Raw genomic sequence first — 144,179 nt, 5'->3', positions numbered from 1 at the left:
TCCACACAGAAAGGCCCTCGCCGGCCACGGGGCTCGAACCCAGAACCTTCTTGCTGTGAGGCGACAGCGCTAACCACTACACCACCGTGTAGCTCAAAATGCATCTCCGAGCATTTAAAAATTTGAAGAGCCTCTGGGGGCCCCCGGTCTTACTGGGTTGAGGCAAACCCCACCGCACCCCACCACCCCAATTTTGTCAATTTCAACAAATCTAAGCAGTATTTTCAAAGTCATATGACTTTTTTTTAATTCAGCACAAGTTCAGCTACAATAATATCTCTGTATGTATGTCATGATTGTACTTTTTAAAAAATAACAGATAAACGAAGATTTAAAAAGCAGGTTTAGAACTGTGTGGAAAAGCCATGACCGTACCCATTGTGACAAACTGTTTTGATCACTTGAGGTGATTCTGTTCAGTCTTAGGAACATATCAAACATATAGTGGACATATAGAAAAGTATAAAGTTTCTGTCAATATGTTTATCATGCTTGTATGATTTTAAAAACTCGTGAAGATATTTATCTAAATACATGACCCACTCATTCTAAACCTGCCGAGCTTCGCTGGAGGAGCTCTCGACCCCAGAGGGTTCATAGGGACGGCTGTAGCCTGGACACCCTGTGCAGTGCTTTCCCTCCGGATAATATAGCAGCGTTTATTTACATGGAATAAAATGCCTACATCGAACAGTTTGTTACCTGAAGTACATGACGTAAGACATTTTGACTTGAGCTGAGAGGCTTGATACTTGACATGGACTTCACACGATTTAAAAAAAAAATAAAAAGGAAAACCTATAGTTGCTCAGCAGACCGTGTGTTTCCCTCCCCTTCTTCCCCTTTTTGACCATCATCTCTCCCGGTGTTTTTAGGACCAGCACCCATGGAAAACGAAGCTGATATCTTCATGGAAATGACATCTAGTTGAGTGAAAACGCGTTCAGCTTTCGACCTGTGGCGTGACCCTGTGTTTTTACGGAGCGAAGGTCCTGCGGGTGTCGTGTCGGTGTGATGCCAAATCGTGGTCATGTAGTCCCACATCTACGCGAAGTCTTCATACTGTGTCGGTCGGTGTGGGTCTGTGTGAGAGACTGAATACGCTTAACATCATATTTTTGTCAGTTTATTTGTGTTGTCCTTTCTCTGCTTTTGCTCTACCAAACCTTTAAAAAAAGACACTTTTAAAATCACAGAGGTATTTTTGATTTTTGTTGCTTGTTTTAGATGTTTGCACCGCCGTCACTCTCCAAATGCTTTTTGATCTCAGGAGGAGACTGTTCTTGAGGCTTCGATAAATTGTTCAGCAAGTTCATTTAAGCAAGTTTTATAATTCTGGTTGTTGCATAATCTCATTCATGCTGGCAAAACTATATTGATTAACTTCTCACACCTCAACACTGTCCTGGTTTTACTTTTATTTTATATATTTATAATTTATTTTGAACATTTCTGAACGGGTTCTGGGGTGTTTTGGCTTTGTGGTTTTGCCCATTTGATTAACACATTATTATAATTATTATTGTAGATGATTATATTGGCTTGACTCTTAATTTCGGATCAGTTGTGAAGAGAGGCCAGGAAAACAAATCGCTGTATTAACTGACTGAAAAGAAGCCTTTAGACATGCGTCTGTAAAAAAGGCTTAATCACAGTAGGTTTGGCCACTTTTTAATTCACTAAGCAACAATGGAATAACAGTGCTTCACATGTTCACTGGTTGAAACTGATGTTTGAGATTTGTGATTTAACTTTTATTTAATATTTCAAGGTTCACTGTACTGCAGGCTTCCTTCACTTTGTTAATGGTGGTTTTCGTCACAAGAGTTTTCTATTTAAAAATAACAGGGTGATCTGTCTCGAATGGTGAGATTTACACTTGTAGTTGTAACAGATTGCATGCCAACACGAATAGTTGCTGGTAAGCCATAGCTTTTGAACACTATGTTGTTGTTGTTGTTATGGAGCCTTTGGCATGTGATGGATTATTTCCTTTTGACCCCTCGCATGGCCTCCTAAGAACTATAGTTTCTGCTCTGATTGATGGCACTGACCAGTCACGATTCCGTTTCATATGTACACGAGCTTAACATAAAAGGTTTGGTTCCTTGTCTTGTTTATAAAGAAATAAAGTTGAAGTTAAATAAAATTTTTACTGTACGTGTATCTGTGCTTCTTTATTGTAGCTATTAATGGAGGAAAGACCTAAAGGAAATTGTTGTTTTGGACAGAATACTAAGTGAACATCCACACTGAAAGGACGGTTTTCTGTGGTTGGTTGAAGAGAGCAACTGGACTTGCTTGAAGATTCTTGAAGACGTTTCACCTCTCATCCGAAAGGCTTCCTCAGTTCTGTCTGACTAATAGGGAGTATCCAGTATTTATCCTCTCATGGATCATCATAGAATCCGAATCAGAATGCTGATGGCTGCATTCTGTTCAATGATGGTCTTCAAGAATCTTCAAGCAAGTCCAGTTGCTCTCTTCTACCAACCACAGATTACTATGTACCTGGAGACTGAGAATCTTCAGACATGTTTCTAGGCACTTTGGGATGAGATCCCTTCAACTGGTGCGGGAGTATGAGAGGACTTCCAGAAAACTGGCAGACATTTTAGCCAGAGAGGATCGTTCATTTTTGTCAACCTGGAATGACCATCACTGAACAGAGGTGGGGGTCTAAGGTGGTGTTTACGTTAGACCGTATCCGTCTCGTTTTCGTCGCGGGTGCACTGTCCGTGCACATTAAAACGCCGGGAAACGACTCCACAGGTGGAACAACTTGAATCCGCCAGGGCCCACGTATTCAATCCATTACGTATCTGATCCGGTGCTGTGTAAACATTGAGGAACGAGGAAACGCAGTGCTGAGCTCTAGCTGACGTCGTCATTGGACAACGTCACTGTGACCTCCACCTTCCTGGTTCGCTGGCGTTGGGATCACACACACAGCGGCTCAGTCCCGAATCACTGCTCGTGCGCTTCACTCGCGCGCTCTGTGAGCTGCGCAGGGCCGGAGTGCGCACCCTCCAGAGGGCACTCGCTGTTCAGGGCGGAGTGATTTGGAGCGCAGGAGGAAGCGCTGAGCCGCACTGAGGTTTATTTACACATTCCAACTTATTTACCTCCTTCAGGCGCTTAAACTCAGTGAGAACATGAACATCACAGCCAGGTGTGTTTATCTGCTGGAGAAGGTGTTCGCTTGCCATCCTTCCACTTGCAAGTGGTGAGTGACTTGCACATGCCCGATATGCACTGGGATCATGTGACGTGCCGTCTAATTAGTCATGCGTATCCGTGTATTGGCGTTGCTGTGTGCACGCGAATCGTTTTAAAAACGTTAATCTGATGATCCGCTGATACGGTCTAATGTAAACACCACCTAAGACATCTTTTATCAGCCACCTACACTGCAGCCATCAGCATTCGGATTCTATGATGATCCATGAGAGGATGAATACCTGATACTCACTATTAGTCAGACAGAACTGAGGAAGTCTTTCGGATGAGAGGTGAAACGTCTTCAAGAATCTTCAAGCAAGTCCAGTTGCTCTCTTCTACCAACCACAGATTACTATGTACCTGGAGACTGAGTATCTTCACAGATAAGAGAGGACGGTTTTCTCTCTCTCTCTTTTAGCTTTCCATTGGGCCACTTTTCATTTTTCTTGATGGTTCCACCAGGCCCGGATTGAATAAGGAGATTAAAAAAAAATCTAATGAGGTGATTGGACACTTAAGCTGCTTTCACACAGGCACTTGGGCCAGAACAAGTTGCCCTGGCACAACTGCCCATCTAAACACGATTTGTTCTGAAACAATTTGACACCAGTGGGCGCAACTTGTCCCGGGCACAGCTTGTTCCCACTTACTGTCTAAACACCATCGGCGATAAGTAGGAGGGCTTACATGTGCACGGTAGTGTTCACCTAGGTCATTTATCGATGACAACCGCTTTGCGGCAAATTCTTCTCGAGTGCTTTTCCTTGTCAAACTTCTCCACCTTTAAACGATGGAGTCTTGCGATTCCCAATATTCCCAATATATTTTTACTTTTTATTTTTTCCGTGTGTTTGTGTAGTTTGAGTGTTTTTGTCCACCAGTGGTGGTGTAGCTCTGGACCCAGTTTTGGGCGTTGGTTCCCTCCAGGCCTTGGTTTGCCATGGGTGATGCCTGTGCTCCTAGCTATGGACTGCAGTGAGCTCGTTGCTCTTTTTTTTTAAAGATTTTTTTTGGGCTTTTTTCACTTTTGTTGGATAGGACAGTGTAGAGACAGGAAATGAGCAGGAGAGAGAGACGGGGAGGGATCAGGAAATGACCTCGGGTTGGAATCAAACCCGGGTCCCCAGATTTATGGTATGGCACCTTATCCAACTGAGCCACGACGCCCCCTAGCTCGTTGCTCATTTTGACATCATGGTTGTCACCACTGGAATTACATCCTGACCCCTATTTGGTGGACTTTCCCCCCCCCCCCCCCCCCCCTGTCTATAATTGTAAAGCGTCCTTGGGTTTTACAAAGGCGTCCTTGGGTTTTATAAATTGAACTTATTATTATTATTATTATTATTATTATTATAGCAGCTTGAATTAGTGCAGTCTTCTCATCTTGAATGTTGGAGGCCAACCAGTCTACTGTCTTAAGTGCAAGCATGACATACATAAGACTTGGTGCCCATGTGGGGTTTATATTGCAGGAGGTTGTCCAGGTAAGCAAACACACACTTCAAGAATTTGTTGTGCTTGGCAACACTGGCAAACTGTTTCCTGGTTTCTGGAGTGTCAACTGTATGCTTCCCACCTGGAAGATGGTCCTCACACTGCTCCTCTATCACCTTGGCCAAAGCAGGGAAGATGACAGTGTCGGCTGGCAACAAGCTCATCGTAGACAGGGTAAGGTTCAACCAGGATCTTCAGGTAACAGTCATCCTTCACTAGGTCAGGGAAGGGAGCGAAGTCACCAGTCATAAAGTCGCCCACACGATCAGGAGCTGCAGTCAGGAAGCTGTGCAGTTGGGTATAGTGGTAGTTCATGTCCAAGATATGAACCTTTGGATCTTCCAGAAGACGCCAGAGAGGACTTGTCACCAACTTGTTCAACAACCCAAGAGCCTTGAGTCCGGCAATGAAGGAAGGGACTAACAGATCTGCCAGGACTGCCCGGAGCAACTTGTTCTTTCCTGGAGAGTGCTAAAGGAAGTCGGCCATCTTCTCATGAAGGAAGTAAGTGTATTCCACTTCATAGAAGATGGAGTTGAACCTGTGGCCCCGGAAGGTCTTGATTGGCATAGACTTGATGTTCTTGTCCTTGAGAAAGTCATGGCATAAGTCATTGAATTCAAAATACTTCCCAGATTGCTCATCCCCTCCCCAAGCAAAGGCCTTTGCTGCTGAGTGAAGTAGACAGTGTGCCAGGCTCCCCTGGTTTGACAATGCAGTCTGCACTGGAGAGGGAAGGTTGCCAGCTTTCTCACAATCCCCAATTGCAGCAGCTAAAACTTCAGCATACTGAATTAGGGAGTGCAGATCACAGAAGGTGGTGTGTAGCTTGGATGTGGCAGTTTTGGCCTCTTCGTTCAGGTCGACAAATTTAGAAAGTATGGTGGGAAGGACTTCTCGATAGGATTCCAGCAGCTCCACAAATTTGGCCACTGTGACTGCTCTGTTTTGATATGGTACAGTAAATATTGATGAGTTGTTGTTTTTTTCCCAGCTTGACTAGATGATACACAGTCATCCAAGTCTGCCAGGATGTTTTAAAGGTGGTAAAGCTGTCTTCTGCTGACTTGGTCGGGATGTCCTGCAGCCCCAGAACCCAAAACCGGCCATCAGAACCAGACAGATGGTAGCCCATGTATCTCTGCCCAAATTTGGAGGTCTCGTCACTATACAGGGTGGTGTTGGCTTAGTCAGGCAGTTCTTCAGCTAGCTGCATCTGGGATAGTGCCAGGCATTCCACATTCCAGTTGCTGACAGTTGCCCTCACTGGTAACCTATTGCATGTCAGGCCAGCAAACTCAAGAACAGCGCTGATGGTGGATGACATATGGGTAGATGACACATGAAGGCTGAGAAGCTTGTAGACAAGCTCCCTACACTCTGGAGTGAAGGTTGCACTCTCGGTGTCAAAAGTATGCAGCTATGGACTCCTTCAGATCTTTCACTACTTCTCTCAGTTGAACATTAACTTCATGTAGGCCTTTGTAGCTGTCAAACTCCTGGATCAGGTTGTCAATGTCACTGGCCAAAGCAGATTCTTCATCAATCAGGAAGTCTTCATCCTCAGACTCCTTGTCCTCCAAAGCAGCTTCCAGACATCTCACCTTACAGACACGATACCTCTCTCTGTCGGTCACATTCCAAAGGGCCTTTGACTTCTCTTTCAGTTTCATCTGCAGGTTCTCAAGCTTCCTTCTCAGTCCTGTTTTCTCTTCAGTCAGTGTGTTGCATTTTTCATTCAAGCTATCAGTTTTTTGTTGCAGCTCTTCACAGGCCTCCATGAGGACTGCGGCATCTAGGCCTTCACTTGGAGCTGTGGAATGTCGGGGAGACCTCAGAGGGACTGGAAATCTAAATGGCTTCATGCTGTACTCTTGGATGGCGGCATCTTCTGGCTTCCTGATGTTTTTGCGCAGGTGAGAAAACTCAGCCTTCACTCCTTTGATGGCACTAGCAAGACTGACTGGGCTTTTCTTGGCGCACTCTTCACTCCACAATTCCATCAGCCATGAAGTGGTATCAGCAAGCCCAACACCTCTCAACTTTGTGTGCACCTCTCCATTTGTAGGTACTCTGCTGGCCAGTGTACCAAATCGTTCAAACATAACTAAAGATCGTTAAGGAGAACAACAATCTACATAGATTCCCAGTCAAACAAATCTCAAGTCAATACCATATTCTAATCAAATAAACTCAATCTAGTCAGGTTCTATGGAAATAATATAGCAATATTAGTAGTAGATTTTGGTTTGTTTGTTTGTTTGTTTGTGTGCATTTCTAGTCCATGATGTGATTTAAATGCCCAACGACCACATGAATAACTGACAAATCTCATGGATGATTGGTGGAGTGGATGTAGGCCAAGTTCAGTAGATGCAGGTGGCTATATGTTAAAAGTTAAAAGATCTGTAGGCTTTGATGAGCTATGCTTTGAGGCAGCATAATAAATGTCAGGAAGGATGTAATGAAAATCCACGTGTATATATCCTTTTCCTTTTGGCTTAGTACATCAATTTATTCAAAGCTAGTGTACCTCAAAGGTGTTGACCTTTTTTCCAGTGTTATTTTATCAAATTTCTTCAAATTTATAGGCATTTCTTCCAAAAGAAAATGACATTCTACTCAATGTCTCTTTTTTTTTTTGTAAGAAATGCCTAGAAATTTGATAACACTGAAAAAAAATTCTCAACATCTTTGAAGTACACTTGCTTATATACACACACAATATTCACTGCGAGTATTAAATCTGTGCTCTGACCATATTCTCTTCTCTCCAACTCGCCTAACTGGCAGACGAACGCCCCTTATTGCATGTGATGGCACAACAAGGCAAAAGGTGGCAGCACAGTTCCACACACGTTACTTTTCAGAGGGTGGTGTTCAAAAGTGCTATGTATTACAAGTTTCTAATCAAATGTGACTTCTTCAAAACAATATTATTAACATCCCTGAACCTTCTCTTTTTTTTTCCCTCTATCCTCCAGAATGCAATATTTTTGTTTTCCACAGAAGGATACGCATCTATTGACACTAACTGGAACCTCCACGGTCTCTGGACGGCTCCCAGCTTGACCAAAATTACCGTGAAAAGGCCCACCAGGGGTCATGATTGTTCCCGACCTCTGGTATCAATTTTGGCCAGTGTCAACCAGTAGAAAGTGGGCCACGCCCAGCGGTTTCACTGTCAACATTCAGAAAAAAGATCACCATGTGAAAAGTAATCAGTATCGTGGAAACCTGAGTGCATATTCTGAAAATTCAGGTATTTTTCTATAAAATACCCAACTCTTGTGAAACAGAACGTATTTTTTTATGCTGGTACACGACGATCGAAAATTTGCAATTTACTGTGTAAACGGATAGGCACTTCCTGCACAGCAAACGCTGCTGGCATTACTGATTAAAAGCAGACACGTGTCTGTAGTGGAAATCACTGTATGGGCTCAGGAACACTTCAGAAAACCATCGTCTGTGAGAACACTTCATTACTGCATCCACAAATGCAAGTTAAAACCAGATATAAACAATATCCAGAAACCCCGCCCCCTTCTTTGGGCCCGAGCTCTTTTACGATGGACTGAGGTGAAGTGGAAAACTGTCCCGAGGTCTGACGAATCAAAAGTAGAAATTCTTTTTAGAACTCATGGACATCACGTCCTCCAGGCTAAAAAGGAGAGGGACCATCCGGCTTGTTATCAGTGCACAGTTCAAAAGCATTCAGCATCTGTGATGGTATGAGGGGGCATTAGTGCACATGACATGGGTAGCTTGTGCATCTGGGAAGGCATCATTAATGCTGAATGATATAAACATGTTTCAGAGCAACATGCTGCCATCCAGACAAAATCTTTTTCAGGGAAGGCCTTCTTTCAGCAAGACGACGCCACACTGCTTTCTGCACATATTAAAACTGCATGGCTCTGTAGTAAAAGAGTCCAGGTGCTAAACTGGCTTGCTGCAGTCCAGACCTGTCTCCCAGTTAAAACATTTGGCGCATTATGAAGCGCAGAATATGACAAAGGAGACCCCGAACTGTTGAGCAGCTGAAATTGTATATCAGGCAAGAATGGGGCAACATTTCTCTTCCAAAACTACAGCAATTGGTCTCCTCAGTTCCCAAACGTTTAGAATGTTGTTAAAAATAGAGGTGATGTAAAACAGTGGTAAACACGCCCCTGTCCCAACTTTTTTGAAACATGTTGCTGACATCAAATTCAAAATGAGCATATATTTTTCAAAAAACAATAACATTTCTCAGTTTCAACATTTGATATGTTGTCTTTGTACTATTTTCAATGAAATGTAGGGTTTCCATGATTTGCAAATGATCACATTCTGTTTTTATTTACAGTTTACACAGTGTCCTGACTTTTTTGGAATTGGGGTTGTATTTATTTGGGGGTTTGGATCATTTAGAAGTCAGGGGTTTTGAATTAAAGCTGTTAGGCTAATGCCTAAAAGCATATGTTAAATGTCATAGCATGCCGACTTAATTTTAATTAATGCTGTCATTTTAATGTAATTTAAATTATTTTAAAATATGAATCAAGTTTAATTTACTGGGATATTATGGACTTTCCTATACAATAAGTAGTCTTAGCACTTTCTTTTTGAGGGACAGATATATTCTTTTTGGTACATTTATACCTGTGCACATTTTTTGTTAAACTTTCTCTGCAATGAGCAAAAATAAATGTAAACACTTTCTGAAGGTCAGACCTGTTCAGCACCGCAAAGACGAAAGATTGATATAAACAAGTGCCAGGTGTCTTGACACTTGCAGACTAAAAAATGTCTGAATAAACTGCTCCAGTTTGTTCAAACATATGTAATTTACCTTTTAGATACATAAAGAGGAATATTCTTTTCATACATTTATAAAAATTTCCAGTTATGCTTCCCCACTGAGTCTGGCTGTACCTATTAATGTATTGTCTCACGTTCTCCACTTTCTTTTATTAAAGATTTTTTTCTGGGCCCCTTTCCACCTTCACTGGATAGGACAATGCAGAGACAGGAAACGAGCGGGAGAGAGAGACGGGGAGGGACCGGGAAACGACCCCGGGCCGGAACCGAACCCGGGTCCCCGGATCCATGGCACGGCACCCCATCCACCCGAGCCACGACGCCCCACGTTCTCCACTTTCTAACCCGATTATCTTTATAACTGCTGAAAAGGTGAATGCTTGACAGCTTTTTTTTTCTTTTAGCCAGCATTAACTTTTTCAGCAGTTTGTGCTACAGTAACTCTTCTATGGGATTGGACCATATGGGCTAGCCCTCATGCTCCATGCAAATCAGTGAGCCTTCTACACCCTGACCTTGTCACTGGTTCACCAGTTGTCCTTCCTTGGACCACTTTTGTTCGGCACTAACCACTGTATACCGGGAACACCCCACAAGATGGGCCATTTTGGAGATGCTCAGACCCAGTCATCCAGCCATCACAATCTGGCCCTTGTCAAAGTCACTCAGATCCTTACACTCACTCATTTTTCCTGCTTCCAACACATCAACTTCAAGAACTGACTGTTCTCTTGCTGCCTAATATATCCCACCCCTCGACAGGTGCCACTGTAATGAGAGAATTATTCACTTCACGTGTGTATGTCAATCATGGGGAAGCCATGGCCTAATGGTTCGAGAATCAGCTTTGGGACCAAAAGGTTGCTGCCATTAAGCAGGAATGGCTGAAGTACCTTTGAACAAGGTAACTAACCTCCAACTGCTCCCCAGGTTGCTCTGGGTATGTTGTACATCACTCTGGATAAGAGCGTCTGCTAAATGCCTGTAATGTAATTGTGAAATAATTCAATAAATAACTCATAAAATATTATTTCATCACACTTATTTTCCCCCCAAAAGGGTCACATTTCAGTTTGTTTTTATTTTGTCAGGAGCAACTTGTCCATATTCTTCCTGTGCACGCGACATCACACTTATTTTCCAAACCGGAAGTCCGCCATGTTGGATGGTAATAACAACCAAGAACCAGCGCTTCACGTGTGAGCTGCTGCAATGCTTCGTGATTTTCTTTTGATTTCATTGCCTTTGAAAAAAAGATATAAAATAATTAAAAACTGCGACAAAACATGAACAGGCCAGAGAGCTCTATGCGCTGTGGTTCAAAACCATGCATTGTAAAAAGCTAATTACACCCGTGTGTGTGGTGACCACTTTATATCTGGTAAAAGTTCATTGCCCTGTTTTCTACTGATTAAACTGAACTCTTGAGCTTTAGTGCGAACACTGCTTCTCACCTTGCAGGAGCACCAGCAAACCTACATGATAAAACAAATCCAGATTGGGAACCAACACTCAAATTAGGACACGATAAGATCAAGCTGAAAACTCATCTCTCAGTCTCAAGAAGCAACAGGATAAATGAAAGCTCTGCCAAGAAAGCCAGATTAGAGGCAGCGCAAACCTTCATGTCTGGATACACAAGGAGAACAATGTGGGTCAACTTTGCCAGGTGAGGTATTAGCAATGCTGTTTCAGTAACCCAATAACTTTTTTACTTATACACGTTTTGTTTTACAGACGTACCAGAGTCGAATGAAATTGGGCCTGAAACCCGCCCAGCAGAGATGCATATTGAAAGTGGTTGCCAGATGGAACTCAGAACAGGCCTAGTTAACTTCTAACAATCCAGAGCCAAGGCCAGGGAGCAGACAAACAGGCTAAACCGACCGTCTGCTAGCTGCACAGAGTCGTCACTCAGGGCCCACTACATCGCGACTGTGTCTGTTCCCCGAGCTCAACAAAAAGGTAGAAATATTCAGTGTTTGTTTGGGTAACCCAATTAATATAAAATTAGATCATACTGACTGTACAGCTGCTGCCAGCACTTTTGATCTAAAGGTGGGGCTGTTAAATATTAGATCTCTTACATCTAAAGCGCTAATGGTTAATGAACTCATTACTGATCAGGAGTTTAATGTACTGTGTTTAACTGAAACATGGATTAAGCCAAATGAATATATAGCATTAAATGAAGCGAGTCCTCCTGGATACAGTTATATACACCAGCCTCGTCTAACTGGCAGAGGAGGAGGCGTCGCGGTTATTTATAACGATTATCTAGGTGTAACACACAAACCTGGTTATAAATTTAATACATTTGAAGTTCTTCATACTCATATACAAAGGTGGACAAAGAACCCAACTTCATTACTTAAGTCAAAGTACAGATCCCGCTGGTCAAATGTTACTCCGATACAAGTGAAAGTTCTCCAGTCAAATTTTTACTTAAGTTAAAGTACTGAAGTACTTGCTTTTAAAAATACTTAAGTATTAAAAGCACATTTTCTGTCAACGCACTGTTGTATTATTGCCACAGCGCTTACAAAACCAAACGCCTCTGAAACAACCGACTGGATTTACAAAATGAACGCATGCTGTGCATCATGGCGGTTTAACGTTAAGCTAGCTAGTCAGTGAAACGCCACCTGACGCTAGCAAACGCTTTTCAGACTCGAAATCATATTGGGTATCTAACGCTACTAGAAAAGAAAGATTTCTACATTGTTTATTTGGCACGATTATGCTAAAACATTTCTGAAAGGACTTCAGATAAGTTAACGTTATTCATGTTGGCATGTCTGTTTTTACATGCTAACGAAGTGTCCACGTTAACTAGCTATGTGTTAACGTTAGCCGTGGACTAGACTATGGCAACCGCCTCCTTCCATTCTGCCATCAACTGATCATGTTCAATAACGCTGCTGAGAAGTCATTGAACTTGATTTTATCCAGTCTGTGGATGTGATGTGACCCTAGTGATTACTGATTGGCTCTCAGTGTCACCTGAGAAAAAAAAAAATCATGTTTAAGAAAAGAAAAAACATCCACTTTCAAAGCTGTTTCATAGTAACGAGGACCTTGATAGAAATGTAGTGGAGTGAAAAGTACGATATTTGCCTTTCAAATGTAGTGAAAAAGTCAGAAGTTTCCAAAAAAAATAATACTCAAGTAAAGTAGACACAAAAAATAAGTCTACCCAGTTAATTCCATTATTTATTATTTACAGGCCCCCGGGGCCATATTCTGAGTTTCTTTCTGAATTTGCAGATTTTATCTCAGATCTGGTTATTTCCTTAGACAAAGCTTTAGTTGTCGGAGATTTTAATATTCACTTCGATAACCCAGAAGACCCTTTAAAAACAGTGTTTGTGTCCAGATTCAGTCAGGATTAAGCAGAATGTCATAGGACCGACCCATAATGGTGGTCACACCCTCGATCTAATACTAACATTCAGATTAAACGTAGAAAATATAGTCACACTTCCACAGTCTGAAGTTCTCAGATCATTATCTCATCTCGTTCAAAATATGTCTGAGTAATAATATATGCACCTCACCACACTACTGTATTAAACGTACATTCACGTCAACTACTGCACAGAGCTTTATAAATGATCTCCCAGAGTTATCAACTTTGATTGGGTCACTGTCAGCCCCTGCAGAACTTGATCAGGCAACTGAATGCTTAGAGTCAACATTCCGCCATACTTTAGATAATGTAGCTCCTCTTAAAAGGAAAATGATTAGAGAAAAAAAAATTAGCACCCTGGTACAACGATTACATTCGCACATTAAAACAGACCACTCAAAAATTAGAACATAAATGGCGTCAAACAAAATTGTTAGCGTTCAAATTAGCGTGGAAGGAGAGCTTCCTGAAGTATAGAAAAGCTCTTAGTGTTGCAAGATCAACACATCTCTCCTCCCTAATAGAAGATAACAAAAATAATCCTAGATTCCTATTTAATACTGTAGCAAAATTAACCAGGAATAAGTCCACTATAGACACATGCACACCTGCAGTATGGAGTAGCAACGACTTCATGAATTTTTTTAATGACAAAATTGAGAATATCCGACAAAAAATTCAAACTACTAATTTAAGGTTAGACAATGAAAGTGACCCTGTAGTTAACAATATAACTGTATCAGATCAGCAATTAGAATGTTTTACTCCCATAAAAGAAACTGAATTACTTTCATTAATCTCGGCATCAAAAGCCTCAACTTGCGTACTAGATCCCTTACCTACACGTCTATTCAAACAGATAATGCCTGGAGTAATTGAACCGCTTCTAAAAATAATAAATTCTTCTCTTATGATTGGCTATGTACCCAAATCCTTTAAACTAGCAGTTATCAAACCCCTGATTAAAAAACCTGACCTTGAGCCCTGTCAGCTGTCCAATTATCAGCCGATATCAAACCTCCCCTTTATCTCCAAGATCCTTGAAAAAGCTGTGGCACAGCAGTTATGCTCATATTTACACAGGAATAACATCCATGAAATGTATCAGTCAGGATTTAGACCTCATCATAGCACAGAGACAGCACTGGTTAAAGTAGTAAATGACCTACTGTTGGCGTCTGATCAGGGCTGTGTCTCGCTGCTTGTGTTGCTTGACCTTAGTGCAGCATTTGATACCATTGATCATTCCATTCTTCTGGATAGACTAGAAAATGTTGTGGGAGTTAAGGGAACGGCCCTCTCCTGGCTCAGCTCTTATTTAACTGATCGTTATCAGTATGTTGATGTAAATGGTGATATTTCTAGATGTACTGAGGTAAAGTTTGGTGTTCCACAAGATTCTGTCTTGGGTCCACTGCTTTTTTCTCCATGTATGTTCCCTCTGGGTGATATTATTCATAAGCATTGTATTAGTTTCCACTGTTATGCTGATGAGACACAGTTGTCTGTTTCTGCAAAACCTGATGAGAGACACCAGCTTAATAGAATTGAGGAATGTGTGAAGGACATTAGACACTGGATGCTTATTAACTTCCTTCTGCTTAACTCTGACAAGACTGAAGTACTTGTACTCGGACCACATGCAGCTAGAAGTAAGTTTTCTGATTCCGCAGTGACTCTGGATGGCCTTTCTGTTTCTTCACGTGCAGCAGTAAAAGACCTCGGAGTGATTATTGACTCCAGTCTTTTGTTTGAAACTCATATGTGGCAGATCACAGAATCCAGGGACACATGTCGGCCCGGGGGCATTTTGAGTTATTGACAGATTCAGAAAGTCCAGTTTCTAAGCTTTCCAATGATGCCTTCCATGTGGAGATCTGACAATATTTGAAGAATGTGTGGCCTTTTGAAAGTGTATACTTCTTAAAACAGAAAAGGGAGAAAATCGCATTAAGGACATTAAGGAAAGCCCTACCCCCTACGAGCTAGCACGATGCTACTTTCATGTAAACAAAGATCACCACGTCAATTTTCCTTCCATGCAAAGTATGCCCAAAACAATTATGAAGTACAAAAATAAGTCCTAAAGTATACTTTAACGTTTTGTGGTTGAAAAATTACTCACACCGTAAGAAAGAAAGATAGCACGATGATGACACAACTAACACAACGCTAGTTTCATGTAAAGCCTCGGTTACAACCGGCCGTACAGTACGCGCTCCTACAGCCGGTCTACACGCAAAAAACGCAAGAAACGCACGGAGAGCGCGCGTGAAACGCACGGAGAGCGCGCGTGAAACGCATGGAGAGCGCGCGTGAAACGCACGGAGAGCGCGCGTGAAACACACGGAGAGCGCGCATGTGAAAAGCACGAGAGCGCGCGTGTGATGTGCTGATTTTCGAGCCGCAGACCGGCCGCCGAGGTTCTTTGTCATGTCAAACAAACTCTACGGGCGCTTACGTTTTTTTCAGGTTGCAAGACAAACTTGCGGCCAACGCGCGTCTTTCTCCGTGAACAAAAAAAAAAAGCAACGATTTGGGAAACGCCAGAAATCACACGGCCAAAAAATCGTACGTCCGGTTGTGACCTAGGCTTAACCAAACCACAACACTCTCCGTTACATGCAAAAATAACCACACAGCCTTAGATTAATAAACTCACCCCATCAGAAAGAGAAACGGCGCCTTGCACACACCAATGCCTCCGATGGAATGTAATCCTAGAACGGTCCGTGTATCATCCGATCATTCAAGTATTCCATTCAATCTGGAAAACGAGGTTGCGGATTTTTTTGCTAGAAATGGTGATCTCCGATGTAAATACCGTGTGTCTGTTTGCTTCGCGGTGTTTCAGCTCCTCTGCGCTCTGTTTAGTAACTCATTCCATAGTGAAATCACACGCCTGTATGCAGTTAAGTAGCCATGCGCTCAGCTCGGATCATACAGCTGATTCGCGGGAAAAAAAAACAAATGACTTAAATCATCATGTGAATGGCCCATATGGTAATTTACCCACACCCCCAGCAGGCTACAGTCCTGACAAAAACGAGACAATTTGCAACAAAAAGTGTATGCTTTTCCAACAAAACAACCTATTATCTGAAATACTGATTGCATTCTTCAAGATCTCAACTTGCACATGATGGAAAAAAACAAAAATCACAAATTTCGAAAAAAAAATGCTTCTTTTGCGATTATCTCGGATTCGTTTCGGCCGACATGTGTCCCTGGATTCGGTGAGGGGTCACATATCGATAACATCACCCGGATAGCTTTCTTTCATCTCAGAAATATTGCTAAGATAAGAAATTTAATGTCACTACATGTTGCAGAAAAACTAGTTCATGCTTTCGTTCCCTCCAGGTTGGATTATTGTAATGCCTTACTGTCTGGATGTTCCAATAAGTGCATAAACAAGCTCCAGTTAGTTCAAAATGCAGCAGCAAGAGTCCTTACTAGAACTAGAAAATATGACCACATCACCCCTGTCTTATCCACACTGCATTGGCTCCCAATCACATTTCGTATTGATTATAAAATACTACTATTGACCTTTAAAGCACTAAATGGTCTCGCACCACAGTACCTGAGTGAACTTCTGCTCCTCTATGACCCGCCACGCCTACTTAGATCAAAAGGTGCAGGCTATCTGCTGGTACCTCGTATAGTGAAGGCTACATCAGGGGGCGGAGCCTTTTCTTACAAAGCCCCACAGTTATGGAACAGCCTTCCAAGTAATGTTCGGGAATCAGACACAGTCTCGGCTGAAAACATATCTGTTTAGTCCAGCCTTTTGTTAATGGTGTTTATGAGGTAAAGGTGCAGATCTTTAGGGTCCTCAGGCAGTGTTTTGGTAAACTGGGATGTATGGATGCTGTCACCCTCCCACTCTCACTCGGGTTTGTTGTTGGTGTAGTGGCTGCTGCTTTATGTCCCGGGGCTCCCTCATGCCTGTGTTACCTTCTGGCTCTCCCCTTTTACCGGTAATTATGCTGTCATAGTTAGTCTTTCCAGAGTCCCAGCTTGCATCCAGCACAAAACGTATACTATTCTTACTCATCAGGTGACATTGGGCATACCTAACAACCTGTGTTCTCTCCCCTCCCCTGTAAGATGCTGACCTCTTCTGCTCCTCGGACCTGCCTGATCCATCCTGATGCCCTACGTTTGGCTGGAGTCTCATCGCATCGCTCCTGTGGAGGACGGCCCCATATGGACAGTTGAAAGTCACACCTGGAAGACGCTCTGGACTCTTACAGTAATGCTTTTATGGCTGAGGACTACAGTTGACTTGCTAACTTTAGGACTGCAGTTGTCATGAACAGTTTTGCACTCAAGTTTCCATCAATGAAGAGTTTATAACATCAACCAAACTGACTTCATGTTAAACTATAATAAGTTTCCTGGTTTCACAGTTATACTTTGTGACTCTAGAGGGCACAGTTATAGAAGTGTTATTTATAATCATGTTATCAGTTATCACCCAGATGAGGATGGGTTCCCTTTAGAGTCTGGTTCCTCTCAGGGTTTCTTCCTTGTCATCTGAGGGAGTTTTTCCTCACCACCGTTACCTCAGGCTTGATCATTGGGGATAAATCTCATCTCATCTCTAGCTGCTTTATCCTGTTCTACAGGGTCGCAGGCAAGCTGGATCCTATCCCAGCTGACTACGGGTGAAAGGCGGGGTTCACCCTGGACAAGTCGCCAGGTCATCACAGGGCTGACACATAGACACAGACAACCATTCACACTCACATTCACACCTACGCTCAATTTAGAGTCACCAGTTAACCTAACCTGCATGTCTTTGGACTGTGGGGGAAACCGGAGCACCCGGAGGAAACCCACGCGGACACGGGGAGAACATGCAAACTCCACACAGAAAGGCCCTCGCCGGCCACGGGGCTCGAACCCAGGACCTTCTTGCTGTGAGGCGACAGCGTTAACCACTACACCACCGTGCCGCCCCCATTGGGGATCAATTAGGGATAAAATTAGCTAATGATTAAAGTCTTGAATTTTCTGTAAAGCTGCTTTGTGACAATGTCTATTGTTAAAAGTGCTATACAAATAAACTTAAATTGAACTCTGTGGATTACAAATATCTCAGATGGAGCAGTGCAATAGAGATATGACTTGTGAATTGGTGGAACTTAAGAAAAAATATTGGAAGCTGATTTAACTTGCTAAGATTGCCAAAGTATGCTGTGCCTTGTGTAATTTATCTCCATCAATTGTTCCTTTTGATTAGAGTGATTTTACGTTGTCTATGAAAAGAAAATAGATTGGGCATAAAATAGTACTACTCGTTTTATGATGTTTTTATTGTGTGCTTTTAGAATGTTTGTAATCTTTGTCAAAGATCTTTATTGATTGAAACATAAAGGTTTGTTGGGTTAATAATATAAGAATTAGAACAGCAAAATGTTAAATTATACTACTTGTGTACATGTCCTTGCATTCTGGATTTGTATATCATCCAACATGGCAGCGAGTGCACACATCACACTGTTTTTGTCATGTGGTTGCACACGAAGAATGGGGCAGATGGGCCGGACCCCCAACATTTAGATCAGTCATTCAACAAATATTCACCTTCAGGATGTCCACATTCACAACTTCATACATTTTAAAGTCTGTTAAAATATGAATTATCTTTTTGATTGACAATTTTATTTAACATTTTAAATATTTGACCGATAGAGGTTGATGTTCCACTGATTTGCTCATTTCTTGATGATGTGACATCATGGGGCAGCACACGCATCCCCCTAGTGGCCAAACATAGGAACTGTAACAGGTGCGAAAAGAACCCAGAGGGGCAGGATTTTACTTGCCCCATGCTTGGACAGGATGACCGTGTGTTATCGACTCTCGATTCCATAATCCAGAATGACTTTAAAAATTCCCTCCATAGTATCCTAAAGTCAAATGCGAATGCATCTCAGATTAATCTTCTTTGAGGTTATTTTTAATGCAGACTGTATTTTATAACGGCAGGTTTTACAACCCCGATTCCAAAAAAGTTGGGACAAAGTACAAATTGTGAATAAAAACGGAACGCAATGATATGGAAGTTTCAAAATTCCATATTTTATTCAGAATAGAACATAGATGACATATCAAATGTTTAAACTGAGAAAATGTATCATTTAAAGAGAAAAATTAGGTGATTTTAAATTTCATGACAACAACACATCTCAAAAAAGTTGGGACAAGGCCATGTTTCCCACTGTGAGACATCCCCTTTTCTCTTTACAACAGTCTGTAAACGTCTGGGGACTGAGGAGACAAGTTGCTCAAGTTTAGGGATAGGAATGTTAACCCATTCTTGTCTAATGTAGGATTCTAGTTGCTCAACTGTCTTAGGTCTTTTTTGTCGTATCTTCCGTTTTATGATGCGCCAAATGTTTTCTATGGGTGAAAGATCTGGACTGCAGGCTGGCCAGTTCAGTACCCGGACCCTTCTTCTACGCAGCCATGATGCTGTAATTGATGCAGTATGTGGTTTGGCATTGTCATGTTGGAAAATGCAAGGTCTTCCCTGAAAGAGACGTCGTCTGGATGGGAGCATATGGGACATTCCACTGAATGGGTGCCATTTGCTTGTTGTACCACTCCCAAATTAAACTTAATTTGTTATATCTTTTCAACACTGATTATAATACACATTTAACTATTCAAAATGTGTATTGGTCAACCTCGGGCTATGTTATTTATTTATTTTTTTTACAAGGTTTGGAAGTCAAAGATGGCTGCATACTCTTTATATGAGTAACAGGACTGAGTTTTTAGCCTAGGATTAGCTAATACATGGAATTAAGCCACATGGCGTCATCACTAATAGCATGACCACACTTGGCACATTCTAGTGATTTACCAAAAATCTGTATTTTTAAAATAAACAAATGTCATCTAAGAAATAATTTAAGTAACACGACAGTATGTTGACATTGACCTTATCAAAGTTAAAAAATCATCAGATACAGAAAAGTAAATGAGAGAACTAACTTTTGGTCTTCCCATGGCCTTCAGAAGACACAACTGATGTAACTTCCTGTTGAGCATGTGATTTATGGAATGTTCCAAATTTGTCAGATGGGGTAATACCCTGTTTGGGTAACAGGACTGAGTGAAAACCCAGGGACACGACTAAAATGTGTATTTTAACTAAGATATTGTGGATTTCTTATGAAAAAAATATATTTAAACCATGGATAGGATATGGAATCTCACAACAGTGCAAAAGAAATACTGTTTCTGAAGGATTTTAATCATAATATTTCATAGTTAAGTATAAAGTCAGAGTGCGGGGACAGGTAACACATGCTATTTTTCAGTGTTTTAGGTAGTTTTTATTAATCCTTACAATTATATATCTTAAATTTGAAATCAGATCAATGTGCAGGACATTCTGCGTAATAAGGAAATGTATTTTAAAGTACATTTTAATGTGCATTTATACATATAATTTTTTAGGGACAGAAATGGCACCGATTTGGTGGAATGGCTCATATGTTGCTCTAGAACCTGGATATACCTTTCAGCATTGATGGTGTCTTTCCAGATGTGTAAGCTGCCCATGCCACACGCACTAATGCAACCCCATACCATCAGAGATGCAGGCTTCTGAACTGAGCGCTGATAACAACTCGGGTCGTCCTTCTCCTCTTTAGTCCGAATGACACGGCGTCCCTGATTTCCATAAAGAACTTCAAATTTTGATTCGTCTGACCACAGAACAGTTTTCCACTTTGCCACAGTCCATTTTAAATGAGCCTTGGCCCAGAGAAGACGTCTGCGCTTCTGGATCATGTTTAGATACGGCTTCTTCTTTGAACTATAGAGTTTTAGCTGGCAACGGCGGATGGCACGGTGAATTGTGTTCACAGATAATGTTCTCTGGAAATATTCCTGAGCCCATTTTGTGATTTCCAATACAGAAGCATGCCTGTATGTGATGCAGTGCCGTCTAAGGGCCCGAAGATCACGGGCACCCAGTATGGTTTTCCGGCCTTGACCCTTACGCACAGAGATTCTTCCAGATTCTCTGAATCTTTTGATGATATTATGCACTGTAGATGATGATATGTTCAAACTCTTTGCAATTTTACACTGTTTATTTTATTTTTTATTTTATTTAACCCTTGTTTAACCAGGAAAGGTCCCGTTGAGTCACAGTGACTCTTCTTCCAGGGAGTCCTGGCCAAGTGGCAGCAAGTTAAAAGTTAAAAACACAAAAGACAGAGGACAACACTACCAAAACACTAAAGACTAAATCAGACTACAAAGCACACAAAACAGTGGAATATGTGCTGTAACTAAACATGTAACATACACTAAATACACCAAGTCAAAGGAACACAAAACAAGACAAATCTCATAAACATAACAAAAACAATTGACAGTACAGCCAAGGACACTAAAGACGAGACTGCAGAAGACAAGAGTCACATAAATTCTAAGATAAAACACAAACTAAACAACAATAAAAGGATTAAAAAAATGTAGACACATGGGCACCATATTTAAAAGCAATGGCACTGCTCCGTAAGAGCTGATTTTAAAAGATTTTTAAAAGTATTAACAGAAGGAAGTGTCTCTAGGTGTAGTGTGTTCTGAAGTTCGTTCCAAACGTATGGTGCATAGTAGGAAAAAGAGGCCTTACCCAATTCAGTCCTTATTGAGGGTGTGATTAATAGTATCTTATTTGTAGACCTTGTACTATAAATACTAGTGTGATAAGAAAGCAGATTTGAGATGTACTGTGGTAATTTACCCATTAATGCTTTCACAGTAAAAATCAACAAGTGAAACTTTCTCCTGAGAGAGAGAGAGAGGACCATTGAACCATTTCATATAGCAAGCAGTGTTGAGTCCTATTTGCTGCTCCTGTGATAAAACGCAAGGCAGAATGATATAAAACATCCAATTTTTTCAATAGCAATTGTGAGGAATGCATATAAATCATATCACCATAGTCTAATACTGATAAGACGGTGCTCTCTACCAACCTTCTTGCTTTGTATGGAAAACACTTTCTTTGTCTAAAATAAAATCCTAATTTGGGTCTGAGTTTTTTTAAGAGACACTCAATATGCGTACTAAACAACAGTTTATCATCCAACCATATTCCTAGGTATTTATAGGAGGATACTTTTTCTGTTCCATTCGTAGTACAAATAGTGTCATTACAAAGTGTGTGTGAACGTGTGAAGACCATAAATTTAGTTTTTTTAGCATTTAGCACCAACTTAAGTCCTACAAGGGAATTTTGTACCTTGTTAAAAGCAGACTGTAAGTAGTTCACAGCCTCCTGCACTGATGAAGCAAAAGTGTATAATATTGTGTCATCTGCATAAAGATGTACTTTTGTGGGACTTAGTCCCGCACCCAAGTTATTTATATAGATAGAAAACAAAATGGGGCCTAGAATTGATCCTTGGGGCACACCCATTTTTACCTCTAAAGAGGATGAGGTGCAGTTATCAACAGTTATACACTGAGTTCTACCACTCAAATAGTTAGAGAACCACTTAATAACAGAAGAGCTGAAACCTATACTTTTCAATCTGTTCAAAAGAAGATCACGACAAACCGTATCAAACGCTTTAGACAAATCGATGAATAAAGCAGCACACGATTTTTTGTTGTCTAAAGCAGTAATAATATCATTCGTGACTGACGTTACGGCAATAATAGTACTATGCCCTTGTCTAAAACCAGACTGCATGGGGCTTAAAACACTGTGATCAGCTAAGAAATGTTTTATTTGTTCATTTATAAGTGATTCAAATAATTTAGCCATGACGGATAGACTGGAAATAGGACGATAATTGTCCAAATTAGTAGGGTCACCACCCTTTAACAGTGGGAGGACTCCTTAACTGTTGAACTCCTTTCTGATATTGCTCCACTATTTGTCGGCGCAGAATTAGGGGGATTGGTGATCCTCTTCCCATCTTTACTTCTGAGAGCCGCTGCCACTCCAAGATGCTCTTTTTATACCCAGTCATGTTAATGACCTATTGCCAATTGACCTAATGAGTTGCAATTTGGTCCTCCAGCTGTTCCTTTTTTGTACCTTTAACTTTTCCAGCCTCTTATTGCCCCTGTCCCAACTTTTTTGAGATGTGTTGCCGTCATGAAATTTCAAATGAGCCAATATTTGGCATGAAATTTCAAAATGTCTCACTTTCGACATTTGATATGTTGTCTATGTTCTATTGTGAATACAATATCAGTTTTTGAGATTTGTAAATTATTGCATTCCGTTTTTATTTACAATTTGTACTTTGTCCCAACTTTTTTGGAATCGGGGTTGTATTTCAAAATGGTTTTATTGTTCAGATTCTATTTTTTGTTTGATGATAAGAGTTGTATTTTACAATATTCATGTCATATTTATTTGATTCTGTGGTAATGAGTCAGTCAGCACAAATGGGGTGTGCACAAGTACTTGCTGGTGAACTTTCAGCTAGGTGGACCCACAGGGAAGATCTCTGTGAGCTCCATTACATTACTAGCATTTAGCAGACACTCTTATCCAGAGTGATGTAGAGCATACCCACAGCAGCCTGGGGAGTATTTTGGGGTTAGGTCCCTTGCTCCTGCTGGTCCAGGGAATTGAACAGGCAACCTTTTGGTCTCAAAGCCACTTCTCTAACCATCTGCCATCCTTTCTTTAGCTGATCAATCAAAATATCTGATGCTGTTCTGTCGCATGTCCCAGACCCGGTGAAATGTAACTGAATTGTCTTGGCCAGCCCTAAGGGTCCCATCTGCATCTCATCATTGCTGAGGAGTGTGCTCCCATCACCCAATCAAGCATCCAGCCAGAGCAGGTCATGATGTATTTTACCATATTAACATGCCATTGTTGTGTGTTATGCCTGATGTAAAGACTCTCGTCTCTGCGAGCCTACCACACAGATTTAATACTTGTCATTTTTAGGGCATACCTAACAACCTGTGTTTTCTTTCTCCCCCCCCAAAAAAAAAAAAAAAATCTGTCCCTCTGAGTTACATGTTGATCCTGGGATTGAGATGCTGGCCTCTTCTGCCCCTCGGACCTGCTTGATCCATCCTGGTGCCCTGTGTCTGGTCGGAGTTTTATCGCACCGCTCCTGTGAAGGACGGCCCCATGAGGACAGTTGAGGGTTTTACCTGTTAAAACTGTTAATATTATAGTCAGGCTGTCTGTTGTTGCCCAAATGAGGATGGGTTCCCTTTTGAGTCTGGTTCCTCTCGAGGTTTCTTCCTCATGTCGTCTGAGGGAGTTTTTCCTTGCCACCGTCGCCACAGGCTTGCTCATTGGGGATAGATTAGGGATAAAATTAGCTCATGTTTTAAGTCGTTCAAATTCTGTAAAGCTGCTTTGCGACAATGTTTATTGTTAAAAGCGCTATACAAATAAACTTGACTTGATTTGATTTGTTCTGACCCTGTCTCTGCTTGGACAGAGGAGCAGCTGGTGATTGTTATCCTTCTCCCCCGATCTGGGTTTGGAGGAGGAACTAAATGTTGACAGACTGTGAGTACAAGAGACTTGAATCCAGTGCAGCATCAGCAGGCGACATCATGGTTCCGGACATGCGCAGTAACGGGAACCAGGGGGCCTGAGTTAACTGGACACCTGAGGATTATTATGATTATTATGATTATTATTATTATGTGAAACTTGTGACGGCTTATGGAATGGCAGAGATTAATGAGTAAAAATGGCTTCATTGTGTGCTTTGGAGTATTTTATTAACGCGACCGTTTCTCGACTCCAGCGGCGTTTCCGTTCTGCACATCTGTTCAGAAGCGTCACCAGGACCAACGGAAACCAGTGCGCATGCGCACTGCGCCGCTCCGTCTCTCCAAAACAGCAGGTGTGCGCAGGCGCAGAGAGCCGCAGGCTGTTTCCCAGGTGTGCGCAGGCGCAGAGAGCCGCAGGCTGTTTCCCAGGTGTGCGCAGGCGCAGAGAGCCGCAGGCTGTTTCCCAGGTGTGCGCAGGCGCAGAGAGCCGCAGGCTGTTTCCCAGGTGTGCGCAGGCGCAGAGAGCCGCAGGCTGTTTCCCGGAGCCGGGTGAGTCAGGCAGCTTCAACCAGCGCGCGACTCATTTCACTGACGGGAAGGAAACACAGACCGTTACCATGGTAACATTTACTCAAACCCCTCAGTTGTTCAGGCTGTTTATAGAGTTCTTTATAGGGTTCTTTATAGGGTTCTTTACAGGGTTCTTTATAGGGTTCTTCCGGTTCTAATGAAGCGCTGACGGTGTGCTGTGGAGGAGTTTGTACACTATTTCCAGCTGTGACTGCTGCAGGAACACTGCTGTTCAGACAGGGCGGAGGATGATGCAGCTGGGGCAGAGTACTGGGGCAACTGGGATAGAGGGGACTGAACTATCAGCAAACCAGTGACAGGCTCTATCTATGTGTGTGTGTATATATATGTATGTGTGTGTAAGAGAGAGTACGCACATACTTTATTTGTATAATCCTTCAGTTATAGCAAGATGGTTCTGGGTTCGAACCTCACAGTCAAGTCCAGTTTATTTGTACAGCGCTTTTAACAATAGACATTGTCCCAAAGCAGCTTTACAGAATTTGAACGACTTAAAACATGAGCTAATTTTATCCCTAATCTATCCCCAATGAGCAAGCCTGTGGCGACGGTGGCAAGGAAAAACTCCCTCAGACGACATGAGGAAGAAACCTCGAGAGGAACCAGACTCAAAAGGGAACCCATCCTCATTTGGGCAACAACAGACAGCATGACTATAACATTAACAGTTTTAACATGAAGTCAGTTTCGTTGATGTTATAAACTCTTCATTGATGGAAACTCGAGTGCAAAACTGTTCATGACAACTGCAGTCCTAAAGTTAGCAAGTCAGCTGTAGTCCTCAGCCATAAAAGCATTACTGTAAGAGTCCAGAGCGTCCTCCAAGTGTGACTTTCAACTGTCCTCATGGGGCCGTCCTCCACAGGAGCGATGCGATGAGACTCCGACCAGACACAGGGCACCAGGATGGATCAGGCAGGTCCGAGGAGCAGAAGAGGTTCAGCATCTCAATCCCAGGACCAACATGTAACTCAGAGGGACAGATTTGGGGGGAGAGGAAAAAAAAAACAAAAACATGTTGTTAGGTATGCCCACTGTCACCTGAATAAGTAGGAACAGTATACATATTGCACTGAGTACAAGCAGGGACTCCGGCAACTAACTATGACAGCATAACTAAAAGGGGACGGTGGGCTGGGGTCTTTGCCTCCAGTTCCCCCTGCAGCCCTAACGGAAAATCTGTATAAAGGATGGATGGATGGATGGATGGATGGTGCTCTTAATAATGGACATCATCACAAAGCAGGTTTACTGAAATATATAAATTTTAAATGCATGACTTTACCCCAGTAAGCAAGCCAGAGGAAAGAGTGGTGAGGAGAAAACACCCTGAGACGATGTGTGGAAGAAATGTTGAGAGGAACCAATCATTCAATAACGATAAAAGAAATGGCACTGTATTAATGGAGGCATACAGAGGTATAGCTGTAAGCCGAAAAAATGAATCGGACACAATATTTAGTGCTTATTATTATTATTATTATTAGTAGTAGTAGTAATAATAACTCAAGCGCAAGACCAAGGTTCTGACGGAATATATAAGAGAAGCTCAATATGCAGATGATATAGCCATCTTCAGTGATACACCAACTGGACTTCAGATACTGCTTACAGCTTATAACAAATCTGCGAAAAAGATGGGACTGTGAATCAATACCACCAAAACAGAGATTGTGTGTATCAGACCTGATACTGATTTCTACATAGACGGTATTAAACTTTCTAATGTAAATCGTTTCAGGTATCTCGGTAGCTATGTCACCAACGACTGCGGAATGAAAGAGGAAGTAACAACTCGCATACAGGCGATATTCTTGTGCTTTCGGGAGATTGCGGCAGCGTGTCTTTGACTCGCATGATCTGACATCATCAACAAAAATTAAAGTTTATAACCAGTGCCTCATGCCGCTTCTTATGTATGGTAGTGAAACATGGACTCTCTATCAACATCAAGTTCGTAAATTAAGAAAAGTGCAACAACGGTAGTTGAGGATTATCTTGAAGATCAAGCGGGATCATTTTGTTAGTAATGAAGAAGTCCTAACAAGAGCTGGAGTAAAATATCAAACTCCTGCTGGTTGTCGGTCGCCTTTGTTGGCTTGGACATGTAACGAGAATGGATAACAACAGGCCTACAAAAGCTCTTTTCTATGGTGAGCTAATAAAAGGTACCTGTAAAATTGGAAGGCCAAAACTACGATACAAGGACACTTGTAAAAATGCCCTTAAATGTGGAGGTGTCGTCAATGAATGGAAAAGAAAGGCTGCCATCAGGACTGAGTGGAGAAAATTGGTGCGTAACACCTGCTCTAAAGTAGATGAGGAAAAGGAAGGAGTATGAGAGGAGAAGGGGAAAAAAGAAGACGTGATCAGTCAAAAGTGGACGATTTGTAAATGTGATTATTGGATTTCATCCCAAAAGCATAGCAGTAGGTGGATTAGCTACTCTAAATTGCCCCTGTATGTGAATGAATGTGCAGTTGAGCGTTCGATTGAGTGTGCACCTTGTCCATGCTACTGGATATTTTTTGAAACGGTATATTAACATGACCTAGAAAGGGTATTTAGAATTTTGTTTTCCAGTGTTTTTTCCATGGTGGGATTAACGTCTTGCTCAGACTGATTGCTGGCTCTAGTGTGATAGAGAGAGATGGATTAAGGAGAACGGTTCATATCCTCTTATAGCACAGCTTTGTAGAGCAACCCTGCTAAGAGCTGTGTTGACGTCAAGGCTGTAGTGCAAAAATGTTCTATGATGGGACAAGGGAATGGTGTTTTGGATATTCAGTGTAACACAGACATGTCGTTTTCGGAAACACAGTAAACACTTGATATTGCGTCAGAGTTTGTGTTAAAACCACCTACTACAAAGTGTACTGGTTAACCCAATATTCCCACCTGAACAGTCTATAAAGTGTGTGGAAAATTGTTAAAGGGATGAGTTTGAACCTAAGACGCTGCTCGCTGAGGTTATATAAGAATAATTACACGAGGCTAGATGTTTGGACTATAGATGGAAGGGGGCTGGGTTGCTGGTCACTCAGAAGGGGAGGATAGTAGCGCTCTGATCAGATGATGAGATTTGAGGAATTAGGAGTTTAGAGGGAGGGGTGTGTGTGTGTGTGAGCAAATGGTTGTCCATCTGTGGAAGCACTGGGTGTCACCTGGAACTCTGTCATTGTTCTCATTATTTCATTCTTTGTCTGTTTTATATTCTAGTGTTTTCCAGCATGACCATGCACAAAATTCATTTAAGACATTATTTCATTCTTTGTCTGTTTTATATTCTAGTGTTTTCCAGCATGACCATGCACAAAATTCATTTAAGACATTATTTCTTTCTTTGTGGAGCTTTTAATGTCCAAAGACATGTGGAGAGGTTAATATGGGTGCCCTTGAGCGAGGCCCCCAACTCACAACTGCTCCCCGGGCGCTGTTAGCATGGCTGCCCACTGCTCTTGGTGTGTGTGTGTGTGTGTGCGCTCATTTGCTCACGTGTGTGTTCACTGCTTCAGATGGGTTAAATGCAGAGAGGAATTTCACAAGTGTGTGATGAATAAAGTTGTGCTTTTTCTTTCTTTCTTTTCTTGGTCTGAAGATTATGATCCGAGCCAATTGTGGCAAGGATTGGACAAAAATTGGAGGCTGTGTAAAAAAAAAAAAAGGTAGAGTGGTGCTTGAAAGTTTGTGAACCCTTTAGAATTTTCTAGATTTCTGCATAAATATGACCTAAAACATCAGATTTTCACACAAGTCCTAAAAGTAGATAAAGAGAACCCAGTTAAACAAATGAGACAAAAATATTATACTTGGTCATTTATTTATTGAGGAAAATGATCCAATATTACATATCTGTGAGTGGCAAAAGTATGTGAACCTCTAGGATTAGCAGTAAATTTGAAGGTGAAATTAGAGTCACGTGTTTTCAATCAATGGGATGACAATCAGGTGTGAGTGGGCACCCTGTTTTATTTAAAGAACAGGGATCTATCAAAGTCTGATCTTCACAACACATGTTTGTGGAAGTGTATCATGGCACGAACAAAGGAGATTTCTGAGGACCTCAGAAAAATTGTTGTTGATGCTCATCAGGCTGGAAAAGGTTACAAAACCATCTCTAAAGAGTTTGGACTCCACCAATCCACAGTCAGATTGTGTACAAATGGAGGAAATTCAGGACCATTGTTACCCTCCCCAGGAGTGGTCGACCAACAAAGATCACTCCAAGAGCAAGGTGTGTAATAGTCGGCGAGGTCACAAAGGACCCCAGGGTAACTTCTAAGCAACTGAAGGCCTCTCTCACATTGGCTAATGTTAATGTTCATGAGTCCACCATCAGGAGAACACTGAACAACAATGGTGTGCATGGCAGGGTTGCAAGGAGAAAGCCACTGCTCTCCAAAAAGAACATTGCTGCTCATCTGCAGTTTGCTAAAGATCACGTGGACAAGCCAGAAGGCTATTGGAAAAATGTTTTGTGGACGGATGAGACCAAAATAGAACTTTTTGGTTTAAATGAGAAGCGTTATGTTTGGAGAAAGGAAAACACTGCATTCCAGCATAAGAACCTTATCCCATCTGTGAAACATGGTGGTGGTAGTATCATGGTTTGGGCCTGTTTTGCTGTATCTGGGCCAGGACGGCTTGCCATCATTGATGGAACAATGAATTCTGAATTATACCAGTGAATTCTAAAGGAAACTGTCAGGACATCTGTCCATGAACTGAATCTCAAGGGAAGGTGGGTCATGCAGCAAGACAACGACCCTAAGCACACAAGTCGTTCTACCAAAGAATGGTTAAAGAAGAATAAAGTTAATGTTTTGGAATGGTCAAGTCAAAGTCCTGACCTTAATCCAATGGAAATGTTGTGGAAGGACCTGAAGCGAGCAGTTCATGTGAGGAAACCCACCAACATCCCAGAGTTGAAGCTGTTCTGTACGGAGGAACGGGCTAAAATTCCTCCAAGCCGGTGTGCAGGACTGATCAACAGTTACCGCAAACGTTTAGTTGCAGTTATTGCTGCACAAGGGGGTCACACCAGATACTGAAAGCAAAGGTTCACATACTTTTGCCACTCACAGATATGTAATATTGGATTATTTTCCTCAATAAATAAATGACCAAGTATAATATTTTTGTCTCATTTGTTTAACTGGGTTCTCTTTATCTACTTTTAGGACTTGTGTGTGAAAATCTGATGTTTTAGGTCATTTATGCAGAAATACAGAAAATTCTAAAGGGTTCACAAACTTTCAAGCACCGCTGTAAATGTTTTTTCGAATGGTGCATAAAATACAAAGGTGACCATGTTTTATTATTTTTCTTTTTAGATCAAACGACATTAAAATCTTCCAAGAAATCAGACCAAAAATCATAATTCAGGGCACACAACCCTGTGGATTGTTGGTGTTCAGTATGAGGGTAGAGGAGATCAAACCTAATGACTGGATTCTGTTAGTAAGAAAGTCTATGGTCCAATTACAGACAGAGGTGCTGATATCAAGGTCTGGTGATCAGCTTGGATGGTTTGAAGGTGTTAAAATCTGAACTGAATTAATGGATAGCACCCTCATGTTGGAGTTGGTGTTATCCATGGGAGTTAGGGCAGAGTGCTCTGGGGTTGGCATCCTCTGTTGACAGCAGCATATTTCAGCTTTGGCAAACACTGTAATCACAGGGAAATTAGGTCCTTAGGTTTGACAACTGCACCTCTTCTACCCTCATACTGAATATCAGCATTCCACAAGGTTGCATCCCCTGAATTTTGGTCAGATTTTTTGGAAGCTTCTAATGTCAGTTGATCTGAAAAATGCATAAGCACTTTTGTATTTTATGCAGCATTTGGAATTTCTTGAAAAGATTTTACAGCCTCCAATTTTTGTCCAATGTCCAATCCTCACCACGTTTGGCTCAGATAATCTTCAGACCAAGTTCCCAACAAATCATAATCATAGTCCAGACAAAAAAAAAAAAGTGTAGGCCAAATACTAGCACAAAGACAACCACAGGAAGCAAGGCCCCTGTACCAAAATTGACCATGGTCTCTGGTTGTTAGGCCATTGATACTACAGAAGTCTGAAAGTCTCTCCCATGTTTCAGGGATTACTTGTTCCTGTCCAACCCTGTGTCTTTCACGTATATTATAGCCCTCATTGGAACCTGGATTAGAATAGGTCCCTAGCACACCCTTGCTGATTGTCATATGCAACAAATGGGGAAATCTGTTTGCTGTGAATTGCGACTCATGATTTAGAGAAAGAGGTCCTGGCACTTGAGGAATGTGGTCTGCTGTGGCTACCACAAGTCAAACACAGGACACAGTTATAGAAGTGAATTATTTATAATCATACTATCTGTTATCACCCAGATGAGGATGGGTTCCCTTTAAAGTCTGGTTCCTCTCGAGGTTTCTTCCTCATGTCGTCTGAGGGAGTTTTTCCTCACCATCTTCACCTCAGGCTTGTTCATAAGAGATAAATCTATTAGGGATAAATGTATTAATTCATGTGTTTAAAATCTTTATTTTTCTGTAAAACTGCTTTGTGATGATGTCTATTGTTAGAAGCACTACACAGATAAACTGACTTGACTAGTATTTGGACAATAGCACCATAGCATCTCAATTCCAGGACAAAGTACTGTCTTTCCTGTAAAGGCCCATGCTTTGGCTTTTAGCCCTGGAAAACAATGAAAATGCATTAATAAATCCTGTTATTCTCAGAAGACTGACTCCTTACTTTAAAATTCACTGGGATCAGACTGTGGACACAAGATGTTGCATAGGTCACTAAAGACGAACGTGTTTTTATTAACAAGTGAAGAGGCACCATCATGTCAGTCATGTAGCTCTCCTCTGACTCTAAAGCACATTTTATTGAACTATTCTGCTTTTAACGTCACCAGACAAAGTTATTACTCCATAAGGGTTTTAGGTGAGAGTCTTTTTTTTTTTTTTGAAAAGGTAACACCAGAAAATGTTTTAGAATTTGTATACGAAATTAATTTAAAACAATCCATACAGATGCTTACTTTGCTCAAAGTGAAATTTCTTCTATTCACGTGCATTAATTTCTTTGTTTGCCTATTTATTTTTTGTACCTGTTCTCATAGACAGTACTGTGCAAAAATCTTAGATAATGTAAGATTTTTCACAAAACATTTATCTTAAAATAATTTTCTGTCTTCTCCATTAGTGTATCAAAAACATATATTGTATTTCAGCTTTTGAAAAGAACATTTCTTAAGGAAATGATGAAATGGCCACGAACACTAAATTAAGAAAGAATGAGGCAAATTAACACACAACCTTCCAGACCCTCCAGACCTTTTTTTTTTGTAGGCATATACTCCAATACATGATGAAACAACTATACCAAACCACTAAATAAAACTGGTGGCAATCATTAGCAACATATGTTTGCTTAACCACAATTATTAACTGAAACAGAAACCACTGTGAAGAGGGAGTAAAATGATGAGTTTCTGCAGGCAACAGTAAAACATGGTGGAGATTCCTTGCAGGTTTGGGGCGACATAGCTGCAAATGGAGTTGGGGATTTGCTCAGAATTGATGGGAATGCTGAGAAATACAAACAGATTCTTATCCTTCATGGACTATAGTCAGGGCATCTATTGACTGGTCCTAAATTCATTCTGCAGCATGACAACGACCCCAAACAAACAGTCAAAGTCATAAAACACTACAGCCCCAATTCCAAAAAAGTTGGGACACTGTAAAACAGAAATACATACACACGCTCTGGTCAGGAGAGATCCCCTTTCTTTGCTCTCTCCCTCCTTTTCTGTACTCCATTGTCACTACAAGACACACACCACATTAATCGACAACAGGTGTACTGACTTTGGCACTCACCTTCCCTGGCCCCGCCCTCCATTCAGAAACCGATGCTTGGCCATGCTTCCGCTGCCACATACCACCACCGCCCAACTCAGGCTGGGGAACCATCTGGCCTGCAGCAGACCAGAATTCTCCTGGGTTAAGTGCGTGAGGATGTGGAGCTTTGCGTGCAGGTCAAGAACATACCGAATTTTGTTTTTACTAGTTGAAGGTCCCGCCTCCCAGTTTTCCCATAGCATGTCCAAAATACCGTGAGGCTTATGCCCATATAACAATTCAAATGGGGAAAATCCCATGGAGGCTTGCAGGACCTCTCGTACTATGAATAACAGGGGCTCAAGCCATTTATCCCAATTATGTGCATCTTCACTTACAAACTTTGGAATTAAATTTGAGTGTTTGATTGAACTGTTCTACCAAGCCATCTGTTTGTGGGTGATAGACGCTGATGTGGATGGATTTAATTTCCAATAACTCATACAGTTCGCGAAGTGTGCGTGACATAAATGTAGTGCCTTGGTCAGTCAGGATTTCTTTGGGAAACCCGACTTGGGAGATAACACGGAAGAGTACCTCTGCAATACTGTGTGCTGAAATATTATGGAGCGGCACCGCTTCTGGATATTGCATTGCATAGTCCACCAGGACTAAAATAAAGTGACATCCCTGTGCTGACCGATCTAATGGCCCGATGAGATCATGCCATGCTGTGATTACTCTCGCTTGGTCCAACGCATGACACAATGTCTCGTCTCGCATCTGTTCTAATGGGAAATCCACGAGGGAATCCCCGAGAGAGGAAGGAGAGGTGGGCTACTCCCCACTCCTCGTATCGCCCTGATGTGGTGCTGACATAGATGGCTCAGAAACAGCTTCCCCAGTCAATGCCACACTGGAATCCCCCGTGATGTATTACTGCAGGACCCACCCATTACTGTGTGCTCCATTAAGCCTCTAAACCCTGGCCAATCAGTGGGTGGGTAAGATGTGGGTTAACCGCCGCCTTTACACTATGCTTTTACCCCGAAATAGGATGTGGACGGACACTAGCAGATATTCATGAACATCTCCGTGCACACACACACAACCTTCACCACTTGTGCTCTCCCTAATGCCTCATCTTGCACCAGGCTTTGGTGGATTGAGGCCTGATTACAGCCGGAATCCACTAACGTGTAGTACATATCCCCTTGAATACTCGCCGGTATACGATATGCTCCAGCTCAATCGAGGGCGATCTCTGGCACGTCAGGGATCCGGACCACAGCTCCCACCTCCAAGGTAGAGCACTGGCCCTGGAGATGCCCGGGGTCCCTGCAGAGCCAGCACACCAGCCCAGGCTTCACCTTTGCACCACCTATATGGGAGTCACTCACCTGGAGGGGAGAAGACAGACATAGAAGTCTAAGATGGGAGGGGGACACCACAGATGCAGCAAACCAGCTGGGGGGGCTAGCCCCTGTCTCTGTGGTGGAGGAACGGGACAGGAAGAGGTGAGACAGGAGGAAGGAGAAGGAGAGAGAGAAAAAGAGGTGGTATGACTGCCTGCTGCCTGAACTGCTGGCAAATGGTCCTCTGCCAACTTGATGGCTTGATCTAGCGATGCCGGGCGGTGGCACCCACTCCGCTGTTCCTTCCGTAAGGCATGCGATGAACCATTCCAGTGTCATCATGTCAATGATCCCCATGGCATCATGGTCATCTGCCCTCAGCCACTGCTAGCAGGCGTCCCGGAGCTGTTGGCCGAACGCAAACGGCCGGCCAACTTCCTCCAGTGTCACCATATGGAAGCGCTGCTGGTGGTGTTCTGGGGAGTGGCCGACACATTGCAGGATGGCTTGCTTCAAGTCGTCGTAGACCAGCTGGCTGTCGGCGGGGAGCTGTTGCACAGCAAGCTGTGCCTTGCCTGCCAGCAACAGTAATAGACGGGCCGTGCGTTGCTCAGTCAGCCACCCCCATGCTTCAGCCGCTTGCTCAAAGAGTGCAGTGAACGCCTCTGGATCGTTGTGCAGCCCCATCTTCATTAGCGTGACATGGGATGGCTCCACTGCGGTGGTGGTCGAGGACCCCGCTGATGCGAGCAGGTGCTGGAATGCCTGGCGATTTTCCTGCTGGGCCAGCAGCAAGGCTTCAAACCATTGTTCTTGCTCCTTCTGGAGGGCAATCAGCACTTGGTGCTGGTTCTGTTGGGTGGCAGTGAGGGCATGGATTAAGTCTTTAAGCAGGGAGAACTCCACGGGGTGATTTCCCTTCAGTATCCCGGCTTTTGGCACCACTGTAGTATGTTCCTGATGTGGGTGGAATACTGAAGTGCAGCAGGCAGGGACTGATGTCAACAGAGACTTTATTTTTTGTAATATCATGCTTGCTTTTCAGCTTACTACTCTTGTTCGTTCGTTCGTTCGTTCATTCATTCGCTTTCTCTTCCACACACACACGTGCACTGGTCAGGAGAGATCCCCTTTTTTTACTCTCTACATCCTTTTCTATCCTCTGTTGACACTGCAACACACACATACACACACCACATTAATCAACAGGTGTACTAACTTTGACACACCTTTCCTGGCACCGCTCTCCATTCACAAGCCGACGCTTGACTACACCCCCACTGCCATACCTATATTTCATTGAAAATATTACAAAGACAACATATCAAATGTTGAAACTGAGAAATTTTATTGATTTTTGAAAAATATATGCTCATTTTGAATTTGATGCCAGCAACATATTTCAGGAAAGTTGGGATGGGGGCAACAAAAGACTGAAAAAGTTGTAATGTGCTTAAAAAACAACAACCCTAATTTGGTTAATTGACAACAGGTCAGTAACATGATTGAGTATTAAAAAAAAGCATCCCAGAGAGGCTGTCTCTCTCAGAAGTAAAGAGGGAGGGGAAACCCAGACTGAAACTCTTCCCATAGGTTGTGATGGGTTAAATGCCCTTGGAGCTGATTGCAAAACTTCTTGAGTGAACTGTAGCCAATGAAAGGGAGATTGGAAATGGGTTGATTAGTTTTTAAAGTCATCAATAGCTGCTCCAGGTTTTTGTAAAACAGGAGTGATGGCTGCTTTTTTGAGAAAGAAACAATGCCAGTGAGGAAAGACAAATGTATTATTTGGACCAACAGGGGGCAGAGAAGTGGCAGGCAGGTCTTGACCAGTGGGGTGGGCATAGGATCAAGAAGGCAAGTGGTAGGCCTAGCCTTTGTAATAAGGTCATGGACAATGTATTCACTGACTGGGGAAAAGGCAGAGAGGGATCCAGCAGGAGCTGTGAGGGGAGATGGAACATCATTAATTGTGGTGGGGGTAGACTGGTGCTGACTGTAAATAGTACTAATTTTGTTATGGAAAAGTTCAAGAAACTCACAGCAGACATCAGTTGAAGGGGTCAGTGGGAAAGGTTTGGCAGGTTGGGGTAGCCTCTGGAGAAAAGGACTTTGGGGTTGCTTTGTCCTTTGGCGATAATGGTGGTGTAGTACTTAGCTTCATTTAGAGACTTTTTGTAAGCTAAAACATGGTCATTATATGCCAAGGCATGGACTGCTAGGCCAGTCTTCTGGCTAAGTCGCTCCAGTTGATGGTCAGTAGCCTTCATTTGACGAAGCTCAGGTGAGAACCATGGGGCAGAGTGAGAGAAGGAGACGGTACATGTCTTCAGAGGGGAAAGATTAGATTAGATAAAACTTTACTGATCCCTTTGGGAGGGTTCCCTCAGGGAATTTAAGATTCCAGCAGCATCATTACAGATAAACAGAGAAAAGAAATGGAGAGAACTTCTAGATAAATTAAAATAAATTAAGTATTTACATATACAAGTATAAAAGAATAAGATATGGGGAAGGGGGAAAAAGTGGAATTAGGGTAAGTGTGTGTGTGTGTGTGTGTGTGTGGGGGGGGGGGGGGGGGAGCAGGAAAGATATTGCACATTATATTGCACATTGTCCGGTATTGCTTATTGTTAGGCTAGGCTACTGCTCCTTCCCATCCTCTGTCCTCCTGTTACCCCTCCTCCCCCCCCAGAGAGGAGTTGTACAGTCTGATGGCGTGAGGGACAAAGGAGTTATTAAGTCTGTTCGTTCTGTACTTGGGAAGGAGCATTCTGTCACTGAACAGGCTCCTCTGGTTGCTGATGACGGTGTGCAGAGGGTGACTGGCATCGTCCATGATGTTCAATAGTTTGCCCACAGACCTCTTCTCTGCCACCATCACCAGAGTGTCCAGCTTCATGCCGACCACAGAGCCAGCCCGCCTGATCAGTTTGTTCAGCCTGGATGTGTCCTTCTTGGATGTGCTGCCCCCCCAGCACACCATGGTGTAAAACAGGACACTGGTGACCACAGACTGATAGAACATCCACAGGAGTTTCCTGCAGATGTTAAAGGACCGCAGCCTCCTAAGGAAGTATAGCCTGCTCTGTCCCTTCCTGTATAAGTGATTGGTGTTGCAAGTCCAGTCCAGCTTGCTGTCCAGCCACAGCCCGAGGTACTTGTAGGAATCCACAGCCTCCACCTCGACTCCCTTGATCAGAACTGGTCGTGACCTTGGTCTGGACCTCCCAAAGTCAATGACCAGCTCCTTGGTCTTCGAGGTGTTGAGCTGCAGATGGTTCCTGTTGCACCACACAGCAAAGTCCCTCCTCAGGCTCCTATACTCCTCCTCTCTGTCGTCACTGATACACCCAATGATGGCTGTGTCATCGGCAAACTTCTGAATGTGACACAGCTCCAAGTTGTAGCAGAAGTCCACGGTGTACAGGGTGAAGAGAAGAGGGGCCAGCACCGTGCCCTGGGGTGCTCTGGTGATGCTAATTACAGTGCCAGACGTGATGTCCTTCAGCCTGACGTACTGCGGCCTGTCAGTAAGGTAGCTGGAGATCCAGGTGACCAGGCAGGGGTCCACTCACATCCTGTTCAGTTTGTCCTGAAGCAGTAGGGGCTAGATGGTGTTGAAGGCACTCGAGAAGTCCAAGAAGAGGATCCTCACTGTGCCATTTCCCTTATCCAGATGCGAGTGGGCTCAGTGTAGCAGGTAGAGGATGGCGTCTTCCACACCAACACCTACCCGGTACGCAAACTGCAGACAGTCCTGGGCATGTTGTACCTGGGGTCTGAGGAGGCTGAGGAAGAGCCGCTCCAACATCTTCATCAGATGTGAAGTGAGTGCCACCAGTCGGAAGTCATTCAGCTCGCTGGGCTGATTCTTTTTGGGAATTGGAACGATACATGATGTCTTCCAGAGGGTTGGCACTCTCCCCAGCTGCAGGCTGAGGTTGAAGATGCGTTGGAGTGGTTCACCCAGTTCAGCAGCGCAGGTCTTCAGTAGTCGTGGACACACCTTGTCCGGGCCTGCTGCTTTCCTGGGGTGAAGCTTCCTCAGTTGACCTCTGACCTGGTCTGCAGTAATGCATAGAGGAGTCTGTGTTGAGGTGGGGGAGGAGGGGGCTGCTGGGGGGAGGTGTGTTGAGGGAAGAAGGAGAGATGGCTGCAGTGAGGGAGAGGGTGGGGGGGGACAGGAGCTGGTTGAACCGATTGAAGAAGTCATTCAACTCGTTCGCCCTCTCCACTGTCCCCTCAATGACTCTGGTCTTTGTATTGTGGCCTGTGATGGTTTTCACACCTTCCCAGACCTCCCTCATGCTGTTCTCCTTCAGCTTCTGCTCCACCTTTTTCCTGTAGCTGTCCTTAGCTTCCCTCATGCAGCGTTTCACCTCCTGCTGTGCTGCTTTCATTGCCTCCCTATCCCTGCTCCTGAAGGCAGTCTTTTTCCTGTTGAGGACAGCTTTGACTTCCTGTGTTATCCATGGCTTGTTATTAGGGTAACACCATACAGTCTTAGCGGGGGAGACCACGTCTGCACAGAAGTTGAGGTAATCCGTCACAGTGTGTCAGCCCCTCTATATCCTCACAGTGTGGGCTAAGCAGCACATCCCAGTCCGTGATGTCATAACAGTCCCTGAGGGCATCTTCCATTTCAGGGGACCACCTCCTGATGGAGCTAGTTGTTGCAGGCTGCCTTTGAACCAGGGGGGGTGTACTTCGGCTGTAGAAGAACCAGGTTGTGGTCAGACTTCCCTAGTGGGGGGAGGGGCATGACTCTGTATGCATCCCTCACATTAGCATACAGCAAGTCAATTGTCCTGTTGTTCCTTGTTGGACAATCCACAGCCTGGTAAAAAGCAGCCAAAGTAGAGTCCAAAGTAGCATGATTAAAGTCCCCAGAAATGATGATAAATGCCTCAGGGTGCTGTGTCTGCAGCCTTGCTGTGACAGAGTGAATCCTCTCACATGCAGCGGTTGCATCTGCCTTCGGAGGGATGTAAACACAGATGGTGATCACGTGACTGAACTCCCTCAGCAGATAATATGGCTGCAGGCTAACGGCTAGCAGCTCCAAGTCCGGGCAACATAAAACTGTCTTTACAGAGATATGTCCCGGGTTACACCAGCGATTGTTAACATAAATGATGAGTCCCCCACCTTTGCTTTTCCCACGTGTGTTAGTGTCTCTGTCAGCTCTCACAGCAGTGAATCCCCACAGGTCCACGTTAGCATCCGGTACAAGGTGTGTTAGCCATGTCTCCGTAAAGATAAATAAGCTGCTCTCCCAGTAAAGCCACTGGTTGTTCAGAGCAGAAAGCTCATCAACTTTATTCGGCAGCGAGTTCACATTCCCCATGATAACAGAGGAAATGGATGGTTTGTAGCGCTGCCGGTTGTCCACTAGCCTAGCCTTTAGCTTAGCTCCGGCTTTGCAGCCCCTGGGTTTCCTCCTCAGCTCGGCCGGGATGGGGTGTCGTATCCCGGCTCGTCCCATTGTTTTCAGGGCCAGCAGCTCCTCTCTCAAATAAGTGAAAAAACTGGCTCCTGGTTGCATGTTAGAGTTAAATATATCCATGTTATATAGTTAAACACACTATGTCTTCATAAGGGGAGTAAATAAGTAAAAAAAGGTGGAAAAAAAAAAAAGAGGTTTAAAGAGCTAAAAACTACAGAGCTACTGGAGAGGCAGCCATCTCACACAGCGCCCAAACACCGATGATTAAGACAATCAGCTAAGTGTGTATTGTACAACAATACTAAATCGTCTTGAGATGAGGTTAGTGACTCAGTATTAAGGTTAGATTGTAACGTGTCTAATAAGGCAGCTGTAGTGATGCTCTTTGTGTTCCTGTATGTAAAAGAGTGAGAGGCACGGAGGTGGCGGAAAGGCTCAGGAACAGCAATATTAAAAAGAACAGCCCTATGGTTAGAGATAGGAAAATCTTTAGGACCAAGTTTAGATGGGCTGATGCCAGTGGTGCAGACAAGAGCCAATATAACGGGGGTTCTCAACCTTTTCTACTTTTAAGGCCCATCTATTCATACTTGTAACGAGTCGAGGCCCATTAAAAAAAAGATCCCCAAATATTTTGGATCATCTATTCTATTAGAATCTAATAATCTATTGTAAAGTGTATTAATGGGATGCAACATCACTCCCTGTTACAGATGGGATTCAAGTCAAGTCAACTTTGTCAAATATGCTATACATGCTCGACATACAGCACAGATGAAATTTCAGTCCTCTCTGACCCACGGTGCAAACAGGCAATGCAATAAATAAAAATAGAATAATTGAAAAAAAAAGTATAAACACTCTAGATAAGAACTAGACATAGACTAAACACTCAGACAAAATAAACAGTATAAACACTAGAGAAGAACTAGACATAGACTAAACACACACTCTCTCACACACACACACGTAAATTGGTGCAAATAAACAGTCAAGGGCACTTGAGGTATAGCAGGTAAACATGAAATAAGCAGTATAAACAAACTAATGGCTGTTAAGGTAAGGTAGTGCGGAATAGTGCAAATGAGCGAGGTAAAGTGAAATGTGCAGTCCCTGAGTTCAGTGTTAATGAACGTTGAGAGTGTGTGTATATATATATATATATATATATATATATATATATATATATATATATATATATATATATATAATGTGTGTGTGGTGTGTGTGTGGTGTGTTGGGGGGGGGAAACTGTGAGGGTGACATGTCAGTTGCTGAAGGGGGGGCAGCGGGGTGTGCGAGCAGAATCTGCGGCAGGGGGGCAGAACAGGGAGGGAGTTGAGCCTCCTGACTGCCTGGTGAAAGAAACTGTCCTTGAGCCTGCTGGTTTTGGCCCGGAGACTTGCAGTCTCCTCCCCGACGGCAGCAGACTGAAGAGGCTGTGAGATGGGTGGGTGGGGTCACCTGCAATCCTGATGGCTTTGCGGGTGAGGCGGGAGTTATAGATATCCATAAGAGAAGGGAGAGAGACACCAATGATCCTCTCAGCTGCTCTCACGATGCGCTGCAGAGTCTTGCAGCAGGACATGGTGCAGGCACCATATCACACGGTGATGCAGCTGGTCAGGATGTTCTCGATGGTGCCTCTGTAGAATGTGTGCATGATGGGGGCCGGGGCTCTTGCTCTCCTCAGTTTGCGGAGGAAGTACAGACGCTGTTGGGCTTTTTTGGCCAGTGATGCGGTGTTGTTGCTCCAGGACAGGTCTTCAGAGATGTGCACACCCAGAAACTTGGTGCTGCTCACCCTCTCCACTGCAGCACCATCGATAGATAGTGGAGCATGCTGGGTGTGCGCTCTCCTAAAGTCCACAACAATCTCCTTCGTCTTCTCCACATTCAGGTGGAGATTGTTGTCCTTGCACCACATGGCCAAGCGGCTCACCTCACTCCTGTAGATTCTCTCATTGCCATTGTTGAGGAGACCCACCACAATCGTGTCATCCACAAACTTAATGAAGATATTGGACCTGGATGTTGGTGTGCAGTTGTGGGTCAGCAGAGTGAAGAGGAGGGGGCTTAGCACACATCCTTGGGGGGCCCCGTGTTCAATGTGATGGTGCTGGAGGAGTTGCTGCCGACCCGTACAGTCTGTGGTCTCCCCATCAGGAAGTCCAGCAGCCAGTTGCACAGGGAGGTGTTGAGTCCTAGCTGGTCCAGTTTGTGAATGAGCTGCTGAGGAATGATTGTGTTAAATGCTGAGCTAAAGTCTATGAACAGCATTCTGACATACGAGTCAGTTGTCTCCAGGTGGGTGAGGGCTGAGTGGAGGGCAGTGGAGATGGCGTCATCAGTCGAACGGTTGGACCGATATGCAAACTGGAAAGGGTCCAGGGCGGGGGGGCAGACTTGATATGCCGCATGACTAGCCGCTCGAAGCAAGCTGTTTTTAATTGTAGCTATTGTATTTAAAACTGCATGGATGTGCCAGAAGCCAACATAAACCCATGCATACAGGTCATTCTCAGTCTAAAGGGATTAATGATCCAAAAGTGGAGTCTGGTTCATTAACACAAGAACTTATTGCCATGTTTGTGTTCAGCAAACAAGCAAGTTATTAAACCCAAGAGGTCCACTCAAAAGAAGTGGATATAGAAACCACTCAATGGGATTCGATCCTTACACGCTAACAAAGAAGGATTTTTTCTATGAAAGAAAAATTTACTCGCTAAATTTGACATTGGTAGAATAAATTTTGATCCTATTGTAGCCGGAGCTAAATACAAAGACAATAGTTACGCATACTATTAATTAACAATGTGAAGATAATTAACAGATAATCAGATTTTAACGTTTTTTTTTTTAAGATTGGGTATATTTTTAGTATTTGTAATTATTTGTATCTGTACATGCACGAGCCCACCAAACCTGCTGATCAATTTGTCGTGCTTAAATAAAAAAAAAAGTTATTAATTCATTCATTATGAGTTGGAAAATTATCCATCCATTGATTTCCCTGACATCTCAAACTACTTGGTGCTGCAGACATCATTCTACACGGACACACAGATGAAAACCTGGAAGAGCATGGAGGAGAACAACTTTTTATATGTGGCTAGCTTAAAGATCTGGGGATCAGGACACTGCAAAATAAATCCTGTATCATTTTTGCCCGGGTAAGGAGGAATTTCTGGGCTTTGTACGCATCTTTGAGACGGTTGCTAGGATGCTAGAAGTTTTAGTATTGGGTGTAAACAAACCACAGCTGCTGGATTTTCAATCCTCCCTGCTCTTCTCTTCCAGCAGGCATCACAGATCCATATAATTTATCCACAATGGATTTGTTTATTCTGTCCACTGCACGTGCATGTGCACGTGGGGTTAAATGCAAAGGAGAAACATGACAATAATAAAGACCTGTTCTTCTTAATGTACCCACAAATGTATTTATTCCACTTGAAAGGTGTACGTCAAACCAGCTACTGGATTTGGGACACTACGACATTTTGAACTATTTAGTATTTGGCTTCAAACTTGAAACAATTTTGCGGCCCACTAGATGGTGCTTCGTGGCCCATATTCATATTGAATATGACCTTTAGAGTGGGTGGGAAATTTAACATGCTGAGTAAGATCGAAGCAGTTGAGCAGATTCAAAAAATGATCAGCAGTGTTGCAGCTTTTTGAATCAACTTGTATATTAAAATGCCCAAGAACCAGGATGGATGGATACATAGGACACACAGATGAGCTCTTTGGAACTCTCTGCCTCCTCATATCCATAACTCTGACTCTCTCCCCATCTTCAAGTCTAAACTCAAAACTCACCTGTTTAAGATTGCTCACTCATTTTAACTTCTCTTATACTTTCCATTGTTTCTTTGATATGTTGGTTTTATTCATTGTACAGTGTCCTTGAGTGTCTTGAAAGGGGCTTATGAATAAAATATATTATTATAAGAGTAACTCAGAGAAAAATCACTGATAAAGTTAGAAGTAACTTTGGGAGGCCAGTAGATAAGCAACAACAATAGAGGTAGACCACCAGTAAATTTCAGAGCAAGATATTCAAATGATGGAAAATCCTGTATGGGCTGTGATATCACGAGAGGCTGGCTGGCTCTCAGCGGGACCCTTCAATCAGCGCACGGACACAAAGGTTAAAATAAATCAAGATTTTTAATGTGATGCCAGGAAATCAAACAGGAAAGGTAACTCAAAGTTCAATGTTCAAACAAAAATGGATTCCCAAAAGTCAAACTCAAATAATGTCTCTGGCTTTAGAACAACGAAACGATAGGCAGGTTTCCTTCAGTCCAATATCCTTTTCCCAGAACAAACAAAATCTTCTGCCTTACTTTGAGTCCAGTTAACAATCCCTGTAGGCTTCGGCCCGGTGGCAGCCCAGTAGCAAGCGTTCGTAACACAGGTAAGTATTTCAGTGCAAAAATCCCTCAGGTAAGAATTCCAGATAAGCCTTTCGTTGAATACTCCACCCAGCAGGGTCCACTCAGCAGGAGAATCCATGAACCTCACTCCTCTCCCCTCCAGCTTCACACCGAGAGCTTTAAACTCTCACAAAGTCCTCTTGTTCATTAGGCCCTCATTGGCCACAGGTGTGCTGCCGTGTTGTGTGCTGAGGGGTGAAGTTCCTAACTCCACCACCAGGTGGAGTTATAGCTGCCAGAAGTTGGAGCCATCTGCGTGTGACGTAGCGCCCTTCGATGACGCAGCCTCTCGGGATATCACAGGACACTGATACAATCTTATAACTAGAGCAATTAAACACAGCGAGGCCGCCCCCACGCCCAGTTGTATGTGGCTTATCAATAAATTCATAGGCAGGTGGAGGAGCTTCATTCAACATTATAAATTCATTAGGTATCTGCCAGGTTTCAGTTAAACATAACAGGTCAATATTCATGTCAACAATTACATCATTTAATGAATAGTGCTTTTTTTTCTTGAGAGACCGTACATTGAGTAAGGTACAATTTGCATTCCTGGAAGCAATGGAATTCTGGGAAACTTTTGTTAAAGTTATGGGGCATAGGTTCTTAAAGTCCACAACACAACACTCTGTATGATAACGATTTGAGTTCCGAGTCTGACTCCAGAATGAGTTAATGATGTTCATGTGATGATAGTGGGCAAAACTCCGACCAGAACTCCTGTGTCTATATTTAGGGTGACGCAGGATGCCAAGGTGTTGGTGTGCATGAAAGGTTTCAGGAACTTTGTAAAAATTGTTTCACAGACTGTGAAGATAAGCAGATGAGTATCTTGGAGCCATATCTGCCTCGTTAGGACACCAGTGTGGATACTGAAGTTCACTGTAAAGCCAGCAATCATAACGTAACTTGCAGACAAGGAGCCAGAGCAGAACCACAATTGTGGACTACATGTGGGTGGATGACATGACCGATAAAGGCTAATCCGACATGCTCAGTGGCTTAAACCACCAACATTCCAGCCCAAACCAGCTAGCTTGATACCACAACAAATGCATGCAAGACCAAGCCCGTATTCCCTAGCATTCTAGTACTGTAGCCAACAAGTGTAAATCACTGACATCCTTAAGGACAGGCGACAGAGGTAGCCAGGTCAAGCAGAGTGGAACAGCACTATCAAGTAAGAAACTCACCTACTAGTAATGCAAGCAAGAAATTTACCCCAAAAGTGATATTCTAATCAGCAGAGTACCCATGAGAGGGCTCGCACAAGGCAATGCCAGGTGCAGGGCAAGTGTAGCAGCAGTCCAGGTAGTATTAGCTAAACAAGCACTTTGGGCAGGTAAACAGTTCAAAAGAATTTCTTGTTAGCTGAACAATTAGCTTATCCTTGGCAATGGAGAGTGAGTAGTAGTAAAAATCTATACAGATGGAAGAGTAGCACCACTGCTTGGCCACGCCCCCACTGCCACACCTATATTTCATTGAAAATAGTACAAAGACAACATATCAAATGTTGGAACGGAGAAATTTTATTGGTTTTTGAAAACTATATGCTCATTTTGAATTTGATGTTAGCAACACATTTCAGAAAACTTGGGACGGGGCCACAAAAGACTGAAAAAGTTATCATGCTTAAAAAACAAACAAACCTAATTTGGTTAATTGGCAACAGGTCAGTAGCGTGATTGGGTATTAAAAAGCATCCCAGAGGCGCTGAGTCTCTCAGAAGAGGGAGGGGAAACCCAGACTGAAACTCTTCCCATAGATTGTGATGGGTTAAATGCCCTTGGAGCTGATTGGCTACAGTTCGCTCAGGGAGTTTTGCAATGAAAGGGAGATTGGAAATGGGTCGATAGTTTTTAAAATCATCAATTGCCGCTTACATTCCTGGGTCAGTGGCTCAGGTAGCTCAATCCTGTAAACAGTAGCCCATAGTCCAGACAGTCCAGAAGCAGCAGAAATCAGACAGGTGTTGAACAGCAGCAAATTGCTCCGATATACACATAGTAGAGGTAAAATGCAGTTTAAAACAGCTAACAACAGCGAAGACAGGCAGATAGTATAAAGAAAATAACTTAATCACAGCAATTCCATAGAGTAGTGGCAGCCAAAAACGCCTCAGCGCTCACTCACAACTGGAAGTGTAACTATGTAACAATGACCTGGCTGTCCTCTCCCATAGACAACAAAAGGTGCAAGAAAAAAAACAGCACAGTTGCAGATAACTCAGCACGGCTGGGTCTCACCATCAACAGGGGGCAGCAAGATCTCATCTCATCTCATTATCTCTAGCCGCTTTATCCTGTTCTACAGGGTCGCAGGCAAGCTGGAGCCTATCCCAGCTGACTACGGGCGAAAGGCGGGGTACACCCTGGACAAGTCGCCAGGTCATCACAGGGCTGACACATAGACACAGACAACCATTCACACTCACATTCACACCTACGCTCAATTTAGAGTCACCAGTTAACCTAACCTGCATGTCTTTGGACTGTGGGGGAAACCGGAGCACCCGGAGGAAACCCACGCGGACACGGGGAGAACATGCAAACTCCACACAGAAAGGCCCTCGCCGGCCCCGGGGCTCGAACCCAGGACCTTCTGGGGGCAGCAAGATTCTCAAAGTAAATGCCACCAGTGATGCATAATGGTGGAGGGCAAGGTGCTATAGGAAGTAGACAGCTTTTCCTACCATGGGAACATTGTTGATAGGGGGAACAGACACAGATATAAAAGTTCACATCAGCAAGGCAAGAATAGCTTTCAAACAACTAAGGAATGTCTGGAAATCCATGGACATCACCAGCAACAGCAAAATAAAGTTCTTCAACACCATCATGAAGCCTGTGCTACTCTACAAAACTGAAACCTGGAGAGCAACCTTCACCAATATGAAGAAAATCCAAACATTCATCAACACCTGCCTCAGAGCAATACTCAAGATTTGCTGCCCAGAAACCATTAGCAACCAAGAACTGTGGCAGTGAACAAAGTAGCAGCCCATTGAAAGTGATTCTACAGAGAAGGTGGAGATGGATAGGCCACACCCTCTGCAAGCCTGCTTCCAGTATCACAAGACAAACCCTAAATTGGAACCCTCAGGGAAGACAGGCAGGCCAAGAAATACTTGGCATCGTAACCTGGAGGCAGAACTGAAGAGGACAGGACAAAGCTGGTGACAAATGGAAAGGCTTCTGCAGGACTGGGATGGCTGGAAAATGTGGGTCAGTGGCCTGTGTCCCAGACGAGACCACCAGTCAGTGAGTCAGTCCATCCGTCTGTCCGTCATGAATATGGCATTAAAGATTTAACACCTAACCAGAAAGCAAGGAAATGGAAAAATACAGATGTGTAATCATGAAAATTACAAGGTGTGGTGGTTAGCACGGTTGCCTCACAGCAAGAAGGTTCCGGGTTCGAACCCAGCGGCCGGCAAGGGCCTTTCTGTGTGGAGTTTGCATGTTCTCCCCGTGTCTGCATGGGTTTCCTCTGGGTGCTCCGGTTTCCCCCACAATCCAAAGACATGCAGTTAGGTTGACGGGGGGCGGCCTTGGGCTGAGGTGCCCTTGAGCGAGGTACCGAACCCCTGACTGCTCCCCGGGCGCTCTGGTGTAGCTGCCCACTGCTCTGAGTGCGTGTGTTCACTGCTTCGGATGGGTTAAATGCAGAGGATGAATTTCACTGTGCTTGAAGTGTGCATGTGACAAATAAAGGTTTCTTTCTTCTTTTTCTTTCTTAAGATTGCAGAAGAGAAACAAAGATTATACATGTATAGACCCTGATGGCAATGTTAAGAAATCGCTGTTGTAGGATTACCCCATCATGTGAGAATAATGGCAATATTGAAGATTATTCATTAGAACAATGTTTCTCAAATTGTCCCATTCTGTAGCTGCATCGCCAGTTTTTTTTTTTTTTTTATGGCATCAAAGAACATACTTTGTTTTTCCCCTTACCGTTCTTTTAAAAGATTTGTAGTCTCGTATTGGTGGTACCTGGCTGCAAGGTCACTGAAGGGGGATACTGCATCCAAAAAAGTATCAGAACTACTGAATAAGCATATAGCCATATGTGTTGTTTGTCATCTTTTGATACAGTTGTGATCAGAAGTTTACATACATTTGAGCTTTCAGTAATTTCTTTGAACTGGTCTTTTTCTGTGGTAGAATGATTGTACAGCATACATCTTTAATTAAAAAAAAAGAATTTGGTGCACAAGTTTTAATTTTCTTTGGGTTTTCTGAAATCAACACAGGGTCAAAATTATATATACATGGTCAAAAATTTACATACGCTCACTTCAGAGGTGCTGAAACTTCCAAAATGTCTCTTATCTTGCCAAGGCCGAGGTCTCTTAACTTCTTGTTAGTGATCATGATTGACGACAGCTGACAGCTTCTCTGTGCCTTCATAAAAAGGGTTTGTTTACAGCACTCTTTGGATTGACCAACACACAGTAAAATGAGAAAGTCCATGGAGCTCAGTGCAGATCTGAGAAAGAGGATCGCAGATATACACAACTCCGGAATGTCTCTTGGAGCCATTTCTAAACAACTGCAAATTCCAAGATCAGTTCAAACAATTGTATGTAAGTTACTGGGAGATGTAGTCACTTTGCCAAGCCACTTTGCTTCAAGAAAACCCAAACGGTCACCCTCAGCTGAAAGGAAGTTGGTTTGGATGGTCATGAACAACCTGAGAACCACCATGGCACGACCCTGTCATGAACTGGAAGCTGATGGATCACTGTCTACAGTTCAGATCACCATGGACTAAGAGGCTGCTATCCAAGAAATAACCCCCTGCTCCAAAACTGACACCTTCAAGCTTAACTAAAAAGTTTGAAGCTGACCACACAGACAAAGAAAAAGCCTTCTGGAGGAAAGCTGTATGGTCAGATGAGACAAAGATTGAGTTGTTTGGCCACAAGGACCACCATGTACAGAGGGACACTGTACCAGCTGGTGGTGGTGGTAGGATCATCATGCTCTGGGGCTGTTTTGCTGCCAGTGGAACCAGTTCATTGCACAAAGTGGATGGAATAATGAAGGAGGACTACCTCAGAATTCTTCAGCATAAACCATCAGAAACTTGAACATGACTTGGGAGTTACAACAGGACAATGAACCCAAACATGCATCAGAGCTGGTTGTGGAGGATAAAGCAGGCTAACATTAAGCTTAAAACAAGTCCTGACTTCAACCCTGTTGAAGATACATGGACCGTGCTTATAAGTCGAGTCCATGCCAAGAAAAAAAAAATTAATTGAACTCTCCCAATTCTACCATGAAGAGTAGTGAAATATCCAACCAGAATTCTGCCAGAAGCTTGTTCATGGTAAAGAAAAATGTTTGGTCAAGGTGAATCTTATGAATAGACATTTTACCCAAATATTAGGTGTGGTGGCCCTGTGTTGATTTCAGAAAACCCAAAGAAAATTAAAACTTGTGCACCAAATTCTAGTGTTTTTTTAATTAAAGCTGTGTGCTGTACAATCATTCTGCCACAGAAAAACAGTTCAAAGAAATGACTGAAAGCCCAAATACTGCCATGACGTTCATATCCAAGATGACATTCATGCCACTGTATGTAAACTTCTGACCACAACTGTAATTTGCACTTTCAAAAATAATGTAAAAAGAGTTTTACATTTAGTTCTTCAGTTTTCTGATAATCGATCCACTGCATCTGTATGTGTGATTTCTGTAGACTTTTTGGTTTCAAAATGTTTCCTTGTACCTTGTCTTTGTCTGTTTTTTTGCCTACAATGAAACTAAGGGCAGTTGTTGAATTTCATCAGTAAACATTTAAAATCCGTGGTTTATACATAGTCATGTTTGAAAGATTGTGAACCTGTTAGAATTTTCTAGATTTCTGCATAAATATGACCTACAACATTTATTAGATTTTCACACAAGTCCTCATCTCATCTCATTATCTGTAGCCGCTTTATCCTGTTCTACAGGGTCGCAGGCGAGCTGGATCCTATCCCAGCTGACTACGGGTGAAAGGCGGGGTACACCCTGGACAAGTCGCCAGGTCATCACAGGGCTGACACATAGACACAGACAACCATTCACACTCACATTCACACCTACGCTCAATTTAGAGTCACCAGTTAACCTAACCTGCATGTCTTTGGACTGTGGGGGAAACCGGAGCACCCGGAGGAAACCCACGCGGACACGGGGAGAACATGCAAACTCCACACAGAAAGGCCCTCGCCGGCCACGGGGCTCGAACCCAGGACCTTCTTGCTGTGAGGCGACAGCGCTAACCACTACACCACCGTGCCGCCCCACACAAGTCCTAAAAGTGGATAAAGAGAACCCAATTAAATAAATGAGTCAGAAATATTATACTTGGAGGAAAATGATCCAGTGTTACATATCAGTGAGTGGCAAAAGTATGTGAACCTTTTGCTTTCAGTATCTGTTTCTGTATCTAAGTATTTCTGGTAACTGTCGATCATATCCTGCACATTGGCTTCGGGTTTTAGCCCGTTCCTCCGTACAGAACAGCTTCAACTCTGGGATGTTGGTGGGTTTCCTCACATGAACTGCTCGCTTCAGGTCCTTCCACAGCATTTCCATTGGATTAAAGGATATGGGACATGAAACATAAAAGCACGCTATATCAGTTTCTTTCCATTAAAAATATGAATTAATTGCATCAGCAAATACAAAATCATCTATTAAATTCAGCAAAATTGTTATATTTGTGATGATTATATGGCATTTCTGCTCGACTTCCGATGTGCATTTTTTGCAACCGGAAGAGCCGCTGTCACGTGATCATACGTCACAAAAACTTTCGGGCACAGCACAAGTGGGTAGATGAATGGAGAAGTGGATGACAAGAAAATTGTTTTTATAGTCTTTAAAGTACATTGGACATCATGGTGTATTGTGCTGCTTATGGTTGCAATAATTCCAATGGGAAATGCCCTGGAGTAAGTTTTTTGCATTCCCCAAGGACCCGAAGCTGAGGAAAGTGTGGGCTCACCTGCGCATGCGCAGTAGGCTTCGCGCATGCGCAGTAGGCTTGATAGGACAACTTTACAGAACACCTGTTGAAAAAAACTTTGCACCTACTGTTTCCCACAAACTGTATTCGGACCATTTCACTGAGGATTCTTTCAACATTAATACTCAGGTACTGAGCGATATTAATTCATGAAACATGAAACAGGAAGCATAAGGATGAGAAAAAAAAAACAGTTCAAATCGGGAAGCCGCGCACACCTGCGCCAGGCTGCACAAATGCGCGCAGCTTCCCGACCCAAACCGCCTCTCTCTCATCCTTACACTTCATGCCTCATGCTCCATGAACCAACATCGCTATTTTTTTAAAAAAATCGGATCTGCGCGATTCAGCCGTGAAAAAGGCGGCATCCGCCGAAAGGCGCGCTGTTTGCATCCCTGCACAGAGGCCAGGGGACAGGGCAGGAATATTTTTGTTGATATGAGTGATCCGGTGCGATTTCGCGACCCCCCTGTTGAAGACCTCTGCGCTAAGCGACTGAAAGCCGAGGTAAGGATTAGTATTATAATTTTGGGTGTATCAATTATTGATTATCATAATTCTGACTCGTTTCGCCATTTTGAATGTTTTCATCTCGGACTCTGGAAGCATTGTATCTCAATCAATCTCGAAAAATATCAGCAAAAAAAACCTAGCTTGCAACGGACTTTAGCTAGATCTATGATGAACTTTCAATGTATGATACAAAAATAATACTTCTTTCAACAGATCATTAGCCTTTGAGCAGAATTGTTTTTAACTTACCAGGAAGTGTTATCGAGCCGACCGCTTTCAGTTTCATGAGGGCTGAATGAACCCTCACTCTCAGAATCATCTGACCCGTCAGAGTAAAGACAAGATCTATGTTCATGTGAATTTCCAGCTATCGGTTCGAATTGATAGGGTCTAACTTCACATCTCTGTGAAACATCGGGAATGTCACTGTCGATGGTGTCCATTTCGGTAACCTGTTTACATTAGATTCCCAAGCGCTGGCTCCTTGGAAAGTTTTTGTGATGTCACGGGTCACGTGACCACCTAGCTCATTAACGAATCCTTGTTTTACGCTGATGTATAGAAAAACTTGAATAATGTGATGATTTTCACATTTTTGACGCCCTGCAGTGATTTAGATGGCATTTCTTATGTCCTTTATACATAATTATGCCCAGGTAAAAATTCATGTCCCATATCCTTTAAGGTCAGGACTTTGACTTGGCCATTCCAAAACATTAACTTTATTCTTCTTTAACCATTCTTTGGTAGAACGACTTGTGCGTTTCAGGTCATTGTCTCACTGCATGACCTTCTTTCTCTTGAGATTCAGTTCATGGACAGATGTCCTGACATTTTCCTTTCAAATTCACAGGAATGATTCAGAATTCATTGTTCCATCAATGATGGCAAGCCGTCCTGGCCCAGATGCAGCAAAACAGGCCCAAACCATGATGCTGCCATCATGGTAGTATTACAGACTTCACAGATTGGGATAAGGTTCTTATCCTGGAATGCATCCATCCACAAAATTTTTGGATAGCCTTCTGGCTTGTACATGTGATCTTCAGAAAACTGTATTCATGCAACAGTGTTCTGTTTGGAGAGCAGTAGCTTTCTAATCGCAACCCTGCCATGCCGTGTTGTTCAATGCTCTCCTGATGGTGGACTCCTGAACATTAGCCAATGTGAGAGAGGCCTTTAGTTGCTTAGCTGTTACCCTGGGGTCCTTTGTGACCTCGCTGACTATTACACGCCTTGCTCTTTAAGTGATCTTTGTTGTTGGTCCACTCCTGGAGAGGATAACAGTGATGTTGAAATTCCTCCATCTGTCTGACTGTGGATTGGTAGAGTCCAAACCCTTTAGAGACGCTTTTGTACATTTTTCCAGTCTGATGAGCATCAACAACTCCCTATTTCTGAGTTTAGGCAGTGTATATACTAGCGCAATATGTTAGAATATTGTGAAAAAGTTCAATATTTTCCATCAGTTATTTAAGAAAGTGAAAATTTAATACATTCTAGACTCATTTACACGTAAACTAAAATGTTTCAAGCATTTTTCTATTTTAATTTTTAGAATTATGGCCTACAGCGCAATAAAAAAAAAAGTATCAAAATGTTAGAGTATTTCATTTTGAGTTTGAGTAAAAATACCACGTGTATCTCGGTCTAGTTCAGTGTACGCTACCACAATCATGGGGAAGACTGCTGACTTGACAGTTGTCCAGAATATGATTATCGACACCTTCCACAAGGAGGGTAAGCCACAGAAGGTTATTGCTGAAAAGGCTGGCTAGAAAAGGTGCACAGGAATTAGCACAGCCTTGAGAGAACAGTCAAGAAAAGTTGATTCAATAACTTGGGAGAGCTTCACAAGGAGCAGACTGAAGGCCAATTTATGCTGACAACGCAGTCCTCGCAGATGGTGTCGCAGATGGCGTCTGCGTAGCCCCCTCCTTTTGCAGACGCTCTGCGCGCACCTCCCAAAAATTGTGACCACCGCAGAAGCCTCGCAGACAGCGTCGTAGACAAGAGGGCTCTGATTGGTCCACTCTACATCCGCTGTACACGCACTTCCGCTTCCCTACTTTCCCGGTTTGGTTTGTTTTCACGACCGCCATTTTTAAAAACACGAGCGAAGATGGAGCAGCACGAAGAGCGGTTGATCGAGGAAGTGAGGAAGTACGTACATCTATACAACTCCAGTTCTAGTCATTATAAGTAACTGGAGGATAAACACTCCACTAACCACACCCACCAACTACTCCTAGCGATTTCGCAACTTCGCGCCCCCTTGCGTTGTGGCGGTGAATAACATCGCGCACGCCTATTACTCCCCGCTCAACGATAAATTACAACTGTCTGCGAAAAGCTATCTGCGAAAGCCTTGTCGCAAGAGCATGCAGAGGCCCTGAGGCTGGTGTCAGTGCATCAAGAGCCACCACACACAGATGTATTCAGGAAAGGGGCTACAACTGTCGCATTCCTAATATCAAGCCCCTCCTGAACCATAGACAACATCAGAAGCGTCTTCATAAGCCATAATCATGGCATCATGGTGGTGTAGTGGTTAGCACTGTCACCTCACAGCAGGAAGGTTCTAGGTTCAAGCCCAGTGGTTGACGGGGGCCTTTTTGTGCAGAGTTTACATGTTTCCCCATGTCTTTGTGGGTTTACTCCGGGTGCTCTGGTTTCCCCCACAGTCCAAAGACATGTGGTTAGGTTAACATGGGGCAGTCATGGCCTGAGGTTGGGCTGAAATGCCCTTGAGCAAGGCACCTAACCCCCAACTACTCCCTGCCCTGGGTATGTGTGTGTGCTCATTGCTCACATGTTTATGTTCACTGCTTCAGACGGGTTAAACACAGAGGAGGAATTTCACTGTGCGCTTGAGTGTACGTGTGACAAATAAAGGCTTATTGGTGTCTTCATCAAAATTAAAACAAAAAAGGTTTGAAATATTTCACTTTACGTGGAATGAATACAGAACATATGAACATTTACCTCATCTCATCTCATTATCTGTAGCCGCTTTATCCTGTTCTACAGGGCCGCAGGCAAGCTGGAGCCTATCCCAGCTGACTACGGGTGAAAGGCGGGGTTCACCCTGGACAAGTCGCCAGGTCATCACAGGGCTGACACATAGACACAGACAACCATTCACACTCACATTCACACCTACGCTCAATTTAGAGTCACCAGTTAACCTAACCTGCATGTCTTTGGACTGTGGGGGAAACCGGAGCACCCGGAGGAAACCCACGCGGACACGGGGAGAACATGCAAACTCCGCACAGAAGGGCCCTCGCCGGCCACGGGGCTCGAACCCGGACCTTCTTGCTGTGAGGCGACAGCGCTAACCACTACACCACTGTGCCGCCTAATTATTGTTTGTGTCCCAGTAAAACAACAATTTTCACATTTAAAGTGGTCGGCATGTTGTGTAAATCAAATGGTGCTGACCCTCCAAAAATCCATTTTAATTCCAGCTTGTAACCAACAACACAGGACAAACACCAAGGGGGATGAATACTTTTTCAAGACACTACGTTCACACTGCAGGCTGAAGTGACTCAAATCCGATCTTTTCGCCCATATGTGACCTGTATCCGATCTTTTATTGACAATATGAACGACACAGATCCGATTTTTTCAAATCCGACCCAGGCCGTTTGGATATGTGGTCCTAATTCCGATTCCTATCCGCTCTTTTCATATGCAACTTCAGTCTGAACCGCCAGGTCGCATTCATCCGACTTACACGTCATCAACAAGCCACAAACGTCACTATTCTGCACTGAAGTAGGCGGCGGGTCTCTCAAAAAAGTTACAACAACATGGCGCATAATCACGGGCGCAGATAGAGGGGGGGACGAGTCATATTTAAATTCACCTCGTTCGGTCCCCCCTACTTATAGGGAGGAAAAAACGTCTATGCTGTCTTTCTTTGCATAAGGCAAACCTCATGGAAAAATCAAAAGACTAATTACCATTCGGTTTATTGAGGTGCACAGCAGTGTATACATAGTTGCAACAATTCACATAAAACAAAACAAAGACTGATATTCGGTTGGTTGAGCTGCGCAGACTGCACAGGTTGCGAGCTCGAGCTTGGTTGCTATGGTTACTAACAACAAGTTTGACAGGCATATCGGGGTTGGGGTTGGTTTGCTGGCAGCTTTGTCCCCCCCAGTTCAAAAAACGTATCTGCGCCCCTGCGCATGACATCAATGCGAGGGACGCTTCGGGCTGTGAAGGTTCTGAATCTTCTCAATGGAAGGACGCAGAGGTTAGGGAGCTGATTTCCATTTGGGGGGATGCAGCTATTCAAGCTAGATTGGATGGGTCATACCGCAACCGGGCGGTTTTACTTCCGTAAACACTGGCCATGCTCACTGCGTGTGACGTCGTCGTATCCTGCAATGCGCATGCGGAACACTTTTAGGTTGCTTTTCGTTCATACTGAGGATCACATACAAGTCGCATATATTTGTTAATGTGAACGACCTCACAAAAAAATCGGATTTCACAAAAAAATCGGAATTGAGCATTAAGCCTTGCAGTGTGAACGTAGCGTAAGTGTATAGTCAAGTCCAGTTTATTTGTATCGCGCTTTTAACAATAAACATTGTCGCAAAGCAGCTTTACAGAATTTGAATGACTTAAAACATGAGCTAATTTTATCCCTGATCTATCCCCAATGAGCAGCCTGTGGCGACATATATATATATATAGTATATGTATATAGTATAGTGTTGATTAGATGCATTAACAATTAAAGTGTTAAATGCAGCACTTATTCTTTATTCAGCAGTACATTCACTGGACCAATATGGGTGTGGTCACGTGACATCTGCTTTTCTGTTGAGGTGTGTGTGTTTTACTTCTTCCTCTTTAAGTGTGTAGTCATGCAGCAAGTGTTGGGTAACCTGAGGGAGCTGCCAAACTCCTGCAAGGCCAATGACATCGACCTCATCTTCCTCAAAGGCATCATGGAAAGCACTATTTTATGCTCTCTTGCCAAGGTACTACAGAATCAGTCTCCCTTCCCTCTCTCTCTCTCTCTCTCTCTCTCTCACTCACACAAACTTAATTATCTCATTAGTGTAACTTGTTGAAAAAGAGGCCTCTGTGTGTGGGGGGGTATACAGGTTCATGAGCGTTTAGAGGATATGAAGCTGGAGGCCGTACAGGACAATAACGTTGAACTCGTGAGTGAGATTCTAGGGGTAATTCGTGGGCTGACCGCGAGAGACGACAATGCTGCAGAGTTATCAAGAATTCTTCAACAGCCTCACTTCCAGGTATATAACTTCAGTATGATCTTTACCTTGCACTGTCTCATCTCATTGTCAACTCCTTTATTTCTGTGTCGTAGTCTCTCCTGGAGGCCCATGATATGGTGGCATCAAAATGCTATGAGGCTCCACCCCCCATCGAAGCAGCAGTCAACAGTGCACTCATACAAGCCAATGCTGTCAGAATGATCGGCATCCACAAGAAAGCGGGAGAACCTTTGGTTAGTGTGTGCGTGAGTGCTGTGTAATGGTATAGCAGAAGGAGTACAACCCCTGGCAAAAAGTATGGAATCACCAGTCTTGGATGAGCACTCATTCACACGTTTTATTCTGTAGAACAAACTCAGATCACAAACATGATACAATAATAAAGTCATTCCAAAGTGCACCTTCTTGGCCTTCAGAAACACTAAAAGAAATGAAGAAAAAGCATTGTGGAAGTCAGTAAATGTTACTTTTATAGACCAAGCACAGGGAAAAAATATGGAATCATGAAAAACAGACAAACAAAAGAACATTCAAAACACATCACTAGTACTTAGTTGCACCACCTCTGGCTTTTATAACGGCTTGCGGTCTCTTAGGGATGGACTTGATGAGTGACAAACAGTATTCTTCATCAATCTGGTGCCAACTCTCTGACTGCAGTTGCCAGATCAGCTTTGCAGGCCGGAGCCTTGTCATGGACCATTTTTTTCAATTTCCACCACAAGTTTTCTATTGGGTCGAGATCTGGACTATTTGCAGGCCATGACATTGACTGGATGTGTCTTTCACCAAGGAATGCTTTCACAGGTTTTGCTCTATGGCACGATGCATTGTCATCTTGGAAAATTATTTCATCATCCCCAAACATCTTTTCAATTGAAGGGATAAGAAAACCGTCCAAAATGTCAATGTAAACCTGTGCATTTATTGAAGAAGTAACCACAGCTGTCTCCCCAGTGCCTTTGCCTGACATGCAGCCCCATATCATCAAGGATTGTGGAAATTTGGATGTTTTCTTCAGGCAGTCCTCTTCATAAATCTCACTGGAACGGCACCAAACAAAAGTTCCAGCATCATCACCTTGTCCAATGCAGATTCGTGATTCATCACTGAAGATAACCTTCATCCAGTCATCCACAGCCCATGATTGCTTCTCCTTAGCCCATTGTAGTCTTGTTCTTTTCTGTTTAGGTGTCAGTGATGGTTTTCTTTTAGCTTTCCTAGATGAAAATCCCATTTCCTTCAGGCGATTTTTCACGGTTCGGTCACATACTTGTACATTGACTCCAGCTTCCTCCCATTTATGCTTCATTTGTTTTGTTGTACTTTTTCGGTTTTCAAGACATATGGCCTTAAGTTTTTTGTCTTGACGCTTTGATGTCTTCCTTGGTCTACCAGTACGCTTGGCTTTAAAAACCTTCCCATGCTGTTTGTACTTGGTCCATATCTTAGATACAGCTGACTGTGAACAGCCCACATCTTTGGCAACCATGCGTGAAGAGTTACCTTCTTTAAGAAGTTTGACAATCCTCTCTTTTGTTTCAAGAAACATCTCTTTTGTTGGAGCCATGATTCTTGCCAATCCACTTGGTCCAGCAGCCCTCCAAGGTGTGATAACTGCGCTGTTTCTAACTGCAGACTAACGAGCAGATCTAATCTGAGGCAGGTGTCAATTTAGGGAAAGGAAATTGACTGGGTGAGTCCTTATTTCCTACCTGAAAATTGAGTGATTCCATATTTTTTTCCTTAGAATTGAGTGATTCCATATTTTTTTCCCTGTGTTTGGTCTATAAAAGTAACATTTGCTGACTATCGCAATGTATTTTCTTCGTTTATTTTAGTGTTTCTGAAGGACAAGAAGTTGCACTTTGGAATGACTTTATTATTGTATCATGTTTGTGATCTGAGTTTGTTCTACAGAATAAAACGTCTGAATGAGTGCTCATCCAAGACTGGTGATTCCATACTTTTTGCCAGGGGTTGTATGTACTTCTGATGAACTGATCATTTGTGACAAAGGAATATCTGCTTTGGAGAAATAGTACTTGAGGTTTTCGTCTCAAGGTCCAGTACACAAAGCAGATTAATGCATGTGTGATTTTATAATAGGGAGTTACATTCCGGGTGGCGGAGGACAACCTGGTGATCACTCGGGTTCTGTACGGTGGGATGATTGACAGGCAGGGCCTGCTCCATGTAGGCGATATCATAAAGGAAGTGAATGGACAGGAAGTGGGCAAGAACCCCACAGAGCTACAGGAGATACTGAAGGACTGCAGTGGAGGAATCACACTGAAAATCCTGCCGAGCTACGCGGATTCGGCAACACCACCACAGGTATTGTTAATGCATGGACACCCTCGCACAACTACACGCCGCCAGTGAGAGCATTCCGTAGCTGGGGGTATCAGGGTTCTTTGTGGACTTTTTTTCTGAAAAGCAATGTTCTTAACACTTCATATTCATCTAATGCATTTCTAACAAAACCTGATCTCTTTTTTTTAGTTTTGTTGCGTATTTGTGTGTGTGTGTGGTTTATCCTTCTAATTGGCCTGAACAACCTGTGGTCTCGCCCAGTCTGTGCTGTTTGCACTGCAGAATTTACACACACACACTTTACAATGCTAAGCTGTTACTTTCTGTAGTTTTTAGTTCATGAAAATACAGCAGGTAGAATACTGCAGATCAGGGAATCGTATTTAAACAGTGATTATAATACACAGGCACTAGGATAGGAGATATATGTATGATTTGTAGTGGAGCAGATCTGAATGCATGGTTTTTGACCACCAGTACAGGATATGTGATAAATGCTTGCATACACAAGCTGAATTAAGTTCTCTCATTATCTGTATCTGTGTGCTAGGTTTATGTAAAGCCACATTTTGACTACAATCCAGCCAGTGACGGTCTGATTCCGTGCAGAGAGGCTGGGCTCGCCTTCAAGAGGGGTGACATTCTTCAAATAGTCAACAGAGAGGACCTGAACTGGTGGCAGGTACAATTTCACTGCTTTGGGAAGAATCTACAGTTGACTTGCATTCATCTGGATTTGTTTATTTGAAATTTGGATGGTAACAGTTTCATTGGATGGCTGTGTTGTTTTTACAGGCATGTCATAAAGTGGGAGGGGCCACAGGGTTAATTCCCAGTCAGTTTCTGGAGGAGAAAAGGAAAGCTTTTTTCCCAAAGGACGTGAATACAACAGGTACATTCAGATAAGAACAACCAATTTTGTTAGTTGATCCATCACATCAACACTGAAAGGTGATTATGTGTGTGTGTGTGTGTGTGTGTGTGTGTGTGTTATATAAAATCCACCTTTCACATAGTTGATGGATCAACTATGTGCGTATAGCAGGAAAAAAGAAAATCACAGGCATCCAGTGTCAGTTTTCAGCCTTGTCTCTTGCATACAGAGATTTCTCCAGATTCTCTGGATCTTTTAATGATATTATGGACCATAGATGATGTGATCCACAAATTCTTTGCAGTTTTACAAAGGAACGTTATTCTTAAATTGTTGCACTGTTTGCCCACACAGTCTTTCACAGAGCAGTGAACCCCGCCCCATCTTTACTTCTGAGAGACTCCGCCTCTCTGGGAGGGTCTTTTTATACCTAATCATCTTACTGACCTGTTGCCAAGTAATCAAATTAGTTCCTTGAACATTGCACAACATTTCCAGTCTTTTGTTGCCCCTGTCCCAACTTTTTTGAAAAGTGTTACTGGCATTAAATTTATATTGAGCATATATTTTTCAAAAAACAATAAAATTTCTCAGGTTGATATTGATATGTTGTCTTTGTACTATTTTCAGTGAAATATAGACATTCCGTGATTTGCAGTTTACACAGCGTCCCAAATTTTTTAAATTGTCATTCATCAATCTTTTAGTAAGGTTGTTTGTAAATATTTGTGTACGTCAAACCAAACTAAATTTTTCTACAAGATTTACAAAACTTTAGGAAAGATTAATTTTCTTTATATTGTTTCTGGAGGAGAAAAGGAAAGCTTTTTTTCCAAAGCACGTGGATACAACAGGTACATTCAGATAGGAACAACCAATTTTGTTAGTTGATCCATCACATCAACACTGAAAGGTGATTGTGTGTGTGTGTGTGTGTGTGTGTGTATTATATAAAATCACCTTTCCAGCATAGATGTGATGGATCAACTATGTGCGTATAGCAGGAAAAAAGAAAAAGAACAACTTGCAATAGCCTGGTTGTACAAGTGTGCACACCCTTTTATCATGGGTCATGTGACCTGTGCACAGAATGATCTAGTCTCCTTCAAGTTCATGTCCAAAAGTAACTGTCATACACCTATCATCAATGAAGTGATTCTGATTGACCCAAAGTAAAGATCAGCTGTTTCTGTAGGATTTTCTTGACATCCTTTTGCTTTTCTTTCTGACTGATCTCATTATGGAAAGTTATTGAGCAAAATAATTTCTAAAACATTATATGTACCATGGGCAGCACGGTGGTGTAGTGGTTAGCGCTGTCGCCTCACAGCAAGAAGGTCCTGGGTTCGAGCCCCGGGGCCGGCGAGGGCCTTTCTGTGCGGAGTTTGCATGTTCTCCCCGTATCCGCGTGGGTTTCCTCCGGGTGCTCCGGTTTCCCCCACAGTCCAAAGACATGCAGGTTAGGTTAACTGGTGACTCTAAATTGTCCATAGGTGTGTATGAATGGTTGAGAGGAGAAAACCTCTATAATAATCTAATAGAAGACAACTGGAAACCACTACTACAAATTTTGATGGCTGAAGCCGTCAGCGCGGACCTGCCATCAGGCAGAACACTAAAGAAGAGGATATGTACCATAGAGCACTGTGAAGGCCATCATCAACAAGTGGAGAAAATAGGGAACCACAGTGACCAAGAACAGGAGGTTGAATGATCCACGGTGCAATTGATCAAAGTTTAACTCTCGCAGTACCAAATAAACTTTTCTGTATAAAGGTAAATTGCGCTCAGCCAAGGCATAATAGATAGTCTCTTAAACTAAGCATCATATCTGAGAGCAAATAAATGATTGACAGATAAACTGTCAGCAAAAAAAGCTTTTACAATGTCTTGCAAAAGTATTCATCCCCCTTGGTGTTTGCCAAATCACGATATGCTAAGTTGGTAGACTCTTACCACAAAACACTGAATGCTGTGTTTATAAGCAAAAGGTGCTTTAATAAAGTACTAGGTAAGGGGTGTAGATACTAATGCAGCTAATATTTGTGTACACTAATATTTGTGTACGCCAAACCAAACTAAATTTTTCTACAAGATTTACAAAACTTTAAGAAAGATTAATTTTCTTTATATTGTTAATTGGATGTTGATCATCTGCAAAGTGCATTCCCAGTAAAGCTCCTTTACATTTAGTGACTACCACAAAACCTCAGAAAAGTTAAAGTGTACAGACAGCTGAACAGTCAAGATAGAGGCTGAAAAATAGAAGCGGAAATGATTGATTCATGTCTATGCCAATAGAAATATTTTATAATGTGTAATATTAATAAGTTACTGCTAAACCAGTTAAGGCGTTTGTGTACGGCTCTGCACAGACAGACTATTCTCTGTTTCTACAGTGCCATTTCTTTTGTCATAATGTAATGATTAGTTTTGTTTGTCTTAATATAGTGGGTTTTTTAGTATGGTTGCTTTATTAATTTTTTTATATTCTTTAATTAATACCAGTAATACAAAATGACTGGTTTTCACAAAATGTTCTCAATGGTGCACTTAGCCCCAGACCTAGTGAACTAGCATGAGGATGGCGTCTTGCTAAATGCTGTAAACGTCATAAAGTTAAAAAAGGAATTTCAACTCTAGAATTTTCTAGAGGTAAAAGTGCAGTAGTACATGCAAATTATATGATTTGAAGTTGATTGAGATTTACATAAGTTAGTCTTGTTATGCATAAATGTATACACGCTCAGGAGCACATGCAAGATATGAACATTTTCAGAACTTGTGGATTTTCATGAATACCAAATCTCTTGTGTAAATGCTTAGAAGAATGATTTGCGGATATTGGTGATTGACAGTTTATTGCTTGTGTTGGGAGGACACACCGAGATATCTGAAGTGTAACTTAAAATAGCGAATTGGCTAACTCAGAGTACAGCGTTAATATATTACATGGTATATTGTAGTCACATAACTCACAACAATAATTCATAATTTTGTAAATAGTCTTTGTACCATTGTCAGGAAAAGATTTTAGAGCTTTGAGTCATAAGACAGAGATCCCTTTTGTGAGCTAGCTGATATCTATCATTTTAATCAAAGTACAGCATTATTAATTGAAGACCCACCTCTTCAGGCTGCACCTCTCCCCTGCTTCCCTGCCCACTGTGTAACTGTGTTCCGGTCTAGACCAACCCAGGCTGTGTACGGTCTCACCTGGGGTTAGCTCTTTTGAGTTCTCTAGTTAGTTATACTTTATATGGTTGGTTTGTTTCCTTGGCTGTTTGAGTATTAGTATTTCAACAGTATATTACACTAGGTATTGTTGTCACTTGTTCACTTGGCACTAGAACTTTCTTGTCTAGAAGTTCAGCACTTTGTGTACTTTTGCACTCATTGTACATCGCTCTGGATAAGAGCATCTGCTAAATGCCATGTAATGTAATCAAAATGATAAGTATAAATAGCTAATGTAAATGTACCAGCTGAAAATATAATATACATAATAGAGTATATAATAACTCCTCGCTGAGGGTCTGTAAGGCTACGGGCTCACTACAGCTTGCAATGATTTGCGATGGGTTATCGACATGGCATTTGGTGGTGATGCTTCCCGAAGCTTTGGGAAGTATTCCCAAACCCATTTATGAGTATTCGCCGTTTAGTTTGTCAACAAGAACATTGCCACAAAATTTCAATGCATGCACTGAAAATTTTTGCAATGTTTTTGGCCACTCACAAGGCAGAGATGCACAAAAAAACAACTCATGAAGCTCAGAGATCATTCATTGTGCATTGTAGGATTGGTGGCAATGCTACCAATTTTTCATCGCCAAATATTCGCAAACCCATCATGAGCTGGAGTGTGACCAGGGCCTTAGAAGAGTTTTCAGCAGAATGAGACCTGGCTTTGCTACAGAACTTTCCAGAACATCAGGCCCATGTTGGAAAGTGCATGTGCATTCATGAAGCTCATGTCCAAACCCTCATCACCTCATCAACCACCCCCTTTTATTTATTAAATAACTCCTGTAAAACACATTTATTGTAAAGGAAAATACTGGGGGGAGAGCTCAGTCAAATAAACTTGTAAAAATTACAGAACACTATTCCTAAAAATAATTTGTGAAGATGTAACTTATAATACAAGTTTGGGTCCTTTCCCATTCAATTACACTGGAATGGGTGCTGTTAAAAATGGTACTGCAGCCAGCCACTAGAGGGCTGTGGGTTCATTCTGAGTCCCTGTTATGACATCCACTGATATGTACAATAATTTTTGTGCATGTGTGGACCTTCATGCCCTGTCCCTCTTTCCCTTTTACTGCTAGGGATCTTGTGTGGAACAGCGAACGGTAAAATGAAGAAAACAATGATGTACGTCACTTCAAAGAATGCAGGCAAGTCACGCAGTGCTCTATTCTGTGGCCAACACTGACATCCATCTGTTTAATCTGGGTGTGACCTGAATGTGCTATATTTATTGGCAATGGATGGAATGTAGAATTTGACCATCACGAGCTGCAGATCTATGAGGAGGTAGCATGCATGCCACCATTCCAGAGGAGAACACTGGTTCTGATCGGAGCTCAGGGAGTGGGCCGCCGCAGCCTGAAAAACCGTCTGTTGATGCTGCATCCTGATCGTTATGGAACAACAGTACCATGTGAGTACTGACACTAAAATTGCTATCCAATCAAAAGATGTGGATAGTCCAGTTAATAACTCATTAAAGGGTACAATTAACTGAATAAACTTTTGAATCAAATTGCCTTCAGAGTTGGAATCTTTGTGTCACTTGGATAATGTAGCCCAAGTATAGTTTAACACTTTTTCATGTTTGGTACAGTTAGGTCCATAAATATTTGGACAGAGACAACATTTTTCTAATTTTGGTTCTGTACATTACCACAATGAATTCTGAACAAAACAATTCAGATGCAGTTGAAGTTCAGACTTTCAGCTTTAATTCAGTGGGTTGAACAAAATGATTGCAGAAAAATGTGAGGAACTAAAGCATTTTTTAAACACAATCCCTTCATTTCAGGGGCTCAAAAGTAATTGGACAAATTAAATAATTGTAAATAAAATGTTCATTTCTAATACTTGGTTGAAAACCCTTTGTTGGCAATGACTGCCTGAAGTTTTGAACTCATGGACATCACCAGACGCTGTGTTTCCTCCTTTTTAATGCTCTGCCAGGCCTTTACTGCAGCGGTTTTCAGTTGCTGTTTGTTTGTGGGCCTTTCTGTCTGAAGTTTAGTCTTTAACAAGTGAAATGCTGCTCAATTGGGTTGAGATCAGGTGACTGACTTCGCCATTCAAGAATATTCCACTTCTTTGCTTTAATAAACTCCTGGGTTGCTTTGGCTTTATGTTTTGGGTCATTGTCCATCTGTATTATGAAACGCCGACCAATCAGTTTGGCTGGATTTGAGCACGCAGTATGTCTCTGAATACCTCAGAATTCATCCGGCTGCTTCTGTCCTGTGTCACATCATCAATAAACACTAGTGACCCAGTGCCACTGGCAGCCATGCATGCCCAAGCCATCACACTGCCTCCGCCGTGTTTTACGGATGATGTGGTATGCTTTGGATCATGAGCTGTACCACGCCTTCACCATACTTTTTTCTTTCCATCATTCTGGTAGAGGTTGATCTTGGTTTCATCTGTCCAAAGAATGTTCTTCCAGAACTGTGCTGGCTTTTTTAGATGTTTTTTAGCAAAGTCCAATCTAGCCTTTTTATTCTTGAGGCTTATGAGTGGCTTGCACCGTGCAGTGAACCCTCTGTATTTACTTTCATGCAGTCTTCTCTTTATGGTAGATTTGGATATTGATACGCCTACCTCCTGGAGAGTGTTGTTCACTTGGTTGGCTGTTATGAAGGGGTTTCTCTTCACCATGGAAATTATTCTGCGATCATCCACTACTGTTGTCTTCTGTAGGTGTCCAGGTCTTTTTGCATTGATGAGTTCACCAGTGCTTTCTTTCTTTCTTTCTTTCTTTCTTTCTTTCTTTCTTTCTTTCTTTCTTTCTTTCTTTCTTTCTCAGGATGTACCAAACTGTAGATTTTGCCACTCCTAATATTGTAGCAATTTCTCGAATGGGTTTTTTCTGTTTTTGCAGCTTAAGGATGGCTTGTTTCACCTGCATGGAGAGCTCCTTTGACCGCATGTTTTCTTCACAGCAAAATCTTCCAAATGCAAGCACCACACCTCAAATCAACTCCAGGCCTTTTATCTGCTTAATTGAGAATGACATAACGAAGGAATTACCCACACCTGCTCATGAAATAGCCTTTGAGTCAATTGTCCAATTACTTTTGGTCCCTTAAAAAACAGGGTGGCACATGTTAAGGAGCTGAAACTCCTAAACCCTTCATCCAATTTTAATGTGGATACCCTCAAATGAAAGCTGAAAGTCTGGACTTTATGTCCATGTCCATTATATAACTATAACCTGAATATGTTTCAGTAAACAGGTAAAAAAAAACCAAAATTTGTGTAATTGTCCAAATATATATGGACCTAACTGTATATCATACTTTTGATAAAAAAAAAGTCTGATTTTCTACTTAGTGTTGTACAAGTCTATATCAGGGTTTCCGCAGGGTCTTAAAAAGCCTTAAAAGCATTGAATTTAAGAATTTGGAAATAATACCTTAAAAAGCCTTGAAAAAGCCTTGAATTTAAATGTGTAGGTCTTAAAATCTGTGCACAGTATTCTGTATAGAATTTCTCATTATTTTTTAATATCTTAACCGCCATTATTTTGGTAAATAATGTACCGGCGGCCTAAGTAAGTAAATAAGTGGTGGAACTGGAGCTGTGGGCGGAACCATGCTATCGCACGCACACCCCGAGGGCAAAATTCTTCGAACACACATCCCTGAACTTGTTTGGCGCGCGGTAAAAGGAAAGTCTGGAGAATTAAGTCTAAAAGTATAACCGAAAAGTCTATAGCCTACATATAGGCCTATCTGTGGAAAAATGGGCAAATGTAAGTTTAACGAGGCATGGAGGCATCATATTTCATTTCGTGAGTGGGTAAAACCTGTCGATGGCAATGTATTCGAGGCGTTTTGCTGTGTGTGTAAAGGGCGTTTAAACTCTGCACAATGGGCGTGAAGGCGCTAGAATCGCACGCGAAATCATCAAAACACATAGCATGTATGAAAGAGAAACAGCGAACGCCTTCCATCGCCAGTGTTTTTCGGCCAGCCAAAGCGGCAGTCAACGTTAGCCAACTACCTAGCATGGCTAATGCCAGCCAGCCCGTTGCTAGTGTAGTCCCTCATGTAACGACTGCAAGAGTAGATCTGAGTAGATGCAGACAGGCTGGCTGAGGAGGCCGAGGCAAAGGCAGGGAGCAAGATAGCTGATTTGATAGCCAGGTCCAACCTCCTGCGAAGAGGCCACAAAGAGAAGTTGGCAGAACTGCCCGTCCTTGAAGAGTCAATTGCTGCCAAGAGTGCAGCACTAAGGAGTTGACTGTCTGTTTGTGTATAGTGATCTTGTTTGAGAGAGTGAAGTAATGCTTATGAAATGTGTCATTAATAAAACGTGGTCTGCTGAACGTTACGTGATTTTGTATTGTGGTGGTGTACGGTGAGTACTCAGTACTGTGATGCAATAAGGTTACACTATTCATCATCCTTTGCACATTTTCACATTTGTTTGAGAAACAAGTAAACACAACTTTGAGATGTTTCTTTGCCGGTGAAATCGGCTGCGAAATTAGGTCTTGAATTTGTGTATAAATGGTCTTAAAAAGCCTTGAAAAAACCTTGAATTTCACTTGAAGAAACCTGTAGGAACCCTGCTATATGTGTACAGGAAGGTATTTGTGAGATTCTTTTTATCAGTCATTAGTACAAGATTTCCATATCTTTCATGTGATAACTGAAATAATAACTGAATGAGATTTCACTATTTTAGACTCCTTGTGATAGTAATGTCAGTAAATGCCTCGTCTTACACGTGCATACATTTTTGGATGTAACAGACATGTAAATGGAGATTTTCAACATTTGGCAAAGTTAAAGTGAATATATAAACTGTTCATTCAGCATCTGTGGAAGGAAAACACAAATGCATGTAAGAGCTTGTCCAGTCGGCCATTTCTCTGGACATGGACAGCATGTTTCACACAGTGAATGCTTCCTTACCTCCTTTTCTGTCACTCAGTCACATCTCGAAGACCTCGAGAAGACGAGCACATTGGTCAGACTTACCACTTTGTGACTCGGATGGACATGGAGATGGACATTAAATTGGGATGTTTCTTGGAGCACGGCGAGTATGATGGCAACCTGTATGGCACCAAGATAAGTTCTATTCATGAGGTGGTGAACACAGGACGCACCTGCATCCTGGACATCAACCCTCAGGTCCATAACCTGAAGCTATTAATTTCATTTTCATTCATGTAAATCTCTGAAAGTATCTCATTTTGAATTTTTTTGTTTGTTTTAGACACATTTTACCTCATATACTCTTAATTATGTATCCTCGTGAAGGTGATTTAAACCTAGTCTTGGAAATATTCGTCAGATCTCCACTGAAAAATCTTTTTGAATCTGTTTGGAATAAATTTAATATTGCATGCGCAGCTGAAATTTACATCACAATCTCCATTTACAAAATCTGCACAGGGCTGTACATTTGAGTAACTCAAATATGATTTTTTAAAGAATAGGTTTTTATTTGAATGTTTTGTGCTCCCCCCCCCCCCCCCCCCCCCACACACACACGTATATATTTGTCTTACTATCATTGTGAGGGTCTTCTATTAACATAATTAATGCAGCGGATTCAATGTTTACACTGAAATGTATCCCTAACTTTAGCATCAGTAGCCAGAGGGAAACCAACTGGATTTTTAAATAAAATATGTTTTTGTTTGCAAAAAATAAAAAATAAGTACAACCCCAAATCAGGAAAAGTTGAGATGTTATGGAAACTACAAATTAAAAAAGAAAGCAGTGATTTCTAAATGTACTTTGACATGTATTTCATTGCAGACAGACACATTCCTGTGTTTCAGACCTGCAACACATTCCAAAAAAAGTTGGGACAGGGAAATTTAGGGCGAGTAATGAGGTAAAATACTTAAATAATGATGGGATTTGAAACAGGTTATGACAACAGGTGACTGTAATCATGATTTGGTACAAAATCAGTATCCAGGAAAGGCCGAGTCTTTGAGGAGAAAAGACGGGCCGAGGATCTCCAGTTTATCAACAAATACATGAGAAAATAATTGAAATGCTTAAAAACAATGTTCCTCAAAGAAAGATAGGAAGGGATTTGGATATTTCACCCTCTATGGTGCATTAAAATGATTCAAGGAATCTGGAGGAATTTTGGTGCATAAAGAGCAAAGGGCTCAAGCCAAAGCAGAACAGCCATGATCTTCAGTCCCTCAGATGCACTGCATCAAGAATCGTCCTCTATAGCTGAATTAATCAGAATTACTACTGATAACGGACTTGTATAGCACCATTTCTGTGAGTTCAGTAGTGCTGGAATCATCCTTTCTTACAGCTAAATTATGAAGGGCACAGCTCAGCATGGCCAAGTTGAAGGCATACAAAGTTGCCACTGGTAGCCACTATACTACTCGTGCTCAGATATTCACACCTATGGGAAATTTAAAGTCGCCAGTTAACTGCATGTCTTTGGACTGTGGGGAAACCAGAGCACCTAGAGGAAACGCATGCAGACATGAGGAGAACATGCAAACTCCGCACAGAAAGGCCCCCGTCGGCTGCTGTGCTTGAAGCCAGAACCTTTTTGCTGTGAGGCGACAGTGCTAACCACTACACCACCGTGCCGCCTTTGGCAAACCTTTGTTGAGCTCTACAATATGGAGTTACATCCACAAACACCAGTTAAAACTTTACTGTGCAAAAAGGAAGCCTTATGTTAACTGTGTCCAGAAACACCATCGACTTCTCTGGGCTCGGAGGCATCTGGGATGGACCATCACACAGTGGAAACGTGCATTGTGGTCAGACCAATCAGTATTCCAGGCCTTTTTTTTTAGAAGAAGAAATGGGGACTGTGTGCTCCGGACCAAAGAGGAAAAGGACCATTCAACATCAAAACACCAAATAATGTGCTGTTGTATTGTTTTGAGTGCAATACAGGTCAAAGATTATTTACAAATCATTGTTTTCAGTTTAAATTTCAATTTCAGCACACGGTCCCAACTTTTTCTGATTTGGGGTTGTAAATAAATACATACATACATACATACATACATACATACATACATTTTCTTCTTTTATACCTGAACTAGCAAAACATGACTTGGAATACCTTCTTGTGTGTTTATACACATAGCAAAACCTATCATGGTGACCATATGACTTAGTATTTTGCTATGAAATACCATACTAGTGCATCTCAAACAATTAGAATATTGTGAAAAAGTTCTCTTTTTTCATAATTTAATTCAAAAAGGTCAACCTTCATATATTCTATATTCATTACACATAAAGTGAAGTATTTCAAGGCTTTTTTTGTTTTAATTTTGATAATTATGACTTAAAGCTCATGAATATCAGAAATCCAGTATATCAGATTATTAGAATATTTCCGAAGATCAATCAAAAAAGGATTTACAATACAGAAATGTCCAACTTATGACAAGTGTGTTCATTTATACACTCCGTATTTGGTTGGGGCTCCTTTACCACAAATTACTGCATCAATGGGTCATGGCATGGAGGTGATCAGCCTGTGGCACTGCTGAGGTGTTACTGAAGCCCAGGCTGCTCTGATTGCAGCCTTCAGCTCGTCTGTATTTTTGGGTCGGGTGTTTCTCATCTTCCTCTTGACAATAGCCCATAGATTCTCTATGGGGTTCAGGTCAGGCAAGTTGGCTGGCCAATCAAGCACAGTAATATCAGTCAGCAAATCATTTGGTAGTAGTTTTGGCACTGTGGGCAGGTGCTAAGTCCTGCTGGAAAAGGAAATTGGCATCTCCATAAAGCTTGTCAGCAGATGGAACATGAAGTGCTCTAAAATCTCCTGGTAGATGCTGCGTTGACCCAAATCATCATAAACTGCAACAACTTCACGCTGGACTTCAAACTCCTTGGATTCTGTGCCTCTCCACTCTTCCTCCAGACTCAAGAACCTTGATTTCCAAATGAAATGCAAAATTTATTTTCATCTGAAAAGAGGTCTTTGGACCACCGAGCAACAGTCCAGTTCTTTCTCTCCTTAACCCAGGTAAGACACTTCTGACAATGTCTCTGGCTCAGGAGGGGTTTGATATTAAGAATGTGACCATTGTAGCCCCTTTCCTGAAGATGTCTGTGTGTGGTGGCTCTTGATGCACTGACACCAGCCTCAGTCCGCTCCTTGTGAAGCTCTCCCAAGTTCTTGAATCAACTTTTCTTGACAATCCTCTCAAGGCTGCGCTCATCCCTGTTGCTTGTGAACCTTTTCCAGGCAGCCTTTTCAACATTAACCTTTTGTGGCCTTTTGGAGGGTGTCGATCATCTTCTGGACAACTGTCAAGTCAGCATTCTTCCCCATGATTGTGGTTGTGTGTACTGAACTAGACCGAGAGATACATGGGATTTATACTGTTTTACTCAAAATCAAATACTCTAATATTTTTATTTTTTTTGCTCTGTAGGCCATAAATATTAAAACTGAAATAGAAAAATGCTTGAAACATTTTGTATAATGATGCTAGAATACGTTAAGTTTTCGCTTTCTTAAATAACTGATGGAAAATATTGAACTTTTTCATGATATTCTAATTTTTTAGATATGCACTAGTACTTGATGACCCTTGCTTTAATCTTAGTAAGTAAGCAAGTGTATTATTATTCTAATTAAACACAAGGCTGAGGACTGGATGAAATACAGTTTCTCCTGAATCAGGGTGCTACACATAACACTTAAAAATATCCAAAAATATACAGCAGACAAACATTAAATAAAAATTACAGTCCCAATTCCAAAAAAGTTGGGACGTTGTGTAAAATGTAAGTAAAAAACAGAATTTGATGAGATTGAAATGATGTTGGAATTGAGAATTTTTTTTTAAATATACGCTCATGTTAACTTTGATGTCAGCAACACGTCTCAGAAAAGTTGGGACAGGGGCGTGTTTACCACTGTGTTGCATCACCTCTACTTTTAACAACACTCTGTAAACATTTGAGAACTGAGGAGACCAACTGCTGTAGTTTTGAAAGAGAAATGTCCCATTTTTGCTTGATATACAGTTTCATTTTTTCAACAGTTTGGGGTCTCCTTTGTCGTATTTTGTGCTTCATAATGCACCAAATGTTTTCAATAAGAGACAGGTCTGGACTGCAGCAGGCCAGTTTAGCACCTGGACTCTCTTACTACAGAGCCATGCAGTTGTAATATGTGCAGAAAGCGGTTTGGCATTGTCTTGCTGAAAGAAGGAAGGCCTTCCCTGAACAAGATGTTATCTGGATGGCAGCATGTTGCTCTGAAACATGTATATATCAGTCAGCATTAATGATGCCTTCCAAGATGTACAAGCTACCCATGTCATGTGCACTAATGCCCCCTCATACCATCACAGATGCTGAATGCTTTTGAGCTGTGCACTGATGACAAACCGGATGGTCCCTCCTCTCTTTAGCCTGGAGGACGTGGTGTCCATGATTTCTAAAAAGAATTTCTACTTTTGATTCGTCAGACCTCGGGACAGTTTTCCACTTCGCCTCAGTCCATCGTAAAAGAGCTCGGACCCAGAGAAGGGGGCGGGGTTTCTGGATATTGTTTATATCTGGTTTTAACTTGCATTTGTGGATGCAGTAATGAAGTGTTCTCACAGACGATGGTTTTCTGAAGTGTTCCTGAGCCCATACAGTGATTTCCACTACAGACACGTGTCTGCTTTTAATGCAGTGTCTCCTGAGGGCCTGAAGATCACAGGCATCCAATGTCAGTTTTCAGCCTTGTCTCTTGCATACAGAGATTTCTCCAGATTCTCTGAATCTTTTAATGATATTATGGACCATAGATGCTGTGATCCCCAAATTCTGTGCAGTTTTACATTGAGGAACGTTATTCTTAAATTGCTGCACTGTTTGCCCACGCAGTCTTTCACAGAGTGGTGAACCCCTCCTCATCTTTACTTCTGAGAGACTCCGCCTCTCTGGGATGCTCTTTTTTGTACCCAATCATCTTATTGACCTGTTCCCAATTTAAAAAAAAAAATTTAAGCATTACACAACTTTTCCAGTCTTTTGTTGCCCCTTTCCCAACTTTTTTGAAATATGTTGCTGGCACTAAATTCAGAATCAGCATATATATCTCATCTCATCTCATTGTCTCTAGCCGCTTTATCCTGTTCTACAGGGTCGCAGGCGAGCTGGAGCCTATCCCAGCTGACTACGGGCAAAAGGCGGGGTACACCCTGGACAAGTCGCCAGGTCATCAGAGGGCTGACACATAGACACAGACAACCATTCACACTCACATTCACACCTACGCTCAATTTAGAGTCACCAGTTAACCTAACCTGCATGTCTTTGGACTGTGGGGGAAACCGGAGCACCCGGAGGAAACCCACACGGACACGGGGAGAACATGCAAACTCCGCACAGAAAGGCCCTCGCCGGCCACGGGGCTCGAACCCGGACCTTCTTGCTGTGAGGCAACAGCTCTAACCACTACACCACTGTGCCGCCCACAAAGTACAAATTGTAAATAAAAACGGAATGCAATGATGTGGAAGTTTCAAATTCCATATTTTATTCAGAATAGAACATAGATGACATATCAAATGTTTAAACTGAGAAAATGTATCATTTAAAGAGAAAAATTAGGTGATTTTAAATTTCATGACAACAACACATCTCAAAAAAGTTGGGACAAGGCCATGTTTCCCACTGTGAGACATCCCCTTTTCTCTTTACAACAGTCTGTAAACGTCTGGGGACTGAGGAGACAAGTTGCTCAAGTTTAGCGATAGGAATGTTAACCCATTCTTGTCTAATGTAGGATTCTAGTTGCTCAACTGTCTTGGGTCTTTTTTGTCGTATCTTCCGTTTTATGATGCGCCAAATGTTTTCTATGGGTGAAAGATCTGGACTGCAGGCTGGCCAGTTCAGTACCCGGACCCTTCTTCTACACAGCCATGATGCTGTAATTGATGCAGTATGTGGTTTGGCATTGTCATGTTGGAAAATGCAAGGTCTTCCCTGAAAGAGACGTCGTCTGGGTGGGAGCATATGTTGCTCTAGAACCTGGATATACCTTTCAGCATTGATGGTGTCTTTCCAGATGTGTAAGCTGCCCATGCCACACGCACTAATGCAACCCCATACCATCAGAGATGCAGGCTTCTGAACTGAGCGCTGATAACAACTCGGGTCGTCCTTCTCCTCTTTAGTCCGAATGACACGGCGTCCCTGATTTCCATAAAGAACTTCAAATTTTGATTCGTCTGACCACAGAACAGTTTTCCACTTTGCCACAGTCCATTTTAAATGAGCCTTGGCCCAGAGAAGACGTCTGCGCTTCTGGATCATGTTTAGATACGGCTTCTTCTTTGAACTATAGAGTTTTAGCTGGCAACGGCGGATGGCACGGTGAATTGTGTTCACAGATAATGTTCTCTGGAAATATTCCTGAGCCCATTTTGTGATTTCCAATACAGAAGCATGCCTGTATGTGATGCAGTGCCGTCTAAGGGCCCGAAGATCACGGGCACCCAGTATGGTTTTCCGGCCTTGACCCTTACGCACAGAGATTCTTCCAGATTCTTTGAATCTTTTGATGATATTATGCACTGTAGATGATGATATGTTCAAACTCTTTGCAATTTTACACTGTCGAACTCCTTTCTGATATTGCTCCACTATTTGTCGGTGCAGAATTAGGGGGATTGGTGATCCTCTTCCCATCTTTACTTCTGAGAGCCGCTGCCACTCCAAGATGCTCTTTTTATACCCAGTCATGTTAATGACCTATTGCCAATTGACCTAATGAGTTGCAATTTGGTCCTCCAGCTGTTCCTTTTTTGTACCTTTAACTTTTCCAGCCTCTTATTGCCCCTGTCCCAACTTTTTTGAGATGTGTTGCTGTCATGAAATTTCAAATGAGCCAATATTCGGCATGAAATTTCAAAATGTCTCACTTTCGACATTTGATATGTTGTCTATGTTCTATTGTGAATACAATATCAGTTTTTGAGATTTGTAAATTATTGCATTCCGATTTAATTTACAATTTGTACTTTGTCCCAACTTTTTTGGAATCGGGGTTGTATTACCGGTATATTTGACATGTGCAGGTTTCAAATTTTGTCTTATAAAATCTTTTATTCAAATAAGGAATCACTTATCCCAGCTTTTTATTGAAGAGTTGGTATGTGGACACATTGTTATTAATCATTAGCATATTAGCACAAAGCACATTTACAGGATCGGTGCAAGGATGAGGAACCTGTTGTGGTTGTGTGTGGAGAGTGCATGGACAGATAAGCATCAGACATTTCAGTAACTCTATAACTAACAGGTTCACTAGTTATCTACAATTTGTAAGAAAGAGTTATATTCTTAATTATGGCAGACATCTGAGACAAGCATGCAAACATACAGATGGGCAAAGATAGACACACAAAGAAGCGACTAACTTGCTGAAATATTTTTGCAACAAATCTCAGAGTTATGGCAACCCAACAGAAAATCAGTCACCTTGTTAAACACTTTTTTTCATCAATCTTGAAACAAACATACTTTTAGATAAAGAATCTAGAGAGTAACAAACTCCTAAAAGCAAAAAGTTATGTCAGTTGAATAGACTGAGCAGCGCACCACCTCTGAGGTTCGAACTGATCCCACTCAGTAGTTTAGGTCCTTTTAGGGTTAAATGGGTATCTAATGTACGAACTATGCTTTTGACCTGAGTAAAAAGGTTGTGTGCCACAAATAACACCTATTATATTATGGATATAATAATTGCATATTAATAATGTAATACTTTTATACCAATTTCCTATATGTGGTTTCAGGGCTCTTTTTATGTGCAAAGTTCCCCTGCGTAATTAACTATGAAACAGCAGCCTACAAACATTACAATTCCAGATTTATGAATTTATATCTGAACTTGTATATTATTACCAAAAACAAGACTTGGCAAGTTTTGCAAAATAGCCTCCAAATATAAACAAATACTGCTCAACAACAGCAGACTGAGATTGGAGTTCCTTCTTATGAATTTACATTTATCGATCTTATTACCTCGCCCGTGACGGACGGAGTCCACCAGGGGGCGAGGTATTGTTTTTGGTCGGGTTTCTTTGTTTCTTTGCTTTTTTTTTTTGTTAATGATGTTATGGGAAAACAGCTGGACCAATCTTCATGAAACTTTCAGGATAGATGGGCATTGGTCTCAAATAGAACCTCCAAAATTTTGGGGGTCAGCCGGTCAGGGTCAAGGTTTTTGTGGCTGCTGCCTCATATAGAGGCAGTAGCCACTATGTCATTGTGCTGTAAGAATGTAAGAGTGTAACAATCGCAGTACGGTGTGTTCTGATTGGCTGAGAGCAGCAGAGAATCAGAATCAGAACCATGCTAAGTATGTTCACACACAAGGTCAAGGTCACCAAAAAGGTCAAAATAATTTTTTTTGTGATATCTTCCTTCATATTCATCCTAAGTGCTATCGGGCGAAGTTTGTTTTGCCTAGCAACACTTGTTTACATTTGTTTTTAATAATTTTATGGAATTTGTATGGATTTATCCTAGTTGTAACCAGATGAGCTGATTACTGACATGGAGGGGATCCACATCTACTCCATTCAGACTCTCCACTGGTGTCCCACAAGGCTCAGTTCTTTATACTCGATCTCTTGGTGAGGTCATAACCTCACATGGATTGTCATACCCTTGCTATGCGGATGACACCAAACTTGTCCCCTTGTTTCCTTACTCAGATACTTGTGTTTCTGCTTGAATCACAGCATGTCCGGCAGACATCTGATCATGGATGACAGCTCATCAGCTGTCATTTAATCCCAGAAACCTGAACTGCTATTCACCCCAAGTGATTCATCCCCATGTCAGGATCTTGTGATCTACTGGACAATTCTTAAATTTCATCTGTTACTGCATACAACCTTGGGGTAACCATGGACAATCAACTGTGCTTCTGCTCTCATATTGCTAATCTGAAGCACTCATGCCAATTTTTTTCTTTACAGCCACTCAGATGCTTGTTCAGTCCATTGTTATCTTGTGTCTGGACTGCTGCAAATTACTCCTGGTTGGTCTGCCTCTGTATGCCATTTGACCTCTGCAACTGATCCACAATGCAGCTGCACAACTTGTTTTCAACCTTCCTAAGTTCTCCCATACCATTCCATTACTACACTCCCTCCATCTGGATTCCTGTAGCTACCAGCATCAGATTTAAGATGCTGATGCCTACCAACAAAGCCAAAAATGGACCAGCAACCACCTACATTGTCACACCCCACACTGCACCACTCTCCCTCCACTCCTCTAGCGCTGCTTAACTGGTCTCACCATCTCTCAAGGTACAAAGAAAGCATACATCAAAGCTCTTCTCTGTTCTGGCACCTAGGTGGTGGAATGAACTCCGAACAGCTGTGTCACTTGCTGTCTTCAAACGATGACTAATGACCTACCTCTTCATTGAGTTGTTTTAGACTGATAGTACTCATACACGGAGTGCAGAATTATTAGGCAAGTTGTATTTTTGAGGATTAGTTTTATTATTGAACAACAACTATGTTCTCAATCAACCAAAAAGACTCATAAATATCAAAGCTGAATATGTATGGAAGTTAGAGTGGGGCGTTTTTAGTTTTGGCCATTTTAGGAGAATATGTATGTGTTCAGGTAACTTTCACTGTGCAGAATTATTAGGCAACTTAATAAAAACCAAATATGTAGCCATTTCACTTATTTATTTTCACCAGGTACACTGATATGACAACTCCAGATTTGCAAATAAACATATCTGACATTCAAACACAAAACAAAAACAAATCAGTGACCAATATAGCCACCCTTCTTCATGAGGACACTCAAAAGCCTTCCATCCATAGATTCTGTCAATTTCTTTACCTGTTCATGACCAACATTGTGTGCAGCAGCAACCACGGCCTCCCAGACGCTGTTCAGAGAGGTGTACTGTTTTCCCTCTTTGTAGACCTCACGTTTTATAATGGACCACAGGTTCTCTATGGGGTTTAGGTCAGGTGAACAAGGGGGCCATGTCATTATTTTTTCACCTTTCAGACCTTTACTGGCTAGCCACGCAGTGGAGTATTTGGAGTATTTGGAGCATTATCCTGCATGAAAATCATGTTCTTCTTGAAAGATGCTGACTTTTTCCTATACCACTGCTTGAAGAAGGTTTCTTCCAGGAACTGGCAGTAGGTCTGGGAGTTGAGCTTGAGTCCATCCTCAACTCGAAAAGGTCCAACAAGCTCGTCTTTGATGATACCAGCCTATAGCAGTACTCCACCTCCACCTTGCTGGCGTCTGAGTCGGAGTGGAGCTCTGTGCCCATTACTGATCCAGCCACAGGCCCATCCATCTGGTCCATCAAGAGTCACTCATCTCATCAGACCACAGCACCTTAGAAAAATCAGTCTTAAGATATTTCTTGGCCCAGTCTTGACGTTTTATCTTGTGTGCCTTACTCAGTGGTGGTCGTTTTTCAGCCTTCCTTACCTTGGCCATGTCCCTCAGTATTGCACACCTTGTACTCTTTGACACTCCAGGAATGTTGCAACTCTGGAATATGGCAGAACTGGATGCTAATGGCTGCTTGTTAGCTTCACGCTTGATTTTCCGCAGATCATGTGCAGTTATTTTGCGCCTTTTTTTCCCCACACGCTTCTTTCGACCCTGTTGACTATTTGCAATGAAACGCTTGATTGTTCGGTGATCACGTTTCAACATCTTCGCAATTTCAAGAGTGCTGCATCCGTCTGCAAGACATCTCACAATTTTATACTTTTCAAAGTCTGTCAGATCTCTCTTCTGACCCATTTTGCCAGAGGAAAAGAGGTTGCCTAATAATTATGCACACCTGATATAGGGTGTTGATGTCATTAGACCACACCCCCTCTCATTACACAGATGCACAGCACCTGATATACTTAATTGGTAGTAGGCTTTCAAGCCTAAACAGCTTGGAGTGGGACAACATGCATTAAAAGGATGTTGTGGTCAAAATACTCACTTGCCTAATAATTCTGCACTCAGTGTATAGTCCATGACCTAGTGAACCAGTAGCAGGATGTATTTAGACTTCAAAGCACTTCTGTAAGTCACTCTGGATAAGGACATCTGCCAAATGCTGTAAATTAGACTTGGAGGTGATGGTGGAGGCTTTGCTGTTGACACTTTTGATAGCAAGTTGTACTTGTTTGGAATTCACTCAGTGATTCATTCAGTTTCATAGCCTCTTTTACCAGGAGAAGTAGCAGGCTTGCTTTCTTTTTCTGTCATTTCCAGGAATGATTTGCTGTCATTTCTTGACATAGCTTTCCTCATGGTGGATAACTGAATTGATGGTTCCCTCTGTATACATGCAATCTTCTCCAAAAACGCAGGGTTCATAGCCATGTGATCAATGTCTGAACATTCTAAGAGCTGAGAAGTGGCATTAGTTCTGTGCCAGATGCCTAGACTTTGTTCTTCAGGTGCCTCTCTGAAATAATCAGACATTGGTAATGCTAATGCCACAGCATTGATCACTTGGCTCCAAATATGGAGTTGAATCTGGCCCAAACATCACAGTCCAAAGAGCCTGCTAGCCATAGACGTATGGATGTTCTGGCTTCAGAAGTAGCTCAGCTGAAATCACTGATGTTAGATCTGAAGCCATGTACAGCGAGAACTTGTGTCCGTTGATGGAGTTCACAGTACAGCTAACAGGAACTGATTCTATTTGTTTGTTTGTTTGTTTTTGTTTGTTTGTTTGTTTGTTTGTTTGTTTGTTTGTTTTCAGTTGAATTCTACTTCTTCCAAGCCTTCAGGGCTCAGGGTCTGGCCAGTTTCCAGCTGTATCAAGTGGCCATTCTATTCCAGGAAATTAATTTTTCCCCTTTATACAGGAACAATCTACTTGTATCTACTTCACATACTAAATATAAGCATTACTATTGATATTACGGATCGCTATTACACGAAAACCGCTGTAACATGATCAGCTCATGGCTCCCAAAATGTAAATTTAACTTTATGCAGCTGAATTTGAGAACTCAGCAGTCTCAGACTCAGAAGAACAGTTACCTGAAAATGCCTTAAGATGGTTTGAATGCAATGATACTTCTGCAGCGAACGTCCCACACGATAATAATCTCATCTCATCTCATCTCATTATCTGTAGCCGCTTTATCCTGTTCTACAGGGTCGCAGGCAAGCTGGAGCCTATCCCAGCTGACTACGGGCGAAAGGCGGGGTTCACCCTGGACAAGTCGCCAGGTCATCACAGGGCTGACACATAGACACAGACAACCATTCACACTCACATTCACACCTACGCTCAATTTAGAGTCACCAGTTAACCTAACCTGCATGTCTTTGGACTGTGGGGGAAACCGGAGCACCCGGAGGAAACCCACGCGGACACGGGGAGAACATGCAAACTCCGCACAGAGAGGCCCTCACCGGCCACGGGGCTCGAACCTGGACCTTCTTGCTGTGAGGCGACAGCGCTAACCGCTACACCACTGTGCCGGCCACAATAATAATAATACTAATAATAATCAGTTGAATTTATATTGTGCCTTTCTCATGCCCAAGGTTGCTTTACAATGAGAAGAACAAAAAAAAAGTCCACCAAAAGAAGGTCAGGATGTAATTCCAGTGGTGTAGCTGCCACCGTCCCACCAGGCACACAAAGATAAATCCCACACTGCCTTCACAGCTGCTGCAATGCTGCCGGGCAACATCGCTCAGAACACCGTGCCATGGATCCACAAAGCAAGCACAGAAGCACTGCTACACAGAGTGCTGGTACATCCCAAACCATCTGTACAGCTACCACAACGCCACGGAGCAACATCGCACAAAACACTGCCACACAGAGCGCTGGACAACTCCGATGTTAAAGAGAGCAACAAGCTCACTGCAGTCCATAGCGAGGTGCACAGGCATCACCCACGGCAAACCAAGGCCTGGAGGGAACTGACACCCAAAACTGGGTCGAGAGCTACACCACAACCGGCGGACAAAACACTCAAACAAAAAACAAACATCAAACTACACCGAGACAAAAAAGAAAAACAAAAGTGAAAATAAAATAAAAAGCTCCAGTGAGAAGAGGCAGCACAGCGTACTCAACTCTACAGGAGACATCTATGGAACATGCTTCATTTTGTCCGACTACAGGCCCGCACAAGATTTCAACAAATTAAAGTTACAGATTTTTCAGTAAAACCAAGAATAAAATGTGCTGTGTTCTGCACTTAGCCTGGACTGTGCTTGTTGCACGATAATCATTGTTCTGTTCTTTGAACACTTCTCGTTTACTTATTACATGCAGCTAATTATTACATGATTGTCTATATTTTTCTCACTGCTATTGTAATATTATATCTGTTGTTTTGCCCTTCATCCATCACCGTTGGACTTTCTTCCTGCCTGCGCAAAGTCTTTTTAAAGTGAGGACTGGGATGTGCACTCCAAACCCCACTCTTTATGCCGGGGAGACACTCCTCAGTGGCACAGTTAACTGAGACGACTGTGGCGACCACCAGGCTGTAGGTTTTTTCCAGACTTTCCTTGGAGGGCAGGAGCATCAGTTTTCCCGTGCAGGCTGTTGGTCTGCCCACTGCCCATGTAATATGCACTGCCCACGCAATTTCTTCATTGGACATGTTCAGGGAACTGGCTTATCTAAAAAATAAACGACCTGTAATTAACTCAGCGGTGCTACTACGCTGTATAGAATTATGCTTACAGTTGTTCAGTGCAGGCCAAAACTTGTATTTTTAATACCTTGCAATGCAAACATAGGATGTCGCTGTTGAAAAAATGAGTTTGGTAAAGAATAAATTTATTTAATATATGCATGTAAATAAAATGTATTTAAATAACTGATAATGGCCTTGTATAGCGCCATTTCCATGAGTTCAGTAGCACTGGAATCATCCTTTCTTACAGCTGAATAGCTGAATTATGAAGGACACTGCTCAACATGTCCAAGTTGAAGGTAGGCATATCAGGCGAAAATTCAGTCCAAATTTTTTGAAACTGCCCTCACTGAATTCAGAATTGAATGCTAAACAATATACTTTATTACAGAATTAAAATATGTTTATCAGTTCTTGAGATATTACAAATCAAAGATGGAAAAACGCTTTAATTTTTAGAAAACTCCCATAATATTCTGTATGAGGATCACATGGTCCAAAATGGGCCTCATTAACCAATGAGATCAAATGTTTTTTTCTTCATAACTTTTCTATTTTTCAAGATATTTGCATGGAGATTGTCAGGCACATAGACGGTTGTAAGCTGAATACAAAGTTTAAAAAAAATTAGTAAAACCCAATTATGCAAATTAGTATTTAATTATTAATTAATGTAAATGATTATTTTGATTAATATTCACAGCTTTCAAGGCGAACCTCGAAAAAACCGTCTGATCCACATCCAATAAACAATTCACATTAACTCAACTGAAACTGACACTCGCGTTTCTGACTTCTGTTTTTTTTAAATATCATTCTGACCACTTAGATCTCAATATTTTTCATCAATACAACTCCAGTTATATTCTAAAATAGTTATTTATTTACAGGAATCGGTTTGATTTGAAAAAATAAGTAGGTAAAGCTCTGAAAACTCACTTCAAAGTCTCCTGTGAATCAAAACATCAAAACTAGCAGAAGGAAAATGTTGCTGAATCCTTCATCAGAAACAGTGAGAGTGAGAGAGCATGTCTATAATAATGATCTGATATTGACGAGTAATCCAGTGGGAAACCGATCAGGAGAGAGAGAGAGCTTTCCCGTGACTCAAAAAGAAAAACATCATGAGTTTCCCGATGTCCCGCGAGCAGAGTTTTTACTCTGTTGTACCGACTTCAACCTGCTGTTCCTCCCAAAGTACTGAACAGATCTTAACCAGATACATTTCTTTGGAAAGCAGAGATTATAAGCTTTTTAATGAGAGGATTCACGATAGAAAATATTCCAGAGTTAAGCAATGACAGATTTGGAAACTTAGATGAGCGTCTGTATGCACAGTTTTCACAGCACGGCCAGCGAGCGTCTGATACACCTATTGAAGGCATACAAATAACATACATAAGCATCCATTGCTTTAATCTGGGACAGATACATGTAATCAATCTTTGAGGTGTGCGCTGCTCAGAACATGGAAGTGTGTGAGTGAGGGTTCGAAGTAGAGGTCTGCGCGGGACAGAATTTTCAGTCCCGCTTCCGCCCGCTCCCTCATTGTGCAGTCCCGCTCCCGCAAAGAATTATGATTTTCAGTCCCGCCCCCGCCCGCGCCTGCCATATTTTGTCCCGCTCCCGCCCGCAAATCCTGCATGATGCAGACGTTTGCATTATCCGCAAATTTAGGCAGCTTAAAATGTTTTTATTAATGCCAAATAAAATATCCAGCACAAATTATATATGATAGACATAAATTAATAATTTATAAATTTTATTTTAAACATGTTTTTAGTTAGCGGGACTGCAGCTTATCACCTCTCCCGCCCGCTCCCGCATTGTGCACTCCCGCCCACGCCCGCAATGAGCTTTCAAAATTTGTCCCGCGCCGCACTGCTTTGCGTCGGTTCCTGCGGGACTCCCACGGGAGTGCAGGGCTCTAGTTCGAAGTGCAGATATGACAGGCGGCAAAGTATTTTATTACATGTTATTTATTACACTGATAGCCAACAATTAACAAAAAGAGTTATCAGCATGGTAAAAACAATCATAGTTCTTGCAATTTCTTTGTCGGACATCTTCAGGGAACTGGTTTAATCTAAAAAAATAAAGCTCATAGAATTTAAAAAAAATTGTTTTTTTCTTGAGCCATGCCAGATTTTACATACCATTATAACACCGATTCACTCATGACATAGTCAGATTCTTTAGAGCCCAACTAACGGTGCTCCACTTGTATGCAGATCCTCTGAAGTCAAAGACTGCCTGAAGTCTGGAACCCATGGACATCACCAAATGCTGAGTTTCCTCACTCAAGATGCTTTGCCAGGCCTTTACTGCAGCCACCTTCAACTGTTGCTCATTAGTAGATCTTTATGCCCTTCACGTTTTGTCTTTGTTTTGTCTTCAGTGAAAAGTAGCTCGACTGGGCTGAGGTCAGCCATTTAAGAACATTCTGTTTCTTTGCCTTAAGAAGCTCTTGGGTTGCTTTTGCAGTACGTTTTGGGTCGTTATCCATCAGTACTGTGAAGCGCTGTCCTACAAGTTCCTCAGCATTTGACTGAATCTGAGCAGAAAGTAAAGCTCTGTACACTTCAAGATTCATCCTGTTCCTTCTAACACCAGTGACCCAGTTCCACTGGCAGCCGTACATGCACACATCCACCGTGATGGACAGATGATGTGGTGTGCTTTGGATCATGAGCCCTTCCTTTCCTTCTCCATGCTTTTCTATTTCCATCATTCTGGTACACATTAATCTTAGTTTAATCTGTCCCAAGAACTGGGCAGGCTTTCTAGCCAAGGCTAATCTGGCCTTGCTGGTTTTGAGTGTTACCTGTGGAATGCATCTTGTATTGACATTCATGAAGGTGTCTCTTGATTGTAGACTTTGACAATAATAAGCTTGAGTGTTCTTGACTTGGCTAGATGTTGTGAGGTTTTTCCTTCACCAAGGAAATATTTCTGTGATCATCCAGTTTAGTTCTCTTCTCTGGTCTTCCAGGTGTTTTGCTGTTGCTGAGCTTGCTGGTGTATTCTTTCTTTTTAGGAATGTACCAAATAGTTGATTTGACCACTCCTAAAGTTCCTGCTCTCTGTCCGATAGGTCTGGGTTTTTTTGTTTGTTTTTTTTCCCCCAGCCTAATGAGGACCTCCTTATATATTGACACCTCTTTGGACCTCATATTGAGAGTTCCCATGAACATCTGCCAAATGCAAATTCACCACTTGGGATCAACTCAAGACCAATTAATCTCCTTAACTTGTAATGAAATACAGAGGAAACAGGCCACACCTAGCCATGAAACTGCTCATCAGTTGATTGTCTAATTATGTTTGAACCTGTGAAAACAAATGGCTGGCAATTTCTTCACAGTTAATGCAATATTTTTATTAAATCCCTTGAATTAAATTTGAAAGTCTATGTTTCAATCGCATTTTGGTTGCTTAATTTTAACCCCATAGTGTAAAGGCAAAATTACTGTCTGCAAACTTTTGGACTCGACTATATTTCTGTCCTGTTCTAATGTATACAGTGCCTTGCAAAAGTATTCATCCCCTTGGCATTTTTTGGGTTTTGTTGCCTCACAACCTGGAATTAAAATGGATTGTTTGAGGGTTTGCATCATTTTATTTACAGAACATGCCTACAACTTTGAAGATGTGATTTTTTTTTAACTGTGAAACAAACAAATAGGACAAAATAACAGAAAACTTCAAAGGGCATAACTATTAACACCCCCCCCCATGTCAATACTTTGTAGAGCCACCTTTTGTGGCAATTATAGCTGCAAGTTGCTTTGGATAAGTCTCTATGAGCTTGCCACATCTAGCCACTGGGATTTTTGCCCATTCCTCAAGTCGAAACTGCTCCAGCTCCTTCAAGTTGGATGGATTCCACTGGTGAACAGCAATCTTCAAGTCTGACCACAGATTCTCAATTGGATTGAGGTCTGGACTTTGACTAGGCCATGCCAAGACATTTAAATCTTTCCCTTTAAACCACTCCAGTGAAAACATAACAGTAACATAACAGTAAAACATACTTTAGCAGTATGTTTAGGGTCATTGTCCTGCTGGAACATGAACCTTCATCCCAGTCTCAAACCTCTGGCTGACTCAAACAGGTTTTCTTCCAGAATTGCCCTGTATTTAGTGCCATCCATCTTTCCTTCAGTCCTGACCAGCTTTCTTGTCCCTGCAGATTAACAATATCCCCACAGCATGATGCTGCCACCACCATGCTTCACTGTAGGAATGGCGTTCTCAGGGTGTTGGGTTTACGCCACACTTGGCATTTCCCATGATGGCCAAAAAGTTAAATTTTAGTCTCATTTGACCAGAGAATCTTCTTCTATGTGTTTAGGGAGTCTGCCACATGCTGTTGGGCAAACTCCAAACATGTTTTCTTTGGCAATGACATTTTTCTGGCCACTCTTCCATAAAGCCCAGCTCTGTGGAGTGTATGGCTTATTGTGGTCCTATGGACAGATACTCCAGTCTCTGCTTTGGAACTCTGAAGCTCCTTCAGTGTTACCTTTGGTCTCTGTGCTGCCTCTCTGATTAATGCCTTCCTTGCCCAGTCCGTGAGTTGTGGCGGGTGGCCCTCTCTTGGCAGGTTTGTTGTGGTACCATGTTCTTTCCATTTGATGATGATGGATATGATGGTGCTCTGGGGGGATCATCAAAGATTTGGATATTTTTTTATAACCCAACCTTGATTTGTACTTCTCAACAACTTTGTCCCTGACTTGTTTGGAGAGCTCCTTTGTCTTCATGGTGTTGTTTGGTTAGTGGTGTTGCAGCCTCTGGGGCCTTTCAGACAAGGTGTATATACCCTGACAGATCATGTGACACTTAGATTGCACACAGGTGGACTTTATTTGACTTCTGAAGGTAATTGGTTGCATCAGAACTTTTTAGGGGCTTCATAGCAAAGGGGGTCAAATGCATATGCACACGCCAATTTTCAGTTTTTTATTTTGAATTAATTTTTTTTCTCATTTCACTTCACCAACTTAGACTATTTTGTGCAGATCCATTACATAACATTCAGATTAAAAAATTAATTAATTACAGGTTGTAATGTAACAAAACAGATAAAAAGCCGGGGGGGGGAATACTTTTGCAAGGCACTGTAAATATTCCCTAATGGATTTTATGCCTTATTTTTTCCCTTTATAAACACCTCTAACTTCTTTCCTATCCTCTTAGTAACACACGTTCTCTCTATTCTTGATATTTCTTGTGACGCATATGTCAGACTACACAGCCTACAGATTTTCAGATCAGATCTACAGTTTGATTAAATCATGGCTAAAGATGTTTTTTCCCCACTGGCTCTTTGCACAGGCTCTGAAGATGCTGAGAACAGCAGAGTTTATGCCCTATGTGGTATTCATAGCGGTTTCTGAGTTCGAGACACTGAAAGCTCTGCACAAAGCTGCCATTGATGCAGGAATCACCACCAAACAGCTCACAGTACGTACAAATCACACACAATCAGGGTAACGCTTTACTACTAAAGTCCACTCATACTGTATGAGTACAGTGGCATATCGTAACAATGGAGACTCAGAAACTGGATGAGGATCCATGAGATCGTTTAATCAGGGATGAGAGTTTTCGGCGGATTTCCGCTTATTCTGAGCAAAAATCGATATTATGCCAAATCCGTTGAGATGTTTTGTTTTCATTGAGGGGGGTTGGGGTATGTTCCTTCGTGATACTCAAGCGTACGATGATGTTACATGTTTACAGTTTCGCCATCTTTAGTCTCGCGGTAGAATACGTGTTTTCTACAATGTAATTGGCCAAAACATCGCTGGCGAGAGCATGATAGCCAATCATAACAGTTCTTACAAAAGTACCCGCATCGTTCTATTTTATTGAAACTTGCACATGTTCATCGTCGCTGCACTTCAAAAATACGTTTCTCTTTCGTATCAGCTTTTTTACTCAAAATGCCGAATACAATTGACAAGCGAGACGAAGCGAAGGTACGTGAAATCGATGCTGGTATAAAAAACAGAGAGACAAGCTGACAAGCTCTTGTCTTTGGCCAAAAAGCTGAAGACGTCGTCGAAATGATCAAATGAAAATGAGAAGCGACTGTGAACTATAATTGTATAAAGTGTACATCGACATTTTCCCATAAACTTAGCATTCGTTTGATTTAATACATTGAACATGTATATGATGGTCAGTAAATCTGAATTAATGCTGACAGTTTTTAAAACTTAAATATTTCAAAAGACTTTGAAATCATATGCAACTAATGAGGACATAGGGAGACTGACCTTTTCTCCCTAAGAAATTTTATTTAATATGAACATTTTGATAATTAATAAAACTTACGTTTAATGTGAATTTAGTTTGTCGTTTTTGTTGATCATAAATTATAACCATACCCTTGAATGTAGAATGTGATTTTATTTTGAATTCAAACAGAGGAATTCTAAAGGAAACAGCAGGCAGAACAGAATTCAAATGTTCTCACATTTGAATTCAAATACTCCTATTGATTTGAAACATATTTTCATGTAAATATATAAAAAAGACAACAGATATTTTTTATCTACTACAGCTCAGATTGCAGGAAAAGTGGTTTGTAAGGCCTTATTTTTCAAAATTTTCCTGGGGGGGGTATCCCTCCCAGACCCCCGGCTTCGGGCGCCATCTTGTTTTCTGCTTTTTTGGTGACCGCCCACTCTCATCCCTGTTTAATGAAGATCATTACAAACACAGTGAAATCACAGTCTGATTATCAGTGTTATGAGGCAGGCAGAGGTCAGGGCACACAGGTTTAAGATTATCAGAGGCAGAGTGTAATCAAGACAAATTCGAGACAGAGCAAGGATCACAACACATCAAGGTAATAATGAGGAGAAAGACTAAGAACTAAGGATGCATCGATTCTGGTACTTGTATTGGGTATCAGCCTGGTATCAACTTGTAAAGATCCCCCAATACAGAAAACTGATACTGGGTGATGATATGTGAGATAGTGATACGGTAGACTTGACTAACAGAGGGTCTCCAAAAGCATGGATAATAAAGTTGATTTTAGTTTTTAAATTTTGCACTATTTATTATTATAGCAATGCAATATTAGATTTGATATGTGTAATAAAACAAGACTGCGTCTTCCATGGTAAGTTCTGTTCTGCCTGCTGTTTCCTTTAGTCATCACATCCCCCTCCAGCAAAAGCAAAAGTTGTTTGGCCCTCTGTATCGATCATATATAGTCCTTGTTCTCACAGTGTGTTATGAAAATGGAAGTAGAACCATTTCATCATTTTTAGCAAGGTAGTAAACAACAAAGCAAATACGGTTTGCAGTTACTACAGCAGGGCGGCACGGTGGTGTAGTGGTTAGCGCTGTCGCCTCACAGCAAGAAGGTCCGGGTTCGAGCCCCGTGGCCGGCGAGGGCCTTTCTGTGCGGAGTTTGCATGTTCTCCCCGTGTCCGTGTGGGTTTCCTCCGGGTGCTCCGGTTTCCCCCACAGTCCAAAGACATGCAGGTTAGGTTAACTGGTGACTCTAAATTGAGCGTAGGTGTGAATGTGAGTGTGAATGGTTGTCTGTGTCTATGTGTCAGCCCTGTGATGACCTGGCGACTTGTCCAGGGTGAACCCCGCCTTTCGCCCGTAGTCAGCTGGGATAGGCTCCAGCTCGCCTGCGACCCTGTAGAAGGATAAAGCGGCTAGAGATAATGAGATGAGATGAGTTACTACAGCATACCTAAATGTACAAATAATTTCATAATCAGAAATATTTTATTGATCCCTGATGGGGTAATTGGTCATATTACATTTACTCTCATTCTAGAATAGAAGTATACACTGCCTGGTTAAGAAAATAGTCGCACACTCTAATATTTCACTGGATGGCCTTTATCATTGATTACAGTGTGCATTTGCCATGGCATTGTTTTCAAAAACCTTATGCAACATCACAACAGTAAATTCCATCCAGATTTTGGAATTTTTCACTGAAATCTTGTGTTGATGACAAGAAAGTCGAACCACTCTGTAAAATCTTCTGCAGCATTCCAGAGACTCTCCGTGGGGTTGAGGTCAGGACTCTGTGGTGATTAATTCATGTGTAAAGTGATTCCTCGTGCTCCCTGAACTATTCTCACTATTTGAGCCCTAATTTTATCCCCGTGCCGTCAGGAAAGGAAAACCCCACTGATGTGAACCTGATCGTTCAGTACATTTCAGGTCATCAGCTGACTTCATTTTATTGCCCCATAACGTTGCTGATCCTCAACCTGACCAACTGAACCAACCCCAGATCGCCACACTGCCTCCAGAGGCTTGGACAGTGGATACTGTGCATGATGGGGCACCGGTCCGTGAGCTTCCCTCCTTACCCTTATTCACTCAGGAATAGGGTCAGTCTGGACTGACCACATGACCTTTTTCCAATCGCTCTAGAGTCCAATCTTTATGCTCTTTAACAAACTGAAACCTTTTCTCCTGATTATCCTCACTAACGAGTGGGTTTACAGTACTTATGGACACACAGCTGTTTAGTCCCAGTTCTGTGAGTTCTCATCACATTGTGTGTGGAAATTATCTTACTTTCACTATTAAACACAGTTGTGAGTTCTACTGTTGATTTTTTTTTACGATTCGACTTCACCAAGTGACGTCTGACCATCTGATGATAGTCGGTCAAGACTTTTTCCGACCACATTCCTTCCAGGAAGTTGATGGTTCATCACTATCCTACAATTCTTAACCCAATTCCAGCCATTTCAGTAATCATCTTAGTAGTTTTCTTTGCTTGATGCAGGACAATACTTTGACCTTCTTAAACACAGTAGCATCTTTCCCACGAGCACATGTCAGGATACATTTTCCGACATGGTAAAGAAAATAAAAGCTACTCACTGCATCAGTTAGGATTAAAAGAATTGTTGCAGCTAAAACACATTAATCACTGCAGGAATTATCCAATCAAAAGCTCAAAATATATATTTTTAATTTAAATCCAAATGGTGACACTTTTGGGGGGCAGGCAGCGTATATACGCACAGAAAAATTGTACGTTAAATAACGAATACCAACTTATATACTAGTGCATCTCAAACAATTAGAATATTGTGAAAAAGCTCCATGTTTTCCATCAGTTATTTAAGAAAGTGAAAATTTAATATACAGTGGTGCTTGAAAGTTTGTGAACCCTTTAGAATTTTCTATATTTCTGCATAAATATGACCTAAAACATCATCAGATTTTCACACAAGTCCTAAAAGTAGATAAAGAGAACCCAGTTAAACAAATGAGATAAAAATATTATACTTGCTCATTTATTTATTGAGGAAAATGATCCAATATTACATATCTGTGAGTGGCAAAAGTATGTGAACCTTTGCTTTCAGTATCTGGTGTGACCCCCTTGTGCAGCAATAACTGCAACTAAACGTTTGCGGTAACTGTTGATCAGTCCTGCACACCGGCTTGGAGGAATTTTAGCCCATTCCTCCGTACAGAACAGCTTCAACTCTGGGATGTTGGTGGGTTTCCTCACATGAACTGCTCGCTTCAGGTCCTTCCACAACATTTCCATTGGATTAAGGTCAGGACTTTGACTTGGCCATTCCAAAACATTAACTTTATTCTTCTTTAACCATTCTTTGGTAGAACGACTTGTGTGCTTAGGGTCGTTGTCTTGCTGCATGACCCACCTTCTCTTGAGATTCAGTTCATGGACAGATGCCCTGACATTTTCCTTTAGACTTCGCTGGTATAATTCAGAATTTATTGTTCCATCAATGATGGCAAGCCGTCCTGGCCCAGATGCAGCAAAACAGGCCCAAACCATGATACTACCACCACCATGTTTCACAGATGGGATAAGGTTCTTATGCTGGAATGCAGTGTTTTCCTTTCTCCAAACATAACGCTTCTCATTTAAACCAAAAAGTTCTATTTTGGTCTCATCCATCCACAAAACATTTTTCCAATAGCCTTCTGGCTTGTCCACATGATCTTTAGCAAACTGCAGATGAGCAGCAATATTCTTTTTGGAGAGCAGTGGTTTTCTCCTTGCAACCTTGCCATGCACACCATTGTTGTTCAGTGTTCTCCTGATGGTGGACTCATGAACATTAACATTAGCCAATGTGAGAGAGGCCTTCAGTTGCTTAGAAGTTACCCTGGGGTTCTTTGTGACCTCGCCGACTATTACACGCCTTGTTCTTGGAGTGATCTTTGTTGGTCGACCACTCCTGGGGAGGGTAACAATGGTCTTGAATTTCCTCCATTTGTACACAATCTGTCTGACTGTGGATTGGTGGAGTCCAAACTCTTTAGAGATGGTTTTGTAACCTTTTCCAGCCTGATGAGCATCAACAACACTTTTTCTGAGGTCCTCAGAAATCTCCTTTGTTCGTGCCATGATGCACTTCCACAAACATGTGTTGTGAAGATCAGACTTTGATAGATCCCTGTTCTTTAAATAAAACAGGGTGCCCACTCACACCTGATTGTCGTCCCATTGACTGAAAACACCTGACTCTAATTTCACCTTCAAATTAACTGCTAATTCTAGAGGTTCACATACTTTTGCCACTCATAGATATGTAATTTTGGATCATTTTCCTCAATAAATAAATGACCAAGTATAATATTTTTGTCTCATTTGTTTAACTGGGTTCTCTTTATCTACTTTTAGGACTTGTGTGAAAATCTGATGATGTTTTAGGTCATATTTATGCAGAAATATAGAAAATTCTGAAGGGTTCACAAACTTTCAAGCACCACTGTACTCTGCACTCATTACACGTAAACTAAAATGTTTCAATTATTTTTCTATTTTAATGTTGAATGCCAAAAATACATTTGTACTTGAGCTGGAAAAAAACAACTAGTCAGTTACTCATCCCTACTCAGAACTTACAGAATGCATAACGATCAGTAAGGCTTCACACTGAATGAACGTCTATAAGCTGTTTAAATAGCAACAATCAAGAAGAGACATGACGTGTGTGTGATGTCAGGGGTAGCACTGCCTCTGCTTACAGGAGGGAGATAGCCTAAGTGCTTGTTGCACGTACTGTATATTAATACTTTCATGATTTTTTTTTATAATGGTGAATTAATACACATACAAACTGTTAGAGCAACATGAAATAACAATTACATCAGCAATTTCTGAGTCATGAAAAATGGGAGTGATTTAGCAATAACATCTTGTTAGCTAATGAACTAATTCTAATTAGCTGTCGGTGAGGAAGAAGCTTAAACTGGAACTACTGTTAAACAATTCCTTTTTAACAGGAAAGGATGCACATAGAGCACAAATAATAGACTTAGGGGTTAACTGTAAAATTAACTAATCTAAGACCAGTGGGAGTAAGCAAAACATACTGCAATGGGCACTAGTCAAAAAAAAAAAGTCAAAGTTCTTCCCGCACCATTCTTTATGGCACGTTTGGCAGCGCCAATCTCCATTTCGTAGCCCTCAGCCTATATTACATAGCTAGGGTTACAGTGGGGGGCGGGTCCTCTGATAACCGTGAGAGTTTGACGCCCCACTCGCATCTGTATTGCAGCATGCCTTGTCAGACGGCAGTAGGCACCATTTTTATGATGGTCTTTGGTATGACCCAACCGTGAGTAGATTTCCCGATCGAGAGGCGGACATGCTAACCACTAGGCCACCCGCTGGCTACTCACTGCAGTGGGCAGTAGGCATAAACAAAAACAAGACAATGTTCTGGCTGAGACCATACCAGTATGGAAAACCCATCAACACATTTCTCTAGCAACAGCAAACGCTGATAAACATATGACGTATTCCAAGTGAGCAAAATTGGCCGCGCTATCTGGGTGGGACACTCGCCGATTATGGCCAACACATCTGTTCCTTGGAGTGTGTTATACCTCCCTGTGACACAGCATTCTCAATTTAAGGCCAACACCACAAACAAGTTGCTTTGTGACAATGAATAAATAAATGGGTATGGTGATGACCTCACAGGAACTTGATCCATTCAAGCACTTTGTGAGGCCTGTAGCATATACTAATAAAACTAGCTGTGACTGTAAATTTAGGATTCATAGTGGAGTAGAGCCCCATACTTAAGAGAATATGGTAATGCATCAACCTGATTTTTGATGGCTTTGACCCAAATGACATCTGTACCTACGTACAAACGCGTCCCACTACAGGGAACCCGATCATCAGTGCAAGGCAACGTATCTCAAAACACTTGACCAGCAGACAACGAAATTTGTCCCTTTTATTTCCATAAGATAGATGGAGGGCGGCACGGTGGTGTAGTGGTTAGCGCTGTCGCCTCACAGCAAGAAGGTCCTGGGTTCGAGCCCCGTGGCCGGCGAGGGCCTTTCTGTGCGGAGTTTGCATGTTCTCCCCGTGTCCGCGTGGGTTTCCTCCGGGTGCTCCGGTTTCCCCCACAGTCCAAAGACATGCAGGTTAGGTTAACTGGTGACTCTAAATTGAGCGTAGGTGTGAATGTGAGTGTGAATGGTTGTCTGTGTCTATGTGTCAGCCCTGTGATGACCTGGCGACTTGTCCAGGGTGAACCCCGCCTTTCACCCGTAGTCAGCTGGGATAGGATCCAGCTCGCCTGCGACCCTGTAGAACAGGATAAAGCGGCTACAGATAATGAGATGAGATGAAGACAGATGGGATTTTATCCGGTGCTTATTTTTAATTTGCTTTTTAAAAAATAACGTGTGATTATTTATGAACACGTCACAGAAATTATTCACGAGAGTTTCATATAAAATGAGTTAAAACAGTTTGATTAATCCACTCGCTTGTTGGACAGTTTGTGTTGTGTTAGGGTGATCGAGGGATGTAATTGCAGGAAGAGTTTTATTGAAAACACGCGAGCAAACAGATCCAAAATGGAGACGAAGGCCGAGTGGAAAACCAGGCAGTGGTAGAGTGAGGCACAGACAGGATATCAGAGGGAATACAATACTCACAGGCCAAAAACACAACCAGAAAAGTGACACACAAGGCTTTCGCAAACTCTGTATGTTACTCAGAGTCCTTATATATCTGCACTGTGATTGAGCTCTGATCAGGAACAGGGGATTAGTCCTAATGGTGCTGTGTGTGAATGTGAGCAATGAAACCAGACAGCTATGTGGGGCGTATGGAGTGTGATATTGGATGGTAACTCTACAGTAGTGGTGTAAAGTGAAAGCGCTGGTTCACTGCTGTCCCCCAGGCACCCAGCAGAGTCTCACCATAATAAATGTGCTGGTGTTGTTTCTGGTGCATGGCATGCGGCGTCAAAGAAAGGAATAAATATGTATCGTAACTGTGGTGTGTCTCTCATTATTGGTCTCACTGTCACAAGACAATGCAGTGAAAAACATGGCACGACACAATCCGATGGTTCATATGCTATAACATTATTGATTTTGTGCCAGTGCAGATATTTTGCCCATGTACTCATCAGGAGCTCCACTTTCAGGCCGTGAATAAATATATATTACATGTTTCATGTATTTATAATGCAGTATATCCTGTGTTAGGGTTCAGTTTAGAATTGATGGAGCTGGCTTAAATGACATGATCAAGTATAATTTTGGGCTGAACTGCCATTGTTTCCAAACACACCCTTTGTATGGTCTTTATTAATATTGCAAGTGATGATTTATTAATTAACAAAATGAGTTAACAAGTTGTCTGTTATCACTCGTGGCCTTTCATCACTCAGGCTACATCCACACGACAACGGCAACGAGATGTTATTTAAAAATATATCGCGTCCAAATGGGCAACGATCAGTAAAATATCAGGTCCATATGGCAATGCAATGCTTGCTGAAAACGATGCAATACACATGCCACACCTCTAGGGGCGCTGTAAGACGGTCCCTTCAGAGACACCAGAACAATAGAAGAAGTAAGGACACATGCGCATAAACTATTATGCACGAGACTTCATATTAGCCACAAAGTCAGAAAAATCTGTTTGTAAAATTACGTTATAATGACCAAATACAATGAAAAGTATTTTTCCAGTCTCACCTGTGAAAGGTAATCCCATGTGATCTCGTTTGGACGGCAAACCTGTTGGTACAGTTAAACGCAGCTAATCTTTATTCTCCGCTTTGACCCATCCAAAATGGCGGCGAGGATGACGTATGATTCTACGCGGAAGGCGGCGTCTTTAATGGTCCGGAATAAATTGAATGCTACACGTTGATGGATTAATTTGCTCTTCTACGCCCTTTTTGAGGAATGTATTGTAGGACTAAAACCAACATCTGAAGAGGTGAGATCGCTCCTTTTTTTTCCCTATTTTTGCTGGCGGGATTGACTCTGCCCTAAGGGCTATTCTCTCTCTCTCTCTCTCACTTTGCACCATTACACAATAAATATTCACAGTGAAAATATTTTGTAAGCGCGTTTCATGAACCAAGTTATAGGATTTGTTGACAACTCGCATCGAGTTCGTTACACTTCTACCCGGCATGAAGCACTCACAGTCATGTGGTTGTGACGTCATCGTAAACAAATCCGTTCTACTCATCCAGACGACTTCACAACGGCAACGTTGCCAGATCTTTCCACTCTGGAACCCGTTCTCAAAAAGATTGCGTTTTGGGCACCCAAAACGCCGGTGCCGTGTGGACGCCAGGCCTAAACGATAAGCAATTGTATCAGAGTCACCTGAATCCGTTGCCGTGTGGACAGGGCCTCAGTGGCTGCTCCGTTGTTTTGTGATGTGCTAAGGATTAGCACTGTATGTTTTAATTCATCGTTGTGAAAGTGTTAATATTAACGTGCTTATTTGCTAATGTTTATGGTAAAGTGTTACCCAGGTCAGAGCACAGTATTGTGTTTCATTACACACACGTGAACACATTGATTCACAAAGTATTTTTTCTCCAAGGATGTGGATCTAAAGAAGAGAGTGGATGAGAGTGCTCGCATTAAGCGGACTTACGGACACTACTTTGATCTCACTATTGTGAACGACAACCTGGATGCTGCATTTGAAACACTACAGGCGGCTTTGGACAAACTTTATTCTGAACCACAGTGGGTTCCTGTCGGCTGGGTGTACTGAAGGTGTGAGTGTGTGACCTGTGCAGCAGTTAATATTGACTATGTGTAGACTATGTGTTTTTTTCCCTCTCCCTTTCTACTCAAGGGGAAGACGACTGGTTTTATACTTGCACATTTGGGGGGGGGGATCAGTTTTCTTCTGCATTTGGAATTTTTAAAAAATGACCGCGAAGATTTCCATATTGTTACATTTTGTTTGCTTCCCTACTTATGGTTCCCCAAAACCAGCTGTATTTCTACAATGCAGTGTTTAATAGTTAACCCTTTGATGCAAAACATGGGTCAAAAGTGACCCGGCTGAGTTTTTATCTTGTATATCTTTGCAATAAATTAATTCCATCATTCAGTATTCAAGGTATTCCTCAATTAACTTGTTTTTGATAATCATACAGTTATGTGCAAAATAATAGCAGTCTAACATCACTAATGTGTTTAATTACTGATTTTGGCAGAAAAGATAATACAACATGGGAAAAAATAGGCGTAGCCGAGTAATGGGCAGCCAACAGAATCAAAAGTCATGACATGCACTCTGCTAATTGGGTATAATTGAGTCATTTAATGAAAGGGGCGTGTTTGAATTAATAGCAGCGTGTTCAAATTAATAGCAGTGTAGAGTTCAATTAGTGAGGTCATTCATTCTGTGAAGAAACAGGTGTCAATTATGGCCCTTATTTAAAGAAGGAAGGCAGCAAATGTTGTACCTGCTGGTTTTAGCCCTTGCTCATTGAGTAAAGTGGGCCGTTCCAGACAGTGTACCAACGGAGAAAGAACTTTGATCAAGAAGTTGATTGGAGAGGGGAAAACATCTAAAGAAGTGCAGAAAATAATTGGCTGCTCAGCTAAAATGATCTCAAATGTTTTAAAATGGCAAACAAAACCCGAAACACATGGCAGTAAAAGAAATACTACCATCCGCGTAGATCATAGAATAACAAGAATGGCAAAGAAGCATCCAATGATCAGCTCCAGGGAAATGAAAGAAGATCTTCAGTTACCTGTGAGTACTGCAACACTCAGAAGACGCCTATGTGAAGCCAAACTATTTGCAAGAAACCCTCGTAAAGTACCATTGCTGAAAAAAGACGTGTTGAAAAGGTTACAGTTTGCCAAGGAACAGAGTGACTGGCCTAAAGAAAAGTGGCGCAACATTTCTATGGACAGAAGAGAGCAAGATTGTTCTGACTGGGTCTAAAGGCCACAGACAGTTTGTGAGACGACCCATAAACACTGAATTCAAGCTACAGTACACTGTGAAGACTGTAAAACATGGAGGTGCCAGTTTGGGGATGTTTCTCATACTTTGGAGTCGGGCCCATTTATCGTGTACCAGACACCATGGACCAGTTTGAATATATCAGAATACTGGAAGAGGTCATGTTGCCTTATGCTGAAGAAATGCCCTTGAAATGGATGTTTGAGCAGGACAACGACCCCGAACACACCAGCAAGCGGGCAACATCCTGGTTCCAGACCAACAAGATTGCTGTTGTGAAGTGGCCAGCCCGATCTCCAGACCTCAATCCGATTGAGAATTTTTGGAGTGACATTAAAAATGCTGTTTTTGATGCAAAACCCAAGAAAGCAGAAGAACTGTGGAATGTAGTCCCGTCAGCTTGGGCTGGAATCTCTCTTCGCAGGTGTCAGATGTTAGTTGACTCCATGCCACACAGATGTAAAGCAGATATCAGAAATAAAGGTTATACAACTAAATATTAGTTCAGTGATTAACAGAAAAGCTAAATCTGTAAACAAATGTCAGTTTATACTGTAAATATTCGAGTTTGTGAATGAAAATGCAGACACTGCTATTTTTTTGAAGAGCCTATTATTCTTTTTTCTTCATTTTCAGTTTAAAATTAATATTTTGTTCATGTTTTCATTTGGAATTGAATGTGCGGTGCTCCCAGTGCCTTTGTGTATATGGAAATAAATGCTATTATGAGGATTGAGCTTTTTCTCAGTTGTTTTAAACACACTGCTATTATTTTGCACATAAGTGTACATCCTTATTTTATTTTTTCCTTTCTTACTTTTTGAATAAAAACCCCATACATGTCAACCTATACGGAATGTCCGTATTTTATACGGATTTGATTCAATAAACGTAGTATATGGGCGTACAAATAAAGTTATACGGATTCTTTAAAAAAACTTCAATATTTATTTAGAGCTATAATCAATTCCCACGATGATAAAAGAGCGCATAACATTTACAAACGTACTGTACACCACAGAAAGCACAGACAGCCAGTAAAGAGTCTTATGAAATCGCGCGTTATCTTGTGGTAGCGAGACTTCGTTCCACTTCTGATCATGCGCACACCACATTGTGAGAATCCCGCCAACCGGGAAGTAACATTTTGTTTGAAACGCGTATTTCCACCTGAGCGACTTTCACTAGCGACTGAAAAGATTCTGAACGGGCACTCCGGCAAGATCAACACAGACACTTGCTGTGACATGCAGCCTCGTGAGGTATTGGTGCAGACTGCTAAAAAAGCTGTCATGGAGTACAATTCAGAACATTAGAGTGACACTTTGTGCTTTTGTCGAACATTGGAGCTTTGTATTCATTCTGAAGGTTTACTGTTATTAATATTGAATAAAAAGTAACTTGGATATATCATTGTTAATTATCATTCAAATTTTAGGTAAATTATTTTAATTTGCATCTTATAAGGATTTTATAAGGGAAATACGGATTTTGGAGGTTGGTTATACAGGTTTGATTGACCAAAGGTTGACATGTATGAAACCCTTTTTGTATCGCTACCCTTCTAATGCACAACATGGGTCAAAAACGACCTGCATTCATTTTCCAGGTTATTTCATGTATGGCTGAGTGTTTCTATGATATACTTTTGAAATAAATTCATTTTGTCATTTACTTTTCCAAATATGCAGTAAATATCTTGTTTTTGTTTAGCACAAATTATCATTTTTATTTTTCCTTTCTTAAGTTATGAACAAGCACAGCTTTTGTAATTCTACATCAAGTTTACACACATGGGTCAGAACCGACCCGCATGCATTTACTCCAGCGTTTGGTGGGAACTGTGAATTGTGCTTGTGTCGGACATTTCACAGCTCAGCACAGCACCCTTTGCCCATCTCATACATGCAAGTAATGTTTTTCAATTGTTCTAACATTACCTTAGAAAAAAATTGATGATGTTTAGTAGGGCTGGGTATTGGCAAAGACTTCACGATTCAATTCGAATCACGATTCACATGCCACGATGCGATACTATCACGATTCATCACGATTCTTGAATCATTGCGATGCATTGCGATATTTTCAATATATTTAAGTGAAAATGTAAAAAATAGAGCATAATTACCAGTGGCTGTGTACGATCTGGATAGTGTCTTCAATTGATACATCACACAGCAACTCAGTTCATATATACATGAATTTATTTAACATTATTGCCATTAAAACATTCTTAATACTTTGGTGGGCACACTAATTACAAAAAGTGCAAATGATTAAGGTAGAATAATAAAAGAAAACTAATAAAATAAGGCTCATCAGTGACTGCCATTTTAAGTAGCTGCCATTAACAATAACATTTAACAGACATCAGATGGCACACTGAGAGAAAAAAGTGCATATGATCAATAGAACTGAATGTGTGCAATGTTGGTGCCGGTGTGGGACTCAAACAGAGCCCTAGTCTGTAACACGTGAGAAACCAACTCCCAGCTCTCGTCAATGTGGTGCGATGTTATAGTGAGGTATGGCTCTGTGGCTCGCGAAGTCCATCCATCGCATGTGAGGGCAACGCTTTCTGTAGAGGCGAGGGATTTTTTAACTTGTAGCTTTACCTTTTCATACATGTCCGGGATCATTACTTCTGTAAATTGTTTTCGGCTAGGGGTCACATAACGAGGCTCGAGTGTGTTTATCATACTTCTGAACCCACGATTTTCCACCGCGCAATATGGCCGTAAATCTTGGCAAATGAATTCTGCAATGGACTCAGTTATTTTTTTCGCACGTACAGATGAGGGTGCGAGCTTGCTGTCGAGGGTTGTTTGTTTTATCATGGGTTGTGGTGGTTGTTGCTGTTGCAGTTTGTCTGGATGGCGCCTCTGAATGTGTGCTCTTAAGTTTGTTGTATTTCCACAATACTTTATCGACATGCTACAGTGTCTACAAATTGCGTGAGTCATGTCCATTTCATTTTTACCGTCTTTGTTTCGGAAGCCAAAATGCGTCCAAACATCGGCTTTAAACTGTGAGGGAGGCACGCGAATCTTCTCGGCTTCGTCCATGTTGCAAACAGAGAGAGCACTAGGCGCCCGCTTTCGGAAATACCAATGGCATGAAGAAGGCAGCGGGCGTCAACAACTCCACTGCGCCATCTACATGATTGGATGTTGTATCCTAGGCTACTTGTTTTTGGCTGATATTCGCCTACCGTTCATACAGTTTTATTCATTTATTTTTTAACGTTAATAATCGATATTTGGCATCAAGAATCGATGCAGTATATCGTGAAAGTTGGCGATGCAATGCATCGCCATGACGATTAATTTGCACACCACTAATGTTTAGGTTCCCTTGAGAGTGAGTGGATTACTTGTCAGAAAGTTACAGTAATTACTATTAGCTACCGAGCTGTCGACATATTCTACTTTAGTTAGCTAATTTTATTGTAGTTGGCTTAGCTAACGACATAGTTAATAAATAAATAACTGGCCCCATTCACTGCTAAAGTAATTACTTGAAACAAATTATTATTATAGTATTAAGACATTTAATTTTAAATCACACTTGGATGACCCATGTGTAGTAATATAAAAAGTATTTTTGTTCATAAAGTAGGAAAGAAAAAATTAAATTAATGATTTGTGGTAATTAAAAGCAAGATATTTAAAGAATACTTGGAATATTCAATCATAAAATAAATTGATTTCAAAAGATAGAGCAAAGAAAAACTCAGTCAGCATGAAATAACCTGGAAAATGAATGCGGGTCATTGTTGACCCATGTTGTGCACTAGAAGGGGTTTGCATATGTTTTGCATCAAAAGGTTAAGGACTCAAATAGAACACGGGCTGGATTTCCTGCTCAGAAGTGACTCATGCAGGTGGCTCTGGGTTACTGATCAGAAGGTCAGGAGTTCAAGCTGCCACTCTGCCCTTAACCCTGTCTGCTCCAGAGCTGCTGTATCATGGCTTCACTCTGACTCCAGCTTCCTAACAAGCTGAAATATGCAAAGAAAGAATTTCACTGCTCCACGATGTATACGTGACAAATAAAGCCTTCTACCGTATCTCTTCTATGATGTATGAATTAGGATTGAGAATTAGAAGCATCTGTTGGTGTGTACTGATGTGCCACACATCCCTACTGTACACCTTCAAATCCCACGTGCAAACGCAGTACCACTAAACGCATATATAGTTTGTAACGTACTGTTAATCATTTTGTGTCCGTGTTCTTGTGAGTTCTAGTGAAATGTTTGGTTGCAAGTTGATCTTTTGGAGGTTATTTTGACACTGACCTCCATGAAAGCTACTTCCTACTTCCACAGTATTGAGTGTACCATGTCATGCCAACCTTCTGTGTGTGTGTCACTTCCTGACCTCTGAGGGAAAGCAATAAATATAGAGAATATTTTATATCCAAATTGAATCTGTAATGATTTGATCTATTAAGAACTTGTATGGATGGTGCAATGATTGAGCAATGTTTGCTTCAAAGTGTTTCATAAGTGATCTTAAAAACAGAGAAAATACAAAAACATGATGCAATACTTTGTTGTGTGACCCACACTGCTGTGGAGAGTCTTGCTATAAAACCCTGTGCATAGTTTTCAAAGTGCCAAACAAACAGGACTTAATAAAACGTGTGTGTGTGTGTTGGGGGGCAAAACTGAAAAAGTTGGGGTGGTGTGAAAAATGCAACTAAAAAAGATATTGATTTCTAAATGTATTTTGACATTGCAGACAGAATGAGCCCAAGATAATTCATGTTTTGTTGGTCACCTTCATTTCATTTGTTAATATCCGTCCATTCCTGCGTCTCAGACCTGTAACGCCTTCCAAAAAAATTGGGACGGGGCAATTTAGGGCGAGTAATGAGGTACAACCATTAAATAATGATGTGATGTCAACAGGTGACTGTAATCATGATTGGTACAAAATCAGTATCCAGGAAAGGCCGAAGATCTCCAGTTGATCAACAAATGTGTGATAAAATTATTGAAATGTTTAAAAATGACTGTGATGGAGCATTAATACAGAAAAGTACACTGAGATTTTGGAGCAGCATCTGCTGCATTCAAGACGACATCTTTTCCAGGGAGATTTGAAAAAGACGATGCAAAACCACATTCTGCTCACATTACAAAGGCGTGGCTGTGGAAGAAGAGGGCGTGTCCCCTCTGTCCCCAATAGAGAATGTGTGGAGAATTTAGAAAGGAAAAATATGACAGTGACAAACCCATACTGGGTGGCACGGTGGTGTAGTGGTTAGCGCTGTCGCCTCACAGCAAGAAGGTCTGGGTTCGAGCCCCGTGGCCGGCGAGGGCCTTTCTGTGCGGAGTTTGCATGTTCTCCCCGTGTCCGCGTGGGTTTCCTCCGGGTGCTCCGGTTTCCCCCACAGTCCAAAGACATGCAGGTTAGGTTAACTGGTGACTCTAAATTGAGCGTAGGTGTGAATGTGAGTGTGAATGGTTGTCTGTGTCTATGTGTCAGCCCTGTGATGACCTGGCGACTTGTCCAGGGTGTACCCCGCCTTTCGCCCGTAGTCAGCTGGGATAGGCTCCAGCTCGCCTGCGACCCTGTAGGACAATAAGTGGCCACAGATGATGGATGGACCCCATATTGTTACACACCTTAAAGTGTACCTGTAGTGAATTTTAATTACTAGCTATTTCAAAAGATCACGTATGATACCAGTGGTTCCATCATGTAACGTTCGTCATAAGCTCTTGTCAAGTACACGCGAGTTTTAAGTCACTGCTCTGCCAGTCAGGCATGGTCAGTAACATGTTGCCTTCTTCATGGGCTGTTCCGTCACCAGTAGTGACACACAGTCGTTGGTTTGTCCAATTGGCTGGGCTGCAGTGGACTGGTCACTGACCCCGTGCTGCAAACACCAGCATAAGATAACACATTATCAACCGATCTGCTCATAAGAAATATTTACACTTACTCGAGCTGATCTTTGGCTGCAATGAGTCGACGTTAAAAAAAAGGCACCATTTGTCATCAGTATCGCAGTTCTCAAGATTAAACCAAATTGCTGTCCTGAATCTTGAACTGAATCATGAATTGATTTGCTGTCCTGAATCATCCGAAGCGTATAAAATCTGCGTGCCATCTCGCAACAAGTTTTACCTCCAAATAGCCCAACCTATGTCAGACAGATTTTATCCTGTTTACGGTGGGCGTTCCCACCGTGAAAAAGAAACCAATCGAAACCGAAAGAGTGAAAGTGATTATCATGCTGTTACCATGGGAACAGTCTTTTATGACTGGGTAAGTGGGCACTCAGTACTCCGACTCCAGTGTAACTGAGTAAGGGGACAAGTTTTATGTTTCATCTAATTTAGGGAATTTAAATTCCAAAGACATGCAGTTAGGTTAATATGGGACGGCCTTGGGCTGAGGTGCCCTTGAGCGAGGTGCCGAACTCCCAACTGCTCCCCGGGCGCTGTTAGCATGGTTGCCCACTGCTCTGGGTATGTGTGTGTGCTCATTGCTCACGTGTGCGCATGTGTGTGTTCACTGCTTCAGATGAGTTAAATGCAGAGAGGAATTTCACAAGCGTGTGATGAATAAAGTTGTGCTTTCTTTCTTTTCTTTCTTAAAAACTATAATATTATTTGGCAGTGGACACATAGGAAAGTGTAACGTATAAAGTTTCTGTCAATATGTTTATCGTGCTTGTATGATAAAAAAATCTGCGAAGATATTTATCTCAATACATGACCTACTCATTCTAAACCTGTCGAAGTTCACTGGCAAAGCTCTCGACCCCAAAGTACAACCAAATCTACTTGCACGTCATGCCATGAAATAATAGATATGTGCCATAAAATAAAGCTCTCTTACAAGTATTAGATCTATATTCATTCAACATGTTCTGAAGTAGGCGGCACGGTGGTGTAGTGGTTAGCGCTGTCGCCTCACAGCAAGAAGGTCCTGGGTTCGAGCCCCGGGGCCGGCGAGGGCCTTTCTGTGCGGAGTTTGCATGTTCTCCCCGTGTCCGCATGGGTTTCCTCCGGGTGCTCCGGTTTCCCCCACAGTCCAAAGACATGCAGGTTAGGTTAACTGGTGACTCTAAATTGAGCGTAGGTGTGAATGCGAGTGTGAATGGTTGTCTGTGTCTATGTGTCAGCCCTGTGATGACCTGGCGACTTGTCCAGGGTGAACCCCGCCTTTCGCCCGTAGTCAGCTGGGATAGGCTCCAGCTTGCCTGTGACCCTGTCCAACAGGATAAAGCGGCTACAGATAATGAGATGAGATGAGATGTTCTGAAGTAGAGCCCTGCACTCCCGCGGGACCCGATGCAAAGCAGTGCGGCACGGGACAAATTTTGAAAGCTCATTGCGGGCGCGGGCGGGAGGGGGAGTGCACAATGCGGGCGCCGGCGGGAGAGGTGATAAGCTGCAGTCCCGCTAACTAAAAACGTGTTTAAAATAAAATTTATAAATTATTAATTTATGTCTATCATATATAATTTGTGCTGGATATTTTATTTGGCGTTAATAAAAACATTTTAAGATGCCTAAATTTGCAGATGTGGTTGTGGCAGCGGGGGTGTGGCCAAGCAGCATTCTGTGAATGGAGGGCGGGGTCGGGGAAGGTAAGTGGCTTGGTCATTACACCTGATGTCAATGTGTGTGTGTGTGTGTTTGTTGCAGGGATGGAGTATAAAGGGAGGGGGAGAGGAGAGAAGAGGGATTCACTCCCCAACCACAACACGTGTGTGTGAGTGAATGTGTGAGTGAGTGAGTGAAAGAAAGAAAGCTGAAAAGCTCAATAAAGTGAGTGGTGTGCGTCCTGGGTTTCAGCACCACTGTAGTAATCCCCGATGTGGGTGGAGCACAGAAGCACGGCAGGCGAGAGTTCGTGTTCACACCCACTCACTTTATTGAGCTTTTCAGCTTTCTTTCTTTCTTTCACTCGTTCACTCACTCACTCACTCTCACACACACGTGTTGTGGTCGGGGAGCGAATCCCTCTTCTCTCCTCTCCCCCTCCCTTTATACTCCATCCCTGCAACACACACACACACACAAATTGACATCAGGTGTAATGACCTAGCCACTTACCTTCCCCGACCCTGCCCTCCATTCACAGACTGCTGCTTGGCCACGCCCCCGCTTCCACAGTGGTCTAATATCCCGTACGTTTCCGATTCGTTTCCGCTCTTCCGTGTTTGAGATCTCCGATAATGGCAGAAGAGCAGAGCTCCTCTAGTGAAGCTCACAATGGGTATCTCTGTAAAGCCTCAGCTGCGCATGCCGCCTGGCAACGCGCACCCTCGCTACGTGCGCTAGGTGAAGGATCGGTCAGTGGAGAGCTCAGCTAAGCTCAGCATGTTTAATTCCCCAAGCCAATGACAAGAACTTTCGTGAGAAATAACGCGAACGTCTGCATCATGCGGGATTTGCGGGCGGGAGCGGGACTGAAAATCATAATTCTTTGTGGGAGCGGGCGGGAGCGGGACTGCACAATGCGGGAGCGGGACTGAAAATTCTGTCCCGCGCAGACCTCTATTCTGAAGTTACTTGACTGGGAATCTCGACCCACAGAACGCTGCTTGTTTACTCGCACCCCATAACCCGGAATCTATGACTGTACGCCACTTCCGGCCGGCAACGGCTGCTCCTCATGGTTCTGCCTCCGTGGGTAATTCACAAAATAAAATTGTCCACAAAAGTGTTTTTACGGTGTTTTTGACTGAATATGCGTGTCTTTTGTCTATAAGTAATACATAAAGCACAATTAATGTTGTAAGCATGACCAGTACACTTTAAGACCTGTTTACAGGAAGAACGGGACAAAAAAACACCTGAAACACTTCATCAGTTGGTGTCTTCAGTCCATAAACATCTTAAGTGTTGGGAGAAGGAACAGGAACATTATAAAGTGGGAAATGATTTACTGTCCCAACTTTTACTGAAATGTTTTGGGGTTTTTTTTCCAAAATGACAAAATCCATGAGGTAAAACATCAAATAATGTGCTGCTGTATTGTTTTGAGTGCAATACAGGTCAAAGATTATTTACAAATCATTGCTTTTAGTTTTAATTTCAATTTCAGTGCATTTCATCCATGTCTGGCCAGAACGTGTTTATATAAGTGGCTCAGTCTATAAAAAATAAATGCAGGACAGGAAAGGGTCTGTAATAGCCAATTAGAAAGTCACAATCATATCTTTATTCCAACAAATTCTTGAATGATTTAAATGAAATGAAAAACAGTCTAAAATCTCATCCAAAAAAGGTTTTATGATGTAGAGAAATTACAGAATATAGAATTACAGATTGAAATTATTATGGTTTGACTATAATAAATAAAGTGCAGTAGCTTATTAGACCAGAAGTGCATGCGTCTTTAAAAACAGCAGTTCTCTATTGGTCACAATAATAAAAAAAAAATCAAGACAGGACTTCATTATAAACCTCAAACAACATGCATGATACCAATACAAAAATACATAGAATCAATATTTTATTCAGTAAATGTCAATACGTACTGGATCATATTCACAACATGCTAGAATAAAATATGTAAAGCATAATAATGTACAGCAAGCAGGTTAAGACTGTGAAATAAACCCTGACGGGACGATGCAGGCAAAGACATGACAAATATAATATCAGATTCCTCGTAGAAATTTGGAACAAGTAAAAATATACTTCATATTCATCCTTAACACACCTCAGATTCAGTTATCTATTGCACATGACTCATTCAGGTATGCAAGACCATGGATGACAATACAGAATACTAGGGGAAGGACTTCATTGCCATCTCCTATTCCTGCATACAGCTCTTTGTTATTTCTTGTCAGTGTAATATTGAATAAGAGCAACAGCTGCTTCATCTTCTGGAACATCTTATCGTCCCTCAGGAGAAAGGGAAGCTCACTGAAGGGGACTGGTTGGGAAACTTTTGTCAGATGAGTTACCTGACAAGGCAGAGCACAGTAATATTAGCCTTAAGGTCAGAGTTGAAGCTGAAATCATACTGTAGGTGCAGGAAGAAGCCCAGTAACACCAACTGCTTTCTTCTGGATTACTGTCCCTTTCCAGGGTAAAGGAAAATGTGTGAGGCAATTAAAAGAATACTTACTAAATCATAGAGCACATTAATTGTTTCTGATGAGCAGGTTTTTAGCACATCAAGGCCATCACTCGTTAGTTCTTAAAAGAAATAATAACCCAGAATCAGCTCATAAATCTTAAACGTCAGACACTTCTCAGATCATAATGTGTGTACACATCATCTCACTTACCTTCAGCAGCACTAATCAGCATGTGCATAGCAGTGAAGATTAACTGCCTCTGACTGGTTGACTTTCCAGATGATCCATTATGGCTGGTGTTAGCTGAATGAAAAGCAGTTTGATTGGTCATACATTCTTTTATTCAAATGACTATTTTATCTATATTAATTATCCACTGAAATCAGCTAAACTTGGGCTACATCCACACGACAACGGCAACGAGATGTTATTTAAAAATATATCGCGTCCAAATGGGCAACGATCAGTAAAATATCAGGTCCATATGGCAACGCAACGCTTGCTGAAAACGATGCAATACACATGCCACACCTCTAGGGGCGCTGTAAGACGGTCCCTTCAGAGACACCAGAACAATAGAAGAAGTAAGGACGCATGCGCATAAACTATTATGCGCGAGACTTCATATTAGCCACAAAGTCAGGAAAATCTGTTCGTAAAATTACATTATAATGACCAAATACAATGAAAAGTATTTTTCCAGACTCACCTGTGAAAGGTAATCCCATGTGATCTCGTTTGGACGGCAAACCTGTTGGTACAGTTAAATGCAGCTAATCTTTATTCTCCGCTTTGACCTATCCAATATGGCGGCGAGGATGACGTATGATTCTACGCGGAAGGCGGCGTCTTTAATGGTCCGGAATAAATTGAATGCTACACGTTGATGGATTAATTTGTTGTTTCTCACCTGTGAAAGGTAATCCCATGTGATCTCGTTTGGATGGTAAACCTGTTGGTACAGTTAAACGCAGCACATGAATCTTTATTCTCCGCTTTGACCTATCCAATATGGCGACGAGGATGACGTATGATTCTACGCGGAAGGCGGCGTCTTTAATGGTCCGGAATAAATTGAATGCTACACGTTGATGGATTAATTTGTTCTTCTACGCCCTTTTTGAGGAATGTATTGTAGGACTTAAACCAACATCTGAAGAGGTGAGATCGCTCCTTTTTTTTCCCTATTTTTGCTGGCGGGATTGACTGCCCTAAGGTCAGCGTCTCTCTCTCTCTCTCTCTCTCTCTCTCTCACTTTGCACCATTACACAATAAATATTCACAGTGAAAATATTTTGTAAGCGCGTTTCATGAACCAAGTTATAGGATTTGTTGACAACTCGCATCGAGTTCGTTACACTTCTACCCGGCGTGAAGCACTCACAGTCATGTGGTTGTGACGTCATCATAAACAAATCCGTTCTACTCATCCAGACGACTTCACAACGGCAACGTTGCCAGATCTTTCCACTCTGGAACCCGTTCTCAAAAAGATTGCGTTTTGGGCACCCAAAACGCCGGTGCCGTGTGGACGCCAGGCCTAAACGATAAGCAATTGTATCGGAGTCACCTGAATCCGTTGCCGTGTGGACAGGGCCTTGATTTACCTGCTTTCCAACTGGCCGGTGCACTCTGACCTCCGTTGTGACTGGAAACTGGCCTGAAGGTCACTGTGGGTAGTCCATCCATATCATCCATCTCAGACTGGAGCACGTACAAAAATTTGTCAGTGAGCTCATCTGGTGTGTCAGGAAAATAAATTTGAGAATCATCCATAGATTCATCACACATTTTCTCCAGCTTCTCCTCTAAAGTGGAGAGAAGTGTCTGGTCTGGAAGAATCTCTTGAAAGAGTTGTAACAGAGAGAAACGCGTTTCAGGTTGCAGACAAGCCAATTTGCGCAATGTCTCCTTTACGCTCGCCAGATCTGCAACACAGAAAAACACACAGGCACGTTCTGTTAGAGCCACTCTGGATGAGTCGCCACAGTATAGTGAGATCTGTCATGATTTTTATATCACATTATAAGTGCTGAACTTCTAGACAAGAGAAAAATCAAGCCCCAATCGGCTAACACCAAGGCATCGTGACCAAGCTAGACAGTACACAACCTGGATTGGTTAATTCAAATGCTAAAAACCACACTGACCTTTTTTCAGGGCACTCAGTGAGGATCCCGCTGTTGTTTGTGCCCGTAAGCCGTCCACGACTGAAAACTGAGTAATGTTCTCATCTGCTTCAATCCCATCAGGGCTTACACCAACATCTGAACATCCAAACACGATACATATTTCATAAGCATGCTCATACAGTACAACCCTTTCCTAATATGAACAATAAAATAATACTGTAACACACACATGCACACGACTAACCATAGTGACCATCACTTTTAATGTTCAGTTCACTGACACTGTAGGCCAGAACAGTGTTTGGGGGGATCTCAATAGCAACATCTCTGATTTTCTCCACAGAAACGCAGTTGATCAGACGGACCTGGATGCAACAGAGTATTCACAGACATCTTCATTTCATGTTTATACCAAGTGTATAACAGTTTTAACATGAGACATTGTCACAAAGAAACACTGAGATGAAATGAGATGCAAAAGGAAACCCATCCTTTTCTAGGTGACACCAACTACAATGATTATAGGTTTGCGTCAAACAGTAATAAGTGGGTTGAAATGATCTTCTGTAAAAGAATGCTAGTATGAGCACAATAAATAATGATTCTTTAGATTCCTGGAATAAGCACAGGAAATTCAGTACAGTTACAGCAGTAATTTTTACAGTAGGTCCAGGTTGACCATATCCAGAGAAAGATAGAAACTGGAGTGAAACAAATCATACAAATACAGAATTAGGAGAAGAATTACACTCAGTGGCCTGATTCTCTAACATACACCTGATTTGTAGACTCACCGGCCACTTTAACTTGTCCCTGATTCTAAGATCCCTGTTCTTGACTGCAGGAGTGGAACCCAATGTGTTCTGCTGCTGTTGCATGCTGAGATGCTTTTCTGCTCACCACGGTTGTAAAGAGTGATTATATGAGTTACTATGAGTTCCTGGCAGCTCAAGCCAATCTGTCCATTTCCCTCTGACCCTCTCTTATCAACAAGGCGTTTTGTTTCCACCCACAGAGCTGTCGCTCACTCACTCAGTGTTTTGAAATGATTTATTGTGGTCTCATTTTTTTTACATCAGAAAAACCTATCAGTTTAACGGGGTGTGTGATGGGTTGTTTGAACACCTGGTTGACTCAATATATCCAGAATCCCAGTGTGGATTCAGGCAGGGCAGAGGGACCATAGACATGATATTTACCATGAGGCAGATCCAGGAAAAAAGACATGAACAAAACATGACTCTTTACATGGTGTTCATTGATTTGACCAAAGCATTCGATACCATCAACCATGATGGCCTTTGGATAATCCTACAGAATCCTACATGAACATGGTGTTTGACTTCAAACTAAGATCAATGTGTACAAAGCAGTAGTTCTCACTATGTTCCTATATGGCTGTGAGACCTGGACAACCTACCCCTGCCACATTCAGCTTCTGGAACAATTTTAACAGCGCTGCCTGAGATCTATTTGTGGTATTAAATTGCATGACAAGGTTTCTCACCTTGTTTTCTGGCCTTTGGATAATCCTACAGAATCCTGTAGGATTGCCACCATCAACAAGATGGCGGTGTGTGCGGACGCAGCGGCCCCTCTCTGTCCCGATAATGTGGTGTTTACATGTTTGTCTTCGTCGGTGTGCTCGAGTGATGGTATGTTTTCGTCGCGTTTGTCCGTCCCAAGGCACACATACAGCCGTGGGACTCTTTTTAACATTGGCAACAATTTTTTCTGTAAGTTAAACCCGGCACACGCTAAGGAGCTACATGACCTCTGCCTACTCCGGCGGCCCGCTTTGACATCGACCCCCACTTCTGCTGCACACTCGCAGAGGAAGCGCCGTAGGCGGTGCAAGAGGAGGCAGAAGCGGGAAAAGCACGGGGGTATCCGGGCCAGGCTAATGGCTAATCCACACAAGCCAACTATACTGTCCATCGTACTCACCAATGTATGCTCCTTGGATAACAAACTGGACTATATTCACCTTTTGAGAGCGACCCGACAGGCTGTGAGAGAGTGCTGTGTTTTTGTGTTCATGGAAACATGGCTCAACGACAGCATACCGGACTCCGCCATCCAGCTCGACCGGCTAACATGCTATCGAGCAGACAGAGCCCTCATTGAAGGAGGTAAGACCCGCGGCAGTGGGGTCTGTGTTTACATCAGGGATGCTTGGTGTCAGGACACTGTGGTAGTTTGCAGACACTGTTCACCCCTTGTGGAGTTTATGATCATCAAGTGCCAGCCCTTCTATCTACCGAGGGAGTTTTCTGCCATCCTGCTTGTTGTAGTTTACATTCCTCCCAGCTGCAACAACAACGATAGGGACAAGGCACTGAGTGAACTGTACTGCGCCATCAGTGATCAACAGACAGCCCATCCAGAGGGACTTCTCATCGTAGCTGGGGATTTCAACCACGCAAATCTCAAAACGGTGTTTCCTCAGTTACATCAATACATTGACTTTGCAACATGGGGAAACAACACACTGGACCAGGTTTACACAACACTGAGAAGAGCATACAAGGCCTCACCCCTCTCCCATCTTGGTGCTTCAGACCACATCACTGTTATGCTAATGCCAGCATACAGGCTGAAGGTCAAAGTCACCAGACCGGTCCAGAAGCAGGTACAGATGTGGCCAGTGGGTGCTTCCTCAGCACTTCAGGACTGCTTTAACATCCCAGACTGGGACATCTTTAAGCAGGCAGCCACTTACAACCACCAGATCAACATCCAGGAATATTCAGACACTGTTACAGCCTACATTAGTAAATGCACTGATGATGTCACGGACACTAAGACCATCACAGTATGGGCCAACCAGAAACCATGGGGCATGGGGGAAGTCTGTTGGTTACTGAAAGCCTGGAATGCTGCTTTCAGAGCAGGTGATGAGGCTGATCTGAGATCAGCAAGAGCCAACTTGTCCCGTGGCATCAGACCAGCAAAGAAGTAGTACAGCAGCAGGACAGCCCATCATTTCACTGACAGCAGAGACACAAGGAGCCTGTGGCAGGGGATACAGACCATCACGGACTATAAACCTCAACCACAGACCTGTGACAAGGACATCACTCTGCTGAACAGTCTAAACAACTTCTTTGGACGGTTTGAAGCCGACAACAGCATGCCTACATAGAAGACACCACCCCTCCTGGATGACCAGGTGCTGTCCCTGTCTCCAGCCAGTGTGAGGAGATCCCTCTCCAGGATCAACACCCGCAAAGCTGTAGGACCTGACAACATTCCAGGTCATGTGCTAAAGGACTGTGCAGAGGAGCTCACAGAAGTGCTCACAGACATCTTCAACACCTCCCTGAGCCAAGCTGTTGTCCCCACCTGCTTCAAGAGCACCACCATCATCCATGTTCCAAAGAAGGCCTCTCCATCCTGCTTCAACGACTACCGCCCTGTGGCACTGACCCCCATCATTATGAAGTGCTTCGAGCGATTACTCATGCAGCACATCAAATCCATCCTCCCTCCCTCCATGGACCCTTACAATTTGCATATCGGGCCAATTGGTCCACTGATGATGCAATCTCTACCGCTCTCCACCCAGCTCTCACTCATCTGGACACTAAGGACTCTTACATGCGGATGCTGTTCTTAGACTTTAGTTCAGCATTTAACACAATCATCCCCCAGCAGCTGATACAGAAACTGGACTGTCTAGGACTAAACACCTCCCTCTGCAATTGGTTGCTGGACTTTCTGACCGGAAGACCACAGGCAGTTCGGGTCGGCAGCAACACATCCAGCACCATCATACTGAACACAGGGGCCCTTCAAGGAGCTCAGCCCCCTTCTCTTCACCCTGCTGACCCACAACTGCACACCAACACACAACAGCAACCTCTTCATCAAGTTTGCGGATGACACGACTGTGGTGGGACTCATTAACAACAATGATGAGTCATACTACAGGGACGAGGTGAGCCAACTGGCCGCGTGGTGCAGAGACAACAATCTCTCTCTTAATGTGGAGAAGACGAAGGAGATGGTTGTCGACTTCCGGAGAGCCTCCACCCAGCGTCCTCCACTGACCATCAACGGTGCTGCTGTGGAGAGAGTGAGCAGCACCAAGTTCCTGGGTGTGTACCTCACCGAGGATCTCTCCTGGAGCAGCAACACCGCATTGCTGGCCAGGAAAGCTCAGCAGCGCCTCTACTTCCTCTGCAGACTGAAAAGAGCTAGAGCACCAGTCCCTATCATGCAGACCTTCTACCGCGGAACCATCGAGAGCATCCTGACCAACTGCATCACTGTGTGGTACGGCGGTTGTACTGCATCCTGCCGGAAGACCCTGCAGCGCATAGTGAGAGCAGCTGAGAAGATCATCGGTGTCCCCCTACCCTCCCTTCAGGATATTTACAACACATGCCTGGCCCGCAGAGCACTCAGCATTGCGGGCGACTCCACCCATCCCAACCATCACTTCTTCAGCCTCCTGCCTTCTGGGAGGAGAATGAGAAGCCTCCGGGCGAGAACCGGCAGACTGAGAGACAGCTTCATCCACCAAGCCGTCAGGATGCTGAACTCCCTCCCAGGCCAGTACCCCCTTCCCTTAATACACAAACCAAATGTCACCAGCCACTTTAACGAACTGTAACGGAATTCAATTGCACTATGTAAAAACTGTTCACAATACTGTTTACACTTTATACATATCTGCCATATTTATACTTACACTGAAAATTCTGCTCATACTGCCATATTTATTTATGGGGTTTTTTAGTTAATTGCACTATATAAAAACTGTTTACAACACTGTTTACACTTTATACATCTTTTATCTTTGATAGACTTCACTGCTACACTGTTTATACTGTCATATCTGCCATATTTATACTTACACTGAAAATTCTGCTCATACTGCCATATTTATTTATTTATATTTATACTGATAATTCTGTTTATATCGTGCTATATTGCCCTACTATACTGTCAGACTGCTGTTCCTGTTTACATTGTTCATTCTGTTTATATTGTTATTCGTCACATTTAAATTTATACCGTTAATTCTGTTCACACTGCCACATTTGCACTTTCTGGATTGCCACTGTCTTGTCTTAGCTGTACAACTTTAGCTTGTGTGTGTAAATAACCCCCCTTATTTATTTATTTATTTATTTATTTATTTTGTTTGCACCTAGCCTGGCAAGCCAGACTAAATGTGAATATTTAGTCTGGCCTCGATCCGTAGACATTTCCGAAGCGGGTAGGAGGAACAACCCGCTGTCTTTCAAACTGTCTCTGTGCGTATAGGCCAACGCTCTGACCAATCAGCGCAACAGTGACTGTGACGTAGTCAGAGCGACAGAAAGCAGTGGGGGAGACCTTGAAATAAATAATTTTTCAAAATGCGTATTAATTAATAAACAGGTTCTAGATATTAAGAAGTTTGCAGATAATGACCACAAGTTTGGAGTCTGCACCACATACACATTTTTTTCCAAGTGTTTTTCAAGGGTTTGCTTAAACTGTTTTTGAGAGTTTTTATTTAGTGGTGTTTGGTGAAATAATTTCCCTTAAATTTAAAATAACGGGAAAATAAGAAACAATCAAAAAGTAATGTTTCAAAGCTGTTTATTAATTATTCGTACTGCACAAACTAGCCCCATCCTTTTGGCTACGAGCGGAGCCAGCTGGTAGATCAGACTTTTGCCATAGCCGGTCGGCAAAACAGCGAAAACGTCCTTCTTGAAAGGGAATTAGCGGAGAGCCTCTTCCTGCTCTTGTTTCAACGAAAATTCCAAGTCTAATTCCTCTAAAACTGATTCCAAAGCGGAGTCAAACGCGCGCTGTTCACTAGCCATAGCCATCTTTCCTGCTGCGCTTTCTCCAGCGTCACGCAGCTTTGTCGTCACTCCTGCAAAAGCCCGCCCAAAGAATCCAAACAAAAACCTTGCGTTGTGATTGGTGGGCACGATTTGATGCCTGGGGTGTTTTTGTTTATATGGTGCGAGGCTAGACCCATTCGCTAGGCAAAAAATATTTTTGGCCGCTAGGCGGGTGGGTCTAGTTTACTAGGCTAGTTTGCACCGTGGATAAGAGGGAAACGCAATTTCAATTCTCTGTATGTCCTGCACATATGGCATTATTGACAATAAAGTTGACTTGAACTTGAACTAATGTTGAAGTTCTCGAGCGCTGTGGTGTCTTCAGCGTGGAATGTCAGATCATTAAGACACAGTTGCATTGGGTAGGTCACCTAGTTAGAATGGAGGATACCAGGATACCCAAAGCTATGTTTTACTCCTAATTAAAGATAGGACAAAGACTAATTGGAAGGTCAAAACTCTGTTATAAAGATACACTGAAACAAAATCTCAAGGCGTGCAGCATCAATACTGACTCCTGGGAAGCTACCGGTTATGATCGTGTGAAGTGGCGACAAACCTGTCTAAAGGGTATTGACACATTCAAAACAAATAGGACAAGGCAGCTTAATGAGAAAAGGGCCAGGAGGAAAGGCAGTGTCAGCACCTGTCTAGACGCTAGTGCTGTATATATCTGCAGCACTTGCAGCAAAGTTTGCCATTCCAGGATAGGATTGCTTTCCCACAAGAGGACTCATCATTAGATGTTGCAGGGTACTCATGCGTTGCCTTTGACATGAGACTCCATCATCATCATCATCATGTACATAGAATAATTGTACACTTACTAGTAGAGTAGTAAGTATACAACTCCTGACTGCACCCCCTCAGTTACTAACCACCACTGCTGATCAGACACTGGGCCTCATTAATGAAGAACCAAGCATGCTCATGGCAAAATCTGTTGCCATCCACCAGGACAATCAAAATGAAATACAGGTGACCTTCTACCAGGACAATGATCCAAAACACACTGCAAAGGACCCTCTCAGTCGGTTCCACAGGAAGAAAATAAAGGTATAGGAATGGGCCAGTCAATCACCCAGACTTAAACCCAATAGAAAATGTGTGGAAAGAACTGAAGATCAAGATTCATGGGCCTCCCAGAACTTTCATGTTTTAAAGACAGTCTGTGTAGAAGACTGGGCTAAAATCCCACCTGAACACTGAAAGACTAGTTCCTTCATACCAGAAGTGTTTTCAAACTGACATTGCAAACAAAGTCTCCTCTACCAAGTGTTAACTAAATTCCAGCTAGCGTGCTCATTTCCTGTGTCATTCCATTTCAATGCACAAAACCTTTGGAGTACTGTGATTTCTTTATCTGTGTAGTTTTATTCAGTTAATACCAATTTCAACTTGTTTTATGTGAATAACTGTATAAATAGCTATTTAAAAATTGCTTTTTTAAATTGTTGACATTTTGGAAATGTATTTCTCCTACTGTATACAGTCAGGTCCATAAATATTTGGACAATATTTGACAGTTATTGTTAGTTTAGCTGTCTACTGCAGTATATTTGCATGAGCGGTATACAAATTACAGTGCTTTCTATACAATCACAATCCCTTTTTATGGGATTTTTTGGTCCCTTTTTATGGGACCAAAAGTACTTGGATAAGCTAAAATAATCAGATTTTTTTTTTAAAATACTTGGCTGCAGATCCTTTGCAATAAATGACAGACAGTAGTCTGGAACCCAAAGACAAAGACATCATCAGATGCTGGGTTTCTTCCTTGGACCTGCCAGGTATTTACCGCAGCTATTTTCACTTCCTGCTCCTTCATGGGCATGTTGTGTTCAGTTTTGCCTTTAGCAAGTGAAATGCAGCTCCGTTGTATTCAGGTCAGGTGATTGATATTCCACTATTTTGCCTTAAAAAGTCTAATCTTGAAAGGGTTTCTTTCAATGCATGCTTTAGGTCATTGTCCATCTGCTCTGTGAAGCTCAATCTAGTGAGTTTTGACACACTTGGCTGAATCTAAGCAGATAATATAGCTCTATACACTTCAGAATTCATCTTCCTGAATTTGTCAGCAGTCACTTATTTAGTCATAGTATTTATCAGTCACAGTATTCATCATCATTACTGTATATACAAGAGAATCAGTTCCCCACGCCCACGCTCAGTTCCCCACGCCCACGCTATAGGATAATAAGTAGTTCTATCCCTTTTCCATACCCTTCTTTTCCCATCAATCTGGTACAAGTTGAACTTTGCCTCATCTGTCCACAGGATGTTGTTTCAAGAATGTAAAGGCTTTTTTCCAGATTCTTTTGGCAAACTTTAATCTGGTCTTCCAATGGTACCAGTGATTGGTCTAGTACTTTACTCTGGTTTAAACTTATTGTGATTGTTGACTATGTCACAGATATGCCTACCGTACCTGGAGGCTGTTTTTGGTCTGGCTAACTGTTGTGAAAGAGTTTTTTTTTTTTTAACCAGGCAAATAATTTTCATCATCCCCAACAGTTGTTTTCTGTGGTCTTCTGCAGTTTTCTGCCTAATGATGGTTTGCTTCACTCTTTGGACTTCATATTGAGAATTAACAGCAACAGATTCCAAATGCAAATGCTACAACTGAAATCAACTTTTGATCTTTTATCTGCTTACATCTCATCTCATCTCATTATCTGTAGCCGCTTTATCCTGTTCTACAGGGTCACAGGCAAGCTGGAGCCTATCCCAGTTGACTACGGGCGAAAGGCGGGGTTCACCCTGGACAAGTCGCCAGGTCATCACAGGGCTATCTGCTTACATGTAAGTAAAATAATGAGGAAATAACAAACTGAGCCATGGGACAGCTAAGTCGCCAATTGTCCATTTTTTGGTCCCTTTAAAAAGGGGGTCATCATATAAAAATTGCTGTATTCACCTGATTTGTGAATACCCTCAAATTACAGCTAAAAGTCTGCACCTTCCTTATTTATTTTCAACTCAAGTATGCTGTAATAGACAGGTAAAATAACAAACAGCTTTGTTAATAGATGTCCAAATACGTATATAACTGACTGTATTATACAGTAGGTACACACACACACACACACACACAGTATAGTTTAAAAAAAAAAACTCACAGTACCTTAGTAGGACAGAGTACTTCAAGTAAGGCACTGCATGTGCCTCCTTTCAGTTCACTGAAGTTAATGGTGCAGTCACAAGTAGTGAAGATCCGCTCTTTCACTAAAGCGAAGCCCCGTTTTTTGCCTTGTATCTGCTTAATAAGCTTGTGCTGAGGGTCCACTTTCCTGCAAATCCAAATAAACCAACATCACAAATATCCATCCAGGCTTGGATTGAATACTAGACAATTGAATACTAGACAAAGACAAGATTTTTAATGTTCAAACTGATAAATTTTATTGTTTTGGGGTTTTTTTGTGTGTGTGTGAATATACACTCATTCTGAATTTGATGCCTGCAACACGTTCCAAAAGAGTTGAAACAGGGGCAACAAAAGACTGGGAAAGTTGTGGAATGCTCAAAAAAACCGCCAGAAACATTCTACAGGTAAACAGGTTAATTGGTAATTGGAAAGGTTCAGTTGTTCACAAGCAAGGATAGGGTGAGATTCACCACTTTGTGAAAAACTGCATGGGCAAAGAGTCCAACAGTTTAAGACCAACATTTCTCAGTGTACAAGTGCTGCAAGGAACTTAGAGACTTCATCATTGACAATCCATAAGATCATCAAAAGGTTCAGAGAATCCAGAGAAATCTCTGCACATAAGAGACAAGGCCAAAAATGAAACTTGAAATGCATGTGACCTTTAATCCCTCAGGTGGCACTGCATTAAAAACCGACATGTCATGGTCCTACCTGTGGGCTTCTCTCTTCAGGTAACATCTCCACTCAGCATTACCAGCCACGCCCGCACTCACTTCCTCTTATTAACTTCCAGTGGCTGTCATTGGCTGTTGCCAATCACCTGCTTCCCCCCTGTGTGTATTTAAGCTGCAGTCCTCCCAAGCTTCTGCGTCAGATTGTCTGCAACTTCCAGCGTGATAACCTGCTCTGTGTTCCTTCTACTCTGGCTCCTGACAATATTCTGTTCTGTCTGCTCTCCAGCCCCGGTAACCTGATCTGCCTTCTGTCCTGTCGACTCTGCCTCTTGCCTGCCTCTCCTGTACCTTCGCCTGATCTCCAGCCTGCCCAGCCCTGCTGCTTGCCTGCTTCTCCATCAGCCCGGTGTGAGCAGCCCTGCCTGGAGCCCTACTCTCCAGCCCCGGTAACCTGACCCTGCATTTCTGTCCCCTATCTTGCTATCTGATCTGTGACTGTGTTCCAGCCTGCTCCCTAACTCCAGCCTGCTGAGGGACTACTGCTGGGAGACTACCTGAAACCCAAGTGCTGTCAGCCTATAGCCACACCTCTCTGACAACGCCTGATCCCGTCTGATCTCAGAAGCTAAAAAGGGTCGGGTCTGGTCAGTACTTGGATGGGAGACCTCAGACGCCACCAGCCATCCCTGCCTCTCAGTCCTCCTGCCACTAAACTACACACACATTCTCCCAACTCCCTTTTCCCCTGTTATTAATAAACTGTGGTTTGAGTGCATTTGATCTCCTCTCCTGTCTGGTCCCTGACACGACATGATTGTAGAAAGGATATTACTACATAAACACAGTTCATTGCTGCATCTACCATGCAAAGCAAAAGCCAAATATCAACAACATCCAGAAACACAGCTGAACTCGATAGGCCTGAGGTAATCTGAGATGGACTAATGCAAAGTGAAAAAGTGTGCTGTGGTCTGACGAGTCCACATCTAAATTTTTTTTGGGAAATAATGGATGTTGTGTCCTCCGGGCAAAAGACAAAAAGGACCATCTAGATAGTTGGTTACCAGTAGAAAGTTCAAAAGCCAACATCTGTGATGATATGGGGTGTGTTAGTGCCCATGGCATGGATAACTTGCACATCTGTGAAGGCTCCATTAATGCTGAAAGATACATATAGGTTATGAAAGAACCTATGCTGCCATCCAGACATCTTTTCCAGACAAGATAATGTCAAGCCACATTCTGCATGTGTTACAACAGCATGACTTAGTAGTGAAAGAGTGCCAGTGCTAAACTGGCCTGCCTGCCTCCCACTGAAAATATGTGATGCATTATAAAGCATAAAATAGAACAATGGAGGCCCTGGACTGTTGAGCAACTGAGGTCGTATATCAAGCAAGAATGGGAAAGAAGTTCATGTTCAAAACTTCTACAGTTAGTGTCCTCAGCTCCCAAACACTTACTGAGTGTTGTTTAAAAAAAAAAAGTGATGTAACGTATTTCCCATCTCAGCTTTTTTTGGAACGTGTTGCAGGCATCAAATTAAGAATGAATGTATATTTACAAACTAGAAGGGCACTCAGAGTGCATACATCCACCAAGCCACATATTCAGATTTGCATCAAAATCTAATCATTTGTTCCTTAGCCCATGGCCCACCTTTCCTCAAAATTTCCTCAAAATCCATTTACTACTTTTCGAGTTACATTTGGAAAATACAAACAAGCAAACAAACGGAAGTGAAAACATAACCTCCAACAAAGTTGACAGAGGTAAAAACAAAGTTTATCAGCTTGAACATCAAATGTCTTGTGTTTTTATTGTATTCAATTGAATACAAGTCGAAAAAGATTTGCAAATCATTGCATTCTGTTTTTATTTACGTATTACCCAGCATCCCAATTTTTTTGGAATTGGGGTTGTAAAAAAGGGTATTCCCAAAATACCCCAGAATCCAGAGGCGGTTTTGTCAGGACATTTCAAACTATGACCCATATATGTTGGGTACTCACTGATCATGGCATTGTCAACAAAAATCTCCAGACATGATCAAGATTCTTGCAAAAAAAAAAAAAATATATATATATATATATCTCATCTCATTATCTCTAGCCGCTTTATCCTTCACCCTGGACAAGTCGCCAGGTCATCACAGGGCTGACACATAGACAACCATTCACACTCACATTCACACCTACGCTCAATTTAGAGTCACCAGTTAACCCAACCTGCATGTCTTTGGACTGTGGGGGAAACCGGAGCACCCGGAGGAAACCCACGCGGACACGGGGAGAACATGCAAACTCCACACAGAAAGGCCCTCGCCGGCCCCGGGGCTCGAACCCAGGACCTTCTTGCTGTGAGGCGACAGCGCTAACCACTACACCACCATGCCGCCCTATATATATATATATATATATATATATATATATATGAGTGATTCCACGCTTATGGGTACTGAAATGGGGACATGAACTTATTTTTAAAAATTCACCTAAAACCATTTCTTTTTTTACCATCAGGTCACAAAACATGTAATCTTTAATGAATGATATGTTAAAAGATAACTTTAATTTTCTGAGATGTAATAAAAACATATTTATATGCCAAAGTCAAGCCTATGAGTTCCAAAATGATGTCCGTTACATTACTTCTGTTACGATTGTCCATCTCGCGTCTGTTACAAATTAATTACAATCTAGCTATATACCATGTTAATCTTATTGAAAGAATGTGTATGTTTATTCTACTACACATGTTTATTAATTATATTTGCTAAAACATCACCTTCCTATGTTTCAAAAAGTAATTCTACATTATTAAAATTGAGAATATATATGTCCACAACACTTCTGTTACATTCTGACTTTGGCATATAAATATGTTTTTATTACATCTCAGAAAATTAAAGTTATCTTTTAACATATCATTCATTAAAGATTACATGTTTTGTGACCTGATGGTAAAAAAAGAAATGGTTTTAGGTGAATTTTTAAAAATAAGTTCATGTCCCCATTTCAGTACCCATAAGCGTGGAATCACTCATATATATATATATATATATATATATATATATATATATATATATATATATATATATTTTTTTTTTTTTTTTTGCAAGAATCTTGATCATGTCTGGAGATTTTTTTGACAATGCCATGATCAGTAAAAAAAACCACAAAAATCCATATATAAATAGGGGAGAGCGGGGTAAGATGAGCCAGGGGGTAAGATGAGCCACCCCCTGTTTCTAAGAAACAGTAAACAAATGTGACCATGTGACCACATTCAAAGGGGGGCGGGACCATTTACTTACACTTGTGGAGAGGAGCACCACATGTCAAACTAGGTGAGGGACATATTTATAAAAATGTGTTTTTGTGCTTTCTAAGTCAATTCCATGTTTGTCCACAGTGAAGATGATTTAGAGAAGACAAAATTAGAATAATATTTAGACACATTAGGGTTAAGTTAGTGGCTTTCTAAGCTATGATATGAATGCTAATAAAAATAATTTTGATTAGCCTAATCCCCTTTATTAGCATTTTTCTACAAAATGGTGGCCACGGGGTAAGACGAGCCATTAGATCTGGGGCAAGTTCAGCCATTGGCTCAACTTACCCCATTGGTGGCTGAGCTTACCCAATATGGATGACACTTAAGTTTTCACATTTACTGGTCATATATGACAACAACAACAACAACAACAAATAAACAAAATAAATAACATGTTAATATAAATATGTTTAAAAGGTTTTTAATAAATAAAATAATGCCCTCTGTTATTACAGGTGTGCATGATGTGCATGATCTATGCATATCTCTCTCTCTATCCCTCCCTATCCCATCTCGTTCTATCACCTCTCTCTTCATCTCCCCTTCTCTATGCAACGGCCCTATCCCCCACTTGATTGACTTGACTTGATTCATTGATTGCATTTCTAATAATAAAAGTTGTTTACTTTGTTAACCGAACATGTTTTGTGTTGGCTCAATTTACCCCACACAGTGGCTCATCTTACCCCGTGCATGGGGTAAGTTGAGCCACTTGACATTTTTTTTTCAAGAGGTAATATCACTCTAACCATAAGAGCTTATCAATTATTTTTTGCTCATATAGTAACAGTACACTTTGAAATTTGGTATGATGTGTAGACTGAAAGCAAAAATGGCTTTAACATGTAGTTATGATGAAAAATGTAAAAAGTGGCTCATCTTACCCCGCTCTCCCCTATGGATTTTTGCGGTTTTGGCACAGTGTTCTTTGTTGGCTTTGGCAGTATGTTTGGGATCACTGTTTTGCTGTAGGATGAAGCACCATCCAATGAGTTTGGAGGCATTTTCCTTAACTTTAGCTAATAAGATGTTTCTAGACACCTCAGAATTCATCCAGTTACTGCCATTTTCACTCAATGAAAATGAGTGAGCCAGTACCTGTGGCAGCTATACAAGCCCCTTTTTTTTTTTTTTTTTACAGATAAGGTGGTATGTAGTCTTGGGCAGTCCCTCCTCGCCTTCACACTTTGCTTTTGCCATCTTTATGATAGGAGTTAGTCTTGGTCTCATGTGCCCACAAGACCTAGTGGTTTGCATCTTGCAGTGCAGCCTCTGTATTTCTGTTTGGAGAGTCTTCTGCAGAGTCATCGACAAATTCACACCTGCCTCCTGAAGAGTGTTTCTAATCTGTCAGGCAGGTGTATACGAATTCTTCTTCATTATGGTGGGGATTCTTCTTTCATCAGCTGTGGAGGTCTTCCTTGGCCTACCAGCTCACCAGTTCTCTCTTTCTTCTTAATAATGTTCCAAACAGTTGGTTTTGGTAAAGCTAAGGTTTGACCAATGTCACTTACTGTTTTATTCTTGTTTCTGAGCCTTATAATGGTTCCTTGGCAATCTTGTTGTTGACAAACAGCAAAGCAGACTCCAAAGTTGACCAAAAGCTCTCTTATACCTACACTAATGAAGTGATTAGATGTAATGTTTACATGGTAAAACTAAAAAAATAAATAAATAAAAAATTACAATCTGAGAGTGTGCACTTTAAGCAAATGTGAATGGCATGAGTACAAATTTAGAATTGTGAAATACAGAGGCAAGTTACAAATTATGCCTTTCCCCCAAACATTATGGAGGGCACTGTACATTAGATGTTTCTTTAATGGTTTATGTCACCTGTTTTTGGAGTCTTTGAGAAAGTGTGGCATAATCAAACTTTCTTTGTGGAGCGTCCCGAGAGACAATAAATTCTTGGATGTCCCATGTCCAGTGGCTTTCACGCCGACTCCAGCCATGTCTACCTCGCCAGCTCCAGCAACATTACCTTTCTGGGTCTCTTCATATTTATTTAGGTACACCTTCTCTTCTAGCACTGAAAAACAGCACAGCCAAAAGCAGAAAAATATTATTCAGACTTTATTGTGAGGGGAAATAAGTACTGTATTTGGACACTTGCTTTTGTTGTTTGTTTAATATACTTCAAGTGCATATATCTACGTCAAAGTTATCCACATACTGTGTTTTATACAATTATACAGTTTACATACAGGGACATGTCTGTCATTATGTACATGAATGAGATGGCAGTATTGGGCTTTTAGTGATTTATTTGAACTGTTGTTTCCCCGGCAGAATGATTGTACAACATATAATACAAAAAATAAGAATTTGGTGCACAAGTTTTACACAATTTGTTGGTTTTCTGGCAGGGACATGACTTTTACTGTAAGCACAGTCCACATATATTCAATAGGGCTGAGGTCAGGCCATTCCAAAAGCTTAATGTTAGCCTGCTTTATCAATTCCACAGCCTGCTCTGATGTGTGTTTGTGGTCATTGTTCTGTTGGAACACACAGCTGTGTCCAAGTTTCAGTCATCTAGCTGATGGTTTGAGGTTATGCTGAAGAATTCTGAGGTAGTCCTCCTTCCTCATTATTCCATCCACTTTGTTTAACCGTACTTAACAGTTGCTTAACAGTAGGTACAGTGTTCTTGGGGTCGAATGATTCACCACTACTCCTCCAAACATGCCTCTGGTCAAACAACTTTTTCTTTGTCCATGTGGTCAGCTGCCTCTCAGTCCATGGCAATGCTTGACTGTGTATCTGCAGCTTCCAGTTCATGGCAGTCCTGTGCCTTGGCGGTTCCTGGGTTGTTCCTGTCCATCCAAATCAATTTCCTCTTAGCTAAGTGAAACAGCATCTTTGGGCCTTCTTCCAGAAAAGTCTTCTTCCAGCAAAGTGGCTACACCTCCCAATAACTTGTACTTAATGTACAGTTGTTTGAACTGATGATGTTGGAATCTGCAGTTGTTCAGAAATGACTCCAAGAGACATTCCTGAGTGTGTAAATCTATGATCCTCTTTCTCAGCTCTGCACTGAGCTCCTTGGACTTTCCTATTGGTCAATCTAATGAGTGTCAAATGAACCCATGTTGTGCACAGAGAAGCTACCAGCTGTAGTCAATCATCACAAACAGGAAGTTAAAAGGCATTTTGGAATTGCACAACCCTTCTTTCTCCAAACGCAACATGGTGAATTATCACCAAACAATTCAATTTTGTTTTGTCTGACCAGAGTACATTGTCCCAAGGGAGTTCTAAATTTTCTAAGTGCTTTTAGATGTGCATTCCTTTTTAGCAGAAGTGTTTTGTGTGAGGTTTGGTGTGGTGCAGTTCACTGCTTAATATTTTCAGTGTAACTGTTATTCCTGCTGCTTTCAGGTAGTCCCACACTGATTGCTGGCTTCTCTCTTACCTTCCTTAACATTAAAGGTGCATTAATTTTTTGCCAAGATTTTGTATTAATGATGGGTGTTCTCCAGCATTCCAAAGACTCTCAGTGGGGTAAAGGTCAGGAGTCTGTGGTGATTAAATCATGTGTAAAATGATTCCTTGTGCTCCCTGAATCACTCTTTCACTATCTGAGCCCTAATTTTATCCCCGTGCCATCAAGAATGAAAAAAAAAAAAATCACTGATGTGAACCTGGCCATTCAGTACATTTCAGGTTGTCAGCTGACTTCATTTTATTGCCCCATAACGTTGCTGATCCTCGACCTGACCAACTGAACCAACCCCAGATCGCCACACTGCCTCCAGAGGCTTGGACAGTGGATACTGTGCATGATGGGGCATCGGTTCGTGAGCTTCCCTCCTTACCCGGACACGCCGATCACTCAGGAATAGGGTCAGTCTGGACTCCTCAGGCCACATGACCTTTTTCCATCGCTCTAGAGTCCAATCTTTATGCTCTCTAACAAACTGAAACCTTTTCTCCTGATTATCTTCACTAACGAGTGGGTTTACTTATGAACACATGGCTGTTTAGTCCCAATCCTGTGAGTTCTTGTTGTATTGTGCATGTGGAAAAGCTCTTACTTTCACTATTAAACATGAGTTCTACTGTCAATCACTGTCAGTCAAGATTTCTTTCCAACCACATTCTTTCCAGGAAGTTGATGGTTCATCACTATCTTCCCAGGTTTTAATAGAATAGAATAGAATACCTTTATTGTCACTATACACATGTACAATGAGATTAAAGCATCTCCATTAACAGCGCAAACAGCGTGGAGAGAGAGAGAGAGAGAGAGGAAGGAAAGAAAAAAAAAGGGGGGGGGGGGAGGTAAGGTGCACAGTCCTGAGGTGTATGTGTTGTGTTACACATTATGGAGTGAGGTATTGCTCATTGCACATTATAAAGTATTGCACAGAGAGTCACAATATAAAGTATTGCACATAATAAATTATTGCATGAGAGAGTCACATTATAAAATAAAATATTACACATTATGAAGTATTGCAAGGTAAGGTAAGGTGCACAGACTTGAGGTGTATGTGCTGTGTGTACTGTAAGGTGCACAGTCCTGAGGTGTATGTGCTGTGTGTAAGGTGCACAGTCCTGAGGTGAATGTGTTGTGTTTCACATTATGGAGTGAGATATTGCAAATTATAAAAGTATTGCACAGAGAGAGTCACCTTATAAAGTACTGCACATTATAAATTATTGCACGAAGAGAGTCACGTAGTAAAATAAATAGACTATAAAGTCAGAGCATATCCGAGTTCAGGGCGGTTATGGCTTTTGGAAAGAAGCTGTTTTTGAATCGATTTGTCTTTGTCCTGATGCACCTGTAGTGCCTCCCTGAGGGTAACAGGTCGAACAGGTCAAAGCCAGGGTGGGAGCTGTCCTTGATAATGTTCTTAGCTCTGCTAAGGCAGCGGGAGGTGTAAATGTCCATCAGGGAGGGGAGAGGGCAGCCAATGATCTTCTGTGCTGCCTTAACTACCCTCTGGAGCCTTTCCCTGTCTACAGCAGTGCAGCTGCCGTACCATACTGTAATACAGTACGTCAGCAGGCTCTCGATGGATGAGCGGTAGAAGGTCAGCAGCAGGTTGGAGTTTAGGTTGTACTTCCTGAGGACTCTCAGGAAGTGTAGCCACTGCTGAGCCTTCTTAATAACTGCTGTAATGTTTATTGACCAGGAGATGTTGGCAAAGATGAGGACGCCGAGAAACCGGAAGGTGTGGACCCTCTCCACATACTTGTTGTTGATGTAGAGGGGGGCTAGGTCAGTGCTGTGCTTCCTGAAGTCAACAATGAGCTCTTTGGTTTTCTTGGTGCTCAGAGCGAGGTTATTTTCTGAACACCAGGCTGCCAACTTCAGGACCTCCTCTCTGTAGGCTGCCTCGTCTCCCTTTGAGATGAGTCCGACCACTGTGGTGTCGTCAGCAAACTTGATGATAAGGTTGTTGTTGTTGTGGGTCGGACTACAGTCGTGGGTGTAGAGGCAGTACAGGAGGGGGCTCAGCACACAGCCCTGTGGAGAGCCGGTGCTCAACGTGCAGGTGGAGGAGAAGTGGGGGCCAAGTCTCACAGTCTGGGGCCGGTTGGTAAGAAAGTCCTTTATCCAGGCACATGTGGGGGGGGGGGGGGGGGGGGCTGAGTGTGTCCAGTTTACTGATAAGGATGTCCGGGATTATTGTGTTGAAAGCAGAACTGTAATCCACAAAGAGTATGCGGACGTAGCTCTACTGCTGCTCCAGGTGGTTCAGTACAGAGTGTAGAGCTACGGCGATGGCGTCCTCTGTGGAGCTGTTTGCGCAATATGCGAACTAGTAGGGGTCAAAGTCTGGGGGGAGGTGGTCCTTGATGTGCTGAAGAACTAGTCTCTCGAAGCACTTCATGATTACCGGAGTGAGGACCACAGGTGATGGGAGACTTCTTCGGCACCGGGATTATTGTGGCTGATTTTAGGCAGGGCGGGATGACTGCCTGAGCCAGGGAGAGGTTAAAGATCCTGGTGAAGGTAGGGGCGAGCTGGTGGGCACACACTCTGAGCACCTTATCAGGTACTCCATCTGGGCCAGCAGCTTTCTTGGGGTTCACTGCCAGGAGCACCTGTCTGACATCGGGCTCCTGTACAGTGAATGGGGTGATGTACGAACTGTGTGGTGGTGGGGCAAGGCTGGAGCAGATGAGTGCTGCTGAGATGTTTCAAAGTGAGCAAAGAAGCAATTTAGCTCCTCTGCCAGTGGCGCACTCCAGTCTCCTGTTGATGCATCACAGTCTCTGAAGTTCATGATGTCTTGTATGCCCCGCCACACCTCCCGTATGTTGTTGCTGAACAGGTGGGACTCTATACACAGCCTATGGTCCGCCTTGGCTTTTTTAATTTCTCTTTTTAGATCAGCTCGAGCGGCACTGTACAGAGCTCTGTCACCTGACCTGAAGGCAGCGTCGCGAGCCCTGAGGAGTGAGCGGACATGGCTGGTCATCCAGGGTTTCTGGTTTGGGAAAACCCGGATGTTTTTATCCACCATCACATTTCCGATACAGAACTTGATAAAGTCCAGTACCGTTCCTGTGAATGTCTCCAGCTCCTGGTGTTCAAATAAGTCCCAATCTGCCTGTTTAAAGCAGTCCTGTAGTTTGGAGAGTGCATTGTCAGGCCAGGTTGTGATAGTCCTTGTGGTGGGCCTGGCTCTGCGTCTGAGGGGGGTGTAGGCTGGGGAGAGCAGGAGGGAAAGATGGTCTGACTGGCCGAGGTGGGGGAGGGGTATGGCTCTGTACGCGTGCTTGATGTTAGAATAAACATGATCCAGAGTGTTCTCCCCTCTAGTAGAACACTTAACTTGTTGGTAAAACTTCGGCAGTACAGTCTTCAAGTTGGCCTTATTAAAGTCTCCTGCGATTATGTGAACACTGTCAGGGTGGGCCCGCTGCTGTTTGTTAACGGTGTTCAACAGGAAAGAGAGCGCTGTGTTAACACAGGCGTCGGGTGGAATATACACAGCTGTGACAATCACTACAGTTAGCTCTCTCAGTAGAAAAAAAGGCCGGCATCTTACAGACATGTACTTGAGGTCTGGGGAACAGTGTTTATCTATAATTGTTCCGTTGTTACACCAATTATCATGCACGTAAATACAGAGCCCCCCTCCTCTGCTCTTACCGGAGTCCTCAGTCCTATCCCAGCGGAGCAGAGTACGGCCTGCTAGCTGCAAGCTAGCATCGGGTATTTCCGGATGAAGCCAGGTTTCGGTGATAATTAAAACACAGCAGTCCCGAACATAGCGATTTTCAGCGAGTTGTAATTCCAGATCATCTGTTTTATGCACCAGGGATCTGGCATTGGAGAGATACAGGCTCGGTAGAGGTGGCTTGTGTGGTTGTTTTCTTAGCCTTAGCATAGCACCAGACCTGCGGCCCTGCTTCTGCTTCCTCTCCCTCCTCCGTCTGCACCGCCTCCTAGACCTGACAACAATCCACGGAGAGCCCGGCGGTCTCGCTATGTCATCTGGGATGTTATGCTTGTAGTGAAAGTCGCTCGAAACAGATATCTGGTGTTGGTCACCGATGACCAAAAGTGACTGGCGGGTGTACCGGATGTTCGCAGACCCGATGGTGCACAAACAAGCAAGAAAGAAATATTTAAAAAAAAGAGCACTGAAAAGGAGCGCCGTGAGCCGCTGCAACCACGCGCGCCGCCATCTTTAATCCCATTTAATCATCTTTAATAATGAGTTGTACAGTTCTTAACCCAATTCCAGTCATTTCAGTAATCCTCTTAGTAGTTTTCTTTGCTCGATGCAGGATTTGACCTTTTGAAACCCAGTAACATCTTTTCTACGACCGCAGCATATGTCTTCCGACATGGTTATTTAATACTAACCATACAGCAGAAGACTTTGGAAAGACTTTTAGAAAACTAAAATATAACACCCTCTCACAGCCAAAGACAACGTGTCGTTAGTCACAGATTTATGCTGGCCTTATACCAAATTATTTTAAAAGTGATTATGTGTGATTCTGCAAAGACTAGAGATCTTGCAGGGTCACTATTTGCCTGAGCTAAGACTAAAGATAATATTAAAAATGGTTGATTTTATCAGAATGTCGAGATGAGAAAAAGACCAACTTAAAGAGGCTGGCTCCCAGAATCCTTTACGCCAAGTAGTGAGTTGCCATTTTTTGCATCTCTATATATTCCACTCTTTGAAAAACAATCTGCAACAATCCAATGACATCCTAAGCTAGGGTTAGGTTAGATCCATAGATCACAAATCTTAATGTGAAATTGAAGATATTTTGTCAAAGTAGTTCATCTCATCTCATTATCTCTAGCCGCTTTATCCTTCTACAGGGTCGCAGGCAAGCTGGATCCTATCCCAGCTGACTACGGGCGAAAGGCGGGGTACACCCTGGACAAGTCGCCAGGTCATCACAGGGCTGACACATAGACACAGACAACCATTCACACTCACATTCACACCTACGCTCAATTTAGAGTCACCAGTTAACCTAACCTGCATGTCTTTGGACTGTGGGGGAAACCGGAGCACCCGGAGGAAACCCACGCGGACAACATGCAAACTCCGCACAGAAAGGCCCTCGCCGGCCACGGGGCTCGAACCCGGACCTTCTTGCTGTGAGGCGACAGCGCTAACCGCTACACCACCATGCCACCCGTCAAAGTAGTTATATTTTAAATTCTTTTGACCAATCCGTTCCATTTTTGTATGGTTATTCCTTTGTAATGGACCAGAACTAGCTTCACCCAGCTCACAGGCAGCCACACATGAAAGAAAATATCAGCATATTCTATTCAAAACTTCCACATATGACACGTAGATGAAAAAAAACTTCGTGATGGATTTGGAAAGGATCAGAAACAGTGAAACTGCAGAGGTTTTGCTGCACAGAAAGCTAGCGCAATAGCAGTCACATGATTTAAAAACAAAAACAATAAACTGGACTCTGAGAAGGGTGACGCGGCCCCTTTAAGACCGCGGTCCTGACCAGCTTACAGTACACAGGATGGAGCCCCAGCTCTCACAGAACTCCCTTGATTCTATTCTGACATGGGAAATTTGTCTGCAATGGTGAAATCACTTGAAAAGTCATTTGGTGTAAGGCCGGCATAACACATTAATCACTACAGTAATTATCCAATGAAAGGCTCTTAAGTATTTGTTTATTTCTTTAAATCCAAATGGCAACATTTTTTTTGGCCAGGCAGTGTATTTTTTTGGATTCTGTTTTCTAATAGGAGCATGTAGAATGTGTTTAATTGGGTTCTCTTTATCTAGTTTTAGGACTTAGATGAAAATCTGATCATATTTCAGGTCAAAATTATGCAGAAATACAGAAAAGTATAAAATGGCTCATGAACTTTTTAGTGCTGCTGTATGTAAACTGTTACCTTCACTTTCATACAGGTCCCTAGAAGAGTAACTACATGGTGCAGTTCAACCAGAATAAGTTTCAAAATACTTTTTTTTGGTTTAATTTTGAAATGTTTTTATATTTATGCTATTATTAATTTTTTTTCCCGAAAAGTGGGCTCTTTAAAAGACATGAAATACGTGAAATTCATAAGTGTCCAAGTACTTCTGGGTCAGCTGCACTCAAAATTATTCAACCCCCTCAAAATGCAAAAGTAGTGCTTTGCCTTGAAGAGTAGCAGGTGATTTAAAAAACCAGCAGCTCTGAACAGAGTTGAATAATTATGACATGGCTAGATGAAGAAAATATCCTTCTACTCGTAAGTATGGCATCATATGTTTTCACTACCAGTTAGAATCGGTCACTCAGGTGATACACAGGTCATTGTAAAATGTTCTATGTCTTCCGAAAAGGTGGAATTTGTAAATCCTGGCAGTATCAGGGGAGATACAGTCCTGTGTAAAAGTCTGAGGCACACGTAAAGAAATGCTGTCGACCAAAAACGGCTTAAAAATAATTAAATTAAATGTTTCAACATTAAAAAAATAAATACTATAAACAGTGATCAGTGAGCCATAATAAATGAAACAAAGTCAGTATTTAATTTATTTAATCTGAAAAGTGCTCTCTTATGGAATACGCTGCTCAGAGACCAACTTTTTTTTCTGTAACATTTAATTTTGTGCTGGAAAATGAACATTTGGACTCTAAAATGATTTTGTACTGACTCGATAATATAGAAGTCATAAAATAGAAATCTATAATAAAGTTTGCATGGGAAAAAAATTGGGTGCTAAGACTTTTGCACAATACTGTAGATATACCCATGATATAAAACACACACACACACAGTATACATACAGTCATGTCCATAAATATTTGTTAACAACTTTGTGTGAGTACCTGGTTGAATAGGCTTTCCCTTGAGCAGATCATTGAGACTGAAGACTGTGGGTTTGTATTTGGTTCGTTGCCAGAACCAGGCTCCTGGGTACTTGATCACCACTGCAAGTGGCTTCAGTTTTTCCGAATCGTTTAGTCGGGGAACAGCAATCAGCGAGCCATCTTGATCAGTCTGTCGAACCAGGCTCCGTGTGACCTTTTGAAACATCTGCTCCAACACACATGGAACGAAATGGCTTGGTCTGAGATATTTTACATACTAATGCATACTAATTTTAACTATTTATGGTTAATTTACATTTTTTTTCTCTTTTCCTATATTACATTCACCTGGAAAACCAAAACACAAAGACAAAGCTATTACATAATCTGGTTCAAAAGGTAAAGTTCTCCTATCCAAAGCATACTTATCTACAACCCCGATTCCAAAAAAGTTGGGACAAAGTACAAATTGTAAATAAAAACGGAATGCAATAATTTACAAATCTCAAAAACTGATATTGTATTCACAATAGAACATAGACAACATATCAAATGTCGAAAGTGAGACATTTTGAAATTTCATGCCAAATATTGGCTCATTTGAAATTTCATGACAGCAACACATCTCAAAAAAGTTGGGACAGGGGCAATAAGAGGCTGGAAAAGTTAAAGGTAGAAAAAAGGAACAGCTGGAGGACCAAATTGCAACTCATTAGGTCAATTGGCAATAGGTCATTAACATGACTGGGTATAAAAAGAGCATCTTGGAGTGGCAGCGGCTCTCAGAAGTAAAGATGGGAAGAGGATCACCAATCCCCCTAATTCTGCGCCGACAAATAGTGGAGCAATATCAGAAAGGAGTTCGACAGTGTAAAATTGCAAAGAGTTTGAACATATCATCATCTACAGTGCATAATATCATCAAAAGATTCAGAGAATCTGGAAGAATCTCTGTGCGTAAGGGTCAAGGCCGGAAAACCATACTGGGTGCCCGTGATCTTCGGGCCCTTAGACGGCACTGCATCACATACAGGCATGCTTCTGTATTGGAAATCACAAAATGGGCTCAGGAATATTTCCAGAGAACATTATCTGTGAACACAATTCACCGTGCCATCCGCCGTTGCCAGCTAAAACTCAATAGTTCAAAGAAGAAGCCGTATCTAAACATGATCCAGAAGCGCAGACGTCTTCTCTGGGCCAAGGCTCATTTAAAATGGACTGTGGCAAAGTGGAAAACTGTTCTGTGGTCAGACGAATCAAAATTTGAAGTTCTTTATGGAAATCAGGGACGCCATGTCATTCGGACTAAAGAGGAGAAGGACGACCCGAGTTGTTATCAGCGCTCAGTTCAGAAGCCTGCATCTCTGATGGTATGGGGTTGCATTAGTGCGTGTGGCATGGGCAGCTTACACATCTGGAAAGACACCATCAATGCTGAAAGGTATATCCAGGTTCTAGAGCAACATATGCTCCCATCCAGACGACGTCTCTTTCAGGGAAGACCTTGCATTTTCCAACATGACAATGCCAAACCACATACTGCATCAATTACAGCATCATGGCTGTGTAGAAGAAGGGTCCGGGTACTGAACTGGCCAGCCTGCAGTCCAGATCTTTCACCCATAGAAAAAATTTGGCGCATCATAAAACGGAAGATACGACAAAAAAGACCTAAGACAGTTGAGCAACTAGAATCCTACATTAGACAAGAATGGGTTAACATTCCTATCCCTAAACTTGAGCAACTTGTCTCCTCAGTCCCCAGACGTTTACAGACTGTTGTAAAGAGAAAAGGGGATGTCTCACAGTGGGAAACATGGCCTTGTCCCAACTTTTTTGAGATGTGCTGTTGTCATGAAATTTAGAATCACCTAATTTTTCTCTTTAAATGATACATTTTCTCAGTTTAAACATTTGATATGTCATCTATGTTCTATTCTGAATAAAATATGGAATTTTGAAACTTCCACATCATTGCATTCCGTTTTTATTTACAATTTGTACTTTGTCCCAACTTTTTTGGAATCGGGGTTGTACATCCCTAAACCAGAAAAAGTTGAGACGGTGTGGAAAATGCAAATTAAAAAAAGAAAGCAGTGATTTCTAAATGTACTTTAACTTGTATTTCATTGCAGACAGAATGAACCCAAGATATTTCCTGTTTTGTTGGTCAGCAATTTCATTTGTTCATTTGTTCAGTTACATTCATTCCTGCGTTTCAGACCTGCAACACATTCCAAGAAAAAAAAAAAAAGTTGGGACAGGGAGCAATTTAGGGCAAGTAATGAGGTAAAACAATTAAACAATGATGTGATGTGAAACAGGTGACTGTAATCATGATCTGGGACAAAATCAGTCTCCAGGAAAGGCCGAGTCTTTGAGGAGTAAAGACGGGCCGAGGATCTCGTTTATCAACAAATGCATAAGAAAATTATTGAAATGTTAAAAACAATGTTCCTCAAAGAAAGATAGCAAGGGATTTGGATATTTCACCCTCTACTGTGCACTAAAACAATTCAAGGACTCTGGAGGAATTTCGATGCATAAAGGTCAAAGTGCTCAAGCCAAGTCTGAACACCCATGATCTCCGATCCCCCAGACGGCACTGCATCAAGAACTGTCATTCACCTATAGCTGATAGAACTGATAGAGCACAGTGGAAATGTGTATTATAGTCAGACAAATCGGTATTCCAGGTCTTTTTTTTTGAAAGAAATGGATGCCATGTGTTCCAGACCAAAGAGGAAAAGGACCATCCAGACTGTTACCAGGAACAAGTCCAAAAGCCAGGGTGTGTTAGGTTGGGTCAGCACCCTTGGCAAAGGTAACTTACACTTCTGTGATGGAGCATTAATGCAGAAAAGTACATGGAGATTTTGGAGCAACATCTGCTGCCTTCAAAACGACGTCTTTTCCAGGGAGATTTCAACAAGACAATGCAAAACCACATTCTGCTCACATTACAAAGGCGTGGCTGTGGAGGGAGAGGGCGTGTCCCCTCTGTCCCCAATAAAGAACGTGTGGACGATTTAGAAATGAAAACTATGACAGTGACGACCCCGAACTGTTCCACACCTTCAGACCTGTTTACAGGAAGAACGGGACAAAAATAACACCTGAAACACGTCATCACTTGGAGTCTTCAGTCCATAAACAGCTTTTAAGTGTTGGAAGAAGGAACGGGAACATTATACAGTTATAAGTTATAACTTTATATTATAGAGTTATAACTTATATTATGTGACTTATTAATGTTGTTATTATATAACTTAACATTATAAGTACATGCTTTACTGTAACAACTTTTATTGAAATATGTTGCAAGAATTAAAATTGAACTAAAGTGTTTATTTTAAAAAAAAAATTCATGAGGTAAAACATCAAATAATGTGCTGCTGTATTGTTTTGAGTGAAATACAGGCCAAAGATTATTTACAAATCATTGTTTTCAATTTTTATTTCAATTTCAACACACCATCCCAACTTTTTCTGATTTGGGGTTGTACATTATGAAAAGAACCTCCGCAATTTCACACACAAACATGCACGTGTAACACACACACACACACACACACACACACACACACACACACACACACCTTTTTATTGTTGTTTTGTTTTGTATTGTATTGTATTGTCAACCTTATTTGTTTACTAGGTTTCAATTTGATCAGATATGTTAAACAGAAGTGATGGGATCGACTCTGATAACTCAGTTCTCTGTCATTATATCGTACTGTATTACAGAAGAACAGAGCTGAGCTGAGCTGAACAGAGGAGATGTGGTTTGTAAAGGGGACTTTGATGATCTAAATAAAGGTTGTGGGGTTTTTCCTGGAAATGAAATGATGACAGTCCTCAGTTCCAGTAATAGGGTTACGTCAGGTAAAGGGGGTCACGTTACTGTAAATTGCTTTTTAAACAAACAAACTAAATCAGGTAGAATGTATTAAAATTAAAATAATAGATGTTTTATGTGAGTAGGGTGTTCTGAACAAATCTATGGTGAAATTAAGCTGATTTATATTTTCATTAATAAATTGTAATGTCTTTAAACACCAACTGCTCCTCTCTTTAACTGGGACACTATGAACTATTAAACATACAAGAAATCTCATCTCATCTCATCTCATTATCTGTAGCCGCTTTATCCTTCTACAGGGTCGCAGGCGAGCTGGATCCTATCCCAGCTGACTACGGGTGAAAGGCGGGGTTCACCCTGGACAAGTCGCCAGGTCATCACAGGGCTGACACATAGACACAGACAACCATTCACACTCACATTCACACCTACGCTCAATTTAGAGTCACCAGTTAACCTAACCTGCATGTCTTTGGACTGTGGGGGAAACCGGAGCACCCGGAGGAAACCCACGCGGACACAGGGAGAACATGCAAACTCCGCACAGAAAGGCCCTCGCCGGCCACGGGGCTCGAACCCGGACCTTCTTGCTGTGAGGCGACAGCGCTAACCACTACACCACCGTGCCAAGCTTGCAACTAAGCACGTACTATTACTCACCTTAGCATACAATAGATGAATAATAAAGAGATATAAACAAATCAATACTTTATTTTTAACTTAAACAGATCAAGTGTGATGAGGTGCAAGTGGTACCATGCTCGGTTTTGGCCCATGGACACCAAACAACTCCAAAACGCAAAAAAAGAAAAGAAACAAAGAAAGAAAATGGCTATTTTTGTGTAAATAAACATTTGTTGTAATACGCTCAATGTTGTGGAAAAGATTAATTTCTCTGTATTATACCCTTGAAGAAGTCCAGTGATCCTAGAAAAACGTATCATTTGTCTGAATTGTCGTACAAAATTTTCATATAAAATAGACCGTGGTTGCTATTCGCAAGAAAGCTGATGTGAAATATGCCTCACAAAAAAGAGATATCACAAGACCTAAGACTAATAATTGTTGGTTTGCATAAAGCTGTAAAGAGTTACAAAGTAATCTCAATGAGTTTATGTGTTCATCCGTCCAGTGTTTGACACATGAGATGATTTAGTACCGTGGATAGTCTCCCTGGAAGCAGGCGCCCAGCCAAGATTACTCCAAAGCTCAATGCAGAATCCTCAATGAGGTCAAGAAGAACCTTAGAGTAACAGCTAAAGGCTTGCAAGAATGATTGAAACTGGATAATATCTTTGTTCATGAGTCTACCATATGCAAGAGCCTATGTTTCTGCTCCTTAGACCTGCCTGATCCATCCTGATGCCCTACTTCTGGCTTGAGTCTCATCACATCGCTCCTGTGGAGGACAGCTCCATATGTCTGTGAAGATTCTCAGTTATCCAGGTCATTGTAAACTGCAGGTGCTAAAGAAGGCAACTGGACTTGCTTGAAATTCTTGAAGACGTTTCTCCTCTCATCCGAAAGGCTTCTTCAGTTCTGTCTGACTAGTGGGGAGTTCCAGGTATTTAACCTCTAGTGGACCAAAAGCAACCCTAAGGAGAGTCATTGAGGTCACCTGAGCAAGTCCAGTTGCCTTCTTTAGCACCTACAGACAGCCCCATATGAACAGTGCAAAAACTTAGAAGACCGCTCTGGACACTTTGAGTTTTGTTACAATGTTTTAGGACTACCATGATAACTTTAGGACTGCAGTCATCACGAACAGTTTTGCACTCAAGTTTCCATCAATGAAGAGTTTATAACTTCAACAAAACAGACTTCCTCTTAAACTATAATGAATTTCCTGGTTTCACAGTTGGACTTTGTGACTCTATAGGACACAGTTATAGAAGTGAGTTATTTATAATCACGCTATCTGTTATCACCCAAATGAGGATGGGTTCCCTTTAGAGTCTGGTTCCTCTTGAGGAACCATCCTCTCATGTCATCTGAGGGAGATTTTCCTCACCACCGTCACCTCGGGCTTGATCATCAGGGATAAATAAATTTATTAGTGGGGCGTAGCTAGGATTTTTCAAGGGGGGGGGGGGGGGCACACACTGACTGGCAGCCTGAGTACATTATGTAAGAAAAAATAATTCCCATTGCTAGTTTTAGGTCGCTTAGAAACTGGCGCTTCCATTATTGCTGTTTCTTCCACGTTTTCTTGATGTTGTATTGTAGAAATGCCACACTACAACTTAGCTTTGAAGCCACAAAATGTAACTTTGATGGAAAAAAATCTAGAATAAATTGCTTTCCTCTCTTCACATCAAAAGAAGGAAGAAAGTTTCGCTTGTTTTGACACGGCGAATTATTAACACGAGGAAATTACAACTAAAGACTGCAGCTACACTGGCAGCTTGACCATGTGCGATCGTGTTGTGCTTGCGCAGAACCGTGTCAGTCCTGCGCACCTTGGTTCATGCACCTGAAGGCGCGCCTCGGGCTGCGTGAGCACCTAACGAGCTCCGGCACGCGCGCCGTTAACAAAGATCACCTGTCTTTAATCAATGAACTATGTTTGGGCTATTTAAGGACTGCGCCCATGCAAGGACGATGCGAAGTATTACACCACGTCTAGTGTGCCTTACTGAGCCTTGTTTCCTGTTCTTGTTGACCTCCTGGTTTTTCGACTCCTGTTTCTCGTCTCTTGATCTTGTCTAGTTTTGCCTCTGATATTCTGTCTGCGCCTCGATTGACCTCCTGCCTGTTTCCTCGATGACAACTTTGCCTGCTGTTTCGGACTGTTTGCCTGTTGCGTGCGTTTCATGCACTTTATGCTCATATCGCACTGTGTATTATTTAACATATCTGCGCTTACATCTGCCTCTCCCGCACACACACTGACAAACTGGGTTTTCGCGCCCAAACCACAGGAAGTCAAGGTTATAGAAACCCTAATGAGGCTGAGGTGACAATCTAGTTTAAAAAAAAAAAAAAGTTAGAAAAATTACAGTTCTTATGCGGCTGTTGAAAAAATGTCCGGTCCGACAAAGGAAGTGGTTAACACCCCCCCCCAGCTATGCCCCTGATTAGGGATAAAATTAGCTCATGTTTAATTTTCTGTAAAGCTGCTTTGCTGTTGTTAAAAACGTGATACAAATAAACGTGACTTGACATGTAAAATAGAAGGTGCACTAAAATCCAAAACCATGAGCTGGGTCTCATTCTGAGTTCAGTTCTAGAGTTCTGCTTGAGTTTGGAGTTAGTGGATGTGATTTGAAGCTCATCGCCCCCTACTGGATGCGTTCCAACCTCTACGGCAAAATGAATGGGAATATCTTTTTAAAAAATTACATTTCGGGTTACACTTCAAAGTTAAGACAATGGGTTCCATATGTTGTGCATGTCGGGCAGCTCTATCAATCCTGGTGATCATACTTTATTTTTTTCACCGATTTGAATTATTTTGAATGTTTTTTAATAAGCTGATCAAAGACCCAAAACACTGGCCCCACTGGCACAAAACATAGCATGATCAAAATGCACAGATCTTCCCAGTCGTGGGGTAGCTAAGCCTACTGCTGATGTACAGTAATATGAGCGACTCTGACTAGACAGTTTGGTTGTAGTCCGTTTCTGACAGGTTAGGCACAATTTCGATCTTTTAAAAGACAGCGACGTTTCACCTGATACTTTCTGAGTTCGTAGATAATCCCAACATATACAACATGTTTTTTGGGGGGTGTACAAGTTCCACATCATAACTTCATGGGATTTCCAGTAGTCTGGCTCTCGGCTGAGGAACGCTGCCACTAGGAGCGCTGTTTCACTTTCCCTCCCTATCGTTTTATCACTGATACAGTAATTTATTGACGGTCCCTAAGTAAACGGGTGTGTTTTAGAACGAACCTAAGAACAGAAAACCGTGATATATTGGATTATTTCCACTTTAAACATTATTCTAAAGAATAATCACCGGAAAAATCACCGGAAAGGCTCAGTGCTTTCATTACTGCACCGAATAATAAAGTGAATGTCACTGAATTAAACCCTGAAGTGGTGTTTTGTTTCGTTTTGTTTTTTTTCCTGTGAAAAGTGAACCCTTGTTTCCTAAACATCAGAATTCAGGTTATTTTTAATGTAAATACTGTCGAAGATCAGCTGAGGAGCTTCACATGGACAAATAACAAAGCTAGACTTGTTTGTGTGTGTGTGTGTGTGTGTGTGTGTGTGTGTGTGTGTGTGTGTAAATGAATTACCTGGAGTGAAGCAGGGCTCCTCTGGCAGGCTGAAGGTGCGGACTGTGAGAGGGACTGTACTGGGATGGGCTGGGATGGGATGATGGTGGCCCTTGTGCAGCTCTGGTCTTCTGATGGTGATGCAGAAGTTGTGAATGAAGGGCAGTGATCGCAGCTCCAGTGAGACTGAAATCAGGTCCCTGTGAAACTGCACTCAGTGGGAGGGAAAAGAAAACCACTGCCGTTTTCCACTTCTCCTTCTTTCAGTTTCATTTGATCATCAGCCTGGTGAGGCAAATACACACAAACCCAGGAGAGACTGTTTAATTTTTCTGTCAGTAAATAAACCAAAAACAATATCTACCCACTGAGCACTTTATTAGGAACACTATACTATACTATACTATACTATACTATACTATACTATACTTATCCTGCTCTCAAAACATCTCAAAACATCTTCAGTTCCTCATCCTTCCACATGATGCTGGAAACCTTCCTTTGCGGTTCCGCTCAGTTCTGTTCCCTGGCCCTGGTCCCGCTGAAATCAAATGCACAGTAAGGGTTGGCGCCCCCTGTTGGTGGCATATGTGTATCTTTCTCTTTCACCTCCTTAAAGTGCATATCCTGGACCATCTCATCTCATCTCATCTCATTACATGCATGTCAACCTTTGGTCAATCAAACCTGTATAACCAACCTCCAAAATCCGTATTTCCCTTATAAAATCCTTATAAGATGCAAATTAAAATAATTTACCTAAAATTTGAAGGATAATTAACAATGAAATATCCAAGTTACTTTTTATTCAATATTAATAACAGTAAACCTTCAGAATGAATACAAAGCTCCAATGTTCGACAAAAACACAAAGTGTCACTCTAATGTTCTGAATTGTACTCCATGACAGCTTTTTTAGCGCTCTGCACCAATACCTCACGAGGCTGCACGTCACAGCAAGTGTCTGTGTTGATCTTGCCGGAGTGCCCATTCAGAATCTTTTCAGTCGCTAGTGAAAGTCGCTCAGGTGGAAATACGCATTTCAAACAAAATGTTACTTCCCGGTTGGCGGGATTCTTGCAATACGGTGTGCGCATGATCAAAAGTGGAACGAAGTCTCACTACCACAAGGTAACGCGCGATTTCATAAGACTCTTTACTGGCTATTTGTGCTTTCTGTGGTGTACAGTACATTTGCAAATGTTATGCGTTCTTTTATCATCGTGGGAATTGATTATAGCTCTAAATAAATATTGAAGTTTCTTTAAAGAATCCGTATAACTTTATTTGTACGCCCGTATACTACGTTTATTGAATCAAATCCGTATAAAATACGGACATTCCGTATAGGTTGACATGTATGTCATTATCTCTAACCACTTTATCCTGTTCTACACAGAGGCGATTCTAAGATCTGTTGTGGCCCCAAGCAAAAATTTCCAGGGGGCCCTTCTGACCAGTGTTCATCACCAATATGTTATAAATAATCTGACACCAATGAAAAATGTATGAAACCAAAGTTTTTTAAATTCCAAATGTGAAAATACAATGGTAAAGAACAATAAAAACAATAAAAAACAAAATAAATAAGCTCTCGGGTGGGCCCCTGGGCCAGGGGGCCCCAAGCAGTTGCCTGCCTTGCTTGTTCACAAGCTGCGCGTCTGGTTCTACAGAGTTACAGGCAAGCTGGATCCTATCCCAGCTGACTACGGGCGAAAGGCGGGGTACACCCTGGACAAGTCACCAGGTCATCACAGGGCTGACACATAGACACAGACAACCATTCACACTCACATTCACACCTACGCTCAATTTAGAGTCACCAGTTAACCTAACCTGCATGCCTTTGGACTGTGGGGGAAACCGGAGCACCCGGAGCAGGACTCGAAATTCATATTTTTTTTTTCACCAGCCAGCTGGACTAGTTCCCTTCCAAAGTAACTCGCCAAACAGAAAATCAACTTGCCAAAATTTGTTCATGTATGAATTTTACTTCTGTCAAAAATAACACAAAAGAGAGTCGTTACCATTGTTCATGACTAATGCGCATTTATTTCAAGACCCGAGTATTTTGATACTGTTTTTTTTGCACACTTTACAAACTGGCATTTGCTGTTCCACGTCCTCCTCGCGATATCCAAAAAAATGCCAGATGACTGACCCCTTACTAGTTCTTTTAGGAACCAATTCGCCCACTTCCATTTTTAATTTGTCACTGAAATTGACGGAGCTTACACAGTAGCCTATGAAACACCAACGATTGCATGAACTGAGTCAGTGCTGTAAACCAAAA

The 144,179-nt window shown here is 42.1% G+C and overlaps 2 protein-coding genes across 5 annotated transcripts; one reads left to right on the top strand and one right to left on the bottom strand.

Moving 5' to 3' along the window:
- Positions 1-24,996: 24,996 nt before the first annotated feature.
- pals2b (protein associated with LIN7 2, MAGUK p55 family member b) lies at positions 24,997-139,065 on the top strand. 4 transcript variants are annotated; one of them, XM_060905015.1, is made up of 12 exons: positions 24,997-25,077; positions 56,560-56,685; positions 56,812-56,964; positions 57,039-57,179; positions 59,056-59,283; positions 59,813-59,944; positions 60,058-60,154; positions 64,468-64,536; positions 64,641-64,802; positions 68,327-68,529; positions 87,387-87,515; positions 139,004-139,065. In XM_060905015.1, the coding sequence occupies exons 1-12, from the start codon at positions 25,075-25,077 to the stop codon at positions 139,040-139,042; spliced, it is 1,482 nt and encodes a 493-aa protein (XP_060760998.1). In that variant the 5' UTR covers positions 24,997-25,074; the 3' UTR covers positions 139,043-139,065. The 4 variants fall into 4 exon arrangements, with proteins under 4 accessions (XP_060760998.1, XP_060760994.1, XP_060760996.1 ...); XM_060905011.1 differs by lacking the exon at positions 139,004-139,065 and adding an exon at positions 96,925-99,662; XM_060905013.1 differs by lacking the exon at positions 139,004-139,065 and adding an exon at positions 96,925-99,662 and having other exon boundaries at positions 24,998-25,077; positions 56,567-56,685.
- Positions 107,592-142,416, bottom strand: gsdmea (gasdermin Ea). Its single transcript, XM_060905016.1, has 10 exons — positions 141,908-142,416; positions 133,814-134,021; positions 125,357-125,552; positions 119,484-119,649; positions 110,755-110,875; positions 110,529-110,645; positions 109,986-110,306; positions 108,589-108,681; positions 108,426-108,496; positions 107,592-108,261 (listed from the first exon to the last, which is right to left on the bottom strand). Exons 2-10 carry the CDS (start codon positions 134,019-134,021, stop codon positions 108,019-108,021), a joined length of 1,536 nt encoding a protein of 511 aa, XP_060760999.1. The 5' UTR covers positions 141,908-142,416; the 3' UTR covers positions 107,592-108,018.
- Between the last annotated feature and the right edge of the window lie 1,763 nt (positions 142,417-144,179).

Source organism: Neoarius graeffei, chromosome 22 (genome assembly GCF_027579695.1).
Source record: "Neoarius graeffei isolate fNeoGra1 chromosome 22, fNeoGra1.pri, whole genome shotgun sequence".
Lineage (NCBI taxonomy): Eukaryota > Metazoa > Chordata > Actinopteri > Siluriformes > Ariidae > Neoarius > Neoarius graeffei.
Note: the sequence above shows the minus strand (reverse complement) of the source record. Positions and strands in the feature narration are given on the sequence as shown.

Coding starts and splice junctions, on each gene's coding strand:
- pals2b (XM_060905011.1), top strand. Junction 57,180..59,055: donor AGAAAGCGGGAGAACCTTTG/GTTAGTGTGTGC, acceptor ATTTTATAATAG/GGAGTTACATTCCGGGTGGC. Junction 59,284..59,812: donor ATTCGGCAACACCACCACAG/GTATTGTTAATG, acceptor TCTGTGTGCTAG/GTTTATGTAAAGCCACATTT.
- gsdmea (XM_060905016.1), bottom strand. CDS start 134,021: ATGTTTCAAAAGGTCACACGGAGCCTGGTTCGACAGACTGATCAAGAT. Junction 110,646..110,754: donor TAAAAGTGATGGTCACTATG/GTTAGTCGTGTG, acceptor TTGGATGTTCAG/ATGTTGGTGTAAGCCCTGAT. Junction 108,262..108,425: donor TTAATGTGCTCTATGATTTA/GTAAGTATTCTT, acceptor CTGCCTTGTCAG/GTAACTCATCTGACAAAAGT.